Source organism: Phoca vitulina, unplaced genomic scaffold, assembly GCF_004348235.1.
Source record: "Phoca vitulina isolate PV1807 unplaced genomic scaffold, GSC_HSeal_1.0 scaffold9, whole genome shotgun sequence".
NCBI lineage: Eukaryota > Metazoa > Chordata > Mammalia > Carnivora > Phocidae > Phoca > Phoca vitulina.
The window spans coordinates 62,534,157-62,678,335 of record NW_022589712.1 but is presented as its reverse complement, the minus strand read 5'-3'; the positions used below and the strand labels follow the sequence as shown (position 1 = coordinate 62,678,335).

The window sequence follows — 144,179 nt, the reverse complement described above, 5'->3', positions numbered from 1 at the left end:
GGGATATTGGTCTGAAATTCTCCTTTTTGATGGGGTCTTTGCCTGGTTTTGGGATCAAGGTAATGCTGGCCTCACAGAATGAGTCTGGAAGTTTTCCTTCTGTTTCTATTTTTTTGAAACAGCTTCAGGAGAATAGGTATTATTTCTTCTTTGAATGTTTGGTAGAATTCCCCAGGGAATCCATCAGGCCCTGGACTCTTGTTTTTTGGGAGGTTTTTGATCACTGCTTCAATCTCGTTACTGGTTATTGGCCTATTCAGGTTGTCAATTTCTTCCTGTCTTAGTCTTAGTAGTTTATAGGTTTCAAGGAAGGCATCCATTTCATCCAGGTTGCTTAATTTATTGGCATATAGTTGTTGATAATAATTTCTAATCATTGTTTCTATTTCCTTGGTGTTAGTCATGATCTCTCCCCTTTCATTCATAATTTTATTAATTTGGGTCCTTTCTCTTTTCTTTTGGATAAGTCTGGCCAGTGGTTTATTGATCTTATTAATTCTTTCAAAGAACCAGCTTCTAGTTTCATTGATCTGATCTACTGTGTTTCTGGTTTCTAATTCATTGATTTCTGCTCTAATTTTAATTATTTCTCTTCTAATGCATGGCTTAGGCATTGTTTGTTGCTTTATCTCTAGTTCTTTAAGGTGTAAAGTTAGTTGGTGAATGCGGGATTTTTCTATTTTTTTGAGTGAGGCTTGGATGGCTATGTATTTTCCCCTTAGGACCGCCTTTGCAGTATCCCATAGGTTTTGGACCGATGTGTTTTCATTCTCATTGATTTCCATGAATTGTTTAAGTTCTTCTTTGATTTCCTGGTTGACCCAAACATTCTTGAGCAGAGTGGTCTTTAGCTTCCAAGTGTTTGAATTTCTGCCAAATTTTTTCTTGTGATTGAGTTCCAGTTTTAGAGCATTTTAGTCTGAGAATATGCAGGGAATAATCTCAATCTTTTGGTATCAGTTGAGACCTGATTTGTGACCCAGTATATGGTCTATTCTGGAGAAAGTTCCATGTGCACTCGAGAAGAATGAGTATTCTGTTGTTTTAGGGTGGAATGTTCTATATATATATATATCTATGAGGTCCATCTGGTCCAGTGTGTCATTCAAAGCTCTTGTTTCTTCATTGATTTTCTGTTTAGATGATCTGTCTATTGCTGAGAATGGAGTACTGAGGACTCTTACAATTAACATGTTATTATCAATATGACTCTTTATTTTGGTTAACAGCTGGCTTATGTAGTTGGCTGCTCCCATGTTGGGGGCGTACATATTTAGAATTGTTAGATCTTCTTGTTGGATAGACCCTTTAAGAATGATGTAATGTCCTTCTGTGTCTCTAACTACAGTCTTTAGCTTAAAATCTAATTTGTCTGATATAAGCATTGCTACCCCAGCTTTCTTTTGAGGTCCGCTGGCATGGAAGATGGATCTCCATCCCTTCACTTTCAGTTTGGATGTATCTTTAGGTTCAAAATGAGTCTCTTGTAGGCAGCATATGGATGGGTCCTGTCTTTTTATCCAATCTGCAACCCTGTGCCATTTTATGGGAGCATTTAGGCCGTTCACATTGAGAGTGATTATTGAAAGATATGAATTAATTGTCATCATGTTGCCTGTGAAGTCCTTGTTTTTATAGATTTTCTCTGTAAATTTCTGTTCTATATCACTCTTGGGGTCTTCTTCTTTTATAGAATCCCCCTTAAAATTTCTTGCAGGGCTGGCTTAGTGGTCACATATTTTTTTAGTTTCTGCTGGTCTTAGAAGCTCTGCATCTCTCCATCCTCCATCCTAAATGACAGCCTTGCCGGGTAAAGTATTCTTGGCCGCATGTTCTTCTCATTGAGTACCCTGAATATGTCTTGCCAGCCCTTTCTGGCTTGCCAGGTGTCTGTGGATAGGTCTGACGTTATTCTGATGTCCCTCCCTCTGTACATAAGGAATCTCTTCCCCCTAACTGCCCTTAAGATGGTTTCCTTGGTTCTAAGATTTTCAAGTTTTACTATTACATGCTGGGGCATTGGTCTGTTTTCCTTGATCTTGGGAGGGGTCCTCTCTGCCTCTAGGACACGAATGTTTGTTTCATTCCCCAGATTAGGGAAGTTCTCAGCTATGATTTGCTCAAATATATCTCCTAGTCCTCTTTCTCTCTCCACCCCCTTAGGGATCCCAATAATTCTGACATTGGAACGTTTCATGGCATCACTTATTTCTCTAATTCTGTTTTCATGGATTTTGGCTGTTTCTCCCAGGCCTCCTCTTTTTCCTTCTTTTCTATCAATTGGTCTTCTAGATCACTAATTCATTCTTTTGCCTCATTTACCATAGCTGTTAGAGTATCTAGATTAGATTGGATCTCATTGATAGCATTTTTAAGTTCTGCCAGTTCAGCTTTCATTTCTGCCCTTAGAGACTCTATGTTGCCATTAATTGATTTCTCCATTGTAGCTATTGTCTTCATAACTGTTACCCTGAACTCCATTTCCGACATCTTGGTTATATCTGTATCCATTTGTAAATCTGTGGCCGAAGTCACAGTCTCTGAGTCTTTCCTATTTTGGGGGTTCCTCCTCCTAGTCATTCTGTTGAGGGGTGGTTGAGGGAGTGTACAGAGTCCAAATTATTGACTACAACCCAAGCAAGATGCACCTGTTTTATAGGGACCTTAGGATTGTCGGCCTCTTGTTCTCCCAGCCTGTCTTCTGGGGGAGGGGCCTGCCGTGCTGTTACTCAGGCAACCTTGTTTGGGCAGAGTTGCCCTGCCCCCTGTGAGGGGGGATGGGCTCTGGGAAAACTGGGTTTTGGGGGCTTTTGTTCTCTGGCGGCTTTCCCTGGTGGCTTTCTGCGTCTCTTCTGAGAGTCAGAGCAGAAGAGACCGTTTCCAACCCTCTGCCTCAGAGCAGAGAGACCACAGTCTGTTCTTTAGTGAGCTTTCCAGGCCACACTGTCTCCGTTTCTGTCTGTGCTGCTAAAAACTGCAGCATCCTGGGTTGTGCGGCCCTCAGCAGCACTCCCAGTCCTCGCCTCCAGGTCGGGGCACATCTCTGCCCTGTGTGCTTCTAAAACTGCCAGCCGCCCCCAGTTCACACGCACAGCCCCGCTGCTCCAGGTTTCAGTCTGGGGCCTGCCTTTCCACCACTACTGGTCTGCAAGTCTGTGCCCTGACCCCAGTGCGAGAGGCTTTCAAGCACCAGTGGTGCAGGATCCTGAAGGCTCCCTCCCCTTCCATTTATCTTCCAATATCTGCCCACAGAATCACGGCTCTCTGCTTCATACCTCAAAACCAACTTCTTGTGATATTCTGTTTATAGAGATCCAGATATATCTTCTTACATCTCAGGCTGATTTTGTGGGTGTTCAGAGTGGTCTGGTAGATATCTAGCTCAATTCAGGGGACCGGTTGGAATAGGGTCCTCTACTACTCCTCTGCCATCTTTTCCCTGCCCAACTGTTGAATCCGAGGCTCTGTCACTGCCTCTCTAGGTGATGAGTTCCTCTCAGGATCCTGGCTTCACAGTTTTTGCATTCACGAGCTTTCAGGCTTCACTTGAGCATTTCTCTCTCCAGACTAGGTCTGGAAACTGCTGGAATCAGACTGGGTCCAGTCTAATAAGGACTGCATCAGACTGGATCCCACAGCTGACTGGGTTGATGTCAGGTGAGTCCCACCTCAAACCGGTTCCCACATCAGACTGGGTCTCACATCAGATTGGGTCCCATGTCAGACTGAGTCCCACGTCAAACTGGGTCCTACATCACACTGGTTCTCCCGTCAGACTGGTTCCCACATCAGACTGAGTCAACCTACTACTGAACTCTTATCTGTGATTACAGCCTGACTACTTGATTTAATAAAGACTTATTCATGTATATTACCTTTCTTAAACATTTTTGTTGTCGTCATTTTTGTGTATTTTAATTCTAAATATATTTAAGACCTCATAAGACATTATTATTATTCCTTCAAAGACAATATTCATTTATATTTACCTAATATTTATTCCTTCTGATACATGTCATTTCTTCTTCAATTCCAATATTCCATCTATGGTCATTTACCTTTTGTCTTATAATCCCTCTTTGGAATTTCCTTCACTGTAGGTTTATTGCTGATGAATTTTCAGTTTCTGTTTCTATGATAAAGTCTTTTTTTTGTCCTCCTTCCAAAGACTATTTCCTTTGGGTATAGAATCTGTGTTGGTAGTTATTTTTTTGCAATACTGTGAAGATATTATTCCCTTGTCTTCTGAGAAGCCAACTGTCAGTTCGATATTGTTCCTTTGAAATATATCTTTTTTCTCTGGTTTCTCCTAAGATTTTACCTTTGTCTTCATTTGCAATAGTGTTACTGTGTGGGATTTTCCTCATACTTATCCTGTTTGAAGCCTTATACTTTTGCATGTATGGTTTGATATATTTCATCAAATTTTCACTCATATGTCTTCCCAGATTGCTTCTGCCCCATTCTCTCAGTCCTCCCCACAAAAGACTCCAATTGCAGACATTTTAACTGCATGTCACATTCATAATATTTTCTTTTCCATTGTTGCATCTTTTCCATCTTATCTCTCTTTGTTTCACTTTGGATATTTCTTCTGACCTATTGTCCAGATCACTTTTTTCTTTTTTTCAGAACTGCATCCAATCTGCTGTTAAAGCCAAAGATTGCATAATTAATTTTATTTATTTTGGGTTTTAGTTTTAAATTTCCATTCAGGTATTTCATCATTTCTAGTCCTCTAGTTAAATATGTCAACCTGTCATTGAATGTCTTAAAATATTAACACAGTAATTTTAAAAATTTGTGTCTGCCAACTTTAATATCTGCATTTTGTTTGGACATGTTTGTTTTTTGTTGGTTTTTATTCAATTACTTTTACTTTTGTGTTTTGTTACTTTTTTATTGAGTGTTGCAAATTATATGTAGAAATATCTAGAGATCATTTGAAGATATAATAATTTTTTTCTTCATCCAAAATTGATCTGCATTTTCTCTGCCGGGAATAAGTCTAAAAATATCCCCTCAATCCAATTATGGATGAAAATGATTTGAAGGTGAGGTCAAACCTTGCAAGAGCTAGTCTTTGTTATTTTTACCCTTCCTCTTAACATGTAGTTCTTCAGGGTTTCAACTGAAAGCCTAGTTTGTTTGTGCGTACACTTCCTTGTTGGCCAATTTCAGTATTTGTTCTGCTAATTCTATGAGGGTGATAGAAGTTCTGCATAGCTTCCTAGGCTCTCAGTCATTGCTTTCAAATTTGCAAGTGCATTGAGGGAAAAGGCAGGACCAAATACCTGACACACACTTACCTGGCCTTCCCTTTTCTTCATGTCTTAATCTGGCCAGTCCTCTCTACCAAGGTAGCCCTGCAATGCCTTCAATCAGATTTTTGGTTCTTATCCTTCCAACTCTTGTCTTTGTTTTATAAATCTGTTTAGGTGTTTGTTACTTGTCCAAATTAGCTAGCTCACCATTTCTGGAGACAGAAGTCTTTCAAATAGCCTATTATTAAAAGATAATAAAGAAAATATGTTCCAAAACCCAAAGAGTAGCAGAAATTGTTGTCTAAGGAAAGTTAAATATGTTAAGTAGGAGACCAAAAGTTAGAGAAATCATCTATAAGAGGAAGAGAAGTTTAAGAGAAGCAAATGATGATCCCTAAAAGACAAATATGAAATATTCAATCTATAAAAGCAAGAATTCCAAGATAAGATGAATGGAAGAGAGGGAACACTTAAAAAGCAAAAAGCTGATCAAAGAATCCTCTTCTTCACTAAAGAAATCCCGAAAGCTCAGAGTTCTAGGAATAATCAATGAGAAAAATGTATATTTAGATGTATTCTGATAAAATGTCTGAACCCGGAGATTGGAAAAGAGGAAAAAGAAAAATTTTCCATGCACAAAGAGTAAATGCGGTCTTTGTTAATGGTAGGAGAAGAATGATTATTCCATGAAGTTATCACTCATTGTTTCCTTACATAAAAGATACTGAAATTTATGTTCATTTGCACCTTTACAATAATAAAAGCCTATACTTTTAAATTGGCATCTAAGTATATCCAAAATTTCTTTTGATTGATTACTGCTTGCTATCAACTTAGTGGTTGTGTTTGGAAAATCTATCATCTTCTTTGTTGCCAAGTTCATTGCAGGAAGCTTAGGAATAAGGCCTTCATCTACCACAATATATGATGATTTCATATTGTCCTTAATTTCCTTATGATGCTTTGTAGTTACACTCCGTTCTTGATTGTGTTTTACACATCCAGGTTTCAAAGAGAAATATATTTTTAAAAATTTTAAAAGGTAAATGAGGACACTTAAGTAAGGTAAAGAAGAACAAGTAAAATAAAAGGTAACAATTAAGGACATTTCTTTGAAAAGGGAACTCATTTTGATTGGAAATTAAAGAGAGCAAGGTCCTATGTTTATAAATTAACACATATCAAAGCACAATTTCAGCACAAATTTTAATTGATCAATTGATGGAGCTGTGTTTGGTTGGTTGGTAATTAATTAAAATGGAGGAATGAAGCAATGTTCCATGAAGTGGTAAATTTTATTTTAAAAAAACAGCTATGTGGACCCCAACAGACTTAATAAACTATCACAGAGCCCAGCTTCTCTGTCCGACAGACTTGCAAAAGCTATGAGAGTGGATGGCATGAGCATATGTTTTTAACACCATGGCATACTCCACTTTGTTTCAAGTTTTCCATATACTCTTTGCATATTTTCTTTTTTCTAGGTAACTTCCCTCTCTTTCTCTTCCTCTCTCTCTTCCTCCATCACATACACACACACACACTATACAAAGATACGTACAGAACTGGAATTCTGCTGATTTCTTTGTAAACATATATGACAACAAAGATTTGACAATATTTCCCTAAGTCTTCAGAGAAACAGCATTCCAGTAAAATAAGTCATCATTTGCTGGGTAAGATAAACTTAGGTAAGGAATACCCCAGGAGTATGTAACCTCAGTTCAACAAATCTCATTCTAAATAATTTGGGTTAAAAAGGCTAGGAATCAATGCTAAATGTAAAGCCTAAATGAGAAGATGATTGAAACAGCATTGTGCAGGTTTATGAGCATAATAATTAAGCACAACAATGCTGGAATGAAACTGCTTCAGTTTGAATTTCAGTTCTTCAGTAAACATTCTCTCATTTTTGAGAGAATTGTTCAATAGAGAGAAGAAGCTTCAAATATGGTATAAAAAGTCAAAAATAGCCATTAGTACAATAAAAATAGAAAGTAGACTCTCCAACTCACCAGAGGAGAAAAACAAGCCAACACACTGAGTCCAAATTGGAGTACAGGAAAGAAAAAAAGAGAAACTAGCAAGTCTGAAGAACATAAAAGCATATAATAAGTAAGTCAGAACAAGGTATTTTCCTCAGCCTCGTCCCACTCCCCCATGTTCCATTCTTGATTTCTAGAAAGTGCCAACTCTCTTCTGGATTCCTGTTACATATGTAAGCAAGGAGAAGAAAAGCAGACATTTGGTATTACAACTACAGGTAGAGAAAGAAACCAGGGTGCTCTTAGCATAACGGTGCATGGGACTATGTACTATAAGATGTCTGAGTAATATGTTAGATTGCTTTACAGCTGCCCCCACCCACACAATCCCAACCCTATCTAAAATAGAAACAGAGAACTGAATAATAATTCCCCTAAGACTGAGGAAAAAACAGGGTCAGTGGTAGCTGGGAGATGGGAAGAGAAAGCAGAGGACATCAAAAGAAGCAGAGGTTTTGAATTTCCCAATAACTATGAGACTGGAAGCCTCATAATGCAGCTCCAGAGTTGAGCTTAAAAAGCTGGAGGCATGAAATGAATAGGGTAGGGGAGCCATTCCTATATTCCCTTGGACTCTGTAGGTTGGGGTGTCTGACTTGAGACTGAAGTGCTGCTTCATGCATCCCTCTGAATCCTATAAGCATTTGGTCAAATAAGAGTAAGAGCATTTAATAGTGAAAAGTTCCACCCCTTCTAGCTGCTAGGAAGGGCACTGGAGTCTCAAACGTACACAAAAGTAAAATTTTTCTGATAAATCAGCATGTATCTTTATGGAGAATATCTTCTTTCATTTGCCTATAGACCTCTGAAAAGAGTTTGCCTTCTTAGTAACTATGTATCCCCAATATTAACACATAGTTCATTCCCTGACCCCTTTTTCGAATGTTCAACAATTAGTCATTCAACTCCACTGAGTAGAGAGTCTTCCAGTAGCCAGGGAAACCAGCTTAGAGATTCCAGCATTCTGGGATGTTAAATGGTCTGCCATCCTTCTTGAGACGCTCCTTTGGGTAGCTTGACCTGTCCTGAATTCCTGATACTTCCTTTCTGTATTAGCGACAAACCTCTATCCATAAGAAGGCACAACTAAACATGGTGCCAATGCCTTGATGTTTTAATTTTTCTTCACTTTCAATGCATTCCACAGTGTCAAGGCAATTGATTGAAAATGCTTCCTTGGGGTGCCTGGGTGGCACAGTTAGTTGAGAACCCAATTCTTTGTTTCTGCTCAGGTGGTGATCTCAGGATCATGAGATCAAGCCCTGCATTGATTCCCATGCTCAACAAGGAGTCTGCTTAAGACTCTCCTCTCTCTCTCCCTCTCCCCTTTCTTCTCCCCCTTGCCACACTCATGCTCTCTCCTCTCAAATAAATAAATAAATATTTTTTTAAAAAGAAAAGAAAAGAAAATTCTTCCTTATGTATGATACTGTCTATGGCCCTAAGTAAGGCTCTCCACAGAAGGCAACATCAGTGGTCCCTATGAATCACAGTTTCAAATTCATATATCCTAGACACAGCTACAGTTTGCTCTAGAGTTGTCAAAAATCCAATGTTTTTGAATCTATGTTACTTAGTTTTTAAGATCTATTCATCATGACTAAATGCAATCTAGTTATTCTGGACTGGATCCTGAAACAGAAAAAGATTATTAGTGAAAAAGCTGGCGAAATCCGAATGAAGTCTAGAATTCAGCTAAAGTGAAGTACCATTAGTTTTTTGACAAATGTACCATGAATGATCAGTTGTTAACTTTAGGGGAAATTGGGCAAGAGGCATACAGGAGCTCTATGTATTACCTTTGTCTTTCATTTTTTAGTAAATCTAAAATTACTCCAAATTAAAAATTTTTTTAAAGATTTTATTTATTTATTTGATAAAGAGAGACACAGCGAGAGAGGGAACACAAGCAAGGGGAGTGGGAGAGGGAGAAGCAGACTTCCCATGGAGCAGGAAGCCTGATGTGGGGTTAAAATTTTATTTTTAAAAAAATTCTTTACTCACCAGGCCCAAGAAGTAGGGAGTTAGAGCCCTGGATAGTAATTGGAGAAAATTGCTAAAATAAGCCACTGCCTTGTATATAATAAAGTCTCTGAAGGAAAGATAGCAACCAGTAGCAGTGGCAGCTCATCAGTCAAGATCTTCTGAGGAAGACCCAGATTTAGTCTGCTCTTAAATTTCATGTAAAAATTTTATGGTATTCTGTTTCATTAAATTAATCAGCTTTCTTCTAGTAATGAAGACAGTGACAACTTTTTTTTTATGTACATTTATGTATTGACCCCTTAAGGGGCAAAATCAACACAATAATCCAGAAGAATAGGACCTATTCACCAGGTTCTATTCATGAATGAGATCTCTTGCAATCATCTCATGCTCACTAACGGGACTCTCAGGCACGGCCAATATAACGGAAAGATCAAATCTGTCTATAAAGCAATAAATGTACGTGGGTTAAATTCCCTCACTCAATCACAAAATGCTTAATTTGGGACCCGAAACAATAATAAACTAAATACATTTTATAAGGAAAATAATCATGCTGAGGGATTAAAAAAAAAAAAGAAAATGGCAAAATAAGTTCATACTTTGAAAACTGTCTCGTTTCAGAGATATACAAATGACAGAAAAGTAATATAAAAGAGAAAACCAAACAACTTAACAGTTAAACATTATGATGGACTAGAAATGGACAGAAAAGCAAAATACTGTGTGGGGACCGAATCCACAGAATGGCTGGCCTTTAGGCCAGAAGCTGATAGTGGGGACAAAGGAAACCCAAAATTTCTACATAAAACTAATGCTGGGCTCACTTTGAAGCCAGGGTCTATGTTTTGGCTATACCAGGTCCTGAAAGAAAGCTGAAAAATAATAAATAATTAAAAATATATATATTCTTGAAGAATGCTGCCTAGGATTATAGTCCAAATTAGGGAGGCAGAGGATTTAGAACAGACTCTAAACCAGGACCTAAAACCAGGAAACTTTCTCTCCCCCACCACCTTAACTCTGTATTCACCATCCCCAACATCATCATAGGAAACTAGCATTAAAAAAATTATATGACCTTGTTCTAGATTGGAACAAATGGACTAAGTGGAGGCAGCAGCAAAACTACTCCTCAGAGATGGGTAATAAAAACAAGTAAGAGGAGAAAAACTGCCACATACAAGGGAAAAGGATTATACATGGCACGTGCACCAAGGGACGAAAATCTTGAGGGTCATTCTGCCCATCGCATATGTATTATAGATTATTTTGGGAGGGAAGTGCATGTAAATTTTTCAATTTTTTTTAAAGATTATATTTATTTATTTGAGAGAGAGAGAGAGAGCACAAGTGGTGGGGAGGAGCAGAGGGAGAGGCAGACTCCCTGCTGAACAAGGAGCCTGATGTGGGGTTGGATCCCAGGACCCTGAGATCACGACCTGAGCTGAAAGCAGATGCTTAACCAACTGAACCACCCAGGTGCCCTGCATGTAAATTTTTTTAATTAAGATGTTGGAAATAGAAAATTTAGCAATTGGAATGAGAAATGAAATGGAGGGGATAAACTTTATAGTGTACACAAATTGAGAATTAACAAGTAGGAAGACAGTACTGAGAAACTCACTAGAATGCAGAGCATAATCATAGAGATTTATAAAAACACAAAAGACTAAGATTAAAACTTATTTGTGGGTAGATAATAGAGAGTTATACTCAAAAACTTTAAACAATCTTAATAATATGCATAAGGAATTTTTAACAGATAATTAAAGCATAACAAGGTCCCTGTAGTCAAGAGAAATATGAAATAATGAATAAATGTAGATGGTATTCTAACTAATATAAACACTAATCTTAGACCATAGAATAACACAATCTTGCAATCTGACAGACTGTTTAAGCAGAAAAAAACTTTCCAAATACAAAGCCCCTAGAAATGAGGGATAAAATTTAAAGTATGAGCTCATTAGTGGCCTACAAATAGTGAGGAGAGTGAGAATGCCAGACCCTGGCATAGAATAAAGAAGAGTATGAAGACTGAAGGAGATAATATTCAAATAAAACTACTATGTGCAATTTGTGTAGCCATCTCCAACTATTCCTCTTGCTGGGGCCCAGAGGTCATTGCCTTTACCAAGGTATTAACAAATGTATTGGTGTGGGGAAGACCAACATCCTCTAAAAGCTTTATGGTGGTTGTTCTCTATAGGATAGAGATGATGGTTGCAGATGCCATCATAAAATTGGGCTCCCTAGTTTCATTTCCAGATGGATAGAGACCAGGTGGCACTGTTTAATCACTAGAGACTTGCTGTGTGCAATTACTATAATAAGCCAATGGGGTGGAGCAGTAATCAAAGTCTTTTAACCTAAAATGATCTCTGGTGGTGGCTAATTGAGTATGAAAATTCTGAGGGATAAAAAAAAAATGGGCGGACATTAAAATACGGCTTGACACATAAAAGTGAAAAAATTCTGGGTCTAGCAGCAGAAACTTGATGTGAGTCACTATAGTAGCGATAAAAGACCACTAAGTGGTTCTTAAATTTAAGACAGTTCTCAGATCCAGAGTCCCTTGATGGGGGCTTGAAGAAGACCCTGTACATGGCCACACATGTTTATTAAACTCTTCCTCCAAGCCCTCCCCCGAGGGACATATGGCCATGCACTAGGGTGACCGTGCACTGGAGAAAGGGAAACACTCAGACATTCAGAGGTTAACAGATACTATTCTGAACTCACGTTCACCCCCAAAGCCTGGAATGCCACCATGGTCGGACAGTCAGAGGGGCTTCTGGAAGTAAGGTGATAGATGGAGTTTTGGTCCAAGTCCATCTCACAGTTGATCCACTGGGACTGCAGACCTATTTTGTGGTTTTTTTCCTGCAAAATGGTGTGTCCACATATTGGTTCTCTAACGCTGAGTGCAAGGGCCATTACAGTAAAATCCCCTTTAAATCTCCCCCATTATTGAAAGCAATACTGTATCCCTGGATGAGGCAGAGATCTGGTGGTCGGGAAGTAGTAAAAGAAAATGCTTTTGAAATGCATATGCATGCCCAAGAGAGGTGAGCGAAACCCCCTGAAGGTTCAGAGACCTACCACACAGATGAAGTTTCCAGAGGAGCAGTGGTCTCCGGCAGTTCTGCACTTGACACTCCCACCATCAGAGACATGAAAGATGCAGAGGTGATGATTCCTATCATATCCCATTTTTACTCTCCCATTTAGCTAGTGCACAAGCCAGATGTATGTTCAGGGATACCTATGCATTATCATAAAATTAATCAGGTTGTGACACCAATCACAGCTGGTGTTCCCAATGTGGTATCATCACTGGAGCAAATCATCACAGCCCTTGGCACCTTTCACGCAGTCATTGACCCAGCAAACATTTTCTTTTCTACACCAGGTAATAGAGAAAATTAGAAGTGATTCACCTTCACTCTTTTACCTCAAGGCTAGGTGAGCCCTTGGCTCTCAGTCTGATGTCCTAGAGGAACCTTGATTGCCTTGATATTCCACAGAATATCATGCTGGTTCATTACACTGATGATGATACGCTAATTAGATCAGGAAGTAGTAAAAGAAGATGCTTTTGAAATCACATGCATGCCTAAGGGAAGTGAGCTAAACCCCCTGAAAGTTCAGAGACCTACCACACAGGTGAAGTTTCTAGAGGAGAAGTCATCTCTGGCAGGTCTGCCCTCGGCACTCCCACCATGAAGAAAGAGGCACAGTGCCTGGTGGATTTTTTCAGATTTTGGAGAGAATATATACCATATTTGAACGTGCTGCCCCAACCCATTTGCAAGGTTATATATAAACTGCCAGGTTCTAGGCAGAGCAAGACAGGCCTCAACATTGGGCACAAGCTGTGGTGTGAGTGGCACTGCCATTTAGGCTTTATAACCAAACAGATTCAGTGATATTTGAAGTGATGTGGGCAGACAGAAGGCCAAAGAGGAGAACCACAACACAGATTTTAGGATTTGGGAGTAAGGACATGCTATCTCCTTCCAACAGCAGTCCTCATCTGAAAAGCCGGTCTTGACCTGGAACTGAGTCTGGCAGAGACAACAAGATACCATGTGACTACATGACCAGGACTGCCTATCATGAACTAGACCCTATTTGATGTGCCATGTGCATTCAAGATTTATAGAGATTTATAAAAACACAAAAGACTAAGATTAAAGCTTATTTGTAGGTTGATAATAGATTACCTCCAGAAGGTCTACACAGCATAAGTAAATTGTATGAGTCAGTGATTCGCTAATGGCTATGGGTTAATGGTTATGGTTTGCCTAGCTAGTCAGGGACCTGTAGAAAGGACAAGATCTGAGGAAAAGGTATATGGATGAATATAGTAGCCATGAAAATGCAAGCTCAGCTCCCCTGCTTTAGGGAGCATAACTGACTTATGGTTCAAGCTATTGCTTTTCTGGATCTACCACCACATTCTTGTCCAGGCCACAATTCCCATGGGCTGCCCTAAGCCAGTGACTTTGCTAATGGACACAGACCCCTTCCAGCAGACACAGGACCTTTTCAGTGGAATACTTAGACTCAGGGACTGTCTATCAGCCTGCACAAATTTTCTGGAATTACATTGCAGTCTGAAACACTTTATACACATTGCCCCTTCCTTCTCACTCTCTTTCAGAGACATCAGGCCTGCAGTGAAGCCTTTCTTCACTGTCTCTAGTTCCCTCCCCTTTTTTCTTCACGGATATATTTACACAATAAATCTCCTGCATTTTGTAGAAGCCTATATTTTAATATTTTGATATTCAAAGATATCAGTTCATAATCCCTGAAATCTGTAAATGTACCTTATTTGGAAAAAGGGTCTTTGCAACTGTGATTAATTAAGGATTTGGGATGATGGATTGATTACCCTGGTGGGTCCAAATACTATTACAAATGCCCTCATAAGAGAGAGGATGAGCAAGATTTGACATAAACACAAGCAGAGGAAAAGGCAATGTGAAAATTAGCAGTGAGAGAGAGAGAGAGAGATCTGAAGATGCTGGTAATGCAAAGGTATGGTAGAAACCACCAGAAGCTAGAAGAGGCAAAGATCAGATTCTCCCCTAGAGCCTCCGGAAGGAGTGTGGTTCTGCTGACAGCTCGATTTCAGCCCAGTGAACCTGAGCTCAGAACTTCCAACCTCCAGAACTCTGAAAGAATAAATGTGTGTTTTTTGAAACTACTAAATGTACGGTAATTTGTTAAAGCAGCCATAGAAGACCAATACACATGTCTAATTCTGTCCCGGCCCCTGCTTCCTGAGGACCTGAACAAACAAAAGAAGCAGTAAGATGGGTTTGGGGGTTGAGGTCTCTCACTGCTCAGCAGGCAAAGATGATGCGGCCCTGAGTAATAAATGGGACATGGATAGTCCTTGGCATAAGGCAGCCCCATTGCTAACAGTCATCAATAGTGACCGGAAAGGCATTTGGAAGATAAAGAGGAACAATACGTACAAAGACAGCAGAGTTGGTTAATTACAGGAAAATTGTATTGCTAACTACAAAGGAATAACAAGAAAATAAGCGCTTTGAAAAAGCAGTTAAAGGCTAAGTGTGAGAGCCTTTGGCCTGTTTAATAGCTTACAAAGGGGAAGAGAAGACACAGTTGAACAGGAAATCGAAGCTTTGAAAGTTAAAGTGTCAGAGCTCCACAGATGATTAAATACTCAGTCAAGGAACGTTTGCTGTCCTAGGTCGGGGCCCTGGGTGGAAAAGCGTGGGACCCTGACCCCTAGGTCCCTGTGCTACAAGATGCTGCAGAGGCCTCACACCTCTCAGAAACTGCCTGCCCTTCCTGTCCTGGCTGCCAACCTGCCGGCTAGGACTACAACACAGCCTCACCTGCGTGGGGCCGCGCCGGGCCTGACCAAGGAAAGAGACTACTCACCCGAGGAGGGGCAAGAATTAGCTAGCTTACACCAGCAGGAGCCAGGAGAGTGAATCAGGTATTGGATTTAGAGGGGCTGGAATGTAAGACTAGATAAAAAAAGATTTATTTACTTGGGGCACTTTTTCACACCACAAGAGCTAACAATCTGGCAGGAAGCTCAGGGAGCGGCTACACTTGTCAGAGCGGCTCCTGGAAGTCTAAAAAAGTGATGGCCCTTGCTCAACGAGGTGGGAATGTCTGACTTGCCTGACAGGTAGTGAAGAATCAAGGGGCTCAGAGAGGTGGGTGAGCTGGAATAAATGTATTAGTTAAGGCCGGAGTACTCATCAGAGGATTATGTTCCATTGGAAGAACAGGACAGCAAATACCGTGCCATTCAGCAAGGCCACGAGGAAGGCACTGGCGAGAAGCATGCCAGCGTCACTAAGAAGTTGTTTGGTGGTGCCCTCCTTGCAGGCCGGGGCTGACCGTGGGCGAGGCAGACCCAGAGCTGGGTTTGTTAATATCCATGGCGATGAGAGTCCACAGGGTGGTGCTTAGGACCAGAAGCCAGGAGGCCACGATTTCCTGAACAACTAGCAGGGCCGGAGGGACAGCCTCGGGACTTTGACCCACAGGGAGCTGTTGAAAGAGCTTGACACCTCTAGGGGCAAAATAGACCTGCAGCCAACAGTGGTGCCACTTCACTTCGACACCCAGGTTCAAAGGTGAGAACGGGAGAGCAGGAAGGTGAGGGCACTCACTCCAATAAAAAGTCACAATCCCACTCAGACCCCCAGGCCCAGAGCACATTAACGGAAGAGATGGACTAGATCGGTCCAATTTTAAAGAAACTGAGACACAGGCAAAATAAACATCATTCCCAAGATCACACAGCTAGTATGTCATACGCTAAACTCAGGAAAATATATTTGCTATATCTTTGACAAGGTGTTAATAGGTGAAGGAATCAATAAAGCAGGTAATTCCAAAAAATTGTGCAAAGGAATACAAGTGATTAATAAATATATGAAAAATTTCATAAACAAAGGAACATAAAGCAATTTGTCATCATACTAAACTTGATCAATAAATATTTTCAAATAATAATATGCTGAGCTAAAATTCAGGAGTATAAAACCTAGAGCATCATTTCTGGAGGTAATTTTCACTACATTTATAAAATACTTAAACCTTGGGAATCTTTTGATTTCTACAAACTATACGCTTAAGAATTTATTATACTCAAATCATCAGACATATGTATAAGAGTTTATTATAAAGACAATAATTGAGCGTAAAATACAACTGGAAAATTTGAAAAAAATATCCTTAATGTTTAAAAAGAGATTGGTAAAACACTACACTATAATCATAATAGAATAATATAAAACCATTAAAATTATTTTATTAAATAATATTCAATAATATAGAAATGTTCACAAAACATTGGTAAGCATGAAATGATGGATTCAAAAGAATTTTTATATTGGTGTGTAAGAGATTTTACCCAAAGAATATGTGAAAATTTTGAAAATCCATAGAATTGGTGGGGCTAGACCTCAGACACCAATCACAGCAGCACCCTCATTTCTTTGGAAAATCTACTGAGACCTAGCAAAGTTAATATTTTAAAGTAGAAACAAAAGAAATAGATTGGGAGTAATTTTGGCATCCAAAAAAAGTATATGTGAATTATAAAAGAATTATAAAAGTTTACGCCAAAATGTTACTAGTGTTTACTTACCTGTAGGGTATGTGGGTTAATAATTATTTCACATATTAAGTTTTTCTCTATTTCCATTACTTTTGCAATGAACATGTAGAAACAAAGGATGTTGTTTTAAAAAATTTGTTCGGAGAATTAACATGTGATTAAAAGCTCTCTGTTTCATAATGCTTCTCAAGATCTGCCTGCATGTACCTGAGAGTTCTCAGGTGGGCATTCATTAGCATTCACACAAATTCTTTAAGCTCAAAATTACCTTGGTCAGGATGCAATCTAATTTTTCTTTAAGATATAAAACAATTACCCCATTGCATGAGTAGAGGACTAAATTATATGAACACTAAAAGTATATGAATAAAATTGAACAATGAAGTAGCAAAACCCATGTGACATATTTAGCTCTGTATAGAATTGTTATTTTGCTGCTCAAAAAATAAACCTAAGTTAAAATGGGGTCACAAAAGTACTATAATTATTTTTTTCCATAACCAAATTAAATTTTGAATTTTCCCTCATTATATTTTCACACACAGATTTCCAGTTTTCCCCAATGGCATTTCCTATTCAGTTTTCTTCACCATCATCAGTATAATCACATTCACACTGACACTGCGTTGACACATTAGAAAAACCAGGCCCTGGAGTTCCAACACCACTGACTCCCACCTCACACCCTAGTATTGACATTAAACGTGTTCATACCCATCAGTGTTCTCCCAGGCCCATGACCACAGTCTGTGAAATCTTTGAGCACCTAATAACCAGACCACCCCGACAAGCCTGGGAGCGCTGGGCAAGGGAGGGCTTTAAGGCCCTCGGAATTTTAGAGAATGGGGCCATAGCTTATCCAGAGTGTCAGCTCAGTAAGTACAGGCAGTTACAGGAGGTGGCAGGAGAAGAGAGAATGAGTAATGGCTCTGCATTCCTGGCACTTGAGAATTTAAGGACTGAGAGATCAGAAAAGAGATTTGCATTAAAGAACATGGAAGACGGAAGCTAGCCCAGGGACTTGACTTCCAATCCAGACTCTAGGGCATTCTACAAGACTACAGTGGTTTTACCTTCAGGGTCAGTCTTTTTTTTGTTTTGTTTTGTTTAAAGATTTTATTTATTTATTTGACAGAGAGAGAGACAGTGAGAGAGGGAACACAAGCAGGGGGGGTGGGAGAGGGAGAAGCAGGCTTCCCCGCAGAGCAGGGAGCCCGATGTGGGGCTTGATCCCAGGACCCCGGGATCATGAGCCGAAGGCAGACACTTAACGACTGAGCCACCCCGGCGGCCCACCTTCAGGGTCAGTCTTAAACCCAATTTAATTCAGGAATAAAGAGGCTACTTGCCAAAAAAATGTTTCTAACCATTCATGCTTAGAATTATTTTACATACACAAAGTAAGCCTTTATTACCCAATGAGAGAAACAATAAAATACTAATACCAGGAAGAGTTCATCTGAAGAACAAGTGGAAATTGTATACAGATTAATAGAATTCTAGGGCTGGACCTTCGAGATCAATTATAGCAACATCCTCATTTTATGATGAGCCCACTGCAACCCAGAGGAGCTATATTATGAAGAGTAGAAGTAGATTGTGCAATAGTTTATTAAATCCCAAAACACCAGAACCAGAAGTAACCTTGAAATTTTAAAGACTGTTCTCTTTTTTTTTTAAGATTTAATTTATTTATTTGAAAGAGAGCACACATGAGTGGGGGGAGGGGCAGAGGGAGAGGGAGAAGCAGACTCCCCGCTGAGCAAAGAGCCCAATGTGGGGCTCGATCCCAGGACCCTGGGACCATGACCTCAGCTGAAGGCAGACGCTTAACCGACTAAGCCACCCAGACATCCCAGGAGACAACATTCTTAACAAAAGAAGAACTTATTCTTGTGGAAATGGTAATATCACAATCTGAAAAAAAAACTTTAAATACACATATGTCTACAAATACTAGACTGTCTACACCTTTGGTCTTATCCACTAAGAACCTCTTCTGATTCTCATACAAACAAAAAAACTTAGATCATTCAATCAATATGTCAATATTATTATTTTTTTTATCAAAATTGCCTTAGAGTTCATAGAGTATACCCTAAAATGATGCATAGGATAAATCCCTGTTACCAACTTAATAAATACTATAGAGTGATAACATTCTAATAAAAATGATGAAGTATGTCCCACAAGAAGGAGACAGCAACAAAAATACAATAACCACTTATCCCCATGAGTGATGAGCTCATAAATTACAGAACTGGCCTGGTAAAGCCTGTGAGAATTTTCATAACTAAAGATTAAAATCAAGATTTTTTTTAATTCCTTCTGTTATCATAACTGATATGAAAGTGTTCTAATCAACACTGACTTCAAGCAAAATTCTATGTACTGGCTCTTCAAATACCTCCTCAGTTAAAGCATTATTTTTTTTTCATAAATCACAGCTTCTGTTTAAATTACATAACCATATCTGGATGATTTTTAATCTTTAGAAGATGGTTTTTGATTATTCCCTGGAACCTCCATGACAAAATTATCCAAAAAGTAGGTTTTCAGAGGCTTGACATTGCCAAATGCTGCATCCTCCCTTCCACACCCCCTTTCTAACAGTTAAAGAAACTCATAATAAAGTGGTTGGTGCAGAGCATATTAAGCTAATAACTTCTACTCCAGAAACAAGAGTGCACAGAAGTTAACTTCTCTCCCACAGGTTAAATTTAGGAAGGAATTTTTTCTAAGATTATTGGAAAGAAAAAGGCTACTCATATCATTTCTACAAAGAGTGAATATTATTCATTAAAATTCTCAACCATCTGGAAAAAATAATTATTGAAGAAGTTCTGAGGGCTTTAAGAAAACATTTCAAGTTTAAGGAAAGACAGTGAATGGAATTCTTCCTTGTTAATTTATCCAGCAATATTAGAGTATCAAGCACGTTCATTTCCATCAAACACCTGGCCTCCCTGACATTTGGTGCTCTCCCAGACATCTATCAAGAAATAGATCAGATTTTTCAGCTTTCCTCATTTATGGTTTCAGGGAAAGATCCTGACATTGATTTTTGCATATGACTCTGATTGACTCCAGTGGGAGTCCTGCACACGATTTGGTAGTACAAAATGATCCTTAGCCTAGCGGTCTATGCCCCTTCCATGAAGATATTTTATAGTTTCCAATCCCAGCTTTTTATTTCTAAATCATTTGCTCAGATCTTTAGAGCTTTCTCCTTGTCTCCTGTAATATTTTAAAGCATAAACTTCAAAACTTGGGTAAATTATTTTTAGTTTAATCTTAATTCAATATTTCTTTAACATAGTCATTATGGCCTCAGGTGCCTAGAAGATATGAACACTGTTACTGACACTGACTTTCCAAAAGAAAAATTATGAATTCTAATAATCTTAAGATTAATTCACAGTTTATAGCAATGCTGTTAATGAAAGCAAGTAGTCATATACTTTTGTTCTGTTCCCGATAAGCATGACTTGTTTTTTTCACAGGAGTTTGTCACTTAGGAGGAGTTCTGCTTCAAGTAATGAAATATGTGAATTAAAGCGGCTTGAACAGGAGCACCTGGGTGGGGCAGTCCTTTAAGTCCAACTCTTGGTTTTGGCTCAGGTCATGATCTCAGGATAATGGGATTGAGCCCCTCTGTGCTCAGAAGCAGAGTCTGCTTGGGTTTCTCTCTCCCTCTCTCAAATAAATACATCTTAAAAAAAAAAAAAAAGAATTATTCTAAAGTGGCTTGAACATCAAGGACATTTTAGTGTCTTACCAAGACTCTTTGAAGCAGAAGTTTCAGAGTTGGTTACTATAGCTGCTCAAAACTGTCAGGGGTCTGGGTTGACTTCTCTGCCACTTTATTGGCTCTCCCCTTATGGTCACAAAATGGCTGTCACACCTCCAAGTGTCTTGCCCTCACACCACATCTCTCAAGGCATGAAAGAAGAATGTGAGCTCCACTTCACTATTGATTCTCTGGAGCTAGAAGGCCTGAGTGGAATTTCCACCTTCCCTGCTCACATTTCAGTCATATATCTGAACAAAATCAGAAATTTGTTTACAATGAAGTGGGAGGAAAATTTATAGGACAGCCAGTTAGTAGAGTCGACAGCTGGAACTCCTTACTCTCCCACAATAGAAGTCACATTTATCAGCTATTTGGTGTGACTATTCTTGGGGTAGTCACATGTGTACAGAAAGCTCCTGACAAAGATACAGAGTATGTATGTATAATGCCCAGGCACTCAACATGCTTTTTCTCCAATCAAGGACTGTATTTTTAAATAAGGCAACTATAGTCTGAGATGCTGAGATGATTTTATGGAATGGTTCAAGAACACCTAATTATCTTCTCTTTATCAATAACCCCAGCATTAGCATGTATTTTATTTAATTATGCATCCATTTATATAAATGCCAATGGTATAGACTTGGAAAGATCTTCAATACACTTGCAATGGGTGAACTGTATAATATGTAAATTATACCTTAATAAAGTTGCGTGCATGTACACACACGCACACACTCAAAAAAAAAAAGGTAATTTGGCTTTTGCGTTGGTGCTCTGTCTTGAGATAATTTCTCTCGAAGCCAGCCGTGATGTTGTGAGAAAGCCCAGGACTGATGGAGAGGCTATGTATAGATACTCCAACAAAAGCCTCAGCTAGGCCCTTGGCTGACAGCCAGCATCAACTGCCAGACACTAGAGTGAGCGAGCCTTTGGATGATTCCAGCCCCAGCTTAGGCTTCACACATTACGGAGCATAAATAATTCATCCCTGTTGTACTCTATCTGAATTCCTGGCCCTCAGAAACCAGAAGATGTAATAAGCGATGATTGTTGCATTGAGCCACGGAGTTTTGGAGTGACTGGTTTCATCAATAGATAACTAATACTGACACTAATGAAATCCACAACACAAATGAAGGTAAAATAACGACTATGACAGGTTGTAAAATGAAGGTATCTGGAGAAGTGATGGTATATAATTAGGGGATGAATTTATATCTCACAATAAATCCACAAAAATTCAGGGATTCCGGAATGACTTATGGCTGTGATATACTGAGTGAGTGGACACTAACTAGAGTTCATAAATAAAATGACTTTGTTAGAGATTACGGAAAGGTAGCAATGAGTATGGACTTAGACAAATCTCCCATGTGGGTAGCCTCACTCTGCCACATTAGCTATGTGACCTGGGAAAAGTAACCTCTCTGAGCCTGTTTTCTTACATGAAAAATAGATGTTTGGGAGGATTAAGTGAGATGATACGTTGTTAAATACTTAGCATAGGGCCTGGCTCAATAACTATTAGTTATTGTTGTTACTATCATGAAATACATGGGGTGATACCAATAACGTGGCCCCAAATTACCTCTACCTCGAAATGTGCCACTTAACCCATAGACATTAGAGATGAAGATAACAAGTCTTTTGAAGTCTTTCTTGTGATTATATCCATGAGGTTCAAGCATCTTCTTTTCACATTTTCTAATTCGTAATTAATTCTCAAAGTCACTTGTAGAAAGTAATCACAGAATCAAGAATTTCAGTGGCTGCTAAAGAGCTAACGGATGGGGTTTCTGTTTATTTATTTCAAGTAATTCATGGGATTTGATGGTAGTAATTCAGAAGATGTCTTCATTGCTAGAGAGGCAGGATGGCCATGTCATTCTTTGCATGACTGTTTAACAGATGATAGATTTTTCTACATGCTGTTTGCTATTTTAAAAAACAAGTGAAGCAGGGTTCAAAGCAAAAATGATCTAAAATACAGAGATGGAAAAAAAAAAAAGACTTGACTCTTTTTCTTCAATTAAAGTTATTGCATGTTCGTGGTCTGAGAAGCTCAACTGGAACCAGCAGGTTAATAAACAGCTTCAAGCAACCATGGCTTGCTACTGATAGCCAGAGAGGACACTGTGAATCAGACTCATCCGATATGTACATCTTCAGTTGTACTTCATTGAATGACTTGAGATGTGCACAAAAAGAGAGGTTGACCTCCACTAAGAAACAAGCATGCATTTGGAGCTTTGCATTCTCACTTGTCATTCTGCTCCTTCAAGGACATTAGCAAAGAATTGTCATCAGAGGACACTTATAAAATAAAGAACACCTTTCTGAGATTTAGTGTGTAGTTTTATCTGTATCTTATCTGCCTCTCTGTCCCTAGCGCCTTACAAGAGGCACTCGATAAATGCATGTTGAATTGAATTGAACTACCGGGTCAGAAAGTAGATGCCAAACCTTCAGAAGAATCCCCTGCAGAGCCTTGAGCATAAAGAAGTGATGTTTCTCCCTTAAGCCCGATAAAGCTACGCCACACCGGTTGCTATACTTTTCTCACTCTCTCCAGGCCTTTTGCCTGCTAGGACTATCTACACGGTAGAACATGTGAGATCAGTGCAAAATCTCTGGAGCACGATGGCTGATTTCAGACCTCGGTTTTGCCACTTTTCTAGCAACATTACCTTGGACAAGATCACTTACCCTCTCTCTGCCTTAGCACTTCATTTGCAAAGTGGAGTGTAGCAATGCCTCCCTGTCAGGGTTACTGTGAGGAATCAATCTACAAGCATATGTAAAGTAAATATAGTGAAGTTAGCACACAATAAGCAGTTAATAAATGTTAATGGTAATGACAGACATCAAACCTGGTATTGTCCGGGGCATGCAACTAGGGCCAGGTCCTAATTCCTCCCCTTTGCTAAACTGGTGAGGGAGCCACATAGACGCTGCAGTAGAGAATGCCCTTGGCACTCACATGCTCTGAGAAGGATGGCTGGAGAGCGTATTCTTTCCACCAAAGCTCTAAAGGGTGTGGTGGGTGGAGAATCACCTAGATGATCCTTAGAAAGCCCAGCTGTGAACAAAAACACAGTCTTTGTTTGTTTGTTTGTTTGTTTGTTTCTTTCTTTCTTTCTTTCTTTCTTTCTTTCTTTCTTTCTTTCTTTCGATTTTCTTTCTTTATTTGACAGAGAAGGAGAGCCAGATAGCACGAGCAGGGTGAGAGGCGGAGGGAGAAGCAGACTCCCCATGAGGCAGGGAGCAGATGCGGGGCTCAATCCCAGTACCCTGGGATCATGACCTGAGCCGAAAGCAGCGCTTAACCCCCTTAACCGACTGTGCCCCCCTAGGTGTCCCCAGTCTTATTTTATTTCATGGGCAGTTATTTTCCTGCCAGTTTGGTTTTAATTAATGTCAAACATGTTCCAAAATGTGAACAAGTCCTTGAGTTTTCTCAGCAAACTAGGCAGTTCCCCCAAATCATCACTAGCCACCTCATTTTGTACATTTTAAAATATGTGCTATAAAGGCTTCAAATGCTGCCACCTAGAGACAGTTACTTCCTAAAGCGAGCCAAGGCAGTGATCTTGAAAGGCCACTAAAATTGAACTTGGCCATGCATTCACAATGCCATTTTAAAATTCTATATTATATGTTGGCTAACTGAACATAATAAAAAAATTAAATTAAATTAAATTAAATTAAATTAAATTAAAAAATAAAATTCTATAATGTAAATTGGTTACTTACCTAATTTATATAAGATAAACAGGATCAAGAAAGAGGGGAAAGTAATTCAACTTAGAAATAAACAGCATCCTCTATAACTAATATTTTTAAACCAGTTGTCATTCACAGGCAATGTACTACTTTTGTTTTTATGACTGGAATAATCATTTAGAACAGAATGGGAATGTCTAGGAGTTCGAACTTCTTGCCTTCTGGCCTACCACCCATGCGTGGGGGTTGAAGTCCTACCTGCTGTGCCCTGATAAACCACACACTTCAGGGGAAGAGAGAGCAGATGGTGTATACCTCGGCCATTTCCTAGAGCCTCATCTACAGGCTTTCTGTATCTCTCTGCAGGTCTCTCTGTGCACACACCTTTGGGTAAACTATTTTTAGTGTTCAAGGATTGAAATTACACAGTAGAGGACAGGATATAAGCAGCTAGTTAAGTTTTGTGGTTATAATTAGAAATTCCATGAGGATCAGAAGAAAATCGAAAAAAAGTATTTTCATCCCACAAGAAAGAATGTTTTGTTAATACTATCCATTATGCACAGGGGAAAAAAAAAATCCAACCATAAATATATTGAAGTTTTCCATGACCAATGACCAAGGCTTCCTTTTCAGCCTTCAAATCTCTTTTGCTGACATGACATTTTCATAATCTGTTGCTCTTTGATTCTTATTAGGCAAATTTTATTATTATTATTTTTTTTACTGTTTTCATCAACCCCTCCCTACACTCTGGTCTACTTTGCATTCATCTACAAACGTCAGGAGTAGAATCATTCCACAATCACCTGCAACTGTCCAGCCTACAATGAGAATGGAATGAAGCAAAGTCATGGTGGTATCAGATACATATTTTAGTTCATTTGGTAGAAAGGTGTCACATTTAGGAAAAAATATAAAGAATTTTAACTCCCAAACAGTGTCCTAGCTACAATCCAACAGATACTTAGAAGTCTAAAATAAATAAAAGCTGGCATTCCTTTCCTTAGACATTGGGTCAAGTGGCAATCCAATTTCCCAATTATCCTCAAGAAGAGGCATGATCACTACAACCCCCTATTCATATATAACGCATTCAGAGATGAGACATAAACTCGGGTCTCCATGTTCACAACAGGATAGGATTTTTTAAAGCTTTTATTTTCATTCCAGTTAGCTAACATACAGTGTTATATTAGTTTCAGGCATACGATATAGTGATTCAATAATTCCATATATCACTTGGTGCTCATCACGACCAGGGCATTCCTTAATCCCCATCACCTATTTAACCCATCCCCCCACCCACCTCCCCTCTGATAACCTTATCAGTTACAGGATAGAATTTGATTGCATTTATCTAAATGCAACCACAATAAAATTATAGATTTCAATTAGGAACACGCATGGTACTAATACTGTATCACATTTGTTCTGGAAGGCTAGACCAAGAACAAGAGAAATGTAAGGAACAAGAAGTTCCTCTAATTTTTTTCTCCCTGTCTTTTATCATGATTTTGCTCTGCTACAGTCAAACTCAGGACTATTCCACTCTTTTGAAGAGAATACAAAACAGCTTCTGATTCCTCTGCCAGCTCCTTACTAAATTAAGTATTTGAGGCTATTTTATAGTATCTGTTGTAAGTAATGCTTTTGAATGCCTTTTGTTAATATGCTACTTCAAATAAATAGACAAAATATATGAGAAAAGGATTCATAAGTCACATGAAATTGCAAAAAGAGAAAAAATAAAGAAGCACAGCAAAGCATTCCTGAGATCAGAAACCCAGACACACACAAACACAAATGCAAGTGAAAATAGCCAGAAATAGAGCCATGCCAAACTAAGACATCTCTACAAACTAAGACATCTCATCAAACAAAGCCACTGTGAGATGCAGATAAAAGTCAAATAGTGAATAATTGCATATCCATCCCTCGTATTTATATGTGGGGTTCTTCCATTTCATGCAAACTAAAAATTTATTCATGTGAAATCTCAGAACAGGAGGGTGGAGGACAAAATAACCCTTTTCCATCTCTGAATGGCTACCCTCTCCACACTCCTTAAAGGTTAGTGGAGAATAATTATCCTGGAATTTTCCCATGGTGGAAATGGCCTGGCCAAGGTTTTGTCCAGATTCTAATGAGCAGATACTTTTTTGCAAGAAAATTTTCCCTGATTTCTTTTAATAGTTTGTCTAAAGTTAGGTATTATGTGAGACCAGAAAAATAATTCAAAAGCTACATCTTAATAATTACTATACTTTGTTCTACATATAAAATTACTTTGAAACATACAAGGATTCATTCATTTAAAAAAGTCAGTAATTCTGACCATCTATAATGTACCCAAATTGCATCAGGCTTGTAGAATTCTGGATAACATTAAATGATCTCTGCATTCACCAAATCTTAATAACAGGTATGATTCAAACCTATATATATATATATATATATATATAATATATATATTATATATATATGCCAAAATGAAAAGAAATCAGAATTAAATGGTTTCCTAACATCTTCCATATATCATCCATAATAGTACTATATAAATCATATCCAGCCTAATTATTACCAAATTTTCCCTGAAATGATCTAACAGGTAGTGTCATTGCATCATCAAATTGCAGAGTCCTCTTCCATACTCTTGCCAGGGCCCCCTTTGACATAGACAGCTTTCTTGATATACCAGGGTGACATAAGCAAAGCAGAGAATAATTCACAGGGAATTTCATCGACTGACACCCAGTAGCATCACGGGTGCAGATGATACAATACCACAAGGAAAGCTCAAAACAATAAGTTTTTCTCTAAAGTTTTTTTTCACATTAAAATATCTTCTCCAATTCCTTCCCAATTCAGCCTATGACCCAATCTCCAGCATTTCATAATAAATAAAGCTGTTACCAAGAAAAGTAGAAGAAAAGAGCTTTTGATATTTCTTTTTAAGAGTTCCATCTGATGTACTTATCTGGTAATGTACCGTATTGCCAATTAGCACTCTAAAAGTCTCCATATTCTCAGGTGCTGTAGATATTTTGGTACTTGAGTTACAAAAATCTTCGACAGCAAATAAGTAAAGATAAAAATGTGCCTCCACTTTATCACAAAGAAGGTTGAAATAAGCCTGAAATCAAAATGAAATGCAAAATGAAAACCTCTATGGAGGCATTATTAATTCATTTTTATTAATAAAAAAATTGCATTTCTATAGAAAGTTTCTATGCCCCGTGAACAAAGAAGAGATAATAAAGTCACAGCAGTGACAGACTTCTAAATTCTGGGCCCTTCTCCTGGGGACCCAGGGCAGTTCATCTCAATTGAGTTCTAGGCTATTAGAAGACATAACTGTATGATTACTAAAAGATCATAACTAAAGTCACATAAATTTCCTTGAACTAAAATTCACAGATACTCAACAATGTGTAATGTTGTTATTGGAATGGTTCCACAATTAACAATATTAGCATTTTCTTATCTGCTTTATAAAGGTGGACTAGAGTAAATGTACTTATTCTTTTCTCACATGTAACTCTGCTTTACTCAAATCTTCCTCTGACTATATTCAAGTCAAAATAAGAGGAATCTTCTTGCCTCTAACCCTAGGTTAATTTTCATAGTCTCTCCACCATATTATATTTCTCCTCAACCACAGCCCATGGCTTCCTGGTGATAGTCAAAATAACCAGTATCTACTGCTTCCCTGAGGAGTTCTGCCTAGCCTGCCTTTCCTGTCTTAGGCCCTGGTGCATGGCCACTCAAATCCTCTGCTGTAGTTGGGCCAGTTCAAGCACAACAACCCACTAGCACACAGCATTGTTCCTCAATTTTCTCCACCTGGAATGAGCTCTCATCTTTTTCTCCATCAGTCTGAACCCTACTCTTGACTTCAGGGTCAGGGACAGTCTCATGTTCTCTCTGAAGCTGTCCCTAACCAGCCCGTCTCACAGTCGTCTATAATTCTCAGGGAATTATATTGCATTTATTGTCTTTGCCAGTCAATTAATATTTGTCATATTTCTTATATTTTTAATTAACTACTTGAATATTTATATAGCTCTCCCCACACATATATTTAAATTTAGTAAGAAATAGAGACACTTTTTTATTATTGCTTTTGCCTTTAATTGCCATCCCTCAGTGTACTGCACATAGCAGGTGTTCAACAAATTCTTAATTTACTCAAATAAACTCAAAGAGCAACATAAGGGATTCATGCTACATATAAAACATTCCTTTCCAGAGAAAACTGCTAAGCATTGCTCTAAGTTGCCAAGAGGAATCTTATCCCCTGGGTGTCATTAAAAATAGGTACACACTACATTGTGCTGGATGGTATAGAGGAAAGTAATAACTCTGGAAAGGAATAACCAAGGGTGTATTGGCCCCAGTTCTCCTGTTTTATTATTCTTTAGGTATTTCAATGCCTTCCAGACTGTAAACATCCAAAAGAAAGAGATAATTTAGTACCTGGGTGGGTGCTTTAGTCTCCAGTGGATGCAGGGAAGGAAGTAAACCATTAGTGATAGTGAGCCCTATTTGTGGCTCTAAAGTTAGGCCTGATAAATCTGTGAAAGTTCTAACATACAAAATATAGCAATATCACTTCATATCAGGTAGTTTTCACAATACATACTTTCTACATTAGCCAGAATCTACTACCAACCCATCTCTCCATTTCATCCTTCAATGTCATCTCTCCTGTCATCAACTCTGCCTTTGGATTGGTCTGCTAGACCACGTACATTTAATGCAGTTATGGATATATTGCTACTTGGTTTCTATTTGTCCCATTTTTTGATTCTTAGTTCCTCCTTTCCTGACTTTCTTGGGGGATAGGAGGAGTTACCTAATAGTTTTCGGTATTTCATTTTAATGCATATATTGACTTTTTAGCTATATCTGTTTGTATCATTTTGGGTGGTTATCCTACAGATTAACAGCACAGTCTATCTAGACTTAATGGTATATTAATTCATGTAAAATTAACAATCTTGTGAGAGTAAAATTCCACTTAACTACTTCCTATTATTTTGCTATTGTTTTTATATATTTTACTTGTGTTATAAATGTCATGAACCTCAGTCAGTTATCTTATGCAGAGAATAGGAGTAGAAAAAAAGAGTAATATTTTATATTTACCTACATATTTGCCATTTCTTGCTCTTTTCTTCTTCCCAGTAGATCCAATTTTCATCAGGTGTTATTTCTCTCTGGCATGAAGACCAGCCTTGAATATTTCTTAAAAGTACAGACCTAATGAGAACTAATTCTCTGAGCTTTCGTTTATCTGAAAATGTTTCTGTTTTTGCCCTCATGTTTTAAGAGTATTTTCATTGGGTATAGAACCCTAGCTCAACAATTATTTTATTTTTCTTTCAGTATTTTGGAGATGCCATTCTATTGTCTTCAGTCTTCCCATGTTTCTAATGAGAAGGCAGCTAACATTCATATCACCGTTCCTGTGTACACAACGTGACGGAAATCCGTGTTTGCTTCCCAACACTTTGACTATGATGTGCCCGAAGTGCAGCTCCTCTTTTTATGTTTACCCTTTTTGGAAAATGCTGAGCTTCCTGGATCTCTCAGATGATGTTTTTCACTTAATTTGAGCCATTGTTTCTTCAAATATTTTTCTTCCCCATTCTGTGTTTCCTTTTTTTTCTGAAATTCAAACTAGTCATATGTTACATCACTCGATATCATCCCATAGGCCACTGGAGCTATGTTAATTCTTTCTCCAATCTTGGTTTTCCTTCTCTTCTTCAGATGAGATCATCTTTATTGACCTATCTTTTAGTTACTGCCTCTCTTCTGCTTCCTCCAATCTGCTGTTAAGCCCATTCTGTGAATTTTTATCATTTCAGAAACTGTACTTTTCAATTCTAAAATTTCTAGTTTTTTATAGATTTTCATTCTTTAGTATTACAGGAGGTCCTCAAAAAAAAAAAAAAATAAATAATAAATAACCACTAATTGACTCATGAGTTGGACCCAAGCAGTCAGAGGCTCCTCATTCCCTTCCCTGTCCTTGAAAGGTACATTCCAACCACTGTTCCCATTCTAGGAGCCATTGCAAGGACACAGACTTGCAAGAGGAATGTGTTGTTGAAACTATCTGGACTGAATATGATTGAACCCCACTGAGGCTTCTATATAAACTTTAGATTCTGGTGGGTGAGTATGGAGATTTACTCGTCTTGCAGATGCCCAAGACAAGCCTCATATGTAAGTTCCTTTGCTTATTAAAACTACCATCTACCAACCTGGAGTGGTTTATTTGGTCTCTGCTTGCCTTATGTGTATGGGGGCCAGTTTTGAATTTCACTCTGGGAACTCCCTAGGTTGTGAACCAACATTTACTGAGATTTCTCATCTGTTCACTCTTTATATCTATTGTTCCCCTTAGGTCATTTAACATATTTACAAAATCAAGCTTAAAGTCTTTGTATGCTAATTTTTACATCTGATTCATTTGCTTTTTTGTCTTGATTATGGGCCACGTTCTTTTTTTCCTTTTTTGCATGTCTAAAAATTGGGGTTGTATTTTAGATACTGTGTTTCATTGTAGAAATGCTGGGATCTATTATTTTCCCCAGAAAGTGTTGGTTTTTGCTCTGGAAGGAAGTTAAATTACTGGATGATTATTTAGAATCTGTGGAGGCTTAGTGTTATGTTTTGCAGGGGTGGGTGGGTGGAAAATCCATGAGGTTTACCAAGTTCCCTAATTTGAAAGGACTCAAACTCTGAACTCTGTCTTCTCTGCTTTGAGAAGTATCTAAAATTTCTATCCATTTGCCATCCTTTCAGCTCTTACTTTCGGATGGACTTCTTGGCATCTCCCCCATGCCTACATGGTTCAGAAGTCAGCCAAGGACTTGAAGAGAGTTCATCTTCATATTTTTAGTCTTCCTCACTATAAATTCCTCCTTTGCAGGAGGTTCTTCTAAATTTTCAGTCACTCTGGCATTCTCAAACTCCATCCTCTCATTTCTCAAACCAGTAGAAGTCTGGCTTTCAGTTTAAGTGTAGATATTCTATATCATGCAGATGGCATGTGACTTGTGTTTAAAAAAATTATATAAATGTGAGTTTCTCCCAGTGTGTATGAGTGTTTTCTTTTAAGAGTTAAATTCTCTCTAAGTTCTGCCTGCTTCTGGCCATTTTTCAATGCTTTCAAGTTATATATACACAAACACATGTATGCATACACGTACGTGTATGTATTATAATTGTTATCTGTGGAAGGGTCAGTCCAGTTCTCTACAGTTACTGGGATTAGAATTCCATCCTTGGTCTTGATTTTCAAGTCATCACTCTGAACTACAGCAACAGCCTGTAGTTCCCAAGGGCCTTTAACTCTTCTTTGACTCACAATTTTGCTCTGTTAAAATATATTCTCCCTGCAGCAGCCAGTTATTTTATTAGAAACCCAGTATTAACCATGCCACTCTCCTTAACATCTTTATATGGCTTCTCATTATACCTAGAATCAATCCAGAATTCTAAATATGGCCTCTAACAACTTACACAATCTTCCCCCTGTCAATCACTTCTGCTCCAACCTACCTCTATTTGCCCATTGGGTTTTGGTAACACCTCAAATCTTTAAACTTATCAAACAATATACCTGTTCAAGGACCCGAATTAACCTTCGAGTTCTCATCTATATGTCACTTCCACAAAGATGGTGGGGCTGATTCCACAGATTGTGTTAGTCAGGTACTACATTGTTTTTGTTTGTTTTTTTGGTTGGTTTTTTATTAACATATAATGTATTATTTATTTCAGGGGTACAGGCCTGTGATTCATCAGTCTTACACAATTTACAGCGCTCACCATAGTACATTCCCTCCCCAGTGTCCATCACCCAACCACCCCATCCCTCCCACCCCCTCCCCTCCAGCAACCCTCAGTTTGTTTCCTGAGATTAAGAGTCTCTTATGGTTTGTCTCTCTCTCTGGTTTTGTCTTGTTTCATTTTTCCCTCCCTTCCCCTATGATCCTCTGCCTTGTTTCTCAAATTCCACATATGAGTGAGGTTATACGATAATTCTCTTTCTCTGGTGTTAGGAAAATTGGACAGCCACATGCAGAAGAATGAAACTGGACCATTTCCTTACACCACACACAAAGATAGACTCAAAATGGATGAAAGACCTAAATGTGAGACAGGAATCCATCAAAATCCTTGAGGAGAACACAGGCAGTAACCTCTTCAACCTCCCCTGCAGCAACTTCTACCTAGACGCATCACCAAAAGCAAGGGAAGCAAGGGCAAAAATGAACTATTGGGACGTCATCAAGATAAAAAGCTTTTGCATATCAAGTACTACGTTATAAATGATGAAACCCTAATACCCTTCTACTTCTGGGCATGGAGAAAACTGGCAATCCAGTTTCAATAATCCATAACTCAAAAGCAGGAGATTGGGGGATTTCTTTCTTGGGGTGACATCCCTAGAGGAAAGCCCTAACAGATCCCTTATGACTAGTGCTCTGCAGTGAAACTACCTGGCTGGATTAGGCTACAGAGAAGCCCACCAGTCCATAGTCCAGTCCACGTACATGCAGAGAGGGCTTCCTGTCACCTATTTGGGTCTCACTCTGAAATGTGAGCAGACAGTCAGGGACCACCAGACTGTTGAGGGAAGGGCCTAGGATGAAGGATAGAGAACAACAACACATCCTGCAAAAAGGAACTTTCAGGAAACAGAAATTTTAGATAAAAAAAAACTTAAAAAAAAAATCTATCATTAATGCCCTCACAGAACTAAGCTTTACTTCTATAAAAGGACAAAACAGGAAATTTTAACTGAGGCACCAGCTCCCTTACACTGAATTAAGGTAATAAGTTGCTTGTTACTTTGATCAAAAATTTCTTAGTTGAGGCAATATTTAGGTTATATGCATCATAACTTAGAGTTAAGTTTGAGAAAGTATATGTTTTAGACATGCAAGGTACATTAAAAATAAGCCTGGCTTAAGAAGCTAATAAAAGTATATCAATTTTCTATCTGGAGGTCACTATTTTTTTTTTTAAGATTTTTTTTATTTATTTGACAGAGAGAGAGTTCACAAACAGGGGGAGAGGCAGAGGAAGAGGGAGAAGCAGGCTCCCGGCTGAGCAGGGAGCCCGATGCGGGGCTCGATCCCAGGACCCTGGGATCATGACCTGAGCCGAAGGCAGCCGCTTAACCAACTGAGCCACCCAGGGGCCCCTGGAGGTCACTATTTTGAAGATAGCTTGTTTTCAATCTAAGTAGTTGCCAATATTCTCAGTTATAAATTTTACATTTTAGATCATTCAACACAAAACTAACAGACCTCAGGAAAAAAGTGAAACATTTTCCATTCCAATTATTTCTAAAAGGCAAGACTGTTAGCATCACAACTGAGATTTTTCAGGTATCTCGGGATATAGCACACATCTGGGTAATGGGAAAGATCTAGATTTCCTGATCACCCTAACTAATTTTCATTTATTCATTTATTCAACAAATATTTATTGTGCTGCTACTGTATGGTAGGCATATGCACACACTAGAAATCCAAAATTGCATAAGATAAATATGGTCTCTGTCCTCATGGAGTCTGCAGTGGAGTGGATTTCTCAGCAATATCTAGATCTACCTATCCCATGTGCCATTTGTAAATTTAAAAAAAGTAGATAATCAGGTGGCCTCTGGATGAAGACCTAAGAGGTTTCCTATAAAATAAAGCATTAGGGCTTCATGGTGTGAAGTTAAACACTGAGATTCTTATTTTATTTTCTCTTTGGACTCTGTTTTTATTTTATAGCACTATTTTTTTGTAAGAAGCTGTTACCTTTGTCACATTCATAAATAAAAAACTTGCTTCCCTTAACCATATTTTCAATGAGCATGTTTCTGTTGATTTTCAGTTACTCCACATTGGGCGCGTCCTTTTCCCAAGGCAGAAACAGAAACAGGGCGTAGATGGGCTGAAGCAGCGTGCTATCAAGAGAGTAGCATGTAACAGCTAGGTGGTTTGGAAACAGCAGCTTCCTTGAGCTTCCTAGGCTAAGTCAAAATAATGAGTCAATGAGACATTTGGCGAGAAGTTTCTTGGCCCTGATCTTATTTTAGTCAGGCCTAAAATATACCTCATTCTAATTCTGTCTTCCCAAACAAACAGTACAATGTTAAAATAACAAAGAGAAAATATTGGCAACTTATGAAATCTTTAGTAGCAAAATGGAATGTAGCAACTAAGTTAAACAAGGCTCTATGTTACCTAATGCTCTTCATAAACTCCCCCTGAGGGGTACTGAGCGGTTAGCAGCCTCCAGAGGATACTCACTTGCCAAAGAACTGTGTGAGAGGCCAAGAGCCCTGGAATCAGACCAACTCCTGACTTCCTCTGACGATGGGCACTTCCCAGGCCTCGCTCTCTCCCCAATCAAATACTGGGGATACCCTTTCTTCTCAGCCTCTGAATACCACAACTCTTAAAAATTATGTCTTACCTTGTTCACTTTTTCACCTTATTTTACCTTTTATTGTTTCAGATCCCCTTCATTTCTCCTTATTTTTCTCTTGTTTCAGGATGTCCTGGACCAAAGTATTTTTTTTTCACGTGGAACCTGCTGGGAGTAAAATCAACAAGGATCTCTCATCTATACTTAATTTTCCTCACAGCAGGTGCTGTGATACAGCAAAAATTCTAGACAGAAACGTGGTAAGGCTTTTGTTGCTGCTGCCATGCTAGTTACCAGAAAATCAATAAATGATTAGAGCACCTAACAGAGTGGATGATTCCAATAGCATTAAAATGATGACGGAGGAAATCACTTAAAATGCATACATGTACTTGTTCTTTGGCTGTCAAGATTTCAAGCTTAACATGCATAGTAGCTAACCAGTTTCTGAATATTGTTTAAAAGAGTTTAAAGGTTGATTTGTTGTTGTTGTTGTTGTTGTTGTTCCATGTTTGCAAAGAGAAAAAACAATTTAGAATTTGTGGCAATCAATATAGTCAGGTAAGGGCGCCTGGGTGGCTCAGTTGGTTAAGCGACTGCCTTCGGCTCAGGTCATGATCCTGGAGTCCCGGGATCGAGTCCCGCATTGGGCTCCCTGCTCAGCAGGGGGTCTGCTTCTCCCTCTGACCCTCTTCCCTCTCGTGCTGTCTCTCATTCTCTCTCTCAAATAAATAAATAAAATCTTTAAAATATATATATATATATAGTCAGGTAAAAATAAAGAAATTCAGCAAGAGTTCATTTGTCCAGTATCTGTTCATGTAAATAAATGTTCTGGAGAGCTAATGTTTACTCTTTCTAGCATCAAAACTTTAAAATTTATAATCACTTCAACTTCAACAAAAGCTTTCAAAATTCCTATACACAATTCCTTCCTTCTTGGAATTTGAATATTCAATAGAATTTCATATTTTTCTTGATGCAAGAATTGCAGTTACTCATTTGCTCTTGCTCTAAATATGCCTTTGGTTGTAACTGGTTTTTACAACTTCTCCATCTTTCCACACCTGGCAGAAAATGCCACAACCTCACAAAATGAATATGGCTCAAATTTTCATGTCCACATTCAGGCACTCAACACTGATCATCAGCTCTTCTCTTGTTCATCTTCCTGTCCTCCATGCAAAATCTAAACTTTTACCCATGACCTCAAGCTTCCAATCCCACTACTCACTCTTACCTCCTTTAGTCTTCCTATTACTTTGAGAAAATTGAACCACACATCAGTCAAGGTCTTGTCCCTGTTTAATTCATATTTCAACCTCAGCTTCCCTTCCTCAGGGCATGAATGGGCCCTCCTCCTTCAACCTCTGTTCTCTGTCCTGGTGTGCTCAGGATTTCTGTTAACTATTTCCCCTGACTCTTCCATTTAAATCTGTTTTTGATATTGACTTAGAAACATACTTAAGTCTATCCCATCTTAATGAAGAATGAAACAAAGCAAAACAAAAACTCCCATTGATGCTGTACCAAATTTCAAATTCTATTGTTTTTCATACTGATTCTCACTCATGATGGCTTGTTGCTTAGGTGTTTTATAATTCTGAATTTTGAGCTTACGTAATCTAAATCTATGGAAATAATGATGGGATCGGAGTTAAATGTGGACTTTTCTGGAGAGAAATTTTATGTGCTTCTGCCAGATACCCATGGCCACATTATTCTAATTTCTAGGATTGGGATTATATAAATCTGAATAACAATTCCACGGGAGGTCAGTGTTATATTTAGGAATTCTTAAGAAATTCTTTCTTTTTGCCCTACCCAGAACCAGAACCAAGGATGAACAAGTGACCTTGTCATGTATCTTTGCTGATAGGAAGATTTTCTTTTCTAACTTAACATTTTACTGAAAAAATATCCTTTTGAAGGAACTGACTACTGGAATCACTTTGCACAGGTACAAGGTATTATTGAGCCATGAAAACACAGGCCTCTTTGTATCAGAAAATACCTTCATGCAGCCACAAACCCGGTGTTGGGTTACCACATCAGATTTCTGCTTTTTCTTTATTTTTGGACAATGAGGAATTCCCTTATAAATTTTAAAAAGTTTTTGCATTATGTCCAGCACATTTTGTAGTAGGAGATCTAGCGCTCCATAGTGCTAGAAGCAAAAATTCTCAGATTTCTCTAGCAGTAAGACTGAAGCCCTATCTGTCAAGGTAATGTCAGACTGAATCATTGTGATTACAGGGAGCTCCAAAATACAAAGTCTTCTAGACCTACAAAACAAAACATTTATTACTTATTTTGTTAGAGAAAAAAAAAATTAGTCCAAATTTCCTCACCTTTATATTAACCAAACAGATAAAAACAAAAATAGACCTTGCACAACCAACTATGGGAATTATATTTAACACGATTTCCATTTCAAAGAGATGAAGGAAATTTGGCCTTAAAATTTTAGGCAAAATGCCTAAGGTCACACAACCATTAAGAAATAAATCTAGGGGGCGCCTGGGTGGCTCAGTTGGTTAAGCGACTGCCTTCGGCTCAGGTCATGATCCTGGAGTCCCTGGATCGAGTCCCACATCGGGCTCCCTGCTCGGCAGGGAGTCTGCTTCTCCCTCTGACCCTCCCCCCTCTCATGTGCTTGCTCTCTCTCATTCTCTCTCTCTCAAATAAATAAATAAAAAATCTTAAAAAAAAAAAAAAAAAGAAAGAAATCTAAGGGTGTCTGGGTGGCTCAGTCAGTTAGGCATCTGACTCTTGGTTCCGGCTCAGGTCATGATCTCATGGGTTGTGGGATGGAGCCCTGGGTCAGGCTCCACACTCAGCAGGGAGTCTGCTTGAGGATTCTCTCCCTCTGTTCCTCCCCCACTCATATGCGTGTTCTCTCTCCCTTCCTCTATAAAATAAATAAAGAAATCTTTAAAAAAAAAAAAAAGAAATCTAGTATGCAAACACAGAGCTCTCTTTTTTAAAAACCCACAATAAACAACAGATTATATCCTCCAAAACTTCTAACAATGTAGTTATTGAGGAGATACTATAAAATAACTATATTTAAAATAAAATAAAGATATATGAAAGGAATGTGAGATATACTAAGAGAAGACTATAGAAAGGGACAGGCAAATTTTAAAAGAATAAAATAGAACTTATATAAATGAAAAACCTAGTAATTGTGCCTGATTTTCATTTTCAGTAATTGTAGCAAAGTAAATCAGATCAACCCTAATGCTAAGAAAAACTATTAAAGCTGGCAAGATAATTTTTTAAATCTGCTTGAATCCATTTGAGGGTTAAAGAAGCAGGGATAAATAAAAAGACATAGATCTAGGGGAAGAAAGAAAGAAGACAGAAGAGGTCTGCATCTGGGGTCCCTTTTTCTTAATGTACATGCTTAGACCAGAAGCATCTGAAAGAATTACATGTACATGCTTATATCAGAGGCATCAGAGAATCAGGAACTTAGTAGGATTTTGAACAGATTCATGGTGCCAAGGGAAAAAAACTGGAGTCCACTGCCTGCCCAAGACAAGGGTTATGACAAACATCTTGGACTTGAGTTTGGGATCATTAAGAAACACACCCTAGGAATGAGGGTTTATCATTACAAGACAGACTTTTTATAAGAACTGAAGCCCAGATAAGAATCATCTCAAATTGTGATTGAATTAAGATGATCTGAAATTTGTAGCCATCTACCAAAAGAAAATATGAATCCTCTCTGATGGGAAATAACATCATCATACCCCTAAATTAGTTATATTACTTTGCATTAAATATGCCATTCACATTTAAAAATAAACAAGATATAGGGAGACAAGACAACATGATCACAACCAAGGGAGAAACAGATAACAGAAACAGACAAACAGGAAATCCAAATAATAGAATTATTGGAAACAGATTTTAATATTTTTAAGGAATTAAAAGATAAAATTGTTAATATTGGCAGACAAGTATAAATTATAAAAAGGAATCAAACGAAAATTCTAAATATGAAGAAAATGTAATGACTAAATATTAATAACTAATATATGGGCTTACAGTAAATTAGTCGCAGATGAAAAAAGAATAAGTCACCTGGAAAATAGGTTGGAAGAAAATGTACAGCATTAGGTAGAGAAATAAAAGGAAGGAAAAATAGACAAAATTACATAGAAGAGTCGTAGGTGATACCGTGAAAGTTTGAACAGATGTGTAATTCAAGTCTCAGAAGAAGAGGAGAGAAAAATGGGGCAGAAAATAGTTGAAGAGAGTATGGCTGTGGATTTTTCAAAACTTGCAAAAGAGATCAAGCCATAGATTCAGGTAGCATTAGAAAATGCAAAAATGAGGAGTACTTAAGTGGCTCAGTCTCTATAAAGTGGTAGACTCTTGATTTCAGCTCAGATCATGATCTCAGGGTCCTGGGATTGAGCTCCACATCCGGCTCCGCACTCAATGCAGAATCTGCTTGGGATTCTCTCTTTCCCTCTCCCTCTGCCCCTCCCCCTGCTTGCTCATATTCTCTCTCTCTAAAATAAATAAATAAAACCTTTTTCTTTTAAAGATTTTATTTATTTGTCAGAGAGAGAGAACAAGAGAGAGCACAAGCAGGGGGAGCGGCAGGCCGAGGGAGAAGCAGGCTCCCCACTGAGCAGGGAGGCCTATCTGGGACTTGATCCCAGAACCCTGGGATCATGACCTGAGCCAAAGGCAGACGCTTAACTGACTGAGCCACCCAGGCGCCCTGTAAATAAAATCTTTTTTTAAAAAATGAAAAAAATAAAGAAAACCCCAAAACGATAACTACAAAGAAAGCTACATGTAAGCACATCATAGTGAAATCAATGAAAAACGAAGAAAAATAACAAAATCATAAAATTGGTTATAAGAAAGGCAAAGAGACTAGCTTGATGGGATCCATAATATGACTCATTATTGACTTTTTGATAAAAATAATAGAAGACAGAAGACAATAAATTGTATTTTCAAAGTGCCAAAAGAAAATAACTGACAACCTAAAATTCCATAATCAATAAAAATGTCTTTGCGGAATTAGGATATTCGCAGACTAAAACAAGAGAATCAGTTGTCAGTAGACCCCCTGATGTTCTCAGTAAATTCCACTAACAGAAATATTAAAGGAATAACAGTTACCTCTAGGTAGGAAGAAGGTCATAGTGATTGGGATAGGGGGCTTCTGGGTGCCGACAAAATTCTACTTATTGACCTAGGTGGTGGTTACAGAGTATGTTTGGTATGTTTATTTTGTAATGATTCATTGAGATTTATCCTTACAAGGTGTGCACTTTACATAGATGAGTTAAACAGAAAGGATTAATCAACTTGATATAGATTTAAGCAAACTACCCGGAGAACAGCATAAGGAAATAAAGAGATGGATACAATGAAGAAGTTTAGAGACGGTTTTAAAGAAAAGATTCACGCAGCTGTACTCTCAGTTTCAAAGGAGAAAAAATTCCTAACTGATACTATAAAAATCTAATAGAAACAGAAAGAAGAAAAGGGAAATCTGCACATAGATGAGGGCAATAGTAAGCAGTAAAGGAGAATAAGACAAAGTTACATAAAATTGGGTTACTTTCAACATCCAGCCTCATCAACTGGGGAAGCCCCATGGAGACAGCCAGGCTGGGGTCCCAATTGAGAAGGCTGGGTGGAGCGTCCTCCCCTCAGGTGAGACTTTCAGCTGACCATCCCCACAAGGGCTGTATTTATAGGGCAAATGATGGGGTCTGAAGTTAAACATTTGTTTGCCTTTGTGCAGTTTGGAGCGAGCTGCATTCCTATGTTACCGTGTCTACATATTCAAGGAGTCTGGGCTACTTGTGCTTGCCTCCTTTCCCAGATTCCCTTCCAGGCGGCCAGCTCAGCCTGGAGCTGGAGGGGATGTAAGGCAAAATTTATAACTCTTGGATTCCAGACCAGAAGGGCCAATTCTAACCTGGAGGCCAGCTTATGTCAACTAATCAGGCTCCTGAGGTCACTTATGCAGCACAAGTCTCATAAACAACATTCCTTAGCCTGCCTGCGTATGTGCAGGTCTGAGTGGTTGGTTGTGCAGGACAAATCACAGAAACCTCCATCCATGTAATACAGAGACACAGAGACTAGAACATCCAGTTGAAGTTGCAAAGGAAAGAACTGAAAGATAAGAGAGAAGCCAGAAAACTCTTTAATGTGCTGAAAGAAAGTAACTGTCAACCTAGAATTCTAAACCATGATAACTTACCCATCAAAGTAAGAGTGAAATAAAGACATTTGCATTCATTCATTCACACATTTTTTTTTCCCCCAAGGATTGTTATTGGGCACTTACATTATCTAGACATAGCATCATGGTATTAATGAAAATAAAGTTTCTGCTCTCACAGTTCTGAGTTCAGAAGTTTGAAATGAAGTGCATGGGATAAGAATAAGGATGTCAGCAGGTCTGCTTCCTTCTGGAGTCTCCAGGGGAATTCGATGCCTTGCCCCTTGGTCTTTCAGAGGCGGCTGGCATTCACTGGCTTATAACTGCATCACTCCACTCTTTGCCTTCTCTCTGACTCCTCTTGCAACCCTTTTATAAGGACCCCTGCAATTACATCAGGCCCACCCAGATAATCAAGGATAATCTCCCCATCTCAATAGCCTTAATTTAATCACAGCTGCCAAGTCTCTTTGTCATGTAAGGCAACACAGGTTCTGAGGATTAAGATGTGGACATTCTTAAGGGGCATTACTCAGCCTACTACAATACATATGCATTTCTATTGAATTTTACCTTGGAGTAAAACTATTAGTGTATAAGATATTCATTATGTTCAGCATTATTAGATAAGCCAATCAGTGTTTCTAAATTGTTGTATCTACTTATATTTCCACCAGCTGTGTTTCACATACACATCAACACTTGGTACCATCAGTCTTAGTTTTACCTATTCTGGTGGATGTATATTGTTTTATCATTACTTTAGTTTACATTTCATGTCATTAGCAATCTCCTAATAATTAATGAGGTTGAGCACATTAGTACATTTCGTATGTTTATTTTTTTTTTTAATTTTATTATGTTATGTTAGTCACCATACAATACATCATTAGTTTTTGATGTAGTGTTCCATGATTCATTGTTTTCGTATAACACCCAGTGCTCCATGCAGTACGTGCCCTCCTTAATACCCATCACCGGGCTAACCAATCCCCCCTCCCCCCTCCCCTCTAAAACCCTGTTTGTTTCTCAGGTCCATAGTCTCTCATGGTTCATCTCTCCCTCCAATTCCCCCCCGCCCATTTTTCCCTTCCTTCTCCTAATGTCCTCCATGTTATTCCTTATGTTCCACAAATAAGTGAAACCATATGATAATTGACTTTATCTGCTTGACTTATTTCACTTAGCATAATCTCCTCCAGTCCCGTCCATGTTGATGTAAAAGTTGGGTATTCATCTTTTCTGATGGCTGAGTAATATTCATTTCGTATGTTTAATTGTAATTTAGATACTCTCTTTTGTGAAGTACCTATTAAGTCTTTTGCTCATTTTCCTGTTGGGTTGTAGTATTTTTCTTACTGATTTGTAAAAGTCCTTTATATGTCTTGCATATAAACTCTGTGTCAGATATATATGTTGAAACTATTTTCTACCACCCTGCGTCTTCAATATCTATTTTTATCCTTTGATGAAAGTTTTTAATTTTAATGTACTTCAATTTGTCATGTTTTTCCTTTTTGGTTAGTATTTTTGAGGATAATGTATAAAGAATTTTTATCTACTCCAAAGATAAAAAAAGGTTTCTTTATGTTTTCTCTTACAAACCAACATTTTCAAAATACTTCCCTGGCTGCTATATGGGCAGTAGTCTTAAATTGTATCAACTAAGAGATTGCTAATATAGACTCTATTACTCAAAGATATCAGTACCAAAGTCTCAGTAATTCTCCTGGATTTACTTTTTAGACTTTGCTGAAATTCTTGCTACCACTTTCACATGATAGGCATTAAAATGTAGGAAGAAGCAATACAAAAAGAGTGTGCTTCCCAGATTTATCAGCTCCTTCAAAGGAGAGCTTTCCCCAAAGCTTCACCCAGAGACAACTCTAACACCTCCTCAACCACTTCATTTGCAAGAGAGGTAAGGAATTGTCATTTTTTTAGCTCACTACTACATCACTCCAATATAATAGGATACGATTTTTAACAAAAGAGGAGAGAATGGATCTTTGGGAGGTAATTAGCAATATTTACTGAGAGGACAAGAGTAGAAGCAGGATTATCAGGTAGCAAGATGTTCCCAACACCCATTTGAAGAGGACTAGGATGATGGTGGGAAACGTTGTAAAAGTGGTCAGATTCTGCAGCCACTTTGAAGATCAAATGGGATTTGCTGATGAACAAATAAAGACTATGATAGTTTTACTACTGATGGCTACTTGCCCAGAGTATTATTAATGGATCTATCTCATAATGAAGGAATTTGAACCAAGAAAGAAGGAGTAGATGGAAGATGAAACTCAGAGGGAAAAAAAAAATGTTATGCCTTTGACTAATTTGGAGAATAAAATAATGGAATAAAGTTTTAAAATTATCTAAGTGGAAAAAATTAAAATTTTCTAAGGTCCTTCTATTATTCAAGAGGAGAGCAGATAAAGGCTATTAGAACACAGGAGGGAGAAAATTACATGGCCAGGGATAAAGAAGAGAGGAAAGGGCCTTTCAGAAAGACCAACTATTAGGTGCAAATATTCAGAGCTCTGCAGGAATCCTGTGGATTTTGAGAAGGACAACAGTGTGGCATGTGGCTGGATCCCAGCCTTCATTAAGGGTGCTGAGGAAGATTAGGATACAGCTGGGGCAGTAAATTAGGGACAGAGTGTATAGGGTTATTTCAGGAGGTTTTTAGGAGTCTGTACTTCCTTGCTTTGACCAATGCAGAGCCATTAAGTATTTTTAAAAGCATGTGTGGCATGAGCCATGCTTTTAAAATAATTATGTTTTTAATATAAATATGTTGTAGAAATGTAAACTGAAATTGGCAAAACAGGTAAGCGACTACTGTAATAATCAATGTATAATGTGACAATTTAATATTTCACTTTGAGGCACTGTGCTATATAAATATGTGAGTACAAAAATGAAAGACAATGTCCCTATACCAAGGTAACTTATAAGACAGGTTGCTGGTGTTTGAGAATTTCATACATGTTTAAGATAGCAACATATCAGATTTCTGAAACCAAGCTAAACAAATAATTAGTAATACTTTAAGGACTTCGAAGCATGTTTCTTTTTTTAAAAAGATTTTATTTATTTATTTGAGAGAGAGAGATTGAGCACGAGCAGGGGAGGAGCAGATGGAAGGGGAGAAGCAGGCATGATCCCAGGACCCCAGGATCATGACCTGAGCCGAAGGCAGACACTTAACGACTGAGCCACCCAGGCGCCCCAACGTGTTTCTTTTTCATGTTGTTTTCTCTATGAAATTACTCAAAAGAAAGCCATCATAGACAGAAGCGAAATGTGTGAAGCCTCCATATGGTTATGTGGCTTTTCATGGTGTAGCTATAGGGCTGAATCTCAATTCTGTCTCTAGTGTTGGAATCAAGGTCTCAAGTAGAACTATGTACTGAATCTTTTTTCTCTTATATCGCAATCGATTCTAGTGTGTATCATTTGCTCGAAAGATGAATGTCTCATATTGCAAGGAGCACAGATGTGCCTCTTTCTCAGCCATAATGATGAAAAACTCCAGTAAGCAACTATTTTGTGAATGGATTTTATGGGATGCCAACTCATACTGCAAAACTAATTCATCCTTCTGCTAACAACAAACATTCACCCAAATTTCCCCCACCCACCTGCCAGAATAAGCATGATAACACATACAAGATTTTAGATAAACAATGTATTTACCAGGTTCTGAAGCAGTGTTCAATCAAAGCAATTTTATAGATTTTCATGAGGAAAATCCATTAGATTTTGTTATGTTGCAGTATATCACAATCTAGAACATTGTACTGTTACAGAATTTCAAAGAAGCAAACTTGTTATGAATGTTGTTTTGACCTCAGGAAAAGCAATTGGAAATTTCTAACTTTACTTATAAAACACGCCTATCTGGAGGAGTCGGGTTTTTCATTACTGACCCTTTGTTTACTGTCTGATTTTTTTTAATTATAACTAAATACTTCATGAAGTAAAATAAGAAACTTTACTATTTTTTGATAAAAGGTTGTTGGCAAAAATTTTTTTTTAAATCTCAATGCTTTCTATTATGTTTGGGGTTCAGACTAAACTCTGGGGTTTCTACCAAATAAAAAAATTAAATAAGTTTGTGAGGCATTAATACTTGCAAAATGGATAGTCTTAATTACGTCAACTTCTTCACCACCTCCAAGATAATTAGTGTATAAACAACTCTACTTTTGTATTTCATGTCTAAAAGGAAGAAATTTCCTTTGTGATATTCAAGCTTAGTTCATCTTTTATTAGTTTTCTGTGACTGCTGTAAGAAATTACCACAAATTTGGTGGCTTAAACACCAGAAATATATTCTCTCCTTTCCTCATCCCGCTTCCGGTGGCTACAGGCGTTCTTCAGCTTGAGGTTACATCACATTACCTTCTCCCTTTCTGTGTGCCTCTCTCTTATAAGGACACACATGTTTATGGTTAGGGCCCACTCAAGTAATCCAAGATAAACTTTTCCTCTCAAGAGACCTAACTTTATCACATCTTTTGTCATATAAAGTAATATTCATACGGGCGCCTGGGTGGCTCAATTGGTTGAGACTCTGACTCTTGGTTTTGGCTCAGGTCGTGATCTCAGGGTCATGGTCTGATCTCCGAGCTCAGTGGGGAGTCTGCTTGAGATTCTTTCCCTCTATCCCTCCCCACACAGGTGGGCTTTCTCTCTCTCTCTCTCTCTCAAATAAATAAATAAACCTTTTTAAAAAATAAAGTAATATTCATCAATTCCAGGAAATTGACATGGGTATCTTTTGATGCTATTTTTCAAATGACCACACACCATCTATCTGTGATTTTATCTCATACTTTTCTGCCACACGGGATTTTCTCCCCCTGATTCCCACCCTTCTGCTGCCTCCTCCCTTTCTCTCATCTTTGATTACTTTCCCTTCAATGGTTCCTTCCCCTCATCATACACTCACACCGTTAGTTTGCTAGGGCTGATAGAACAAAGTACCACAGATTGGGTAGTCTCAAAAACAGAAATTTATTTTCCCACAATTCCAGAAGCTAGAAATCTGAGATCAAGGTGGGGGCAGGCTTGGTTTCCGAGGCCTCTCTCCTTGGCTTGTAGATGGCTGTCTTCTCTCTCTCCTCACATGATTTTCCCTCCATACATTTCTGTGTCCTAATTTTCTTCCTTATGAGGACTCCAGTCATATTGGATTAAGGCCTACCCTAATGACCTCATTGTACCTTAATTACCTCTTTAAGGACCCTATCTCCAAAAACAGTCACATTCTGAGGTGCTGGGCTTAGGACTTCCACATATAAATTTGGGGGAAACACAATTCACTCTGTAACACGACCGTTCTTTCCCATTCTGGAAAAAACAAAAACAAAAAACCTTCCATCTAAAGAAATATTCCTTCAAAGTACCAGCTGTATCAAACATTTACTTCCCATCAAATAGCCTGTGTTTCTCGACATTTCTTGGCCCTCTTGCTGTAAGGTGGAACTTTGCGACTAATTTCTAGGAGGCAGTACTACAGCTCTAATGGATCAGTAGAGGCTTGTACTATGAAAATGGAGATATAAAAAAGAAACGTAATTTCATTTTAGAGTCACCATCTTCTAAGATGGACAACAAATGGATGATAATGTTTGTTTCACAGAAAGAAGTTTCTGTGATACTCTCAGCTCCATTTTGTTTCATGTCCTCAGCTTTCATCAATGGAGGCTGTAATAAAGAGCTTCACAAAGTCCATTGTGACATTTACTGTAGGAAAACTATTTACTATAGTACATCTTCAAAAATCTTTGCTTCCCCTGAGGGTCCCTCTTCACTTTTTGGCCAATGTTAATCCTGTAATTGACATATGTGTTTATTTTGGTTTTGGTTTTGGTTTGCTTAAAAGCCATATTTGGGGTGCAAGTCATACAACTAGAACGTAAGCTCAAATGAAGGTAACAACAAATGAAGGTCCTTCATGCATCCCCTATGCCCAGTATAGGTGTTCAATAAATATGTATTAAATAAATGAATGAGCCAACTTTATAGAGCTATATGGCCTAAATGCTTGCATTGTTTTTCCCCAGATCTTGACTTTCTATGTTTACTTATATTGGGGGGTATACTTTCTCTAAATTATGAATGTAAATATTGTAAAAGTTATGAAACTTTTATGTAAAAGTTGTCTTTAACAAACATTTAGTTGAATGGATTATCTCAGTTGATTATGTTGTTTCCACAGGTCTGCTACTTTTAAATGATGAAATGCCAAGGAACAGCCCTAGCAAGAGACTTTATACATTCATTCTACATCAGGTCAGCAGTCATCACAGAAAGGGTTGAATCATCAGTCCTGAAAGGATCAGTCAGGAGTCTCTGGTGTCCCTAAAATCTTTCAAGGGGTCTGTGAGGTCAAAACTATTTTGAAAATGGTATTAAGTCAAATATTATTTGTCTTTTTCACACATATTTTTTCATGAGTATGCAGTGAAGTTTTCCAGAGACTACGTGATATGGGAAATCATAACAAATTGAATTAAGAAGCTTCTATTAAGCCTCAAAATGAAGGACATGGTCTGAATATACCCAAACACCAAACATTTATAGTCATGTAACCAAAGTTTAAAATTGTCCTGATTCCCAGAAATGCTGATTCTGACCTTAAATAAAACTATGCTTTCTTCCTATCATCATGACTTTATAGCTTCCTAGCCAATCAAGTAAGCAGATAGGCAAACAAATCAGTATATAGAGTGCTACTACCCTAAAAAGAATGTGAATTTCTAGTAACAAATCACAACAGAAAACAATGCACTTCCTCATTCATGCTTTATAAACTGAGCTGTAACCACTGAAAGCCACCCTTCCACCACATTTAGTTTTGAAGTCTCCCTGCTTATGAATAGTTTGTTTCTTGCTCAATAAAATATTCATATCAAATAAAGTTCTCTGAATTTTCTTTTAACAAGCCAAATGTTAAAAAGATTTGGGAAAATGTAAAACAATGCCACCCCCTCACTAAATTTTTTGTTCTACAGATTAATTTTACAAAAAAAAAGTATTATTTCTGTTAACAGTCATTTTACTGTAGTCATTTTCAACAACTATTTTAGTTTATTTCAGTTTTAATTTTAACACAGTAAATATTAATAGATAGAACCCATATACAAAAGCTGTTTCAGAGATCCTCGGAATGTTGAAGGCCAAAAAAGTTTCCTGAGACCAAACCGTGAGAACCACTAGGAAAAGAATGAACTCCCTCTTTGTAGAAGCTCCTTCCTCTATGCTGTGGTAAAACAAAACCGAAAACAAATGTGTCCCCTTTCACTACTTTGGATCATTAGTCCCAGAAACATCTGTGATATCACAATTAAGCACCACTGTGAAATACAAAAGAACTGCTCAAGAATCTGAGTGACGACCACACAGACTATTTATAGATTTATAGATACAGCCCCAAAGTATGTTTTCTCTGTTTGTTTCCAGTCTACATTTACTCGAAGTCCAAACCAGAATTATCCTTTCTCCTGGCTCCTGAGAAACTGGGATCTGTATCTGATTCTCCTGGTGCAATTCCCCATTCAGAGAGGTATTGACTTACTCCATGGGTGATCTTTATACTTCTGATGCCCCTGCCTAGAGGTCTTCTTACATTGGGATATTTCTCAGAGGCATGGCCTTGCTCTAGAATGGGGAATATATTTCATAGCACGTGCCAACTCCGATATATTGTTAGCAGTTGGCAGGAACACTATTTGAGAAGGATTCTCAGGCATTTCCAGGCTTTGCAAGACAAATGCCATAATTGATTAGTGGCCTACCATGGGTACTAAAAGGAAGACTGCGAGCTTATGTGCCGTGTATTTGCTGACCAAATGAAATCAATTGGAACTGCTATGGTCAAACAGATGTAAGCAAGACATTAAGTGTTTAAGCCATGTAAAAATTACATGGGAATGTAATTACTATGATGAATAACAGGTATCAGCAATAATATCTCTCTCATAAACAAACTCAATCTGCTTAAAATATGAACACAGATTTTAAGATTCAAAGAGATAAATTAAGAGAACATAAGAATTGCCTTAAAGATTTGTAATAACATAGACCGTGCGCATCTGTGTATCTGAAGACATTTTTACCTTGCACATGAACTAGGATAGATGCCAACTACCCTCATTGATCTTGGCACTTTCCAGAGCTTGACCAGAACTTACTTTCAGAAACAATCTCCTCAGAATGGAATTTTAAAAGGTGGAGATGAGGGATGCCAGTTGTGTCCCTTAACAACTTCCAGATGTTACACATCTTTCAGGGGGTCTGTGCCACCCTGTAATGAGCCATCTGCTACAAGTCCTCAATTTCTTTACAGCATATCATCTTGTTGGTGCAATTAATGACTAACACATGGAGGAAGAAGAGGAAGAGGAGAAAATCAAGAGAGGAGAAGGAGCAAGAGACAAAGAAGAAAGACACCAGACAGAGAAAGACAAAACCTCTATGATTTCACTTAAATGTGGAATCTAAAATAAAACAAACTCAGATACGGAGAACAGATTAGTCGGTTGCCAGAGGTGAGGTGTTAGAGGTGGGCAAAGTGGGCGAAAGTGGTCAACGTACCAAGAAGAAGAAGAAGAAAGACACAAGTCATTCCTGAAGATTTGAGCCAGTGTGACCTTTTCCTTGTTTGGCACGAAACATAGATACTATATATTTCTTTAGAAAGTGTCCCTGTGACTATTAACTCTACGTTCCATTCTACACACTGCTGCCTAGCCGTGACACAAACTGCCAATACATTCCTTAACATCACATTTTGTTGATAAAATAGAAGAATTTCAGCTCCTTTGAGAACAACGCCCGAGCACTGACAAGAACACTAACTTGTTTCTTTGCGAGTTTGCCTTTTTGTCATTTTGCCTGGTAGTTATACTCTGGCAAAGTGTACACAGGAAAGCAAGTGATGCCTGGAGCTAATAATTCTGGCTCTAAATACAGCACTGTGAAGAAATTGGTTGGGGGGGGTACAAAACTCATATAGAATTTGTTCCCTTGGAAACAAAAGAATACTTCGTGTTTGGGGAATAAATATATATATTTGCAGAACAATTTTCACAAAAAATATGGCTCTAAAATGAAATCCTGACAATATAGTCACAACAGTAGTGAGGAGTAATGGGGGGCATAAATATATAGATAATTTTATAGCTTATAAAGTATTTACATGCATTTGACTCCACAGATCAGGCTGCAAAAATTATGTACCAATGATAAACTGATGTGAACCAGAAGGGACTCCTGTTATTGCTTTACTGATAAAGATGAAAAGTCACAATGAGCAGAAATTTGCTCTCTCATCCCCCAATGAAACCTACAAATATCAAAAAAGAATTTTAAACCTCATCTTGGAATGAGAAGAAAAAGAAAAATATAGGAAAGCAAAAAATACTCTAAAATAAGTTTGCAAATAGATGGCTTTTTGTAGGATTTTGATAAAGAAAACAGTGATTATTATGAAACAGCATGAGTTCTTTAAGAGTAAGTCTTGAAAAATTTGCTCCCTCTAAGACTGATAAATCTGAATTCTGGAATTCCATAAAATTTTTATTTTTTATTCCATAAAAGCTGTCATTCCATTACTTTCCCCTTAAACAAAAGGAGAAATATGGTATTTAAGACAATCACACACAAAGGTACATGTTAACTCTACTTTATAAAATAAATGAATCAGACTTTTAGATGTCCCTAAAGTCCCCTCTAGCTCTAAAATTTTTTGAATCTAGGATCCTAACATACCAGTGTCATCAGCTTATCACAGTATATATCCTTGTTTCTCTCTTAATCAATTTCGTAATTAACTTAAATAAAAACTTAATTATATTTTAAAAATTTATAGATGACAAGTGATGGCAGAAAGAACAATGTTGAATGATACTTAATTTCTGAAATAATCTCGATTGGTTAGAACAGTTTATTCTTCTTGGCATCCTCAAGGCACCTCAAATACTATTTGTTGAAATAATGAATGAATCAATGAATCAATGAATCAATGCTAACAAGGTGAAATTAATTTTTTCAAGTACAGAGTTGACTAAACCTAGTTTGATAGCAATTTAGTCAGATACAGTGCCTTACCAGCTCTATTTAAGCCAAGAGTCCAATTAACAGAATGCTAACTAACAGAATTCTAATTTCTAGGGAAATTAATCTCACTGTTATCTGCTCTAGTCAGACTATGTGCAAAATACTAAATTCCTCTGGGCATCACTTTCTAAAGTGGATATTGGCAAACTAGAGTTCAATAAGAGAGGGGGGCCAGGATATCTAGAGGTCTGGAAATTCTGTCAGGAGATATAATCGAAGGATCTGAGATGCTTAACTTGGAGAATGAAAACAGGAGGGACATGTTGAATATCTGGAGGGTTGTCATGGGAAAGATACATTAGAGTCATTCTGTGGACCCAAGGGAAGAATATGGAAGCTACAAAGAAACAGATCTTGCTTTAGCATAAGGAAGGAATTTCTAACTGTTAGATCTGTCCCAAAATGGATTAACGTACTTTGCAAAAAAGGGAATACTTCATCACTTTAAGTGGTCAAGCAAAAAGTACATAATCTGCCAGGGCCTTGCAGAGAAATTATTACTGTGGGTGGATATTAGCATGAATGATCTGATGAATCTTTCCTGCCCTAAAATGCTGTGATTCTGTGATTCTTGAGTGATTGCTGCCTACCTCTTCAACATCATCATAATCTCTCTTTTCACTGACTTATCTTCTATTCATTCAACATCTGATCAGCTCTCTCTTTGTTCTTGCTCCAATTATTCACATTTGCTCATGAGGTATCCTGCAATCTGACTTCCATTGCTATCATAGCAGAAAAAAAATTCTTCTCTTAAAAGTCATAACCTCTTTGCTCTACTAGCTAATGGGCTTGCATTTATTTTCATTATTTTTGACTCTGTAGAGGTATTAACTATTCCATCCCCCATACCTTCTTGCTTCCTTTATTCCTAGTTCTTCAATTTCATCTTTTTTCCGACCATTTTGCTTTTCTTCCACCTAAGTGGTTTCCTAAGGCATTGATGCTTTTTATGTATAAGATTTTACTGCCATTTTTGGTGGTGGTATTATGTTAAATCCCTAACTACAATAAGATAATATCAGTGATGTAATTAACACAATGTCTTCGTAATTTCTCTGCAATGACTTGTTTGACAATACACATTTTGCAGTTGTTTAGGTTTATTTTCCTAGGTGAGTTGGAGAAATTACTTCAAATTTTCTTATTTTCTAGTAAACAGGTGTAAATGCTTCAAATTTTATTAAAAGAAAACTTATCTTGGAAGGACTTTACAGTATCACATCTTATATCATCAAAGAAACTGTCAATCCACATTACAAATGTTAGAATATTTTTTTAGCCTTTGGATTTAAAATTAATCTGAGGATGGTGTCACAATCATGTACCTAGCATAACTGAAAAGACCATGAGTCCTTCCCACATGTCAAAATTTGACTTACATTTGTAGACACAAGCTGTTAGAAAGGTTTTTTTTAGAGAACTGAAGCTCTGTTTTCCAAGTCTACATAAAGCTTGTTCTTAAAAGGAATCTCTCGTCTCTTATTCAGTGGCCACTTGTACTGTTTACCATTATCCTATTCATACATTAGATTAATTAAAGCTCCCCTACTCTGTATCACAATGTTAGCCAACTTTGAAACGGTCCCCATTCAAATTCTTATTCCCCCTTCAAAATAACCGATACTGCATTTAAGATATATGGTTGCTTGGTGTAGATAGTTGTTTTGAGTCTTAGGATCTCAGAATGAACAAACGTGTGCCTTTATCAAAGGTCTAAATCAAAGTTGTCCCATAGAACTTCTGGTGAAGGTGAGAATGGTTTTCTATACTTTCCCATAAGATAGCTATGAGCCACATACAGCTATTGCACCTTTGAAAGGTGGCTATTGTGACTGAATGACTAACTTTTAAATTTTATTTAATATTTTAAACACTATTTTTTAAGGCCAGTTTTAGGTTCATAGAAAAATTGAAAGGATGGTATAGAGATTTCCCATATAATCTCTGCACCCACACATAGCCTCTCCATTATCAAAGTCCTGCACCAGAGAGGGATTGTACATTTCTTACAATTTATGAACTTATATTAACACATCACAATCACTCAAAATTCATTGTTTACATTGGCTCACTCTTGGTGTCCTACATCCTATTGGTGTGGACATGCGCATAGTAAGACAGGTCCATCATTATAATATCATACAGGGTATTTTCCCTGCCCTAAAAATCCTCAGTGCTCTGCCTGTTCATCCCTCCACCTTCCCCAACCCCTGGCAAACACTGGTCTTTTTACTGTCTCCAAAATTTTGCCTTTGCCATAATGTCATAGAGTTGGAATCATACAGTATGTAGCCTTTTCAGATTGGCTTCTTTCACTTAGTAGTGTGCATTTAAGGTTTCTCTATGTCTTTTCAGGACTTGATAGCTCATTTCATTTTAGTGCCAAATAATATCCCGTTGTCTGGATGTATCACAGTTCATTTATCCATTCACCTACTGAAGGAAATCTTAGCTGCTTCCAAGTTTTGGCAATTATGAATCAAAATGCCTTAAATATCTGTGTGTAGGTTTTGGTGTGGATATAAGTTTTCAACTCCTTTGGGTAAATAGTAAAGAGTACAATTGCTAGATTATAGAGTAAGAGTATTTTTAGTTTTGTAAGGAAGCACCAAACTGCCTTTCAAAGTGGCTATACCTTTTTGCATTCCCACCAGCAACAAATGAGAGTTCCTGTTGCTTCACATCCTCATCAGCATTTGGCATTGCCAGTATTCTGGATTTTGGTCATTCTGGTAGTTGTGTAATGGTATCTCATTTCAGTTTGCATTTCTTTAATGACATGATGCAGAGCATCTTTTTATATGTTGTTTTGCTGCCTGTATACCTTTTTTGGTGAGGTGTCTGTTAAGGTCTTTGGCCCATTTTTTAATTGGTTCCTTGCTTGCTTACTGTTGAGTTTTAAGACTTCATATATTTTGATAACAGTCCTTTATCAGATATATCTTTTGCAAATATTTTCTCCCAGTTTGTGTCTTGTCTTCTGTTCTCTTGACTTTGACTTTTGAAGAGTTTTTAATTTTAATCAAGTCCAGCTTATCAATTCTTGCTTTCATGTGTTATATCTTTGGTATTGTATCTAAAAAGTCATTGATACACCCAAAGTCATCTAAATTTTCTCTATTTATCTTCTAGGGGCTTTATAGTTGCATTTTACATTTAGATCTGTGATCCAAATGTAATTTTTTTTTAAAGATTTTATTTATTTATTTGAGAGAGAGAGAATGAGAGAGAGCACATGAGAGGGGTTAGGGTCAGAGGGAGAAGCAGCCTCCCTGCCAAGCAGGGAGCCCGATGCGGGACTCGATCCAGGGACTCCAGGATCATGACCTGAGCTGAAGGCAGTCGCTTAACCAACTGAGCCACCCAGGCGCCCAATCCAAATGTAATTTTTATAAAAGCTGTAAGTTGTGCATCTAGATTCATCTGTGTGTGTGTGAATGTCCAATTATTCTAGCATTATTGGTTGAAAAATTATCTTTTCTCCATTGTATCGCCTTTGTTCCTTTGTCAAGTATTAGTCAACTATATTTATGTGGGTCTATTTCTGGTCCCTCTATTCTGTTCCATTGATGTATTTGTCTATTCTCTCATCAATACCACATTGTCTTGATTAGGGTAGCTTCATAGTAAGTCTTAAAGTCAGGTCGTGTCAGTCCTCCAACTTTGCTCTCCTTCAATACTGTATTGGCTATTCTGGTTATTTTGCCTCTTTATATAAACTTTACAATAAGTCTGTTGATGTCCACCAAATAATTTTTTGGGATTTTGATTGGGATTGCATTGAATCATAGATCAAGTTGAGCACTCACATCTTGACAATATGAGATTTTTTCCCCTTGGTTTTCCTATCCATGAACATGGAATACCTTCCCATTTATTTAGTTCTTCTTTGATTTCATTCATCTAAGTTTGTAGTTTTCCTCATATAGATCTTGTAGATATTTTGCTAAATTTATGCCTAAGTATTTCATTTTGGGGGGTGCTAATGTAAACTACATTGTATTTTCAATTTCATATTCCACTTGTTCACTGTTGGTATCATTTTATTTAATTTTAATTAAAATTTAAATAGCTTCATCTTGCTCATGGCTACCATTTTAGTCTAGTCTCTAGAAAATACAGTCATGAATTATTCCTTTTTTAGGAATTATTGCCTTTTAAGAATAAATGTAAATGGGGACACATAGGTGACTCAGTCAGTTAAGCGACTGCCTTCGGCTCAGGTCATGATCCTGGAGTCCCAGGATCGAGTCCCACATCGGGCTCCCTGCTCAGCAGGGAGTCTGCTTCTCCCTCTGACCCTCCCCCCTCTCATGTGCTCTCTCTCTCTCTCAAATAAATAAATAAAATCTTTAAAAAAAAAATCTGCTTTATTAGATTTATAAGTTGTTTATGGCAAGATCATGCCTGCCTTACCAACCAATGTACTCCATGGTATCGGATAGAGAATCAATAAGTCTTTGTTATATGAATGAATGTTTCTGGTTGTTCTGAAGCTTGGTACCCTTTGGAACCACACCACCTACCCTCTTCCAAGCTACCTTCTTGACTTCTGCTCTTCTACCTCTTGGCTGGCAATCACTTTGCCAAACAGTGTGGCTGTTTGGTGGCAGTACTTAGTAACAGGTTTTGTGACTGTGTTCTCTGCATTTTAAATAAAGTTGGGAACTTTACTGGACAAGTACCTTTGTGGCATTGGATTTGAGTCACCCCGAATAAGAGACTGAGATTGGAAAAGAACTGGAACAATTCCCCTTCACCAACTCTATAGCGCATGCAGTTAAAAGGAATGAAAATTTTTCTTTTAAAGTGAAAAGTTAGGTATAAAAGTAAAAGGGGACAAGAAATTTACTCCAGAGTAAATACCTAACTTTTACTGATATCAATGCAGGGGAAAGCAAAATAAACGTGTCTTTTGCCTCCTCCATTTCATCCGTAGCCATATATATGCATTATCGTATGTTTCTATTTCTTCACTGCTTGATGGAGCCAATCTTCCCCAGAGGAGAAATAGGAAAGAATAGCAGTCTAAATCTAGAACGACATGAAAGCAATGCCCAGCCTTTTTGGTACCCGAATTAGTCATCTTTGTGCAAAAAAAATAGAGTACCTACCTTCAGTACTGTGTCCCACTTGTCTCCCAAAAGGTACTCTGTGCCCTGTGCCCACGTAAAAATTAGCATGATACCCAATGGACTGCTCCTTGTTAATAACTAGGGAAGAAGAGATATTACTAATTGCAGGCACAGGCACATCTCCTCCCCGCTCTCTCCCCAAAAAACAAATGAAGGGCAGAAGAAAAAGAAAATTCGTTAATCTGATTATCAGTGCCCTGAAACATTAGTTACAATACAAACAAAGACCGAAAGTAGCACTTTTCTAACTTGACCCCTCCGGCATCCCACCCTTTTGCGGGAACCTCGCCACCTGGCTTCCAGCAAAACCCTGTGGCTTCACAACAGGGAGGACGCCCCGCCCACCCGAAGTGGGCGGGGCTACGGCTCTTCTGGCACGCCCCTGCCGGAGCGGGGCGCGCGCGTTCGGTATCTGCATCAGGGGAGGAGTCTCTTGTCCCTCCGCGCGGCCCGTTCCGCCTCGGCTCCCGCTGCATTTAGGCTGACGTGTCTGCAGTTCTTCGGCGGCTCGGCGAGTAGGGCCGTGATGGCGGATGCCTGGGAGGAGATCAGGCGGTTGGCGGCTGACTTCCAGCGGGCGCAGTTCGCCGAGGCCACACAGAGGTGCCGACCCTCCCTCTCCGTTGCGGAGTCCAAAATAGCCCCAGGGCAGCCACGCTGTGATCTGAGGCCGGGGATTCCTGCTCTGGACTCCGCACTTTCCCCCTCTGTGTCGCCGTTTCTGCCTTCTTCCTCCCATAGCCTGGATTGCAGTTCCAAGTACAGTTCTCGGCGTGAAGCCCGAAAGCTACTACGGCCCGACCCCCCGAGCCATGCCCCAGCCAAGAGCTGGCGCGCCCCGCCTTCTTGATGGCCGAGGCTGGTGACTTCTAGCTGTCTTAAGAGGGTCCCTCTGATCCTTATTTACCCGTCAAGTCCCTATGGCATCATTAACTATTATACATTTCCTGACCTAGAATATAGCTGGAAAGGAGAGACTAACGCCAAAATACAGTACTTAGAAAATGCTATGTTGACTCTTTAAACATTTTGCCTTTTTGTGCACCGGAAGAGTTGTGCTAGGCCAGACCCATGGTCCCATCTGTCATTTTTAAGGACTCCTGGACACTGGCATTTCTTGCAAACCCAGAAACCTTGGGGGGATGTGTCCTGGGCATCCTAGCTCTGCTTTTTAATGTTACAGAACACATACACAATGTTAATAGAATCCTTTTCTGTTCGTTGACTATCTATTACCTTTGATGTTTTTGTGCCTTCTGGGGCTTGAAGACCTTAATTCCTTAATACTGTATTTTGTAGCACTGAGAGCAAACTAGGGCAAATGCTTAAGTGCTTGGATAACAGTTGCAGTCATGGTTTTCCTAGGCCATATCTCCTGCCTACCGACCAATAGTAGTAGTGAAGCAATCACACGCTTAATTTAAAAGAAAATTCTGGTTTGTTTGGTTTTTTATTGAACTTAAACTAGAAATTGAAGTAAAAGGGCAGGATTTTTTCCTACCTAAATTACATGTCCTCACTTTTCTATTCAGATTTGAAGAGTAGAAGCAGGCCCAGAGGAGAGAGCAGACTTTAAATTCTGTAATAGAATGATTTGTACCAATTAGGTACATGATTTAAGCTTACGTAAACCTGCTTGCTCCCAAGAGGGTTTTTTTTTTAACTTATTGAATCAGTATGGTTACACTAATAAGAGATACAGATTTTGTAATATAGAACCTAGGGACTCTTCACCCAAACTTTTTTTAAGAAGCCCATTTTCATACGTTGTTAATTTTGTTAAGCACAAATGTATCAAGTTCATTTTTAAAACTTCTTGTGTCTCTCAGGTTGTCAGAGCGGAACTGCATTGAGATTGTGAATAAATTGATTGCTCAAAAACAGCTAGAAGTAGTTCACACACTTGATGGGAAGGAATATATTACACCAGCTCAAATTAGTAAAGAAATGAGAGATGAGCTACATGTCCGAGGTGGTAAGTAATTCCTTATTTTTTTTCCTCTGGTTATTTGGAAGGGAAAAAACAACTTAAAACATAAATAGTAAATTATTTGGAGGGTATAGGACACCCTTCTCAACTGTTAATATAAAAATCAGCCTTAATATTTTTAATAGCTTCGGGTAAAGGTGGTCATATAATTTAAAAGAAGTCGAATATTGTCACCTTACAAAATAGCATCTTTTATTATTATGAGTTATGTGTTCTATATGTGAATTAATCAACTGTTTCTTTTTTTAAATTCAAAAGATTTAATTCATAAGCAGAATTAAATGTACAGAACTCTCTTTATTTTTTATTTTATTATGTTATGTTAATCACCATACATTACATCGTTAGTTCTTGATATAGTGTTCCCTGAGTCATTGTTTGCGTATAACACCCAGTGCTCCATGCAGAACATGCCCTCTTTAATACCCATCACCAGGCTAACCCATTCCCCCACCCCCCTCCCCTCTAGAACCCTCAGTTTGTTTCTCAGAGTTCATAGTCTCTCGTGATTCGTCTTCCGTCCGATTCCCCCCGCTTCATTTTTCCCTTCCTACTATCTTCTTCTTTTTTTTAACATGTAATATATTTGTTTCAGAGGTACAGGTCTGTGATTCAACAGTCTTAAACAATTCACAGCGCTCACCATAGCACATACCCTTCCCAATGTCTATCACCCGGCCACCCCATCCCTCCCATCCCCCCACCACTCCAACAACCCTCAGTTTGTTTCCTGAGATTAATAATTCCTCATATCAATGAGATCATATGATACATGTCTTTCTCTGATTGACTTATTTCACTCAGCATAATACCCTCCAGTTCCATCCATGTCGTCGCAAATGGCGAGATTTCATTCCTTTTGATGGCTGCAATGTAATCAACTGTTTCTGTTCACAGTCCATGAATTTAGTGCATGACTCAGGGGAGGGTACTTAGCTATCTATCATCAGGTGGTAATTATGAAAGGAGAACAGAGATTTTAAAGGATTATAGATTGTTGAAACATAGGGCTATACTACCACACTCTTTAAAAACTTACCTTTAAGAATTTGCAAATTAGGAAACAATATGGTGCTACACCTATTATAGTGTAGGAAATGCTATTACAAGTACATGAAGTTTTTGTTTTTCTTTGTCTTTTTAAAATGTGAACAAACTACTGAGCAAATTTGAACACTATTTGATTAACATAGAAGCAACTATGAAAATACCTCTTCATTAGATGTTATCAGATACACCCTTGGTGTTGGTTCATCTTCCTGCATAATGCTAAGAAAATATTAGGTACAATTTGGAATACTTGACAGATTTTCTTTTGCCAATAGGTGGAAATCTTCTCATTTCAAAAATTTAAAAAGTTCATCTGAATTTAGTTGTATCTCTTTGGTCACAGTAGGTAAATTGTGAAGGGAGGTAGATCTTAAATCAATAGGTCCGGCCAACTTGTGAATCAGTTGATGTTCATTATTGGCCTGATGTGACCTAATGAAACTTCAAAAGTAAATTATTGCCTGCGCCTTTAGTATAAAGAATTGTTCTGCTAATGGTTTGTATTTGAAAACATTAATTATTGTGGCTTTATGTCCTTTGTAGAAGGAGGACTTCGACTGCCCAAAATGTAAATCTGTCGATATTTACAGTTTTTGGCTTGTGTGTACTTACATGTAAATATGAAATCAATAAATGTCTTTTCTTTAAAGGTCGAGTAAACATTGTTGATCTGCAACAGGTAAATTTTAAATTTATAAAATTTTTTCCTTTCTCAATTTTTTGGTACTATGACTTAAGTATTCACTAATACTGGTATCTTATTTTGTATAATGTTTGTGAAGAAATAGTTTTATAGTCCTCACTAATACATTTAATCAATTTAATAAGTTCTGATATATTGAATTGATTTAATAAGTTCTTCTTTCTCAGTTATTTACTTATTCTTTACCAAATAAACTCATAGTTGTCATTTTATGTAATTACAGGGTTTATGTAATTTGGAGAGAAAAATAACTGTATATGCTTTTAGTATATGGAAGGAATAGGGAAATTTTTTAAAGTAGAAGATATTTTTAGAACATATAAGTGTGCATGTTATTAGCAAGGTACACTATATTACAAGAAGTTGGAAAATCTTGTGTAAATTGTGCCTATTGTATGAAAATGTAGCTTCTTAATGCAAACTTTCCTAGCAAGTGAAAATGTAGTTGTTCAGAAATGAAAGTTAATAAGCAATAAGCTTCTAATTTTTTATTTGAGACTTTTCACAATATTTCAAATTAATTTGAAATTCATCTGAGAGAAAGTAAGTTTTTAAAAAGGTAGTTCTAATATGTAACTTCAAACTCAAGAAACAATATGAACTTATCACTAATAGAATTTTATTTATTTTCCAGGTAATTAATGTGGATCTGACTCATATTGAAAGTAGAATTGGTGACATTGTAAAATCAGAAAAACATGTGCAGCTAGTGTTGGGACAACTGATAGATGAGTAAGTACAGTATTTAAGAACACTTTTTTTTTTTTTAATGTTTAAATTTAGAACACTTGTGACCAGTTTGGCATTTTTGTTTAGAACTCTCATATGCTGATTTTCATCGTTGAGATCATTGTACTTAAAAAGTAAGTGCTTAATTGGATGGAGTACTTGGAAATAATAAAAACTTTAAATTTTTTTGCCTATTATTTTAAAGCAGCACAAAACATAATTTTTACAGTCTTTCCTGTATGATCTTAACTCTGAAAGCAAATTGCTTCCAAAACTGTTAATGAAAAACGACTGCAGGAATTTACATTGTTAAAAAAAAATCTGAGCATTTATCATTTGGTTGACCTTATATTTAGTTGCATTGATAAGAAAAAAAATAATTTTCAGAATATGAGTCATGAATCGTGTTTACCTAAACATACCCTATTCATTATTTTGTTGGCATATATTATTGCACAGAAATTAAACATAAAAGAGGAAAATCATTACTCGTAATTTTTTTTTTTTTTTTAAACTCTTAGGAACTATTTGGATCGGTTAGCAGAAGAGGTAAATGATAAATTGCAAGAAAGTGGTCAGGTCACCATATCAGAGCTGTGTAAAACCTATGATCTTCCTGGAAACTTTCTGACACAGGTATTTTCTCTTAATAGTATAACGTCTTTTCAGATAAATAAAGAATTTTAATTGGAAGAAAAAAAACTAGATTTTCTTACCATTAATTTTTTTGCAAGTATTTGACTATTGATGTTGTAGCAGTATATTTTGGGGATACTTCCTGTACATTGATGGCTCTGATTAGATCATTTAGAAATGATTATTTCTTTGTTCTTAAAATAGTTTGACATTTTAGAATTATAGACATTTCTTTTGTGCAGTGGAAAGTGCACAGGCTTTGGAGTTAAACAGACTTTGATTTGAATTCATTTATGCCACTGTTTAGTTATTCAGTGTTAGGAAAATTATTTCAACTCTTTTGTGCTTCAATTTATGTATCTTTGAAATGGGAATAATTATCTTTTTCATAGACTTTAATAAGGTTATATATGTGGTGTAGCTAGTGAGATGTCTGGCACGATGGAGGTACTCAGTAAATGATGATTTTGTTTTGTATTTATTGGAATAAATAAGAGAAAAGCCAAATCTCTTTTTAGGTGTATATCACCTTAAGAAAATTCAGCTTACAAAAATTTACCAAACCATAATTGCGTGAGATTAATTTATAATACAAACAGATTTACTCACCCATTTTGAGAGTGATTTCCTATTATTACATCTAAAATACCATTTGAATATAGACCTATTTTATGTAGCATTTCAGGAGCCTTAGTTCTATTTTAAGTGAGCAAATGTATTTTAATCACAGAAGGTCAAAAAACGTACTTTTAAAACATTTTTTAAAAGTATCAGAACAGACCCAAATGATTTCTTATAAAACTGTGCCGTTGATACATTTTGTAAATATGTATGTTTTCTTAACATTTTTCAGTTCTAGTTTTTCTGAATATCACAGGCAGTATTCTAAAAGCTCATTAAGAAGTTTTTTGAAATACATTTTTCTATATCAGAAAAGTATCAGCCAGGCTGCCTTGAGTAGTTTTAACTCATCTTAGGATGTGAAGTATGTCCAGACTCATTTCAGATGTACCTAACCCAGTCATAATATAGCTGTGGAGAAATACTCTCTTGGGATTTCCAGGAAATCATGCTGTCTGCCAGTAGAGATCTCTGGGCACCAATAAACTTGTTAATATTTGCATCAGAGCAGAGAGCTTTTTAGGTCTTACGTTTCCCTAGGTTTCAGAATCTTGGAATAACATTTATTTTACTCAGTGCTCGAAGCTCCAGATAGGGTCTTCTTCAAGACGTGTATATGTCTTGGCTGCCTGTATGTTTCAGGCTGCCTCTATCTAGAAAATTGGTTAATCAGTCACTTTTATTTTACATTAGAAGTAGCCCTTCTTAGCAAGTAGCAAAGCCTTTTAACATATCAGCTATATACTCACTCAATTCTTGATTCTGCTCTGAGATTATGAAGTTTCCTAGATCCTAAATCTTCATTTTAGCTTATATATCCTATGAATTTGTGCTTGTTGAAATTTCTCAATCATATGTCTAATACAACATCAGCGAGCAGCATGACTTTATTAAGACTATACAATTATATACATATAATTTTATTCTTTCAAATTAATAAAAATTTGCATCTTTACCCCAGGCACTAACTCAGCGACTAGGTAGAATTATTAATGGACAGATTGATCTTGATAACAGAGGAGTCATATTTACTAAAGCTTTTGTAGCTCGACATAAAGCACGCATCCGTGGACTGTTCAGTGCTATTACCCGGTAAGCCTGTTTCATTTTTTTTAAAGACTGTTTTAAAATATGTATATTTTTACATATCTTTGATCATGGTTTGCTTTTTATTTTTCTATCAGCTTTTTTTCTTTTCTTTCTTCCTTTTTTTTTTAATTAAAATCTCATGCAGGGCCCTAATTTTTTAGACATATAGAAGGGTTGGTAGCTTCTGTGAAACGGGAATGGGGATTCCAGAGCCCTAGAATGTAGCCAGACTCTCTCCAACCCACATCTCCTTCCACTCCCCATGTTAATCACCCTCATGACTCCAGATGCGGGTCTACAGAACACTCAAATCAGTATAGAAAGTCATCCTGGGATCATGGAAGGAGCATGCAATTTAAAGTCAGAAGTCCTCAGGCCCTAGCTCTATCACACAATAACCATGTGAGCGGCAGCAGATAAGCCAGTCACCTAACTCCTTTGAGCCTCAGATGGGACTAGATGATTTTAGAACCCTTTTTACCATTGACATTGGTACATGACATTCTACAATTCTAATGAATAACAATATTCATTTCAAAATCACTTGAACTTTTTCTAAAGAATTTCTGAAGTGTTTGGAGCCTGAGTGACACTCCAATATGGAATTAAGAAAACCTACATTCTTAATTATCTCCTCTCTCCTGTGTCATTAACTTTATCTCAGTGGTTTTTGGGTCCAGATTTCTCCCATTTTAAAACAATCAAACCTCTCTCAACCCCATATTCCACTCTATCTGCCACCTTGTTCGTCCCTTTCCTTAAAATAAACCATCTCAAGAGTTGATGTCTGCATTTACTGTCTTAGTTTTCCTACCTTCTGTCACTTCTCAACTCACCCATCTGGCTTCTACCAGCTTACAAGGTAATGATGTCAGTATCATTGAACTCTAATGGATACTTTCTGACCTTGTTTTACTTGACTTGGCAGCAGCAGCATTTAACTCCAGTTACATCTTCCTTCTTGAAATGTTCTCGTTCCTTTTTTTTTTTTAAACATCACATTTTACTGCTTTCTTTTTACCTCCTTTGGCTGTACCTTATAAGTCACCTTTTCCGGCTTTTCCTCCTTTCCCTAGCCTTTATAGTTTTCTTTCAGGCCATCTTTTCTTCTTAGTCTGGCACTGTCTTCCTAGGTGACTTTACCTTTCTTTTAAATTTCAGAATCCTATTGCCCACACAGCATCTCTACTGAAATGTTTTACAAGTCCCTCTAATTCAACATATTTAAAATAACTCACTGTCCCTGAGCTACCCCACCCTACCCCACCTGAATTTATTCTTCCACTTGTGTTCCCATTTTACTAGTAAATGTTATTAATCCAGTTGGTTTTGCCAGAGTCCTGGGAGTCATCCTTTACACCATCCTTTCTTTCACTACCCCCTTTTTCAGAACACAAAGGCTTTTGAATTCTGTATTCTAAATATTTATGTAATCTTTGTGTGGCATGACCATTCACCCCACTTCAGTCCATTTTTTAACTAGACTCTTTTAGTAGCTTTCTAACCAGTCTCCCTTCTTTTACTCTTACTGCCTTCTGGAACATTGTTTTACATGGTAGCCACAGCAGTTTCTTTTTGTCATTCAGCAAATCAGAAGCATTTATTGAGCACCTAATACATGCAAGGCACTGGTACAAAAGACTAGGTTAGAGGAGAAAGCTTGCTAGTTAGTGCAACCATTTTTTTTCCTTTTTTTTTTTTTTTTTTAAGTCATCTCACAATTACAGAAAAATTGCAAGAGAACCTTTTTTTTCTGTCCATTTGAGAGGAAGTTCCTAGCATAGTATCCCATCACCACAGATACATTAGTCTGTGTCCTACAAACAAGGGCATTGTCCTATATAATCACATAACTATAATACAAATGTCAAAATATTGACATTGATGTATTCCTGCCATCTAGTCCTCAGATCTCATTCATGTTTTACCAGTTTTCCAGTAATGTCCTTTACGGTAAAAGGGCCCAGTTCAGAATCACATATTGCATTTAATTGTCATGTCTCCTTAGTCACCTTCAATCTGGAACACTTACTTGGTCTTTTTTTACTTTCATGACCTTGACACTTTTGAATACCACAGGCCAGTTATTTTGTAAAATGTTCAATTTTGCTTGTCTGCTATTTTTTCATGCTGATGTTCAGGTTATGCATCTTTGACAGGAATGTAACCAAAGTGATTCTGTGTTCTTGTCATTGAATCCTAGCAGGGGTATACAGTTTAGATTTTCTAGTTACTGATGGTGTGCATTATAACTTCTTAATAAGGAGGTATCTGTTAGGCTTGTCATAAAGCTACTTGTTTTTCCTTTATAATTAAGTATTTGTGGGGAGGGCAATTTGAGATCTTGTAAGTTACCCTGTTTTTTATCAAACTTTAAGTTTATTCATTTATTTAAATCAGTATGGACTCATGGCTCCCTATTTTATCCATTGGATTAAAATCTATTATTATCATTATTTAGATATTTTTAAATTGGCTCTGATTTAGCTATTGGCCCACCCTTCAGGCTGGTTTCTGTGTCCTTTTAATATGACCCCATCATTCTTGGAGCACTTCTCTTCTTTCTGGTACAAGAAGTTGTAAGCTCAGTTCATACTTTTCTTCTCCCAAACCTGGAATCAGCCATTTCCCCAAGGAACCCTGCCTGGTTCTTTTTAGTCGAGTATACTATTTAGAAACCAAGATCTGGACACTAAATTGCTTATTGCTGTTTGGTCATCACTGCTCCCAAGCCTCTCAGCAGACAAGTTAGGGGATACACAGACACATGTGTATCCACCCCTCTTTTTATCTATATTTTTGTATTTTTATGTTTATCAGAAACCATGAGTTCACACTGATACTTCCAGTTCCCATCCAAGCGCCCAGTTAGTTTTGTCCTAGTTTTCTCCTTTTCCATATTTGCAGCTCCCTTCTCTGACCCTGAGAAACCTAGTTCCCATTATCCTTAATATACTGTTGACCCTTGAACAACACAGAGGTTGGGGCACCAACCCCCACACCGCAGTTGAAAATCTGAAAATAACTTTTGACTCCCGCAAAACTTAACTACTAACAGCCTACTGTTTACCAGAAGCCTTACCAGTGACAAATAATCAAGTAACACGCATCTTTTGCATGTTATATGAATTATATACCATTTCCTTAAAATAAGCTAGAGAAAAGAAAATATTAAGAATATCATAAGAAAGATGGGGCGCCTGGGTGGCTCAGTCAGTTAAGCATCTGTTCAGGTCATGATCCTGGGGTCCTGGGATCCAGCCCCGCGCTGGGCTCCCTCTCAGCAGGGAGTCTGCTTCTCCCTCTCCCTCTGCTCATCCTCCCCACTTGTGCTCTCTCTCTGTCTCTCAAATAAATAAATCTTTTAAAAAAAAACCAAGATTATCATAAGAAAGAGAAAATACATTTACAGTGCTGTACTATATATATTTTTTAAATATCTACGTATGGGGGCCTAAGTGGCACAGTTGGTTAAGCATCCTACTCTTGGTTTCAGCTCAGGTCATGATCTCAGGGTCCTGAGATTGAGCCCCGTGTCAGGCCCCACGCTCGGCACGAGTCAGCTTGGACTTTCTCTCCCTCTCCCTCTGCCCCTCTAGCCTGTGCTCATGTGCTCTCTCACTCTTTCTCTCAAACGAATAAATAAATCGTTAAAAAAAACTCATGTAAATTGGACCCGTGCAATTCAAATCCACGTTGTTCAAGGGTCAGTTAAATTTACTTATTTGAGTGATTCCCCTTGAGTGTTTCCCGTTGCTGCTGCAGCTCTCTTTCCCATGTGGATGCCCTCCTTTCTCCACATCGGCTCTGACAGCCTGCGCCCTCCTAACACAAGAAACTGGTTGCAGTTGTTGTTTCTGGGAGAACTGGGTAGCTGAGTGATAAGAATGAAGGGGGATTCAGTTTTGTACCTTTTTGTATTTTTATTTGTATTTTTTTTGTACTTTTTGTACTATATTTATTTTGTATTTTTTGTATTTTTATTACTTGGTCAAAAAATAAAAACAAAATATGTTTTTCTATTGACAGTTTTTTTTCTTTGACTATTGCGGTGAGTGTAGTTATCATCAGGTTCAGCAAATAATATTTTTTCTGACTCACAGTAGCCCTGAGTTTCTCTGTGTAGAGGTATTATGCATATGCTCAGCACCTAATTTAGCATAAAATAGCAATACTGTAAAAAAAAAAAAAAAAGCATGAGGGCAAAACAAATTCTGAGCCTCAAAAGATGTTGCTAGGCTGTGTGACTCCCAGATAGTTTCATTTAATGTACCATATCATCATATTTGTCTTTTAAATATAAGGAACCCCCCCGCCCCCACTTTTCTGGTCTAACTTCAGAGAAAACACCTGCATCTCTGATTTTAAAAGAGTTTATATTGTTGTTATAGGTAGCCAGAAAGAAGATCAGGAAATAGAACAGTGAGATATATAGGTATACTAAACTACATTGTATTCCAAATTGAAATAAAAATTCAACAGCTAAGTTTTATTATACAAAAAAAAGCTAGAAATTTTGTGCAGTTCAATTAAATATTTACTGAAAACCCAAATTAAGTTATGCATGCAGAAATTTTAAGATAAAGTCCTTCAAAAATGTGTTCAGGTAGAAGGGAACAGAAAACAAAAAATAGAACTTGAGAAGATTGTAATAATTATAAGAGAAACAGAGAGCAAACTTCACCAAGCACTTAAATGGACCTTATTGGTTTGGGGGCTCTAGATAATTTAGCTGAAACACTAGGATAAATTAATTTAATAAAAAAAAAAACAAATAATCTACATTAGAATTTGATAAAAATAATAATTTGTGCAATGGCAGTATCGTAGCCAATGAGGTTTGTCCGAGGCGTGATTATTGCTAATTGAAAATAATAATTTAGCCAAAATTCCCAAACACAGGTGTTTTAAATATCAATTCATATTCAGACAAATGTTTCTGCTCTCCCAAGTTTGTCATAGAGAAAATTCATAACATCTTAAATAATCAACAGAGAATTGAGTACTTGGAATAACTTAAAAGTCTCTTAGGTATATGCATAAAAATAAAAACATAGACTAAACCCAAACCAGAAAACAGGCATAATTGGCTTAAAATGAATAGGGAAAAAATATATAGTCATAAAAAGGAAGTCTGTGTTTTCTTTATAATTTCCCTTACTTAAAAAAAAAAAGATAATTATAAAAGAAAAGCATTCACAGGGATCTACCCAAAAGAGATAAAGAGATATGTCCACACAAAGACATGTACACAAATGTTCATGCAGCATTATTTATAATAGCCCCAAACTGGAAACAGTCCAAATGTTCATCAAGTGATGAATGAATAAAAAATGTGGTATCTCCATACAGTGAAATGCTATTCAGCAATAGAAAGGAGTAAATACCGATTCATGCTTCATCATGCATGAACCTCAAAATGATGCTAAGTGAAAAAAGCCAGACATAAGAGACATATATTGATTCTATTTATATGAAATTTCTAGAAAGGCAAATTTATAGAGGCAGAAAGCAGATCAGTGGTTCTCTAGGACAAGGGATGGAAGCAGGAATTGACTACAAACATCTGTGAAGGAATTTTTTAGGTGATGGAAACATTCTAGACTTGAGAGCTATAGTGATGGTTCCTCAACTTTATAAATTTATTAAGATGCTTGAATTGTATGTAAATTATACCTCATTAGAGCTTTTTTTTTTTTTTTTTTTTTTTAAGAAACACAGTCATTACAGAAAATAGTGCTAAACAAAAAGGAGCATTTTAAGTGGATCCCTCCCAGTCATCTACCTAATCTGGGAGTATATCATTCCAGATTCCTTTCACTACATGTGTGATTTCACTTTTCTTCAAAAACAGAATCAGATAACATTCACTTGGCTCTTCTTAGGTGGAGAAAGAGCCTCCCAGAGAGAAAGAATAGAATGAAGCAAAACGAACATAAAATAAAAGCAGATCAGGTATCATTAAATCTGAGGTGGAAATTGGTGAGAAAGTGAATTGTTCCTGGATTGTGGATACAAATCAATTCCCCTGGAATTTCAGTAGTGTAATTCTGATTAAGGATGTAAAATCTGGTATTATTTTTGCCTTCATTTTTTTTTCTTTTAAATGGTGTTTTTCATAAACTAGTTATCCTAGTTATTTTTATAATTCATAAATATGTGTAACTCTAGAATGAATAAGATCTTTTTATTTCTTTCCATAAAGGCCTACAGCAGTAAATTCTCTCATTTCAAAATATGGATTTCAAGAGCAGCTGCTTTACTGTGAGTTTGCTTTAAATTATATGTCACTTAATTAGCTGCTGAATAGACTATTGTGAAACTTACTAATTTTTCATGTTTTGACTTCTTTTAACCTTAAAACTTACATAACTAAAATATTTCTAGTTGAAAGGTTTCCCTATACCAATTTTCATGTATATATCTATCTGTTATATCCACCAAACATTTAGTGTTGGCTACTCCCAAAGGAGTAGAATGAAAAACAAACTGTGTGTGTGTGTGTGTGTGTGTGTGTAAAATACTGCTATGCATATATATTTATAGAGAGAGATTTAAAATTGTAGGATTAAAGAATAATTTTCACTTTGTTTCTTACAGATTCTTGCTACATTTTCTAACATGAAAGTAAACAGTGTTTGTCTAAAAAATTTTTAGAGGTGCCAGCCTGACTCAGTCAGTGGAGCATGCGACTCTTGATTTCAGGGTCATGAGTTCAAGCCCCACATTGAGCATAGAGCTTACTTAATAAATAAATAAATAAATAAAATATTTTAAGAAATAAAATTTTACAAAGAGGATAATACTAGTAAAAATATGTTTTTAGCATTCAAACAGCATTGTAATATCTCCAAAATAATCTTGGTTCATAACCTATGTTATGTGTGTGTTTGTGAAGCTCTTACCAGGTTTTGAGGGGTTTTTTAAAGTCTTGCTGGAATAATTTTTAAAAACAATGACTTAGGGCGCCTGGGTGGCTCAGTTGGTTAAGAGACTGCCTTCGGCTCAGGTCATGATCCCGGAGTTCTGGGATTGAGTCGCACATCGGGCTCCCTGCTCGGCAGGGAATCTGCTTCTCCCTCTGACTCTACCCCCTCTTGTGCTCTTTCTCTCTCTCAAATAAATAAATAAAATCTTTTAAAAATAAATAAATAAAAACAATGACTTAATCTTTTGGCTCAGATATCTGTGCAAATAGAATTAAAATGAAGGCTGGAAAAGAAATTCATGTATAAAACCAAAAGTTCGTTTTAATTCACTGTATTTTTCAAAATATGCAGTTAAATTTGGATTTTTTGTTTAATAAATTTAAAATTAAAAATATGACATATATTGGAATCTACTAATTGGAGATTGGTGGGATTTCATGTAAAGTTCTTCAAGTAATAATTGATAACTTGATAACTTTTATCTTAATTTAGCATGGATTTATGTTGTACAGCCACAAAATTTAAAATTATGTGTTGCAGTCTGTTGAAAAATCTAGACTTTTCTAATGTATCCTAATTTACTCAGCAGCGAAATCTTGCAAGCTAATTTTTATTTCTGATAAAGACTAATTTTCATAAACGTTTCTTTGCCAGTCATCTTTTGACTGTGCTTTCTGATTTGCTTAGAAATAACTCCTTCCTATCTGCTTTGTCTTTTTCAGGGGATTTTGATATTTAAACGATAAAATGTTTAGTTAAATGTTATGGTTTAAATAAAAAGCGTATATTTTATGTTAATGGCAGTACTATCCAGTTCTCAGACTGGCATCAGTCTTTTGATGATGATGATAGTGATTAATGATGATGCTGGTGGTGGTGGTGGTGGTGATATTTAGTTAACATTTGCTGAGTGCTTATTATATGCCAGCTACTGTTCTGAGCAATTTACTTGAATACCACAATTCTTGGAGACACTTACTATTATCCCTGTTTCATGGCTGAGAAAGTGGAAGCATAAGTAAAATAACTTGCCCAGTTTTTGTCAGCAAGTAGGTGACAGAGTTGAGATTTGGACATAAAGGGTGTCTAGATCCAGATCCATCCTCTTAACCACAGCATTATACTTCTCTTTCATGTGCTGCAATTTAAACAGTAGAAATGTAATAACATAAAAAAACAGTAGAAATATAATAACTTTTAAAAATTTTCATGGCTTTATTTCACACAATTGACTCTAATGTGAGCCAGGTGTCTTAAGTTTTCTAAATATGAGAAACTTGAACTTGGAAACACTTACTGATTGCATATTATCTATTCTCCAAGTGTTTAGTCATCCACTTTCAAACATATCATAAAATAAATAATGGCAAGGTTTTTTTTCCCCAAATTACTCTAACTAAAATATTAAATGTTAATGTTAACCAGTTACAAGTTCAGCACTTTTAGCTAGTTGCCAGAATTTCCTAAATTTGTGACCTGAATATTCTCATAAGTGGAAAGTTTTGTCTAAAATATAACGTCTTCATTTATGCAATTTAAACTTTAAATTGCTTTTTTAAAGGGTAAGAATAACTAAATTGTGAAATAGTATTTTACTTTTTGACATTTATACCTGCTCTAATTTATTTGTATTTGTTTGGTTTTGTTTTAAGCTGTGCTTGAGGAACTCGTTAATAGTGGACGTTTACGAGGCACTGTGGTTGGTGGGAGACAGGATAAGGCAGTGTTTGTCCCTGACATTTACTCCAGAACACAGAGTACTTGGGTGGATTCCTTTTTCAGGCAGAATGGCTATCTAGGTAACTATTTCTTTTTGTCTTTGAAACTAAAACTTCTTTCTAATACTGCACACATTCTTAGAAACTATTGTATTAGTGCTGGGAGTACACACATGCTCTGCTATTGACAGCAGCTTTTAATGGTTCTCTTTGAGTGTAAAAGTAGCCAAATTACAGATTTTTGTTGGTTTTGCAACTGAGTTTAATTTCATAGTTATTGAACAGTTGTAATGTAGAAAGGCCAAAATCTGGTATTGATTGTTACCAGTCTTCCAGTGATATGATACTATTACAACTTCAGGTATATTTTAAGTCATGAAAAGTAATTTTATTTATTATATCTTATATTTTATGAAGTTGCCCAGTTATTCAGATACATAATCTTCAAATACTTTATTTTGGCTATCAGCTTTACAATGTGCATTTTTATTAGTCATCCACTTCTTCAGAAAACCTGAAGCTATTCTAACTTCTGTTTCTGAGGTTCTGTCATTTGGGTAAAGTAGATTGACTGAATTTAATCATTAAAACAGTTAGCAAATATATATGCATATGTGTAACATATATATTATGTATGTACATGAGCTCACTTAGTTTGATCAGTTTCATAACCCAGGTCAAATCATGTAAGAGATCAGTTGCTTTCTCAGTAATAAACCCATAAGATATTAATGTTCAAACAGTTTAAATCTATGCTAGAATACTGGGTTTCGCTTATGTTTTCTTGGCTTTCTGTAATGTACTTTTCAGTTTCTTCAGCCATGGACTTGGATTAGAACTTCATTATAATTAATTTTCTTAAATATGATTATTTGGGGGCAGAGCATACAATACTTCTCTCCAGTAACTTTAATGGCTGTAAGTTTAAGTCTTTTTTTTTTTTTTTCACTTTTGTTTATATGCTAAGTCTAGTTTATATGCTAAGTCTAGTTTAAATTAGACTAGGGAATTACTTTGTCTTGAGTTGTCTGATACCTTTAGTTAACGGTAATAAGCAAAATAAATTCCAGTTTTTGTTTCTTTACTTATAAATTATTATATTCTCCTTAACTCCTGTTTCTCCTTTTTTGATCTATAGTTCTCATGTTTCCCTTTGACCCCTCAATTAAGGAGGGTGTGACATAGCTGGGATTGAGGAAGCATTTGAACTAATTTTTCTACAGCTATGTTTAGTAATAAAAATTTGGTAAGGTAGCCAGCCGAGCCGCCTAACAGGAAGTAGGCTGTGGTACATTTCTCTGCTTTATTCTTTAAAACAAAACAAAACAAAAAAGTGCATTCACAAAGAACAGATGTTGGTAGAACTTAATTTTTCTAAGACTTCTAAAAGATATGAATGATTGACAATTCTGTTCCAATGTATTCTATTCCATTTCTGTTTGTGATATATTTCTAGAATTTGATGCTTTATCCAGACTTGGAATCCCAGATGCTGTGAGCTACATAAAGAAAAGATATAAGACTACACAGCTCTTGTTTTTGAAAGCAGCTTGTGTTGGTCAAGGACTTGTGGATCAGGTGGAAGCATCAGTAGAGGAAGCCATCAGCTCTGGAACATGGGTTGATATTGCAGTATGTTTTATCTTCTTCTTGTCAATTTTTCTTTAAACCAATGACCACTGATACTCACTAGTATGTGGTCATTTTAAGTATTAGGATACATAAAGGTGGTCTTGGCTTTGTAGCCAAATTCTAGTGGTCAGTGTTATAGCAAAAACAATCTTAATTATGCTTAGAGACTTTATAGCTTTTGAGGTAGAATGACCTTTTATATATGGATAGTCAACATCCAGAATTCCATAAATCTCCAAACAAATAAGCAAACAATGTAACACTCTTTTCAGGCCTGCCATTGAAATTGATGAGATTTCTCACAATCTTATCCAAGCATTTACAACTTTACTGGCATCAGGCGTTATATAGTATTTGTGTATCCCTTATCCATTCATTGACCTCTGCTCATGTATTAACATGAGCTGCTTTAGCCCTGGTAGTGTTTTACTTCAGTGTTCAGTATTGACCTGCCTTTATTATGCCAAAGAGATAAGTGTAGGTGAAGAGAAAGAAACAAGTGGCCATTCCATTATTTACTAGTCAGGGCAAAGTAGAAAATTACTTGTTTTGGATACACAAGTTTCCAGAGGCTCCAGATTTCGGTGTTCATTTATTCATTCAACAAATTTAAGTACCATCTGTGTGCCAGGAACCATTTTACTTGCTGGGAATGTGGTGCCCACACAAGTTTCCTAGGTGGAGATAGTTAATGAAAATGGTAATTTCAGATAGTCCAAAGAGCTAAGAAATCTATTTTGGAGGTAAAGTTGTCAGGACTTGATGGTGGTTTGTTTGTGGGTTTATGAGAGGAATTGAGTGTGACATGTAGGTTTGGGGCCTGATCAACTGCATGGAGAACAGTACCATTAATTGAGATGGGGGGAACAATGGAGAAGGGTGGGTGGGACCTAGGTGTTGGGGGGTAGGCGGCTGCAATCAGTGTTGTTCTGGACATGTGGAATTTGAGATGCCTATTGGGCATAAGAGCAGAGATGTTAGGGAGGCAGTGGGCATATGACTCCAGAGCTCAGAGTGATGATGAAAGCAGAAATATAATTTGGGAGGTTATCAGCATAGAGATGGTTCTGAAGGCCACTGGACTTAATGAGATCACTTAGGGAGGGCATATATGTGTAAAAAATGGTTTGCCTCTATGATACTGTATTTATACTTGTTTTCATTTTGTTTCTGATTCTAGCCTCTGTTACCCAGTTCTTTATCAGTTGAAGATGCTGCCATGTTGCTTCAACAGGTGATGAGAGCATTCAGCAAGCAAGCTTCAGCTGTAGTCTTTAGCGACACTGTTGTAGTCAGTGAAAAATTCATAAATAACTGCACAGAACACTTCAGTGAACTGATGCACCAGAAAGCTGAAAAGGTATGCCAGATTTCCTTTCCTTTACTAATCTTAACAGGATTTTCACATTAGAATCATCTGACATCTTTTGAAAAATGGAGTATGCAGCATATACCCAAAAGTGAACACTGTGTTTCATGCATCATTTTCCTTTAATGCATCATTCCTGTCTTTTTCTTCTTGATTTGTTTTTCCCCTTCTTCACTCCCATCAGGACATATAAGTTATAACTTAGGGAGCTGATTTTATAAATTGAAATCATATAAATGAAATTATGCACTTCACAGTTAAGTCACCTAAAGGTATTAGTCCAACATTAAAATCCACAAAAATGGTATCTGTGGATTATAGGCATAAATATACAGTATATCAATCAATCACTACACTATATATTTACTAAATCAGGTAGCGCTGTATTAATTTTACCTATTTGGGATGCAGAAATGGGATAACTTACTGAGGAAAGAAACTGTTACTATCAGAAATTGATTAGCTCCTCAGAACAAATGCTGTCAAAGTGTCTAGAAGCAGAGGTCCTGCCAGGCCTGCTTTAATGACCTAAATTTAATTCATATTTCTAGTTAGCAGCCCCATCTACTTATAAAGCCTGCTCACGGATAGGTGGAACAAGCACATTTATCTTAGACTGTTAATAAATCTGTGAGAACTTATTAAGTATGTAAGTAATTTGTATTCCTCTCTATTCCTTTTAAGCTCTTTAATAGTTTAAAAAAAGAGAGAGATAATTTTCTATGTCTTGCCTGCCAGGCAGCAGAGAAGAGTAAAAATACATAGGATTGATACCAGTACACCTGAGTTCCAGTCTCAACTTTTTTACTCTCTTTGACTTTGGACAAATAGATCTCCAGTTTCCACATCTTCAAAGAAAGGGTGATGATGCCTCCTTTCTAAAGATAAATTTAAATAAAGGTTGGATGTATACAAAATGTCTAGCACATATTAGCTCCAAGTCACTAAATGGCTACATTATTTATTTACACTAAAATAAAAACATGGTCATCAATTTTTATTTCTTTGTGCTCCTCCCTGCAACTACAAAAATAATTTGAGGGAAAAGAAGGTGATTCTGTTGTTTGAACTGTCAACATTCTAAACATTTTTCTTCAGGAAACCAAAAGGGAAATGCCATTTTTAACATGAAAATGTGCTTTTGTCAGTACAGATTTAGAACCCTGTCCCATGTTGAAAAAACAGTTTCTGAACATGGAAATAGTTCAGAAAACATAATTTTTTATGTTTTTTTTAAAAACATAAATTTTTAAAAAGCAGAGATCAGGAATGAGTCCAGAGGAAAAACAGTTTATATGATTTAAGTGTGCCAACTCATCCTACATGGTCGTTCTGTTAGGGTGAGGGATGGAGATTTTGTTAATCTCAGGTAACCAAGTGGCACTGGACTTGGAAGCCTCAAAAAGAAGAAGAGCAAGGTCACCTAGTAAGCAGTGGTTAAAAGAAGCCAAATCAGCTGAAGAGGTTGCATCTGATGTGTGATCAGTTTTTCAGGGACCGGATAGAATTTTTCATTATTTGATCACAGAATCAAAAAGTTAAGAACAGCAAGGGAAGAGACTGATCTTTGGCAAGGAGAAATAGTTTCAGAGTGGCAACTGTTGGACCAGGCTCTATAGTTCTTCTTAGCAATGAGATCGAACAAGAATAATTAGGATGAGTAATAATAATTGAGTATGTAAATAACTTTTATTTTATGTTTTCTGTAATGCCATATATTTTTGCTTACCAAAAACATGTTTTATTTCAGGAAATGAAAAATAATCCTGTTCATTTAATCACTGAAGATGATCTGAAACAGGTCTCCATTTTAGAAAGCATTAATACAAGTAAAAAGGATAAAAAAGATGAACGAAGGAGAAAAGCAACAGGTAATAAATTATTATTAACCAAGAAGATTCAAAGATGAGTTTTATTTGTTGCAATGAACTCTACATTTATTAGGCCCTTTGAAGGGGATTTATCTTCAACTGTTAATATTAGTCAAATCTTTTCTTAATGAATTAAATTTATTATGAAAATGGAAATATTAGTGGTTACTTATTCTTTTTTTATTTTGTGAGAACTAAGTTAATTTCATGACCTGGCCCGTGTCCCATTGTTTGCCCCCTCACCGTCTATGTTCCAGCCCCAGTAGCCTTTTTTTTTTTTTGATTCTCAGATTTGGCAAGTTTGTGTTTGCCTGAAAGCCTTTGCATTAGCTATTCCCTCTCCCTGAATGTTCTCTCTCGAACTTCAGGTAACAGATTTCTTCTTCTAATTCAGAGCTCAAGTCAGTTCCTCAGAGAGGCCTCCCTCACCACCTGGAATGGTAGACATGGTCACTCTCCATCATATTATCTTCCAGTCTTTTTTGTATCGCTTTTATCACTGTCTTGTGTTTTATTGTTTGGAAACCTTGTCCATCTCGTTTATTGCTTCCCTAGTCCTTAGAGCACTTGTTGGTGTAGTTTAGATGTTCTATAAATTATTTATTGAATGAATGAATTTCCCAAGGAGATCTCATTTCTGTTTTTTTTGTTTTTTTTTTTAATTAAGAATCACTGGAAATTATTCTAGGTAGCACTCGTATACTAGTAACTTGCATTTGGAAATTAACATGTGTTTTCCATACTTTTTATAGTAGGAACGATTTTATTAGTCCTACATCAGAGTTAAAGAAACTAGATATTCAACATGTTTCATTAATATACCTGTATTGAAGATGTGTTATAAAAACTTCATTTTTGTTGTGGGAATTCACTCTGTTTTTTTTGAGATTGTTTCTTTCCTCTTCAAAAACCTTTTTCTAAAATATCTTTCAATTTTGATACTTTGAAATTTCTCTGTATTTTTCTGGGAAAACCATACTCTAATAAATCATGGTAGTATTCACAGCCATGCATATTTTATCATATTATTTGAAGATATGCTTATAAATTCACCTTAATCAGTTGGTTGCACTTATGTCAGAATAGCTAGTCTGTTTTATTTCCTTCTAAAAATTCAGAGTCATCTGGTCATCATCTCAAGGATAGTACTGTCATATCATAATAGTTTAGATATAGTGCATGGAATAATGTCAGATTTAAATGTCTTCTTCCCTCTAAGAAATTTATTGCCAAATGTATGATTTTGAGAGAATTGTATTTTTCTTTTTTTTTATTTCCAAGGTTATCTTTTTTTATCATGTTATGTTAATCACCATACATTACATCATTAGTTTTTGATGTAGTGTTCCATGATTCATTGTCTGCGTATAACACCCAGTGCTCCGTGCAGTATGTGCCCTCTTTAGTACCCATCACCAGACTGACCCATCCCCCCACCCCCTCCCCTCTAGAACCCTCAGTTTGTTTCTCAGAGTCCATAGTCTCTCATGGTTCGTCTCCCCCTCCAATTTTCCCCCCTTCATTCCTGCTATCTTCTTTTTTTTTTTTTAAAACATACAATGTATTATTTGTTTCAGAGGTACAGGTCTGTGATTCAACAGTCTTACACAATTCACAGCACTCACCATAGCACATACCCTCCCCAATGTCTATCACCCAGAGAATTGTTTTTTCTATCATAAAAGCAAGGGAAAATAAATTAATAGAACTTACAATTATAGGACATGATGAAATTTAAAGGAATTGTACTTAGAACTTAAAAAAATCTGTAGTTTGTATGTCAATTTACTTTATGGAAAATTAATCTTTTATGAAGAAATATATTTTCAATATTTTTCAGTGTTTCAATCCCATTATTAGATAAGTATTCTATTTTGTTGAATGGATACTTTAAATGTAAATATGTAAAGCAGAGAAATATCTCAACAACATTACTTTTATTTACAGTGTTTTAGTTTGTCTCATAATTTGTATTTTTTTAGTCTTTCTTTAGCCAATAGGTGATTGATAACTATATTTTTCTACTCATCCAACTTAATATTCATGGTCAGCATTTATCAAGCTCCTTTTAATGTGTCAAGCATCGCTTTAACCCCAAGGATACAAACATTAGTGAGACATGCTCCCTGTTTTCAAGAAGTTCATTGTCTCGTTGGGTGGTGGGAGACTCAGGATGTCTCCTATAAACATAATCTTTCAACCAAAGGGACTAAACCAAGGGTAATTAAACTTGTGAAGTACTGTAATAGGGGATATTAATGAGGCTGTAGTAACAGAGATGAGCAAATGAGGGCACATTTCTTCTGGGGAAGGTAGAAGAAGCAGTAAAGGAATGGGTTTGGCCAAGACAAAGTCAGACAAAGCTATAGAAAAGAGGTATCCTTAGTGAAGGAAGAAGAGACTGTTGAAGAGCCTGCCTTTAGAGCAGGTAAGGTATCTACGTGAGTTGCTCAAATTCAAGAGGTTTCACATTTTATTAAGTTTTTATTGACTGAATTACAAAACTTCTGTTGTAATAAAAAAAACTCCCACCTTAAATAGCAGCTAAAAGTTTAATTATTTGGCTTTTATTGTTCTGCTGTAAAGTTAAATATGACAATATAGTGTCATCATTTTCTAAAAATCTCCAGTTAGCTGATACTAACTAATGTCATTTCCCACCAGAGGGCAGTGGAAGTGTGAGAGGAGGTGGTGGTGGCAATGCCAGGGAGTACAAAATTAAAAAAATCAAGAAGAAAGGAAGAAAAGAAGAGGATAGTGATGATGAGTCATCTCACACTGGTGTGTAGCTTTAATTTACTTTTCCTTTGAGAGTGTGTCATTTTGCAAACATTTTCTTAAGATGTAGACCATTAGATGTATATGCTTCTGCAAGAAGTCCTTGCTTTGCACAGTTTTGCACACGAATTTCAGTTACCACGGCTTAGTTGATGACACCAGCCCCCCATCAACACGGTTCATATTCTAGTTACCAGGGTGTATTAACAATGAGTACTTGTATAAAGTACAGGCAATGCTGCTGGCTCCTCAGGCCATTGATCAGCACATAAATAATATATGTGCATCATGAGCTATGACAGTCACATCACTTGTTTCAAAGTCTGTCAGTGATTGATCCCTGTGCGTCTCTTCTTCACTTTATGCCCAGACAACAAACCATGTAGTTATGTTGCCTCCTTGTCTCCCAGTGATGAATCCCTATGACATTTTGCAAAATGGATAATCAAAAGGGAACTGGCCAACAAAGATGAAAATGCAGCCAAGAAATGAAAAGTGATAGCACTGGAAGTAAAATATGAATCAAGAATAAATGGTGTTCGGGCAGAACTAGCTGACTGTGGGCATGTTGGCATTGCCACTGTTCAGGAGACTAGGTGTGCGGCCACAGGAGCTTGGCAGAGGCACTTGACCAAACGGGGAAAGTGGTCGTGACGGAGAGGATGAAAATGTCCTAGAGGATGTGTACTTGGCAGAAAACTTCATATTAAAGGAATTCCCAGAGATGTTTCACAACATTGAAAGGGCAAAGGATAAAATGCTGTGAGCTGATCCAGAGTTAAAAACGGAGAATGACAACTTGCCAAGGCATAGAAAAGATGTTGCTCTGTATTGTAAGTTACAGCCTGAGAAGAAGGCAAGCGCTGTTCAGACTATTTTTGATAAATTTTTTACAAAGAAATAAAATACTTTGTTGCCCAGTGTTTCTGATGAGCTAAATTACAGTATACTAAATTTTAAGTATTCGTTTTCTTTTTCATTTCCCTTTACATTTATAACCAACAGTAAGAGCTCTTAATGTTTTCACAGACATTTTTTAAAAAATCACAGAATAGTCATAAGTTTTCCCATTGTTTGTTAAGAACACCTTGCACAGTTTCAACTTGCATAGTCATTTTTATGGTTTCCCACTGCCCTACAAAACAAATTACAATATTTTATTAAAAGTGGGTTTCTGCATATTCAAGTAGGAAACATTGAGTTTATGCGTATTTAAGTTTTATGGTAACATCTAATTGGTTGGTGGCTTCTATCTAAGGGGGAGAATTAAGCATATGCATCTTCTTTTTTGGAGACTTGTTCGCATTTGGTACTGTTAAGTCAGCAAGAGACATGTTAGTTTTTCTAAATAAAATTATGATTCTTTTATAAATTGTGTTTTAAATAAATTTACTAAATGAATCTATGATACCTCCGTTTTCTTTTTCCCCGGTAAAAAGAGAAGAAAACTTGAAATGATCATTTGAAATTTCTATTTCACCTCTTCCACAGAGCTCGTTGTGTATGGGCTAGAGCTGGGAGGTGTAGGTGTCAAGTGACACGGCTCTGGCCATTAATGTGCTAGTACGAGTGATAGCATCGTTGCTTAAGATCTGTCTTTAACGTATTCTTTACTTTAGGTGAAGAATAATAATAAAGACAGGTCAAAATAGCTACTGTTCTCAACATGCATAAAACAGTATTAATTAAAATGATCTTCATAGAAACTACTAGCCCTGTTCTTATTTTAAATAGTATTAAGACTGTCCTCTGTGGGTTTTAATTTTTCATTGATAAATGAATTTCTCTATTCCCCAGATGTACTAGGGGTGGGAGAGAAGGGGCATTTCATAAAATACTTCTCTGATATCTGTAGCTTTAAGTAATTGTTAAATGAGGCATGTGATACTCCTTTTGTGCACAGATTATGGAGAAGGGCTATAAAGGTAGTAAAACCATTCTACCTAAAAAGATACAATTTTAGTGCCTTTGAAAGGGGGTTGTGTTATAATCTCTGAAAAGGGGGATGTAATTAGGTTCCCAGCTAAAACACAGCATCAACTCAGTGTGAAAGATTACTAGATGGAAATATAATTTAATAACTTATAAAATGCATGCAGGAAGCAAACAGAGAAAGCAGAAACTATGTGATGTGAAAGTTCAGGAATGGATAGCAGATCTCAAAAAGAAAGGATATTGGATCTGTTCTAACGTGTCCATCGGTTCTAAAGCCGTGATGTCAACTTACTTACCGATTTTTGAGCTATTTTTTAATTTATTTATTTTACTGTTTCTTTATTTTTATGTCTAAGGTTTTACAATAATCAAATCTAGCTGGAAATAGTCACTTTTATATTTTTACAATATTAATAATGGAAATATTGTTAGCTTTCTTTGCAGCCCGTGCTTATCCAAGTCGGTGAGGAGGCATGACATTTCCACACTTAACGATTATTTCCATTACAGTAGCTGCGTACAAATTTTTCCTGGCATAGAATTATTTTTGTAAGAAGAAAAATAAATGATGAGTGTAAAATTATGAGGTTTTTTTTCATCTTTGCCTTTCCCAAAAGATAATTTTTAGCTTAATTCTACTGGAGTTGTCATTCACATGATTATAAAGGTTTTTCCTGAAGATCTTCTGTAAATTATAAGGATGATTTGATTTTCAGTAACTATTCATTTTTATAAAGAAGGAAATTCTGCTCAATATACATTGTTCAACAAAGAGAAGTTATCTTTTTCTTAAAAGATTTTTTTTTCCATCCAGTTGATTATTTTGATTTTCCACTATTTACATCATGCAAGTTAGATCAGGGGGAAAATCACCTTTATTATTTTCTGATTGACATTAGAACAGTCATTAAATAAAGTTAGAAAATTATTACTCAAAAGAAATGCCACTATGTGTCCTATTTTTAAAATTGTTTTCATTGGTTATTGCTATCTGACACTGGCAATGTCCGTGAATGAATTACCATCTTAATGGTAATTTAATTACCATTAAATATGTTAATGAACCTTGTTTGCTTTTAGGTTGCTTTATGTTTTTGTTGTTTTTTCCTATTGTGCATTTCTGCTATAGGAAAGAAGAAGCCAGAGATCACTTTTATGTTCCAGGATGAGATTGAAGATGTTTTAAGAAAACACGTACAAGATGCCCCTGAGGAATTTATTTCTGAACTTGCTGAGCACTTAATAAAGTAAGTATAAAAACATATTTTTTCTGTTTTATGATAGAAATTCAATGAGTTATTAAATAAAATTTTCACCAACATCATGGAAAGCATAGCTTTTAAGTCTTTTCTTTTCAAAGCTTAGAATTTAATCTAGCCACCAAATTCCAGATTTTGTTTGCTGTTTGCCGTTCTGTTCAACAGACGTGTAAGTGCTTTGGGCGAGGCAGTGTGGGAAATAAAAGATGAGAGTGCGGAGGCATCCTCGGTCACTGATGTTTCAGTCCTAGGTGGGAGAAAAACACCAACGCCAGTCACTGGCTGCTCTCTGACATAGCATAAAAAAGTAATATCTAAAAGAAAGAAAAGACCATTTTCTATCTAGATTTGACAGAAGTTAAACAGTGCACTTTTAGGGAGAAATAAAGTAACAAACTGTGTTCAGAGAACAAATTTAGACAGTACTAGCTTGTAATTGAGCCAAGCTAAATTTATTTTTATACAGAAGTAAAAGAAATTGTGTATAACTTGACCATTACTAACATGATTTTCCCTCAAGTTAGTTCCATTGTGTAAGCATCTATAAATGCAATCCAGGAGCCCAGTGCATCTAGCTTTGAATTTAGAAATATAGCTTTTGTAGTGAGATTTTTTTTCATTTCACTGAGTATTTTTTGTGTATGAATACAGTACATAATCATATTTTTCATATGTAAGAAGATAGTTACCACTAACCATTTGCCATTACTTAAAATAATCTCTTCTGAAGTTGTTGAGCATAAAAAGTTTTAAAATCTTTTATAGAACTTTAGAAATTGAGAATTTATTATTCCTGTGAATAGGGAACAGATTTATGTCCTATTCTCCAAATTAACTTTTAAAAATTACTTCAGACTGAATTTGAATTGAAGCTTTTGTTACTGCTATCCTCACTGTCATTAGTGCAATAATTTTGAGTACTTTAAAACTGAGAAAAATAATGCATTTAAGTTATAAGTCCTAGGATTAGAGGACAAATGCTTGTGAACTATTCCCCAAATTAATCTTGTTTAAAAAATATAGAGGTATTTTCTTAAGGCTTACTTCCATAGAAGCAAAATTTCTTATATGGATTTATCCAATGTGTTTTAATTAACTAAATATATTTATCTTGTGCACAGACCTCTTAATAAAACTTATCTCGAGGTGGTACGTTCAGTGTTCATGTCTTCAACTTCTTCTGCCTCTGGAACTGGTAGAAAGCGCACAATCAAGGACTTGCAAGAAGAGGTTTCAAACCTATACAATAATATTCGGCTGTTTGAAAAGGGGCTGAAGTTCTTTACAGGTATACTTAAGACTGTTTTTTCATTGATTTTCATCATTGTTCCTGGACATTCATTTTAATAAAGCACCTTTATTTTCCAGATGATACACAGGCTGCTCTTACAAAGCACTTGCTGAAGACAATATGTACTGACATCACTAACCTCATTTTCAACTTCTTAGCTTCGGATTTAATGATGGCAGTAGATGATCCTGCAGCCATTACAAGTGAAGTATGATAGTGATTGTCTTGCCTTCTTGATGTATTATGTTTTGAAATAAAAGCGTATTTTATTTTCTCACATCAGAAGTAGTCTGAAGGAAAGTAAAATATAGGAAAGGGTTTTTAGGGAAAAAAAATCCATCAGATTTTTAGTTTAAATTGGTGATATAACCAGTCTGTTGAAAGTAATAATGCTTACTTATTTTGGAATCAACACTTTTATTTTTTCCTAATTATTGTTATGTCACATCCCCTTTTCCTGCTGAGTTGCCGATCCCTTGACTGTTTTCTGGCCAGATTCCATAACTTCGTAGTCATTTTCATGTAGTGACGCCATCTCATTTCAATGTTTAGATGAATTGCAGTTTATTTGTTAAAATGCTAATCTCCAACTAAAGTCAAAGTTCATTTCTTCCTGTCTCAAAATGTAAGGTAGAGCGATGGCTCCCAGTTGCTTCAAGAAGGAAAGGTGTGATCTGTCCCTAACACTCCTCCTCCTCCTCTTCTTCTCTATCCCTGTAGATCCACTTAACGTTGGAGATTTAGGAAAAATGAAGGAGGCAAGAGTGTTTCATAGGAGTGGCTGCATATCACTGGTTATGATCTAGGCCCAATGCTGTGGCCTCATGATGTGTCTCCTGCCCCATCGGGGGTGTAGGTTGTTTGGGGGCCTGTTTGTTTAGCACGTGACAGCCCCTGTAGCAAGGCCCTCCCCTAAACCTCCAAACAGAGATGCATTTATTTCTCCCTCCTACCCCAGCAAAGTACTGTCCCCTCCCGTCTTCAGCTCAAGCAGTGAATCTCCAGCTGCCGGGACAGTTCCATATATCCTGCCTCTGTGCTAACCTCTGCTGTGGGAAACACCTGGGGTCCCGTCCCGTGCCCTCCAGGGGCTGCAGGAGAACTGGTGTGGCATGTGGCAGGGAGTCCATAGGTTTCCCTGGTCTCCCAAGACTCACTGTAACTTGCAGGACCTGCCAGCCAGACTATTCCACTAGGCATCCACCAGAAATTTCACACTTGGTAAGGCCATCAGACTCTGGTCAAGAATGCCATCATATTTCACGAGACACATGTATGTGGAGAGGCGTGCCGAAAAGATTCCACCCACCATATAGTATAACAAGCAGCCATCCGTGGAGCAAGTTCTCTAGTTTATAGGCATTCTGGAACTTATGAGTGGGAACCCCCGCATCTGGCATTAGGGAAGAACACTCTTCCTACGCCAATGGAAGAGAGCGGGAGTAGCCTCTTACCCCAAATTCTCTTTTCCCCACAAGATGAATGGTTTTCTCTCCACCCTCCGCCCCCCATCTTCCTCTTTGCTGCTGGGCCAGAAGGGAGGGGTAGGGCTATATCTAGCCTGATTGGCTGACTGGCTTTTGGCTAGCTCTCCGATTTTAGAATGTTTTTAGCGTATTTTTGTCCCTAGTTTGAAAGCTAAAATTCAAAAACAAAGATCAGTTCCATTCAATACTCTATTATAGTAGTAAATATACTTTGTTTTCTTTTGTTTGATCTTATATCTACCACATGTCAAAGTCACAATCCCAAAGGAGTTTTTTCCCCTTACAGGTAAGAAAAAAAATTTTAAGTAAATTATCAGAAGAAACCAAAGTACCTCTCACAAAACTCCATAGCTCTCTGAATGAAAAGGTAAGTAAAGTTTGATTCTGTTTAGATAATGGGGCTAGAATTTGTGATCTTTGAGTAGATTTTTATCAGAATAAGTGTAAACTAAATCTCTTTGGGAGGTAAAGGGGGAGAACAGACTGGGAACGTTTTATCCTAAATCACAATTTCAAGTTTAATAACAAAATGACCTTTTTAAAAATTATATTTCGGGTGTAAAATTATAAAACTACTGAGTGGCTATATTTTTTAGGCAACCTGTTAATAAAAGTAAATGGTGGCATTAAATACCATTTCAGAGCATAGAAGACTTCCTTTCTTGTCTGGATTCTGCAGCAGAAGCTTGCGATATTATGGTGAAGAGGGGAGACAAAAAAAGGGAAAGGTAACATTGAATTAATCTATATTATTAATAAATTCTTAGATGTGTGATATTTCATATCCGAAGTTGGAATTTGACTACCTGAATCTTGCACAGAGAACACTTGTATCCAAATGGCTGCATACCTTTGAGCATATTCAGTATATACGTGGTCCTCTCTGACTGGTATCGATAAGGTAGCAAGGTCCACTAATCCCATAGTTGATCAAGCCTGGGAACTTCATACTAGCTTTGAGACCTTCTTTACAGGAAATCTTACCTATATCAGTACACTTCTGTTTGATTCCCAACAACTCAAAATAAAAAGTACACTTTGAGGATCCCTGCTCTGTAGTTTTCTCTATCATTTTCTAGCATATTAGTTTATCCACAGCATTTAGGGTTAAGTGTGTCTATATTTCATATTTAAAATGTCCCTTAAGATGTTTATGGAGCTAGATAATTAAACTAGAGAAGCTAAAAATGAATACCGAAGGGAAGAACTAAAATTGGTGAGAGCTTGTTAAAATATGAGAATGTGTTTTTGTGATTTTATTTTTGTTTAGGCAGATACTGTTCCAGCATCGACAAGCACTGGCTGAACAGCTAAAAGTCACAGAAGACCCTGCTCTTATTCTGCACCTCACAGCAGTCCTTCTGTTTCAGTTCTCAACCCACAGCATGCTCCATGCACCTGGAAGATGTGTCCCACAGATCATTGCTTTTCTTAATAGTAAAATTCCAGAGGTATTACATTTTCCATGCATTTGAAACTTTTAAAGCTTTTAGATTCTGCATATTTTGAATGGATAGATGTGAATCATCATGAACAATAAGACACAAAACATATTAATATGACTTCCTGTTCCGAGAATGTGAACAGTGAATCTGAAGATTGATTTTTAAAAACTCAGCATAGATCAAGAATCTTTTGGGATTCTAGAAGATCTATTGGTAAAAAGAAGTCTTCCGTTTCAGTTTATGCAAATTTAACCTGTCCTTCAAGGACCAGTTCCAAAAGTCTTACCCTGCACAAATTCTTCTGAGAAATTTCTCAGCTAAAAGGAATCTGGCTTCTTTGAACTTCCATATCACTTTGATTTAATCTCTGGTGATAGAACTTAGCTAAGTCAGTTTACATTAAAATGATCTGTATTCGTGTTTTATCACCCCTCACCTGTAAACTCCTTGCCAGCAACGACCTTGCTGGATTCAGCTTTCTACTTACATGGCCAGTGATTTGTAAAGATGAAGACCTTCACTGTGTATTGGTTGAACAAATCCAGCTTGTTCTACAGAAAATTAAATCCTGTTTGTTAACTTTTCTTCTGTTCTCTTTTCACAGGATCAGCATACTCTTTTGGTAAAGTATCAAGGTTTAGTTGTAAAGCATTTAGTTAGTCAAAATAAGAAGACTGGACAGGGAGATGATCCCTCGAGTGATGAATTAGACAAAGAACAAGAAGATATCACCAATACTACTCGTAAAGAGCTTCAAGAACTTTCTTCATCCATTAAAGACCTTGTTCTCATGTCCAGGAAATCATCTGTGACAGAAGAGTAATGATCTTAATTTACTTTTGTCATATAGTAAACATTTTTCCCAAAGTTTAAAGTGAGTGGTTACCAAAAAATATTCACTTCACAATCCTCGGTTTCCCCCAATAACACACACATACACCCACCCACACACACCCACACAATTCAGTTTAAACAGTAGTGTTGTATTCAGTGTAAATCTTAGAAAAATGTGAAATTTTTGTAAATTGGGTTCAACCATGGAAGACTTCCTTTTCACATTATAATTCTAAAAATTACTATTTCAGGTTTATTTTCAAATGCTGAATGAAGAATAAATTTTATGAAATCTTTCATCTCTAGAAAAGGACTCATTTGTTGTGTTGTTAGATTTCAAGTGGCATTCTTAGTTATATACATATTAGGCAGAACCTTAAAATGTGGTCATGTGTTTTTAAAAAGGGAAAGAAAACCCTTGGGTGTCAAAAATAAAAATCGTGGATTTTAAAATTAATAGAGAATGCTTCAAACCTAAAATACAGAAATTCGCAATCTTTTTTTTTTTTTTCTAAGCCCTTGCTCTTATTTCTGGCAGATAGAGGGCCTCCCATATCCCCCACAAGAGTGAACTTTTATGTGGTTGGGTCTTTCAGGGGATGCCTTTACAGGTACAGAAGAATACCGGAGGGGCCCATACGCTGTAGTCTATTCTAACACAAGATGCTAACAAGTAAGAGAAAAAATAAAAGTTACTTCTTAAGAGGTATAAGTCACATTTTAACATTAGAATAACTAAAAATGTAATACAAGTATTTTTCTTTAACCAGTTTGCATTTCTAAATGTTATATTTTTTGTATCAGTAGTCACTCTGGCACCTAATTCTTTGTTATGGGAGGATCTGTAAGTGCATTGAAGTCATTGGAACTTTATTTTTTTCCAAAAATGAAAATCCTTATAAGAAAATAGGTATTCTTGTTTTCTAAAGACTATTGGTAGTTAAAAGTAACAAATAGTTCCTTAGAGTAATAATTTCAAGCAAATGAGTTTTAAGCAACAATTTATTATATATCAAAAAGAAATTTATTTTGAATATAATAGTAAGTTAAATCTCAAGTATCAAAAAAGTACTATTTTATATAATTCCTTATATGGCACTTAAAACTGTGGTTCAAAATGTTTGAATACAAATATCAGTCTACCTCTAATTCCAGACAAAGTATTAATACTGAGTGAAAGAAATTGATATAATTGCTAACTGAGCATTATTATTAAAGTTGATAGGAATGTAACATAAATTTAAAAGTGTTTTTCCATTGGTAATTTTCTATTAATGTATTTTCATATGGGCAAAGGAAGAAAAATGAAAAATCGTCTGTGACCACAAGCTCCACTTAGTTTTGTTTATTCAGTTTCCAAAATATAGAACACCCAGCCTAATGTTTTATTCAGTCTTTAAGAACCTTCTCATTTATGTTTCAGCAGATACCAAAGTAATCCACATTTGTGTCAAACTAGACCATAGACAATGAAACAAATAAAATCATTGACTTTCTTAATTTGTAGGAATAAAAATAGGAGAGACAACCAAGGAAATAAAAAGAAAACCATTCTATCTTGTTCACATTAATTTTTTTCATTTATCAGAATGGTTCATATTTTTCCATAGTAAATAAGAACAGTTTTTATTGTTTTTGAAAATAAAGTTATGTAGCTGATTTTGTATGTAAAATTCTAATTTCAATAAAATAAAAATTCTTAAATGGTTATCTACTATGATCTGGATGGGCAGATTTAAGAATGTTATTAAAAATAAATTTGCTTGTTTCTATTAAATTTTGTGGTACTTTGAAGCTTTCATTATTTCAATTACTAGAATGCATTGTGCAGGTGTTATATGTAACGTGTTTACATTTTAAAATTCTTATTCTATACATTTTTCAAAGATTTTCTTGTATTTTTCTTACACAAAAATAGTTCCATAGTCCTCAGTATCTCATTCCTTGAATGTTTGCCATTCGTGAACCATTTCACCTTAGTAAATCATTTTCAGTTAGCTGGATTTCAGCAAATGTGCAGCTGTACCGTCGTATCTGCTACTTCCTACTGTTGCAGATATAATGGAAATATTTGGATAATGTGTTCGTGTGTTCCGCCTCCAGACCATGTGTTTCTGAAGAGTCAAGGGAAACCCACTTCTGGCCATCAGAAGGATTCAGTGAACCGTGGCATATCTTATCAAAATCACAGTGAATTTTCAGAGAAGACATTAATACTGAAATCAGAATAATAAGTGTAGAAGTTGCTTAACCTGAATATAGAACCATCTTCAACATTTTAGAAAATATATTTTAGTCAGACCATAAAGCACCAAGGATGAGATCAAAATGCAACAGTGATAGTGCAGCCTATAGATTGAGAAGGAACAGTTCATTCCTTCCCAGAAATGCTACTCAACCCAGGGCCAAATGGGACTTTTTTTCTATCAAGGACTAACATGTGAGATGGGTAGAGGGTGGGGTCAGTGGAAGGTTTGCTTGCTTTGATTAGTACCTTTCCCCCAGTGTATATGGGAGATGAAAGAAACACACATAGATAAACTCCTCTGGGATGTACATTTTCCACAGAAATCTGGGACCACTATTGAAGTGGCCATTAAAATGGCCGAAGGATTCACACAAGTCATTCTACCTTGAAGACTGTACTAAACAAAAAAATAAATAGAACCCAAGAAAGACTTCCTCCAAACCATCGAAAAAAGAAACCTTGACTTTCAGGCTTTCAGAAACACAGTGTTTATTCCATTTACATGACCGAACAAGAAGGAATAATTACTTTGAACATGTATTAAATTTTTATAAGTTCCCAGTGTTGTGTTTTATTGTTTTACCAGCCTTGCCTCTATTTCCCTTCAGTGATTAGTAGTAAGACTTAGCCTTGATGTGTGTTTAAAGAGCAGGAAGGAAGGGGTTATGTCGTGTGATGAAAAGGGGAGACATGGTGAATTTAAATCCTTGGCTCAACAATCTGGATCCTGTATGACTGCTACGCACTAGAAGTACAAATGTAAATCTTAAAAATACCCTTTGTTTTCAAGGAGATGGCAAGAATCAACAACTATAGTTCAATATTAGCATTTTGAGAGAAGTTAGCAGAGGATGCTGTGGGAGAAGAAATGAAAGTCAGCTGTCTTGCACAGCGGGAGGGAACTAAACAGGCTAGAGATGACCACCTGAACTGAATCCTGAAAGAAAAGTACGACTAGCCTCCAGGAAATAGGGGAAGGGAGAGCAGGCAGGCGTTTCTGGGAGAGAAGAGATCTGGAAGTACTAAGACATGAACTAATACAAAATAATGAGACATTTGGGAAACCCTAAGTATGAGAAATATGAAAAATGGTCTGGGAAGTAGGGTAAGATGAAGCTGGAGAGACCAGAGGGAGATCCTGAAATTCCTTATATGTACACTAAGCGAAAAAGTTTAGCCATTTTCCTGAAAACAAGGGAAGCCTTTTCAAGATTAACCAGGAAAATAAGGTAATTAGATTTGTCTTTTAGAAAGACTACCCATTCTGAAAGACAGTTTGACAACTTACCAAAATCCTTTAAAATGAATTATTTGTGATATCAATGTCTCTCCTATCTGAAAAGTAAAATGTGGACTTAATATGTAGAAGTCTTTTTCCCAGCCCATAGGCAAAGAGGAGCATGGACAACCTGTCTTACACAGAAAGGAGATGGTCTTCTTGGCTCTGAAATACTCTTGCTTATTCAGATGATAGTCCAACAAACAAACAAGCAAACAAAAACCCAACTTACTCTGACTAGTCAAGCTAAGACAAAGGTCCCAAGGGTTTTCTCTTATGTTTCTTGTCATCCAATGTGAAGAAGAAAAAGCACTCGATTAAATTGCTTTCCTACTGAGCTTGTCTAGTCACCTAAAATGTACCTTTAACTTAACTCTATTACGTAGACTTTTTCTCCTTCCTGCTTTCTTACTGAAATCTAAGTCCTTGTGATTCATACAATATAAACACTCAGGGTTTCTAAGTTCTGGTGTTGAAGAAAAATCAGAGAGAGAGAAGAGCACTATTCCATAATATATTTCATGTGTTTCATTATATTGCAGCCTTTATTCACAACTACTTTAAAAATGTTTGATTTGGAAAATCATTCACAGTGTATATTAAGTAGAAAAGGATGCAGAACTATATATAATGTGGTCTTGGTTTTCTAATTAAATATACTGTGTAAACATTTGCATAAGTACATTTACATAAACATTTCCTTGTATAGTTCTATGCATGCATACAAAATATTCTGAAGAGATTTGGGTTAAGATTTGGGTTGTGACTATCTCTTAGACTGCAAATCATTTTAAATTTTATTTTTTCAATTTTTACTCCAGGTTTTCTGCAAGAAGCATGTATTTTATGATTTGATAAACTGATATTTTAAAATACTGTTTTACAGTAACGTAGAGAAATGAGAGGAGGGGACCAGACTGCCAAGATACCAATCGTTTTAAGACTGATACAGTAATCCAAGTGAGAAATGTGAGGATGCACAGGGACGATGCAGGGATGATGACATATTTGAGAGAGATTTAACAAAGTAGAACCAGGAGAAGTTGGGGAAGGGGATGAATGATTGGGGCTGGTGGAGAATAAGGGAGGACAGTCTAAGATGATGGCTTGGATGATTGTGTCATCCCCTGAGAGAGGAACTCCAGCTGACTGAGCAGGTTTGGAGTGAGGAGAAGATGAGGTGGTTTCGTAGGGACTTTTCAGTTTGAGGTGCCTGGGAACCTGTGGAAAAAGATGGCCAACAGACAACAGGAGACAGGTCTGGAACAGGAGACAGGTCTGGAACCTCTATGACACCATTGGGAGTCATAAAATTGCTAGTGGTTTCCATAAGGAGCACCATGGAGAGTGTACAGAGAAGCCTGCTGGACTTAGGAGGAAGCTCTAGGGAAGGGTAAGATGAATAAAGGAAGAGGAGGCTGAGGACGGTAAGAACAAGGAGTAAATCAGGAGCATGTAACTTAGTGAAACCAAGGGCAAATTTCGAAAAGAAATAAACATGGCCAGAGATGAGAAATCTCAGGTAAGGTTAAAGACAGTGCCCTTTAAAGTACTAATTAAGACCTTTTATGAACTCAATGAAGCTTTTTTTGGTAGAGTAGATCAAAGGGAAGAAGACTTATTGCAACTGTCTGAGGAGGAAGCGGGAGGATCAGAAGTTTTACCAGTGAATGTAGATTACCCTCTCCGGAAGCAGACAAGTAAACAAAGAGGGTGCTGGCCCCATACTTAGATGGGAACATATGCAATTTTTTATCTCCAAGACTCCACTTCCTCTCCTAGAAAAGGATAAAAATAATGCCTGGCTAGCAGTAGTATCATGAGGGTTAACATCTATTACTAGTTGAATGTGCTTGTGTCCTTTCACTGAATCGATTTGTTGTCACTGCTCACCATGTTTTCATTTTCATATCTTAATCATCAAATCCAGGGGAAGAGCAATGCACACAGTTGACTGGCTTTGCATTTCCCTAACTCACGTTTTTTTTATTGTATCTGCCTGAGTTCGATCTCAGAAAATATTCGTATATAATTCCTTTAGCACTTAGAATAAGAACAGTTTTTGTCTGGGAATAAATGGGGTGAAGGCAGAACATTTCTTCTCTCATCCCCACCTTATGAAATGAAAAAACAGGCCCAAATAGAAGATTCTAGGAGCAAACGTCATTTGCTTTATGGATCAAATTGACCCACGGAGAATTCCTGTTGTGGATTAGTTCAATATTCAAACATTTCTTTAAATGCAACTCTCGAAATCTCTATCCACTTTTCATTTTTTTTTAAGGATTTATTTATTTGTCAGAGAGAGAGGGAGAGAGCGCACATGCACACAAGCAGGGGGAGTGGCGGGCAGAGGGAGAAGCAGGCTCCTGATGTGGGACTTGATCCCAGGTCCCTGGGATCAGGACCTGAGCCGAAGGCAGACGCTTAACCACCTGAGCCACCCAGGCGTCCCACTCCACTTTTCATTTTTTAATCACAGATTTCGAAAGACCAGACAAGTCTCTGTTTAAATGAAGTCACACAACCATGCTGTGACATAACAATCGTTACCAGCTCATAGGGCAATAGGCAAAGGCAGGGAATGGTGAGTCCACAGTGAGGTTCAGGAAGCAGGTAAATACCTGGAGTTATTCCAGTCAAATCCACGGCTCAAAGTTCTCAAATTTCCCAAGAAGGCAGTGATAGAGGCCACAACCCAGGATTTATCTCTCAAGCAACCAAAAATTCAGCAGGTAAGAACATGGGGCCTCATCTCTTTCTAGATAGTTCAGCAGGAAAGCTCTGTAGGGCAATCATTTCTAATCCTAAAAGATAGGTTCAGAGAGTCGTTAGAAAACAAGAAAACAAAAAAAAAAATTTAAAAAAAAAAAACAAGGAAAAAGAAAATACATCATCCTTTTGGGAATTTTTAAAAATTTAAATATGCCCTTCATTTAGCCTAAGCAGTGGAAATTTCTTGAGTATGTATGTGAGTTGTCTGTATATACACTTTGTATTTTAAACTTTTTGGAGCTTATCCAGATATTCCAAATACTAATTTTGGCAGGATTTCCCTTTAAGGATATCCTGCAGAGAATTTGTTACAATTTGAAATAAAAATTGACAGGGAGTGCTTTTTCAGCCCAGTAGGAGTCAGCTACGTGCACATCACAAGACTTGGAGGAAACCCACTCACCCTCCTATTTCCTTCTACAAAGCTGAAAAAGCTGCAATTGGGAGGGACCCTCAGATAGCTCTGGTGGTCCTTTCTGTTCCTTTTGGAGTTGACATTTGAATGTGTTGGAGGAGAAAAATAATCATCATATATTCTCCTTTCATACTCTTTAAATCACAGGAAAAAGCAGCTTTAAGAAAAAGTAAGTTTTGTTTTCTTTTCCGTAATGTTTCCTTTGTGTTTTTTTTATGTGGTATTTCGGCTTTAATTTTTTTTTTTTTTTTAAGGATGAGAGATTCTTATAAACTTTCTAGTGACTGCTTATGAGAAAATTTTTACTTGGTCTTGAAGTTTCTTAGAAACTCTTCAAAAGCCAGTTGAGCCAACAGTTGTCATATTTTATAAGCTGAGCTTTTCAGATTTCTCATTTCAATAATATGCATGCGGAGGCTACATAGTGGTCAGATAACTCTTCAGAGTTGTCGCCTCTGTTGTGAAAATGGTCTTTATACATGCTTCGTTGCCATAAAAAGGGGGTGGCAGGATTCTGGGGATTTATTTGGCTTAATTTATTTGAATGACTAACTTTATTACTGTGGTTATTTTATGGCTGGGTTTATATGTCCAGAGCACAATTCAAAGTCATTTATAGATTTTAAGTGAGTTAGTAAGATTCCTGCTATTTTCGAGAAAAATCTGCCTACTTTCCAGACGCAGCCTTAACGACCATTCCTAATGTGAGGTTTTCGGGTATTGAGCTGAAATGTCTGTGGGTCTGGCCCACACAAATATATAACCTATTACAGGAATCGAAAGCACTGCTTCCTGAAGCAAACAGCATTACTATGGAAACAGTACGGGTCCCACATGTGTTTACGCTGTCTCACCCGGTCAGTCAGACTCCCTTTGGCGTCTGTCAGCCCTTTGAAAACCAAATGCAAATCCTCAGCTGTCAGTTTGGGTTTCAGAAATGTGGAAACTAAAAAGAATCATTAATAGAATGTGTAATCCTTATAAATAAAATGTAAGAAAATCCTCAAGTGATTTTAGCTGTCGTTTCACATCCACAACATCGTCATGTATAAATTCTAACATTTTCATTAGCAAAAGCTATGGATTAATATTTAACACAAATACTGCAAACATGTATCATACAAGGTATTTCTTAACATATTTGTTATGATACATGCCTGAAGCCATAATCCAAGCCGTTTGATGGGGAAGGTAAACTCCGATGTCTGTTTTCCACACTTGCTCTATTTATTTCCACATGTTATCATTAGTTGCCAGTTCTGAGCCTGTTCTACCAACCAAGAGCAGCATTTTGGGTTTTAATGTCACATCACCTCACTGACAAGTTTACCTCTTATTTTTATTATACTTGACAACAACATTTTGAATAAAGGTGGATTAATTTGGGTTCCTTAGGCAAGCCTAGCAACTTTCTACTGTAATATTGAAAATAAATGTTCATCTAGAACATGTTGGAAAAGCTTTGATTTGTTTTTTATGTTTTCAATCTAGGAAACATGATTTCTTTAGAATTGAAAACCAAATCCTTGGCTTCACATGGGGAGGTCTGAGTCAGATGTCGGCTAAACAAACATGTATTTCCGTGTTCTTGTAATTGTCTTTTTCCTCTCTGATTGCCATAATTTTTCTTGGTTACGTTTTGATACCCTGGAAATGATCAGCTTGGGCATTTATCTGTCTCCACAGACTAAAGATACCCTTAAGGATCTAACAGAATCAATGGACCCTCTTCTAAAAAAAAAAAAGCCTGTTGCAAATAGATTTTCAATGACATTTCTGAGTTTGATAGATTCCTGAAATGTGTCCTTGAGTATTCTCGGGGATCCTGATGATGAACCACTGTTTTCTGTGAAGCCAGAAACCTCAACTTTAAGCATACCTCGGTGCCAGTGCGTTCCCCAAATCTTTAAAAGGCTTTGGGTGGGAGAACACCTAAACTGTCTCTCTAAACTGTCCTCACCTGAAGACAGGTAAGGCTAAGGAAAGGATTTTAGTTTAAGGGTTAATTTTTAAAGCAGGTGCTTAGTTAATTCATGGCCATATTTGTCCTGGACAGCAGGTCATGGAAATAAAAGTGGAGTAATCAAGTAGCAGAACAGCTCCTTTTGTGGAGAACAAGGCTTAGGATGGAAGGGTGATAGGATGAACCCACTGAAGACCCCAGAATGTGGAATAGATGATTACAGAGAGGCCTTCCTGTTTCTCTGACCATCCTCCCAAATCTCCATACCTACCTATCGGTAGATTGGAACCTAAAAGGGAAGATCTAAACCAGTGCCCATTAACTCATACCCTGCCCTTCAGGGCTCACCATCTTTAACCTTCCCTTCTTTATTGGCTCCTTCCATCAGCACTTAAACATGCTCAAATTTCCCGTCTTAAAATGCCTCTCCTTCATTACTGAGCTCCTACAGTTCCCCTCTCCCTCAGCTTCATAGATCAATCTCCCCGAAAGCTTGTCTACATTCTATTAATCTCTACTTCCTGAGCCCGGCTTCTCAATCTATTGCAGTCTGGCTTTCATCCTCACCAGTTTCCCCAGCTCTCATGGAGGCTGTCAATCACTAGCGTCTTGTTAAACCCAGCAGACATTTCTTATCTATTCAGTGTCTCAAATCAACTTAACCTTCTTCTCCACTTTCCCCACCTTGAGACACTCTTTACCCAGGGCTCCCATGATACCAAACTCATGGTTCTTTCCCACTAAGACCACTCTTCTTGGTCTGTTTCTTCTCCCCTGTATCCTGGACTCCTTTTCTCTTCCTGGGCTATTTCATCACTTCAGTTATCATCTGTCCTGTAGGCTAATGAATCCAAAAATCTAGATCTGAGGTATCTTTTCTGAGCTATAGACCTATGTGTTCAACTGTCTGCTGAAAACAGAACTGCATAGAGCAGGCTTGGGCCCTGGTGAGTAAAATGGGGGAGGCAGGAGGGAACATCAAGGACAACCAGGACTTGCCCTAAGACCCCTTCTAACATGCCCAAGTAATTTATGTGATTTCCCTGCCATTTATATGGTTTCCAGTGCTCTCTTTGGTCCTGGCTAAACAGCTCTACTTGGCTGCCCCAAAGTCTCAAATCTCATGATTTAGTCTAAAAGTAAATTCATCATTTCCCTCTCCTGCTCCCCACTCTACTTCCCTCAAGTATACTCTTATATAGTAAATGACACCATGATGAAACCAGTTGCTCAAGTCAGAAATTTGGGGGAACTAACTCCTCTCCTCCCTCCATTCATATATCTTTGGAGACCCAAAGAATCTCCAAGTTCTGGCAAGGTTGCCTTATGCATTCACCTACGCCTCTCCTCTGACACTGCCACCACCCGATTTCAGGCTGCCATCTTCTTTTACTCGGCAAACAGTAGCCCTTTCACTGGTCTCCCTGCCTCCAGAATTGTCCTCTTCTACTGCTTTTCTCTGAAGCCGGAACAACTGACCTAAAACAATTGGTCTAAAACCACATTTACTTTTGCCAACCTCTTTCTTCACACTTTTCCCTGACTCTCCATTGGCCTTAAGATCATGTCCAGATTCCTTTTCAAGGTTAAAGAGAAACAATAGAGTCTAGGGGATTACCAACAGATCTCTTCAAATGTTAAGGTGCTCGGGTAGGACCTGGTCTTTGTTAAAATGCAGATTCTGGTTCTGTAGGTTTGGGTTGATGCCTGAGTTTTTACATGTCTAACAAGCTTTCCAGGTGAAGCTGATAATACTCGTCCAAGGACCACGCTTCTCGTGCTAGGTTGACTGGAGCTCAAGTCCCAGGTGTGTCACTCACTTGGTCTGGGAACTTGAAGAAGTCACTTAGCCTCTGTGTGTCTCCTTCTCCTTGTATAGAAAATGGAGATCATAACGGTATACCTTTTTCTTAGGGTTGTTATGAGGAATAAACATGTTATATTAAAATTACCTGCTACAGTGCCTGGCACAGAGTGTTAAGTGCTCTACTTATTATTATCATTAGTCAATGATAATAACTTAGCCTCTCCATTCTTCTCCAAACCAATTTTTACTATGGCACTGATGTGCATGCACACACACACACACACACACAAACTACTGCTCACTCATACCGAATGACCTTCAGCAAATTTAGAATAGAGCAAATGCCTCTTTTCTTTCAAGCTCCCATAGGCACTTTTTGGCAGACCCCTCTGTACACAGACCTAACTGAACTCAGTCACCCTCATCTTTTAGATCTCGACTCAGGTGCTGCATCTTCCAGGAAGTACTTACAGACCACCCTCCACCCAAGTCCACATTTCATACCACTTTTGAGTATTCTCACATTACCTTCTGGCCTCACATTATAATTTCATTTGTTTATCTGTATCTCCTATAAGACTATCTGTCCCATTAGAGTAAAGAACTGTGGCAATTATTGCTGACTTTCTAGTGTCTCACACACTCTTTTGCAGGTTGCAGGGATCAGTAAAGAATGAATACATTTTATAGACACATTTCCAAAGACCTGTAAAATGAGAAGTGGAGACAGGGAACAGAAAGATTTAAGATCTGGTTTGAGAAAAGGGAAATTTTGGATGTAACCCTCCAAATGCTGCTTCTGGGTTGGACTGTTAACACACTGGAAAGGAGAAAAAAAGTTTTAAACTCATAAAATAAACAAGGCTAATAAGTCCGTGAAATGGTGATAGTGTGATACAGAGAAGAGAGTCAAGGTTTTGAAATCTGGTCCATGTTGAGTCCCCTGTGAACTCAGGCAGATGAGTTTGCCTCCTTGCCTTAAAGATGGAATAAAAACACCTATTTTGTAGAATTTTGTATTAGAGTAATAGTAACAGTAGTCATATTTTACTTTTATTTTTTCTCAAATTCTTCTGTTACAATTCTGCTGCTACTAGCAAAGATTTGAGATACTCCTTTGCTTGTTCATTTTGCCAGAGCAATATTCACCAAATGGATCCGGAGTTTTATTTTTCAGTAGATCACTTTGATGTATCAGATTCATTATGTTATTTAAGAATACACTTTCTGGGTTTATTTGTGATTTAATCACAATTATAGCCCTGAAGATGGTGGGGAATAGGCTTCTGGGGTTCCTGTCTCCCAGCTTGATCCTGTTCCCTTTAATGATTCCTTTTCCTTACAGCTGTTCATAAAACAATTTAATTAACATGGTCATGTTACTCCTAGTATGTTTTAAAAGAGTATTAATAGTTGTCCTACAGAGCCAAAAAGTCACACATAAAGGTAATTCATTTATTCATATATTCACTCATTCATTCATCAAGTAGACCAAGCCAGTATAGCACCTACAGAAAAACTGGTCAAAGTGTTCAGTTTTCTTTAGAGCATGAATATCTGAATTATGTTGATGACCATTTCCTGAGTCTCCTTTGAACAAGGAATGGTCTATCATAAATTTTGACCAAATGCCTCTCAGTATAGAACTAACAATGCTTCAAATTTGTGGAAAATTGTGTCTTAACATAAAGATCAACACTTCTTTAGCAGATTGTGGGTATAATTTGCATGGAGGAAAGAAAAAAAGCATCTGACGCCAAGCTGTCATGCTATCTAAATGAAGTAAGATTTAATTTTTAAAAATTATTTCTGATCCTATAATTACATTCACTCTATTAATCTGTTCTCTTGAACATTTTTATAGTTATACTATCACAGAAGATTCTAATCTTTGAGAGTTTTTTTTAATTAAACAACTCTACTCTTAATTTTATTCAATATTTTATTTCTCTTATTATCAAAGTGATACGTTGTACAATTTCTATAAAGTACTGAACAGTAAAAATGTTTTAAAAAAATCCATAACTTCAATCAAGAGGCCTAGCATTTGAGTGTATTTTCTTCTAAACTTGTTTTCTACTCTTTAATAGTATTTATGTGGTTGAGATCACACTGATTATTCACTTCATACTCTTTTTTTACAATTAAAGCAATATCAGAACCATTTGCCATGTCATTAAATTCTTTTCCAAACACCATATTAATGATTTCTAGTACTATTTTAAAAGTCATTTAGTAAATAATTTCATATTCTTTTAAGCAGCATGTAGAAGTCCTTTTCAAATCCCCAACTTAAGCATAATTTAACAGTCAACAAAATAGAACTAAAAAACACAAAATATACTTTGAAACTTTACATCAGGGATCAGTAAACATTCTTTGTAAAGGGCCAGACAGTAAATATAGAGATTACTTAAAATAAAAATAAAATCTTAAATAAAATAAAGCAGCCACAGAGTGTATATAAATGGAAGAGTGTGGCCATGTTCCAATAAAACTTTACTTATGGACACTGAAATTTAAATTTCCTATTATTTCACATGTCAAAACATTGTATTCTTCTTTTGGGTTTATGTTTTTTTTCATCATTTAAAAATGTAAAAGCTATGTTTCGGTCTCAGGCCATACAAACACAGGCAGTGGCTAGATTTTGGTCCTTGGGCTCAAGAAGGCAACCTCTAATCTGAAGCCTGGTTCCAAGAACACTGGCTTCACCAGGTTTGAGAAGCTTCTGTGAACACATGTATATGCATATATTCTTAAGAAGAGGTAAATAGCTTTCATTAGATGCTAAATAAATTCTGAAACTAAAATGTTTAAAAATCACTGTTTCAGATAATATACATGAAAGAGCTTTGTAAGCCATAAATCTTTTTTTTAAAGATTTTATTCATTTATATGAGAGAGAGTGAGCATGCACAAAGCTAGCATAACCAGAAAATCCTAATTTTCGACATCCTGGTTAATAAAAGCTGGTATATGTATTACTGTCTCTCCCTCCTCCCCTTTCCCCACATACACATTCACACAATACAACAAACAGACTGAAGAATAAAACCACCTTTATTGCAACATATGTGTGGATTTGAAAGCTCCACTTAATCGTGTATCTCGACTTTTTGAGTTCTAAGACAATTGCGAGGTAGACACAGGTGTCATATGTGAACTGACTTATTATCAATTTATTATTATTAAAGCTGAATTGGAAAAAGTTTTTTTTCCAAAGACTGCCCCCCCCAGCCCAGGGCGGGAAGAGCACGTGGGCTCCCGCAGTAGCCGCGCTCCTTCGTGGGGCTGAGCGGCTGCGGTGGGCTGCCTCCAGCGAGAGGAGCAGAGTTGAGGCCCGTGCACCGGCAATTTCCACTAGAGTGGTGGGGAGAAAGTGGGTTACCCTGGAGAGGACCCCTTTGCCCAGTTACTTCTCAGTTAAGTGACTCCTCAAGTGTAACAGGATCAGAGAGCCGGGGGGGGGGGAACGTTTTATCCACATAATTTCAAAAGAAGAAGTCCTTTAAATGACAAGTATAGAAACCTGAGGAAATGAGAGTTCGCATATGATTTTTTTTTCTCATGATTTTTAATTCAAAAAAGCATTCTTGGCTTCTTATAAATTTAAGTCATCAAGGTGACTTGCAGAAATGCCAAGTCAGAGATTTTTAGTTAACAGTGTATGTCACAGACCAGCTTTTACAAAGCGTGGTCTTCAGTTGACCAAGAGCAAAACAGTAGGCTAAATATATTCATAGCAATGTATAGTTGAGTTTTTAAAGCTCTGACATGTAAAAATATTTTGTTTCTAAGTGACTTTTCTCTTGTCCAACTATGGTCGAAATGCTGCCCTCCAGGTGTGGTCTTTCAAGTGCTCCCTGGCTTGTTGCCCACAGCCCTCAGCATGCTACGCACCACCTCCACAGCTGTGTGGACTCCCCACTGCCTAGGAACCTTCCCCCGCCTTTTCCTAGAGGCTAGCCTTACTCAACCTTCACAACACAGCTCTAGAAGAAGCTTTAATTGAAGTTTTCTAGAAATTTCCTGAAATTTCCAGAGCGCTCCATGCATTTGTCCAAGTATCTCTGCATGTCGTCTCTCCTTTCTGCCCTCATTCCTTCCATCCGCAATATTTACTGAGTACTCAGCATATGCTGGTATGATGCTAGACAGCAGGAGTCCGATGGGAACAGAGCATCTGTCCCGCCTGAAGTTTACTGTTGAGCAGGAAAGATGATGAACTAGAGCTAAGGCCAACTGTATGTGAGGAGTACTGAGAGCCGTGAGAACTTGAGAGTCAGGTTCCTCATCCGGTGGAAGGGTCATGGGTAATGAAATTTTCTGTGAGTCTCTCCCACGCCAGGATGGAAGCTTTTCACAGGGGAGATCTGTTTGACCTTCACTGCCAAGCACGGTGGATGGCCCAAGTTGGCACTCCAAGGCTCTTTGTGAAACCCACAGAACTAAAGTACACTGTGTTCAGAGAGCTGTTGGATATTGTTGGGTTTAAAATTGAAAAAGCCAGATTATGAAAGGTCTGGAATGCTATGTTAATGAGCTTGGATTATGAAGGTCACAGAAAGTAGCATGATTCAAACACAAGTCATCCAAAGACTCTGGATTGGTCTCTATTTAGAAAACAAGAGGAAAGTGGCTCTTTGGCCTAAATCTTTAAGATTCTGTGGCCAAACATCTGACTTCTTTCTTCCTGCATTCATTCAACACATACTTGAGCCAAGCTCTGTTTTAGGCGCCAGGGACACAGCCCTGAACCAGGCAGGAGAGGTCTCTGTCCCTGTGTGTGTGACACATTGGCGTGCCTTAAAAATTCACACACCGAGTGAGGCTTCGGGTGAAAATGAAAATAACGCTGAATCATAACCAATATTTGTCAGCTAATACTGTGAACATTTGGTTTCCAAGGGAATGATAACAGATTTTTCCATTTACTTTACCTCCAAAATTAGCACGAGCAACCTGGGATCAACACATCGTGTAGGTGTAAACCACAGTTGCCCAGTGAGGCTGTGAGCATTTTGACTGTGGTCATTTTCCTTTGATAGATGCCAAGAACCAACTTTATCTAAATCTTTAAGACTGAGAACAGATAAAAATTAAATGAAAGCTGGTTTTGGGTGCCTGGGTGGCTCAGTTGGTTAAGCGACTGCCTTCGGCTCAGGTCATGATCCTGGAGTCCCGGGATCGAGTCCCACATCGGGCTCCCTGCTCAGCAGGGAGTCTGCTTCCCCCTCTCCCGCTCCCCCCTCTTGTGCTCTCTCTCTCTCTCAAATAAATAAATAAAATCTTAAAAAAAAAAAAAGCTGGTTTTAAATATCACCATACAACAGCTCAAATGGTCACCCCCTCCATCACCAACAAATTCTGAACTGTCAAGAGAGTAATTTGAAATTATTGATTATTGTTATCACGAAAGTACAGGATACAGTTCTGCCTTGTGTCTTTTTAAATCACATTCTTGCAGGAAGAAGATTATTTAGCTTCAGGCAGAAATACTAGAAAAACTAGTTTAACATCAACTTCCACCACCCGCCCTACATCCCCCAACCCAAACACAAGCCACACTGCACACATACCCACATGTATTCACATACACACAAATATACAAACCACACATACACACGTCGCTACCTCATTTTTTTTTAGGTGAGGATCCAGAAAATAAAACCAAATGTGGTTTTGGATTTTTCTCCCCAATTTCAGAGTGAACCAATAATAACTATAATAAATAAAAACCCAATAGAAATTGAATCGCCTTGAATGTTGGAGGGGACATGTACTTGCTTTTGAGGATAACCGGTTTGTTTTCCACAGCTAATGGCAGCTCGGCTTGAGCTACGGAGTGAACCTCTCTGCTTACTCATGTGAGGTGGTTACCTGGTCAGTAATTCAAACCTGAAGTGCCAGATACAAATAAGGAGAGCTTTCATTTTTTTCGCCTTGGGACAAAATCACAGCAGTAACCAAAGCCGTCACTCCATACAAGCTTTTTGCCCATCTATATATGAAATGGCTTCCATTAGCAGCCGGAAATCTGAACTCCGGCGGAAGCTTTTCCACAAACCACTTTGTCAGCTTTCAAAAAACAGTCAATGTGCCTGCCCGAACTTCAGTTTTTCTCACTTGTTAGATGAGAGGAACAAACTAAGGAATTTCAAAAATCCCTCCCAGCTCCTAGATTTAGTGGTTCTGTCAAAATGGGATTGGATGAGAAGCATGCTTTTACAGGGAAGGAAAAATATCAAAATGACCGTGGCACTAAGAGGATTTATCTCTAAATATCTGACTGTACCCAGAGGGGATTCCTTTTCCTGAGTTTCCCAAAACTCTCTTCTGGGGTCCCCCTCCTCCCTCCTTCCCTGCCTAGTTCTAATGGTTGACTTTTTTTTTTTTTTTTTAGTAAACTATTATAAGAAAGACTGGTTGTGCAACTAATTTATTGGAGGGTGGAAGTTAATTCTTTCTTCCTCCTTGAGAAAACAAGGTCATACAGAGCAGAGCTGAGAAACAAATTGTAAAAAATTACCAAAATGGTGGTAAGTGTAAGATTCCTTTAAGTGGGTCACTAAACTAGCACCCAGTTTTGGCCGATCTTAAAGAAAATCTTTCATGTTTATTTAACAACCTGGTCCCGTATAGGTCACTCATTACAAAGCAGTAATCTAATCTAAAAGAAGCTTGTTAAAATTCATGCAAATGACAGATGTGGTAATAAAGTAGTATGTGATATATAAAAAATTAATTTTGATTAGCAATGTGTGTATTTTCTATTAAGTGCTTACAAAATTTTATTTGGAAGATATATTCCATTTTTCCTAATCTTTCTGGAAAATAGCAATGGATACTATCTTCAGAATGTAGTTTCCATATCTGTAAAATGAGTAGTAACTCATCTATCTCTTCTAGTTCTTATATTCTATGATTAGGAACAAGAGAGTCAGGTGAAATAAATTTAGTCTTTTGATTTGTGTTAAGATTTTATTTAATTTTTAAAATAGACTGCACATGCATTTGGAACAAAATTCAAAAGGTACAAAGGGCTATATAGACAATGAAAAGTAAATCTCACTAAATAGTGAAAAATAAATCTTCCCTGTCTATTCATTACACTCTGTCTTGTGGTTTCTCCAAGAATGACTCCAAGTTTGTTCTTTTGGGAGGTTTTTTTTTGTTTCTTTTTCTTTTTCTTTTTCTTTTTTGAGAGATAGTGTGAATGGATGGGGGGTGTCATGGAAAGGGGAAGAGAGGGAGGGGGAGAGAGAGAATCCTAAGCAGGCTCCACGCCCAGAACTGAGCCTGGCCATACAGCACTCAATCTCATGACCCTGAGATCATGACCTGAGCCAAAATCAAGAGTCGGATGCTTAAATGACTGAGTCACCCTGACGCCCTGACTCTAAGTATTATTTAAGTGAAATGTCACTTGCTAAGAAGCCAAGATTGGTTTTGACCAATACCAAATACTATAACACTATTAGGATAACAAATTGTAAATATTCTTAAAATTTGTCATTTTCCACCTATAATTACTCTATTTCCTATATACTTTCCTCCTCAGCAATGTTTATACTTGCGTAACTCATGATTGTTTTTAAGATATTTTGATATGTATTATCTCATTTGCTCTAAAGCACCATTTATGGACATCATTTACAATATTCTATTTTGCAAGGCAGAATATAAATGCCATTTTTTTTACCATATATGTATTTTGGTGTTGCCAAAATGCCAAAAATTAGGATGCTAGTAACTGAGTGGTTTTATAAAGTCTACTGTTATCTGTCCCAAAAAATCAACTGAAAGTTAAGAATGTGGTGATAGGTGTGCTTGGGTGGCTCAGTCGGTTAAGCATCTGCCTTTGGCTCAGGTCATGATCCCAGGGTCCTGGGATCGAGCTTTGCGTCAGGCCCTCTGGTTAGCAGGGAGTCTGCTTCTCTCTCTCTCTCTCTCTTTCTCTCTTGCTCTCACTCTCTCTCTTTCTCTCTTGTTCTCACTCTCACTCTCTCTCAAATAAATATTCTTTTTTAAAAAATAATTAATTAAAGAATTTGGTGATAGTTTAGAAATGTCATGTGTATGACAAGGTGTGCATATGCCTTAGTAACAGGCTGTTGGGCTTCACAGAAGTGCTTGGGACTGAGTCCTCCCCACATCTGTGAAGGGCCAGGCAGAGCTCCTCCCATCCAAGGTCCAGCCCTCCCCTCCCCAGCCCTCAATAGGCTCAGTAGGAGTCAAAAAGCTGCAGGAACCACTAATTTTGAACACAGAATAAAAAGATCCAAAGAGACAGCAAATACCTACTCCACGTCTACCATCATCTGCAAAACTGCTGGTACAACCGCAAAGAGATAGGACCCTTGTTATCCTTTGATTTGGCCTATTAGTTCCGAGGAAAAGAAAGAGTATCTGGAGCCTCCACTCCAGAAATCAAGGAAAAGATACTTGAAGAGAGCTTCCAGTCACTGGGGAATCATGTGATGCGCCGCCCCCACCCCCACCCCCATCCCCACAGCAGAAGATTCTAAGACTGGAGGTGCTACAGCTTATTTTCCTGATCTTGAGCCATTATCACTTTCAATAATGTAGAAATCCTTTAATTATTACCATCAGTTTTTTTTTTATTTTTTATTGTTATGTTAATCCCCATACATTACATCATTAGTTTTAGATGTAGTGTTCCATGATTCATTGTTTGTGCATAACACCCAGTGCTCCATGCAGAACGTGCCCTCTTTAATACCCATCACTAGGCTTATTACCATCAGTTTTATCCAAGACATTTTTAAAGGTCACCCAGTAAGTACGGGGCACCGCAGGCTTCAAATAGAGTGCAGAAATGAGTAAGACCCAGTGGATGCTTTCAGTGAACTTATATTATGGTTATAAGAAATACAACAAACCTCCAGAACATTTATAATATAAGGTAGAATATAAACAATGTCTAAGAGAAACACAAAGGGTATTCATTAAACATTCATAATACAATTTACAAATGTGCTTTTATATATCTTAAAATTCAGAAATGTCTGCGAGCTTTAAGTCCAAGGTGAAAGAGAACTTGTTGACAGGCTGTCCTCATTTCAGAAAGTTCAAAAAGGAACTCTTCTTTCAGCATTGTGTTTTATGAATTTGAAGATCATAAACCAACAGAAGCTATAATGCACATTAATGCCAGGATATATGAAAGTCAATATATTGTATGGTTAGACTTGGCTTATTCTCAGGAAAGAATTATATGATTGGTTGTGAAATCTTATTTATTGCTCTTAGTTTAATGTCTAAAAGTTCTTCCTAACTAATTTGTTTAACTGGAGTTGTCATTTAGGTAAGTCATGGATTTAAAAAACTACTTTATAGGCTCTATTAGATAAAGAATACATCTATCATTTTATATTGGCCACCTTCCAAATAAAGAACACTCTTCATTTTCTTGGATAGTTTCTAATACTGTTTTATCAGAATATAGATGGTTTATTTCTTATATTTAAAAACATATTTGTTTAAAAGAAAATCATAGAAAGTATTTTTTTGGTTGATTCTCTTATATTATGAGTATGTACTGCTAGTTTTTCAAGATTTTATAGGGTTCAAATGAATCGACTATCCTGTGATGATTGGAGTACTCGGCAAAGTGCCTGAATCCATGGTATTAACCTAACCTGCTTAAATTGAACATGTTTGTCATCCTCTTAAGATGAATTAATTGAGTAAGGATTGAGCTTTCTCATCACTAATTATGGAGGGAAATTAGAGTTTATTTTAAAACATTCGGGACAATAGAATAGCCATCTTGGCTTTACAGCGAACAATTCACAATCTTTTTGTAACACATGATATTGAACTCAAAAATGGAAAGAAAAAAAGGTACAAAAGACACTGTATTTCCTCTCTGATGAAGTCTATTCCCCAGACCGTAGCATATTTTTCATGTGATCTCGTGCACTCAAACAGCTGCCCCTGTGGGGGTGACTCAGCTGATTAGTGTGTGTTAGAGGCATGGCCGACGTTCCAGATTCAGTCCTTCCTCAGTAGACTTAGTTTTTACAATGGCAGATCACTCTTCTTGCTAAATAAGCTTGTATTTGTCATTAGATGCAAGGGGAAGCAGATAGAAACCATGTTAAATAGATGAATCAAGGGAGCTCCCTTGATTCCCTTCCCTCGGAAAACAGCTACTAGTGTTTACATACTGGTGGTAGTTAATGAGTATGATGAAGGTGATCTTCAGATGAAAGGAAGATCAACAAAACAAACTGATATATTTACTACCCTTGAGGAGTTCCATAGAGTATTTGTTGAATTTCCCAAAAAAGCATAGAGAGGAGGCCGGGGGAATACTTTCTAATATTTATATTAGATGTGCAGTGTCCTCACAGACTCCATCTGTAGGAAATGGGGTTGACCTGGGGGGTTCATATACAAGAAACATTCACCCTGCCCCTACCATGTGTTGACCCTATGCTAAATACTTTTAGATAAATTGTCTCTTTTAGTGCTGTCCCTATGTTTACCAAACCCTGCACTTAATCAGAACTTCAAACAAGACTTTGAGGAGACCCTAAGTCAACCTAGGAACTGGATCTTCTCTTCCAACACACCTTTTCCAGAAATAACAGCAATTTTGCAGGAAGTAGAAAATTCAACTTACACTGAAAGGCTTGTGGTTCCTTTGTGATCAAAATTGTAGAAGCAAACTTAATGATGAATTTAAAAACAGAAAATTGGGATCTGAATAGACAGAGATTTAGATAATTCAGTTTCATCTTAAAAGGAGTATTTTTTTGGTCTTGACAATTTTCTTATACCCCAGTGAGGAAAAAAAGAAATCAAGGATGGTATCAAATCCAACCTATATATTTTATAAGACTTCTACTTCTTTTATTTTTAAAGAATATAATGTTTAATAAAATATAGTTATATATTACCATGGTATATTTACCACTATTTCAGTAATAGCTCCTATAATTAAATGATTCGGAATGTAATCCCTCCAAGAAAGCCATCGAAGCATTTTTTTTTCTTTGTTAGTATCCATAGAACAAATTAACCAGATGGAAAGCTTTAGTCAGCTGTTTTGTTTCATGGGAGAGTAGTTCATCAGCTCTCAGGAGAATTTGTATTTGACCTCTCCACACAAGACATTCAGCTTCCAACAAACTGGGTTTGCAAATATGTCCCTAGAGACTAATATCAAACATTCCACCACAATTCTATGATGCTTGTTTTAGGTTATTTTTGATTGATGGCCTGAAGTTATGGCTTCAGTTATTTTTAAAATTGTTTGTTGATTTTTTAAAAAGTAGTGTTTGAGGGGGGAAGAAAATAGACTCCTTCTTCAAAATGGGAACTACAGTTATAATTGTGCATTTTCCGTCAAGTATACCTACAGCCGATTTACCCATGACTTTTCCATTCTTACATCTCAGTTGATACTTGGGTGGGATCGTGAGCAGCTATTATTGTTCTCATTTATAGTTAAGGAACATAAGGGCCAGAAAGGTTAAATGGTTTCTACAACAGTGGCTAAGTTATACGCTAGTGCTCAAGCAACCAGGGCAAGATTCTACAGCTTCTGGATTCTAACCTAGTTCTCAGTATGTTCTGTCTTGGGTTACAAGCAAAAACAGCTAAGGAAGTACATGCAGGTCTGCTCAACTCAACCCTCAGAACCAGGAAAAGAAAAAAAAACCTAAAAGTAGAACTTCTTTATGAGTTATCCAAACTCCTTCATACTTTTAAAATATGTGCATTTTAATTTCTTCTGCTGTAAAACATATACTTACCCCATCTGGCCTAGTTTACACAGACTTTGGAAGATTTACTTTTTCATATATCTCATTTAACTCCCTTAAACTCTGTCAAATTCAGTCACTCACTCAAACAGCATTTCGGCTAACATCAGAGATCTCAGAAGACAAAGATCTTGCGATCCTGGTAAAGACATGGTTTGTCTCAAAATGTTGTGCACAGACCCAAAAAGCCTGGTGTAACTTCCAACAGACAATTGAAGACAACCCAACAGCTCAAAAACTGCTAATAGGTTAAGCAATCGACTCTTGATTTCAGCTGAAGGTTAGGGAACAGAAAAGCCACAGGTGGACGCTCAACCGCACAAATGGGTGTAGTGTATTTGAAGAATAGGGAGTCGCTGGTGTGGCTAAAACATAGGTGGCATGAGGGTGTGTTGGGCAGTGCTGGGTCTGGAAAGGGCTGGAGCGAAGGGGAACAGTAGCAAGGTTCTTTAAAGCATAGCATAAAGGGTCTTTATGCTAACTAATGGAGTTTAGACTTCAGTGTATAATCAAAAATGAGCTGCTGGAGGTTTTTTCCAGTGAGGGGAGATGATCAGAGGAGGTTGAGAAAGATTCTTCTTGAGCATGTGGAGGATGTTCTAGAACTCCCTAGAGGAAATTGAGCTTATCATTAGAGAACAAAAGTCATGTAGTAGAAATGTGCTTGGTTCCGCTCAATAGAGGAAGAAATCTTTAATAATCTCTTCAGATCGATGTAAACTATGACCCATCGTAGATATGAGGAGGGCCTAAACTAAGATTTAAGGGATGCTTCTGAAGTGGGATTAACAGGATGTGGTACCCGATAAACACAGATAGGGGGTGCGGGCAGGGAGGGAGGAGAGGAGAATGATGGAAACAGTTGCCTCAGGAAACTAGGTGATTTCTAACTATGCACTGTAGATGGTTTCTATAACCATAGAGCATAGAGGAATATACTTTGTTCAATGAGGTTTCCAAAATGCTCCTGACTGGCCATCAGAGCAACAATTCAAATTTAAATCCAAAATGGGAAAATCACAGGTAAATTCAGTTAACTATAGTTTGAATTAAGATTCTTCATCCAGTTTCTGTTTCCATTGAAGTTTGGTATATCAGTCAGAAACTTCAAAGACTTAAACATTTTATACTAACACTTTCCAAGAGGATTTTAATACTCCTTACACCATTTAGATTTAGTTTCTCCCCAAGTTCTTCCCCAAAGAAAAGCAGAAACACATCTACTTTACTGAATCAATGAAAGCCTGCCTGGGCAATTGAAATAGTCCTCAGCACTCTCCTAGGAGCAGAGATGTATTTATATAGACTGAGTGAAGCTGTTTTGAATAGCTGGATGGGAATTAAGCCAGAAATCCCAGTAAACTTTGAATTAAAGAACTGTGCACTTTTACATATGTGCAAAAGTAGTAGTTATGGCATGATTTGCATCTATTTAGCAAAATTTACAGATCATGTATTAGAGACAGAAGTAATCTTAAATACCATTTATTGTATATCCTCTATTTTAAGAATTATAATCAATGTGAGGATTTTATACATTATCACCTGCCTCCATAAGGAACAAAAAGCTGTTATCAAAACAATGTAAGTTATAATTGATATTTAGAATAAAAAATATATGGTAATTCAACTACCCCAATAAATAAAATTCCTCAAAAATACACCGACAATAGAGATGTTACTGGAAGCCAGAAGGCTCAAATTATATCCTTGTACATTTCAACTCCACCATAGGAAGGAAAAGTCCTCTCACATTTGAAACTTGTAATCCATGACTGGAGAGTAATAAGATACATACAGGTTGTCCTTGATTTGTACAATGTTCATGCACAAAGCTCATGCATATTGTAACCATGTCTTTGCTTTGCACTTTTCATGGTACTGAGAGAGAGTGTATGAGAGAGAGAGAACTTCTCCCCTCTCTTGCATCTAAAATGGTCCCCCTCTGGGTGCCTGCATGGCTCAGTCAGTTAAGCATCTGCCTTTGGCTCAGGTCATGATCTCAGGGTCCTCGGATCAAGCCCCACATTGGGCTCCCTGCTCAGCGGGGAGTCTGCTTCTCCCTCTCCCTCTTGCCCCTTCCCCCACTGGTGCACAATCTCTCTCTTTCTCAAATAAATACATAAAATCTTTAAAAAATAAAAAATGAAATAAAATGGTCTGCCTAAGGTCTCTTTTGATTCAGTCCACATGCATCCCAGATCTTCCTTGTTTAGACAACTTCCATGACCACCATCAGCATGCAAAACCTTTCTCTAGATATTGCTACACCCTTGTGGATTATTTCTCTTTTGACAAACATAAGAAAGAATTGTTTAATACATACTACTCTACTTATTTATCCTCAACTCATTTTTTGAAATCTCTAAAAAAAATAAGCATTTCACATATAGGAAAGAATATTTCTAATTTATATGCAAAGTACAATAGCAACTTAGTCTAAGAAATCAAACATTTCCTATCAATTTGTGTGGATTTTTTTTGTAGTTTCAAGTTTTTATTTAAATTGCAGTTAGTTAAGATATAGTAATATTAGTTTCGGGAGTAGAATTTAGTGAATCATCACTTACACATAGTATCCAGTGCTCAATCACGTGCCCTCCTTAATCCCTGTCACCCATTTAATCCATTCCCCACCCACCTCCCCTGAGCAACCCTCAGTTTGTTCTCTACAGGTAAGAGTCTGTTTTATGGTTTGCCTCTCTCTTTTTTTGTTCCCCTATGTTCATCTGTTTCATTTCTTAAATTCCACATGTGAGTGAAATCGTATGGTGTTTGTCTTTCTCCGACTGATTTATTTTGCTTAGCATAAAACACTCTAACTCCATCCATGTCATTCAAAAGGCATGATTTCATCCTTTCTGATGGCTGAGTAATATTCCATTGTTTATATATACCATAACCTCTTTATCCATTCATCAGTCAATGGACATTTGGGCTCTTTCCATGTTTTGGCTATTGTTGATAATTTTGCTATATGTGTATGTATCCCTTTGAATCAATATTTTTTTGTATCCTTTGGGTAAATACCTAGATCCTACATATTTGAAAACGTCTTTGCAACTTCTCAATACCCATCTAATTCCAGAAGTTAGATAATCTTAAATTGCATCCTGATTTTTGTGTTTACCATCATCACGCTTTTTAAAATAGCTTGAATAATATATATTTATTATGTTTAATAACATGTTAACTAACATACTAACATGTATTTTTAATATATTAACCTATTTATTATAATTCCTAATAATCAGTTTGGGCTGTTCTTGAACTTTATAAAAGTGTATTTACTTTTTTGCAAACTACTTGCTTCACTCGATATTGTAAATTTTATCTATGAGGATGAATTACCTGCAATTCATCTGTATGACCATACATCTACTTCTGTATCTATTTTCCCTTTGATAGCTATTCAGAGTTTCCTGTCATGGCTACTATAAACTATGCTGGTATGAGCATTCTTGCATATGATCTCTGCAAGATTTTATGATTTACACACTTAATGGGTGAAATTGCTGAGTCATACAAAAGGTACATGTTCAACTTTACAATATTATGAAATACTGTTTTTCAGAGTGATTTTATCTGTCCATCTTTCACTTTTATTTTCAGTGTGTGAGCTTCTGTTGCTCCTTATCCTCACCAGTATTTGATATTGTCAGACTTGTTCATTTTTTCTGACTTTATGAGTGTAAATGTATTTCATTATGGTTTGCTAAACAGATCAAATCCAATTCCATGGAATAGATTGAGCCCTCTTTAAAATACCTGTCATTTAAAAAAGAAAAATATTTGCATATATCTTTTGCCCATTTTTCCAATAGCTTATTTTTAATTCTTATTGATTCATGGGAGTGTTTTATATATTCTGTATTCTAATCCTTTGTCAGTTATATATGTAGCAAATATCATCTCTTAACCTGTCATTTTGTGGTTCTCTTTTCTTTTAATAGTGTCTTTCAATGACCAATTTTTTTTTCCAAATTGTCAATCTGCTCATTCATGGTTTGTGTTTTTGCATCTTTTCAAAAACTTTCGCTAGCTTGAGGTCATAGAAATTTACTCTTATATTTTAGTTTTGCTTTTCATATTGGTGATGGAATTGTTTGAGTATAGTATAAGGTAGGGCTCCAACCTAATTTTTCACCATATAAGTAACCAATTATTCCAGGACCATTTGTTGAATAATTTTTTTACTCCCATTAAACTGAAATATCATTCTTTATATGTCAAATATATCAATATTTATAAATATAAATATATCAAAAATAAATACATCATATTTATCTGATATGATTTGGTTATGATTTGTTTCACATCTGATTTGGTTCTCCATTCTATTACACCCGTCTCTTGGTTTATCCAGTTCTTTTTTTTTTATGTTATATTAATCACCATACATCATTAGTTTTTGATGTAGTGTTCCATGATTCATTGTTTGCGTATGACACCCAGTGCTCCATGCAGTACGTCCCCTCTTTAATACCCATCACCAGGCTCACCCATCCCCCCAACCTCCCCTCCCCTCTAGAACCCTCAGTTTATTTCTGAGTCCATAGTCTCTCATGGTTCATCTCCCCCTCCGAATTCTCCCGCCTCATTTTTCCCTTCCTATTATCTTTTTCTTCTTTTTTTAACATATAACGTATTATTTGTTTCAGAGGTACAGGTCTGTGATTCAACAGTCTTACACAATTCACAGCGCTCACCATAGCACATACCCTCCCCAATGTCTATCACCCAGCCACCCCCATCCCTCCCACCCCCACCACTCCAGTAACCCTCAGTTTGTTTCCTGAGATTAAGAATTCCTCATATCAGGTTTATCCAGTTCTAAACTACATTTCCTTAATGACTTTAAGTTTTGAGATTTCATATGATAAGTGTTCCCACTATCATAAAGTGTAGATATATGGTGTTATATTTAATACCAGTATTATTTTTATTGTTTTCAAACATGGTATTTTTTAACATTGTATTTCTGGTGTATAAGGATTCTGTTGATTTTTGTGTATTGATTTTGTATCAAGGAACTTGCTGCCTTTCAATGATAATGAGATTGAACACAGTCTCATGTTTCTTAGTATTTGGATATCCTCTTTTGTGTAATATCTAGTCAAGCCTTTTGCACCTTTATTGGATTGTCCATGTTTTCCTTATTGATTTGTAGAATTTCTTTGTGTTCTGGATATGACTCCTTTGTTGGTTCATGAGTTACAATACCTTCTCTGATTCTGTGGTTCTTATTCTCACTCTCTTATCTTGAATTTTTTTAAAATAGTGGTCTTCAGTTTAATGTAGTCCAATTTATTAAATTTTTCCTATGTGGCTGCCTTAAGAAATTTTTCCCTATTACAAGTTAATAAAGATATCTTCTTATATTCTAAAAGGGTTAGAAAAGAAATACCACCTTCACAATAGTGAGTTTCCAAGTCTATGAACATAGCTTATCTTTCCACTCACTCAGGTTTTCTTTATATTCCTTCAAAGCGTTCAGTGTAGTGTTCTCACACATGCTTATTAGATTTATTACAAGGTATTTGAGGGTTTTTTAATGGTACCAAAAATGATATATGTTTTAAACTTCATTTTCTGTTTGTTGTTATAAGAATTAGATTTTTATATATAGACGTTTTATCCAGCAACTCTATTAACCCACTTACAAATTCTAATTGTTTATTATAGAATCATTTGGATTCTCTTCACACAAAACTCAGTCAGTAGCAAATAATGACATTTTATTTGTTCCCTTTCAATTCTGATATTTTCCTTTTTCTCATCTTAGTGTACCGGCCAGGACTTCTCACACAAAACTGAATAGAAGTGGTGATCGTAGGCATTCTTTTTCTGTTTCTGATCCCAGAGTAAAAGCTATCAGCATTCACCATTAAATACGTTTGCTAGGTTTTTTTTTTTTAATTACATTGAGGAAATTCCTTTTATTCCTTTTATTCTTAGCTTACTAAGTTTTTAATTATGAATTGAAGTCAAATTTCATCAAAGGCCTTTTCTGCATCTGCTAAGGTAATTATATGACTTTATCTTTTATTTGATAAATCTGGTGAAATACAGTGATTCTCTTTTTAATTTTAACCAAAATTGCATTCCTGGGATAAATGCGATCTATCATGATATGGTTAACATTTTCACATATCACTAGGGTCAGTTAGTTATTATTTGAGGAGAGATTGTGTGTACTGCAAAATTTATTATTTATTATAAGCGTAATTGGCCTATAAATTTTTTTCACTAATGTTTTCGGTTTGGGTATCAGAGTTTTAATGATAACATGTTTCAAAATTAACATGTTTCCTGTTTATAATATTTGGCATAGTTTATTAGGCGTGGTGCTATTTCTTAAGGCTTGGTAAAATTCACTGGTGAACCCATTTGGGCTTGCATTTTACTGGGTACCTAGGCTTTTAATAACAAATTCAGTTTCCTGATAGTTACCAACTATCAGAGAAATTTTATATTCTTGTATCAGTTTTAATGTTTGAAATGTTATATTCTTGTATCATTTGTAATGTTTTATTTATCTTAGAAGTTTCCCATTTTATCAAAATTTTCTAATTCTTTAGCTAAAGTTCTTCCACAAGGCCAATATTTATTTAGATATACCTCCATATTTACAATTTTTGTTGTTTTTTAACTGCTTTCTTCATCTCTGAGCTTCAATCTGAGATCATTTTTGCCTGCAAAATGGTCTTTGGCATTTATTTTAATATGGGTGTGTTCTGGATATATTCAGTTTCTGATTGTCTGAAAAATGTCTTTTTTTATCTTCATTATCAAAAGCTGTTTTATCTGAGTATAGACTTCTAGGTTGGCTCCTAATTTCTTTCAGAATTTTTACCTTATCTTCCCATTGTCTAGCTTCCATGTTTTTCTATTGAGAAGTAGTAACTTCTTAATTTGTTGTTACAATGAAAGTAATATTTTTACCCTATATTTTAGATGTTATTTGCCTTTAGTTTTTAGAGGTTTTACCCTGAGATGCCTCAGTGTGTGTGTTTTTAGCCTGGTCGAGGTTCATAGTTTTTGCTTTATTTTGTTTTATAAACTTGTAGCATGATGTAATCTGTCAGTTTTGGAAGACTGGCCATCATTTCCTCAATAAGAATTCTCCTGGGGTGCCTGGGTGGCTCAGTCGGTTAAGTTGTTCAACTCTTGATTTTAACTCAGGTCACCCTGGGCATGGAGCCTGCTTGGGATTCTCTCTCTCCCTCTGCCCCTCCCCCCACCCCTCTCTCTCTCTCTCTCTCTCTCTCTCTCTCAAAAAAAATTCTCCTTCATATTCCCCATGAAACATGTAAAACACACTTTTTTACATAGGAAGAACAATAATATTTGTTGATCAAATGGAATCCCAATTGATTTACCTGTTTGTGGTATGTCCATCTTCCAACCCCTTCTATCACTATTTTTAAATTAATTTTCATGAGTCTCAGCTCAAAACATTTCACTCATCTATTTTCAGTCATCAGTAGTTATTTTCTTTTCTATAGAAAAAAATATGTTCAACTCTAGGTTGAAACTTAAACCACTGATGATCTCGCCCAGTCTATGTTTCCAATTTCTCCTCCAATATTTGCCTTCTTGTGCCCTGCAAGCCACTTTGAATAAACTCCTTGCCTCTTCCCATGCCTGCTTCACATATCTGAGTATGAATGTCTACCCTAATTCTGTTGTTCTATCTTAAATGCCCTTCCCCACATCTCCAGGGAAAGAGAGGTGTGCACAGGCTAAGATCCTAGGCTTCAGTTTCTGACAAGCGTAGATTTGAATTCTAGATCCAGCATTTTTACCAGCCAGGTTCTCTTGGCCTCACTAAGCTTTGGTTTCTTCATTAATGGGATAGTGTTATTCATGGGGATAATAATAATAGACCCCTCCTAGAGGGTCAAGTGATGACTAAAGGAGATAATCTACACAAAGTGGTTAATACAGGGAACAGGAATACTTGATATCATTGGTAGTATTTTTACTATAAAATACCAAGGGTAGGAGCGACTGCTCTTTGCCCACCTCTACATCCATTCTGCTCTGTAACCCAGAGGTCAGAGACCTGCTGCTGCTGCCACGGATACCATTACAACTGTTTCTCACAGCCAAAAATCTAGTCACTGAACCCTGGACAACCTGAGTCTGGGCATTTCAAAATAGTAGAAACCACTCACATATCTCAGACACAGTCTGCCAGCACCAACAGCAGCAGGAACATATCCTCCATATCCCTCCCATCTTCCAGTTTACACACATGGTTTGAGTTAACAGAGCCAAATTTGCCTCCCAAACACCAGCTGGAGAGGGGCCAGGAAATATTTTTAGCTTCCTGACCTCTCCAGAGAGGAGGGTAAAGCCAAGGTTGAGAGAGCCAACCTATAACATCTACTGCATGATTCATTCCAACTCCACCTTCTCCAACTTGTTCCTGGATTTTTCCTAACTAAAAGTCATCATTCTTCTGCCTCCTCTACATTGGTGGTTTTCACCACCATTGGACAAACCTCATTGGACATTAGAGCCACCTCGGACCTGAAAAATACTTATTCTCGTTCTTTGCCTCCAGAAATTCTGATTTAATTGGTGTGGAGTAGGGGTGCACTTTGGAAAATTTTAAACTCTAATGTACCCTCTGTGTTTAGAACTGCTGCTCTAAATTCTTACAATCTTTCATTTCCCCTCATCACTTCCTAACTTTTGTTTAGTTATTTATAAAATGTCCTTACTCTTCCTACTCAATTTTAAGTTCTCTGAGGGTAGGATTGGAATCTACTCTCTTTTATGTCCTTCATAACTTCTGGCAGATTACTTTGCAAAAAAAAAAAAAAAAAAAAAAACCTTAAATGTTGATTGACTGCATGAATAAATGAATGATGGATGATGCCTTGCAAACAAAAGCATATTAAAGATACAGGGCATCAAATCCCTGCCTCCCTCCTGCTTGACATAGTCTCAAGTACATTTCTTGTGAATCTATTAATTCTGCTCAGCAGAGTAAAAATATAAGTGGATATATTGCTCATAGCATTAGCCTTCTAATCAATAATTCACCATAAAATATAACTTGACACAAAATTATTCTTGGTTTAAAAAATAACATCTAAGAAATGGCATTCTCAGGTATAGAAACTATTGCCAATGAACTCACACCTTTCTAAGTAGAATCTAAAATAAAGGAGGAACTGGACAATGAAAGTCAAGTCTGGTCATGACACCAGATTTCTGAGATATTTATTTGTTTTTAGATATGTCAGTTCTTTGATATATCAGTGTATCTCTAAATCAATCTTCTAAAACCCCAGTAGGCAATGATAAAAATTCTGTACTCAAACTATTGTGTAATTGCAGAATGACTTCGAAAGAAGTTTGACTAGAATATATCTAATTGATACATATAATCCCTTTGAAAGAAGTCTGCCAAGAACTTGATATTGATACTAGCATTTCTGAGTTCATACCTAAAAAAATGAAATGCTATCCAGTTGGGTTACATTGTTAATATTAAGATTTCTTATGGTTCATAATTATAGATCCGCTTTTTAGATCTTTGAAAGAAAAGGATTTAAAATCTTTGAAAGAGAAATTTTTCCCGGTATCTTTGCCAAATTAGCTCTCAGATGGGGGTTCCTGAGATAAGAATCACAGGGTCCTCAACTTCTTTCGTACAGCTTTGCCTGTTAGGAAGTGATTAAGAGCAAACCATTGGATCTGCTCTCCTGGACACAGAGTTATTCCCTGAGTATTTAAAAATATTAATGTTAGGGATAAAGAAGAGGAAAAAGGACAGACAGATGTTGGCGGGGATGCGGAGAAAGGGGAACCCTCCTACACTGTTGGTGGGAATGCAAGCTGGTGCAGCCACTCTGGAAAACAGTATGGAGGTTCCTCAAAAAGTTGAAAATAGAGCTACCATATGATCCAGCAATTGCACTACTGGGTATTTACCCCAAAGATACAAAAGTAGGGACCCGAAAGGCTACGTGCACCCCGATGTTTATAGCAGCAATGTCCACAATAGCCAAACTGTGGAAAGAGCCAAGATGTCCATCAACAGATGAATGGATAAAGAAGAGGTGGTATATATATACAATGGAATATTATGCAGCCATCAAAAGGAATGAGATCTTGCCATTTGCAACGACGTGGATGGAACTGGAGGGTATTATGCTGAGCGAAATAAGTCAAACAGAGAAAGACATGTATCATATGACCTCACTGATATGAGGAATTCTTAATCTCAGGAAACAAACTGAGGGTTGCTGGAGTGGGGGGTGGGGTGGGAGGGATGGGGTGACTGGGTGATGGACACTGGGGAGGGTATGTGTTCTGGTAAGCGCTGTGAATTGTGCAGGACTGTTGAATCTCAGATCTGTACCTCTGAAACAAATAATGCAATATATGTTAAGAAAGAAAAAAAGAAGAAGAAGAATGTAGCAGGAGGGGAAGAATGAAGGGGGGGAAATCGGAGGGGGAGAAGAACCATGAGAGACGATGGACTCTGAAAAACAAACTGAGGGTTCTAGAGGGGAGGGGGTTGGGAGGATGGTTTAGCCTGGTGATGGGTATTGAGGAGGGCACGTTCTGCATGGAGCACTGGGTGTTATGCACAAACAATGAATCATGGAACACTATATCTAAAACTGATGATGTAATGTATGGGGATTAACATAACAATAAAAAAATTAAAAAAAAAAAAAAAAGAACATAGCAGGAGGGGAAGAATGAAGGGGGGGAAACGAACCATGAGAGACGATGGACTCTGAAAAAAAAACTGAGGGTTCTAGAGGGGAGGGGGGTGGGAGGATGGGTTAGCCTGGTGATGGGCATTAAAGAGGGCACGTTCTGCATGGAGCACTGGGTGTTATACATAAACAATGAATCATGGAACACTACATCAAAACTAATGATGTAATGTATGGTGATTAACATAAAAATAAAAAATTTAAAAAAAAAAAAAAGAAAAGAATAAGGTTAAGTAAAAAGTGATTTGATTAGAGACATTCTTTCGCTTCTCTTGCCTGCCCCCACCACATTTAGAACTGCTTGCATTAAGAGTGCAAATAGCTTTAAGAAGCTTTAGTTTCAAGGTCTTCTTTAATCCTAAATGTACCCAGGTGAAAATTTGTTTCCCAAGACTCACCATTTCCCAACTTCAGAAGAGATCCCGCGCCATTCTCCTATTTGTCTTTTCCCTTTCCTTTCCTGCCAAATCAGGACTGATCCTCCCTCCCTCACTTCCCTCCTTCCTTCCTGAGTTCCCACAGCTTAACTTCCTTAAAGTCTTCCCGGGAAGGTCTCCTGATAGTGTAGCTCCTCACCCTCTTTTCTGTTAGTTCCCTAAGAATTCCATGGTTCCAGCAGAATATGTATCACGTACATGGTTATCACACCTCTATTTGGATGGGTTCACATATCCACAGGTAAATGAGAGACTTCATGAAAATGAGGGCTGAATTTCTCAGTGTATTTTCCCCAGCCAAGAATAAGAAGGTGAACATTTAGTTTGTTCTCTTAGCTCAAATTATGTTCACTATTACCAAGGTAAGAGTTAAACTAAGAGAATCCAGACTTCTGGAGGGCAGGGAGTTCAAATATTACAGAGTAGAGATTCAATACACATTGACCTAGACTAAAGGCCTTGTCTCACTGTATAGTTCTATAAAATGCAAAATCACAGGGTTTTGAGATGTTGAAATGACTGTTCCCACCCGACCCAACTGTCTGATGCTGCTTTAAGAAAAAAAAAAAAGAAAAACAAAATAAGAAGTAACTTTCTTCTTCAAAAAAATAATAAAATATGGTCCATTTTGTTAAGAATTTTCTATGGAGCAAGGCCTATTATGTGGCTAGGATGGGGATACTTATCTAGACAAGTATTTATATTTATTGATTATATATTTTGATATCAATATGTATATATTTATAAAATAAATAAGACATAGGTATTGAAATGTTGTGTTTAAAGTGCTGAAACACTACCAGTTTTGTAATCCCCTCAGTTGCTTCTTCATTTTATAAGATACTAAAAGCCTCACCAAATGGAAGTAGACTGGGAGTTCCCTTGCTCCATGATGCTATTATGTACTAACTCCAAGTAAGTACTAAGAATGAAGATGGCATTTTCCATACTAAGTGATGAAAGTTAAAGGTATATAAAGCTGATTTCACTATTGAGAGATAAACACATGATCACCGTAAATGTGAATAAAACTCACATTTTAAAATCTTTCAAGGGAATCAGATCTATTTTCCTCCTGTTTCTAAGCCCTCGGTAACTCTTTGAGTGTGTTTGTATTCACTTGGAAGGGACATTTCTGTGGAATTAATCAAATAGGGAATTCAATGTTCCTTGCAGATAATTTTGGCATGTTCCATTGGGAACTTTCTAGTATGAATTTTCATCTTTCCTGGGAAAAAAACCCCACATGTTCTAAATCCTGTCTTTTCTCTGTTAGTGAAGAACAATATAGCAAAGCTGTTATGTACAGAATTAATGACAATATATATTCAGCAAGACAGTCTGCTGGACACCTCATCTTTAAAATAAAAGAAGGCAAAAATGTATGAGAATACAATTTGAATGTACTAAATAAAAACTAGCATTAAAAATGCTGTGAAAGGGGCGCCTGGGTGGCTCAGATGGTTAAGCGTCTGCCTTCGGCTCAGGTCATGATCCTGGAATCGAGCCCCGCATCGGGCTCCCTGCTCAGCGGGGAGCCTGCTTCTCCCTCTCCCTCTGCCTCTCTCCCTGCTCATGCTCTCTCTCTCTCTCTCTGTATCTCTGTGTCTCAAATGAATAAATAAAAAAAAAAATCTTTAGAAAAAATAAAAACATAAAAATGCTGTGAAAAGCGTCACAATAACTGATTTTCTGATTTTGCTACAATTAAAAAAAAAAAAATTTCCAAGGTAGAGAATTAGAAAATATTCAAAGCTCCTAATATATTCCAGTAAATCCAAAGATAACAAATCTCATTTTCCAAGAAAAGCAGTGATAGTGCTTTTGGTGACAATGAAAAACTCATGTTCAATGCCTAATTAGACCTTTTGAAATCCGTATGTTCTGTTCTTTACTGGTTTCCTTATTCTTGCCTTGGCTCTATGTTTCGTATCAGTTTTTCATTCAGCAAATGCTGCTAGTCACCATTCTATATACATCTTAGTTTAGTCCTAAAACCTGGAGAAGCTTAGAGCTCTTTTCTACCACTGATGGTTTCCCCTGCATTCTACATCTGGGCAACTGTTCAACAGCAACCAGAAAGACCTAGCACTTGGACTAAGTCCTACCTGCTAAGGAGTTGTATTTGGCCAGGTTAGTATGGGCCATCCAAAAGGAGATGCCCAGGAGGCAAGTGTAGCTTTAGCTACAGATTTGGGAGTCAACAGCATATTTGGGGAGGTTCAAGCTACAAGGAAGGAGGATGTCCCAACGGAGAGTACATAGTACAGGAAGATGTGAGGACTAATGTGCAGAACCCTCCTTAGGTGCCCAATAAAGATTTGAGAAATAAAAGAATGGCCTAGAAAATGACAGTGTATTTGATTATTAACTTCCATTTCAGACTGTTGTGATTTCCAAGGAACTCTGCCTCCAGAACTCTCCAGCAAGTTAGGAAGTGATGACAGTTAGTGAAAGACCTATCAACAGTTCATATTTATATCCTTGAGGTGAAACCGTCCTCTTTCAACACATATCACGTTTTCATTGAAGTTCACGTTAGTGAATGATGAATACAAGATGTTTTTCACAATCTGGCTGCAGGCTTACTGCATTTTGTTAGCAAAACACACAGGAACTGCCAAAATGGGAGAGTAGCCTTTCCTAAATCACTCCAAATGTCACCATGACTACAGCATATTTTCCTAAATTGGTGTTTTGTTTTTTTGCTTAAGATATAAATTCATTCAAGTGTTTGGCTCCTAGTAATGCTTTATAATTTATCTTATAAAAATTTGCTTTCATGTACATGAATCATTTTCTTATTCACAGGACTGAACCAAAATGACAACTGCTCAATTTGATTGTCAATACTGCACAGCATCACTTCTTGGGAAGAAGTATGTACTAAAGAATGACAATCCATATTGTGTTTCATGTTACGATCGTATCTTCTCTAACTATTGTGAAGAGTGCAAAGAACCAATCGAATCAGATTCCAAGGTAGGTTTTCAATTCACAGAATGACTGCATGCAAACAAGCAGAGAAATGCTTTGGAATGCCTCATTTCCTTCGGTATTGACTGTTAATACTGTATTGCTCTATTCCTGGATATAAGCATCTTCAAAGTTACCATCAGTGACCAGGTACTGTGCTTAGCACTATGAACTATAACATCTACTTTAATCCTCACAGTGATCTTAGAAGATAGTTTAAGATGCTAAAGATTAAAGAGGTTACGTTATTTGCCCAGAGTTACACAGCTAAAATGCTGGTTTATTTCTGGAATGACAAGAGTATAAATGAATAAATACATAAATCATTAGAAGTGTAGAGATTTCAAAAATCTGTATTTTCTGACTTCAAATCAGGCTCATCCCCCCTAAGTCCACTGGGCCCTCATACAGCCCATTCCTCCCACAATGCACATTATTGTTTTTCTCTTTTTCTTTTTCTTTTTTGTCTTTGTTTTGTGGTGTTGAGATTTTGTTTAATCTCAAACAATAATAGGATATTACAACTTAAAAATAAAAATCATTCCATGAAAAACCCCTCTTTTAGTTGATAAAAGGAAGAGGAAATCTGAAGAAATAAGAAAGAGTTTATTTTCCATCTGTCTTTAGTGACCAACTAAGAAAGCCCCAGGCTCTAGCTCTTAATTGCCCCAGAGAGGCTCCTCTCCATGGGTAATAGTATCAATGACAACTTTCCCTCAAGCTACCAGCACAAACTACTGACACCAGAGTCCCAAGAGTGTTCAGTTTTGTCTTATCAAATGACCTGTTCTGTCACTAGCACATTTAGTTAACTCATATTTACTGTCTCGAAGGATCTTTGTTACAAAGGCCGACACTGGCATGAAGCATGCTTCAATTGTGCCAAATGCAATCACTCTTTGGTGGAAAAGCCTTTTGCTGCCAAGGATGAACGCCTGCTGTGCTCAGAGTGCTATTCTAACGAGTGCTCCTCCAAGTGCTTCCACTGCAAGAAGACCATCATGCCTGGTAAGATCCCAAGGGAGCTCTGGTCTCTCACTGAAGCTGCAACACTCTGAATTACGCCCAAGCATAGGAAGAGTATAGTAGCTAAGAAAGCCCTCCTTTGGAGAAAGACATCTACCTTGCTATCTCTTGATTTCATTTTGTGTCTTTTTAGAAATAAAAGGATTATTCTTTCTGGGTAATTATTCTGTATGGGTAAATTACAGTGTTCAACGTATTTTCATGAAGTTAATTAATTCATAGAGACATTTTCAACCACAATCTGAGCCATAGAATAAAGATAAAATCTAAACTAGTAACACTAACGCTGCATTAAACACCCTGTCCTAGGCATAAACAATGGCATCGGGAAGCATAATCCATCATAGGAGAATGGGGCCAACCATCATTTTGTAGCAGGACAAAAAATGGTTTGGGGGTCCCTCATCTTTATTCCTTTTAGGCAAGTCAAGGATTCATGTACATCATTATACTTTCAGGCAAGCACTTTCTCTGTTTTGATTCTCTTCTAAATCCCTATGGACAGCAGCATAAAACACGATTCTCTCTCATTTCCTTATTATGAATTCAAAGAGTTTCTAGGAGACCATAACTGCACAACATCAATCTCAAGAGTTTGTGCCTCGGGCATTCCTAATATCCCAGTACTGATAATTATGGCCCAATCTATCTAAACCACATGCAGCCCTTCAGAGTCTCCATTAGTTGTACTTTCAAATCTCAAAATTGTAGCTTACACAGCACAAGAGTTTTCAGTAAAAGAGCGACTCACCTTCATCATGAACTCTACCTTCTTCTTTTTTTTCAGATAAATGTTTTAGAAGGCAACAAAACACTTTTTCTATAAGGACAGTTAAGTTTATCATCTTAATGTTAAAATATATATATTTTGAGTAATTTGACATATCTTTGCTTAAAATAAGTAAAATGATGTTTCATTTGTACTAACAGGTTCTTATTTGGGGTGGGGGGGACAGGTTCCCGCAAAATGGAATTTAAGGGAAACTACTGGCATGAAACCTGTTTTGTGTGTGACCATTGCCGACAGCCAATAGGAACTAAGCCTTTGATTTCCAAAGAGAGTGGCAATTACTGTGTGCCATGTTTTGAGAAGGAGTTTGCTCACTACTGCAGCTTTTGTAAGAAGGTAATTATCTAAAGAGGATGAAGCTTGTGGAACCTTCCAGACCACTGCTTTTTAACATCCCTAGATATTTGGAATGCACTGATCCTATCACATTCTGTCTTTGCATGTGCATGTTAGTTTTGAATTCTGGCATGTCCAGAAGCACACTACCCGTCCATCACAATGAAGATGGCCACCTATTTTTATCATCGTAAATTTCCCCCAGGACACGAATGTAAGATTCCAAAAGCTCAAGATAGTCCAGTTCCATTCACTGCTACCACACAAGATTTCCTGTACTCTGGCAGAGGGCACACATCGTTTGTGGAATACAAGATATTTCTTAGAAAATAGTTTTGGATCCATTCCGTTTCAGAGAAATATGATTTGTCTCACAGAGTCGCTGACAGAACCAATTTAAACAGGATGTTTAACTTCTCACATTATGTCCCAGCAACACAAATGTCTTCTTGGCTTAAAGCTTTAATATTTCTAAAGAGTAAGTAAGTAGACTCAAGAGAGTGACAAGATCACTAGGGAAATTCACTAGACAGAAAGACAGAAAGAGGACGAAGGGCAGCATGTGGTTCACTTCCAGTTCCAGAGCATCATATAAGGCTTTCTGACTCGGATACCCCTTCAAAACATATCTTCCAATAAGAACAAAGTCCTGCCTTCAAGTAAACTTTGTCCATCTCTTTTTTAGCCTTTAAGCTTTTATATGAAAGAGCCACTCATCTCTATCACCTTGATAAAACCTCTGTATTTCATAAAATATATATCGATGTACTTGGAGAAATCCTTGACCCATGAGGCATCATAAAGTTTAAAATAACACTATAAATTGTGATGGGAAAGCAGTGGTGTCTAAACATTTTTGATCTATGAGATGCTCTGGCAGATCTCAGGACCATTTGTATAATTGCATCTGGACAGCTAGAAGTCTCACTACCACTTTCTATGGGAGCACATGAGCACAGTGATTTTCTACATGTATTTAAAATACAAGGACTGCATTTGCAGAGGAAACTATTAATAAACTCCTAAGTCATAATCATTAGATTACACTATAATGATGGCTGAAATTACAATTGATAGTAACATGATATAAAACCATCTTACACCCAGAGACTCTCATTACTCTACCAGTAACACTGACTTAGACAATGACTTTATAAGCAACTCTCAGATCCTATGACCCTGCAATATATGAAGCTCAGAAGATTTACCAGAATTGATGACCTGCATTTTATTTTTTTTTTTATTTTACTATATTCTTTTTTGAGAGAGAGAGAGCACGCACAAGGGGGGTAGGTAGAGGCAGAGGGAGAGGGAGAGAGAGAATCTTAAGCAGACTCGATCCCATGACCCTGAGATCATGACCTGAGCTGAAATCAAGAGTTGGATGCTCAACCGACTGAGCCACCCAGGCGCCCTGAAGACATGCATTTTAGAAACAGATGTTGGAAATAAAATGGTAGATTTATCTCACTGTTTTATGGGACAACTAAGTTGGCCATGTTCATGTTATATTTCTTAAAGACTTAAGCTAAAATATTAATGAGACTTGCAGGAATTATCTTAAAATCATTTATTGGGCCTACAATATAAAGTTTCTTTCAATGCTATAAAGATTCAAGAGGGGGAATTTCTCTAGTATACCCGGGCTACGCACCATTTGAGGCCAAAGCACTGGCATTTCCCAAGTTATAGGAACCTGTCCTATATTTAGGACATGACTTGAAGTCACCAAAACTTTGTGAAATATTTATGTTGGGTAGTAGACAGATCACGACATGCCAGATTATTTTCTATTTAACTTTTAAAACCACAAGTCATTTAAGGAAAGCTGGATATAAATGTTTCTGATCAAGATGATCCAAGCTGAAGAAAAACAATGTTTCAAGTCAAACCAAAGACCAAATAAAACAAACAAAATGGGCAAAAAATACTGGACAACCAGGCCCTTAGAACTTTTTTCATAGATTTTATTTTGTGAAACTAAAACTTATTTTCTGGGATGCCTGGGTGGCTCAGTTGGTTAAGGGTCCGGCTCTTGATTTTGGCTCAGGTCATGAACTCAGGGTCCTGGGATCGAGCCCCACATTGGGCTCCTGCTGGGCGTGGTGCCTGCTTGGGATTCTCTCTTCCTCCCTCTCCCTCCACTGTCCCCACTCTCTCTCTCCCTCCCTCTCTCTAAAAAAATAAAATAAAATAAAAATAAATTAATAAATAAATAAAACCTATTTTCTACCAAAAACAAGGAACCTCAAACTCCAAGTGCTTTGAATCCAAACTCCTCGAGGTTCAAATAGAGTATTCTCTGATTCATTGGCTATGGTCTACGAAGCACAAAACCAATACTGCTTCCACTTTGCCAGAGAAGAAACTTGTTCCAAATCCTGGGATAAATCAATGGCAAAAACCACGCCTGGATATTCGGCTTCATCTCAGCCTGCCTGCCTCCTCAAAAGGAACATAATCATAAGCAAACTATTTTTAATGTTCCAGAGTTTCTTCTCCCTAATTAAACAGTCTCTGGAATACTTATCAAGTTTTCTTTTGCTGTGAATACATTTTTCAAGTTTGGAATCTTTTAAGCATTGCCTGCTAATAATTTGACCAAACAAATCAAAGGAATCTTGAATTCTGCTGTCCCTGTGGTGAGCCATTTGAAATCAGTAGGGGGTATTTTAAATTGCTTTAGTTCACACACACCATTATGTTTCCCATGTACTTATTTAGACTAGTATACATTTTTTCCTTTAGGTAAAATAACTGTTCTATCAAATATCTTTAATTTTTAAGATATTTGTTGTAAGATTCAAAAATATCTTTAGAATCATCTTTTCAAAAGCATGTATCATAGACAACATTTTTTTAAATTTTTCATCAATAAGATGGCTTAGAAGAGGCTCTACATTTTCTATATCCAGTTAATTTGAATACAAAAATTACAGGACTCGCCTCAGAGAGCACATGAACACATTCCAGATTCCACAGCTACTCCAAGAGCTCAACAGGCATGGGTTCAAAAGACGCTATGACTTAAAAATTGCTACCCAAGAACAGTTGTCCAATATTTACCCATCTGATTCTAAATAAAGATGTCTCAGCCTTTTAAAAAGTACAACCCATGGATTAAACTGGTTTAGAAAAAAATATATATGTTATGGAGGAATAATAATCATCTCTGACAAAACCCTCGCACATCACACATTAAGGTTCAACATATAAGCTGTGCTCATCATTAGAGTTCTAAAGCTGAACACCCATGCAGTTGGCACAGCACCCCATTTGTGCTAGATACAATACCAGAATTGCTGTCCAAATGTTTTTCCCCTTGGTGTTTGTTCATTCATTCGACAAGGACTTATCAACTGTTCCTGAGCAAAAAGTAACCTTGCCTCAGTATTGTTTTACTGGCTAAGCACACAGGCTCAGGAGTCAGACTGTGTAGGTTTGCATACTAGTTCTGTGTGACCTGGCGAGGGACCTGACCACTCTAATACTCAGTAGTTTCTCATCTCTTAAAGGGGGAAAGATAATAGTCTTGGCTGTGTCGGATGTTAAGAACAAAAGAAGTGGTCATCCCTTAGCACAGGGCTGAAGACTGAAAGCTCACTTCAGAAATATTAGTCATGATTAGTGGATGATGGTCCTTAACAATGCCATTCAGCATTGCTACTGCTGGAATAAAGCTTTCAGGGGAAAGTAGCTTTTTTCAGCATCCTTAAAAGTTAGACATGGAAATAAGAACCTGGTGTAGAAAATACCTTAGTTCTGATGGCAGATCTTTGAAGCCCAACAAGAAAGAGAAAGATGAGAAAAGGAATCAAGGATCTACTTCTTTTTCATTTTCCTGAGTCCATGATGGCCCTGCTTCTTCTCTATTCCACTGTAAGAGAAAAATTAGGATATGTCTTGCCAGTTCTATTTAATCCTTATAACCTTTTGCTTCTCATATTGATTCAAAAAAATCACAGGGAAAGGACATCCTGACACAAGGTAATAGAGTAGCCAAAACTACCACTCGTGGACACAGAAGAGGATCGTGACAGGTCCGAATTGTACTAGCTTCCATGGTCACTGCCTTTTTGTGATCCTTTGGCAGGTGATAACTTCAGGTGGGATAACGTTTCATGACCAACCGTGGCATAAAGAGTGTTTTCTGTGCAGTGGCTGTAGGAAAGAGCTCTGTGAAGAAGAGTTTATGTCCAGAGACGATTATCCATTCTGTTTGGACTGCTACAACCATCTTTATGCCAAAAAGTGTGCAGCCTGCACCAAACCCATTACTGGTGAGTTCTTCAGTTCAATATGGTCCTACGACGGCTATGTAGATTTGCTAGATAGTTAATTTGGGAAACGCGAGTAAAAAATGATAATCTTCTGAGATACACACACAGGGGTACCCACACGTAAATACAAATATTACACAGACCCCCTCAAGGCAAGTGGAGAGCATAATTAGGGCTGCCATGTTCTGTAGAGGGTAATTAATACTAAACCTAATGGTAATGACTTAAGTAATCGTTCAGGGAAAGAGGAGAACAGGATGAGCTGAGAGGTCAGAGAACTTCACGAGGAGGCCTGACAATTAATGATTTGAGTGGGAGAAAGGGATACTTATAAATAAAAATCCTGCTTAATTCCAAACAAGGGCAAAGGGCCCTAAAATAGAAAAGGTTTTAATTAAAAATGCAAGTATTGTACAAAAATCTGAAGCTGTAATAATTAGGGTGGCACAGGTCAGGAGTTAATTAAACTTCATTTTAAGATGCTTCTAACAAGTGTATCATTCTCATTTCTCTCAATCCACTTGCAATACATTTTAATTATGAATAGATAAAATAAAACAAGATGGCATTCTGCTGAACGAACAAAATACATGTGACATGATTTGAAAATATCACAAATGGTAAATTGATCCATGTTAAAAAGATTTTCAAGGTAAAATGATGCATTATATTTCCAAAATGCTAATCCTATAGTAAAAAAAAAAAAAAAAATGAAACTGGCATGACCTGAGAACCCCAGCACCTATTCTTTTAGGCAGAACTGTACTTCTAGTTCCCATTCCTAGGATTCTTAGATCATACTTCATTTCTTTTAGTTTAGTTTATGTAACACAGAATTAAAGATTATTTTATCCTTTTCCTCCTCCTCCATCTTCAAATACATCACAAAATAAAAGTTGAATCTTCTTAAATCTTCAAAGAAAGAAAGAAAAGAGTTTCACGGCAACCCAGCTTGGCAGGTTTTCACTGACTTGCAAGGGGAGGGAGAGATTTACCCAGACAAACAGACAAGGTCCCATTTTTCTGCACAGGGCACCATGTTTTTCAGCATCTCACCCCAGTCCAGGGCTACAGCTGGCTGGCAGGTGTGTTTTGTTTGGCCTGCACATGTTTGGAAACAACTAGTGCAAAACCCATCTCTGCAGCCAAAAGTACATGAAGAACCTGCCGGGGTGAGCAGACCTCCCAGCTGGGTCTCTGTCCCAGGCTCAGCAGCTGCCCCAGTGCTCTGTTCCCCACAACTCGTCTCCATCTCTCAGCTCTGTTACCTTCCCAACCCTTGCATTGGATTCCGTTGGCAATCCCAGACTACCAGGCTCCAAAGCTTGGGCTCTTCACCACTCCACTCCCCTGCCTCTACACATCTCACAGCTCCTACAGTCAGGGGAATAAGCCACTGTCGCTACAAGTTTTAGTTAGAAAATGGGACTTCCAGAAATGCGTCAGTCCTGGGAGCTTATAAATCTCCTTGGTAGAATCTGCAATTACAGCCCAATACATGCAGTTGATTTAGTCTAGAACACTTTTCTTGAACTAGCCAGAAAAAGAAAGGGGGGCTTTCATGAGGAAATGAGAAAATTAAACAAGTCAAAATGGGTTTAAACACTTCCTGGGTACCCAAATGGCTAATACTGACCTGCAAAGAGCCTATGTGAGCCCTGAACTTGAGGAGTTTCAATTCTCATCCATCGCAGATTCATGTAGCTAAGTGACTTTTTTCTGTTGGGTTGTTTCTTGTTAATCACGGAGCCCAGGTCTTTCAGGTTCAGAGAGAAAAAATACATTGTCCTGCAGGTAATATAAGGATGATCAAGAACCACAGATTTGACCCAAAAGTAATCCAAATACAGGATTATGTATTTAACTTAGAATAATCAGCTTTTTGATAATGATCATAATCTTCTTTTGGCTCTGATGAGAGACACCTGAGATTAAAATGCCTGCAAAAACTTCCAACTCACTTCACTGTTTTTTATCTGATATATATATATATATATATATATATATATATATATATATATATATTTTATGCTTTGCAGTAGTGTTTCTTTAAAATTGAGCTCTTTGAATTAATGTACCACAGGGAATTCTTATGCTGCCATATATTTATCTTCTGAAAGTTGCACATTCATGCAAACAATGTGTCAATCTAAGAAACTATGTTAGGGTGTTTTCAAAATACTTTTTTATATTAACTAAATCTATCTGTGAGTCTCAGGTGTGATTTTTTTAAATCCCATCAGAATAAATTTGATTCATTTGAACAAACTCAAGGTAGAACTATATTTTTTTTCTCTTCTAAGATACAATTAACCTTTCAAATTTTCTGGGATAAATGAAGTAGCTTGACGTAGGGATGTGCTCTGGACTAGCGAGTAAAAGACCTTGGCCTTGGCTCTGCCCCTGAGGACTGTGGGACCATGGGTAAAGAACTCACCACCACGGAGGTCCTCATTTGCCTTGCTTGCAAATGAGGAGTTGAATAGGATCACATCTTTGCTTTCTGCCATTTCTGTTTATTTTGAGTAAAAGGAGTTTCAAATGTTTTTTCTTCTGAAAGGAATGCTAATGTTCCTGGTTATGGTCTTTACAAAAGATAAATTCAGACTGAATTTGGGGAAGTTAAGAGCACAGGTTCTGAAGCCAGATGGCCTAGGACTGAATCCCAGATCTGTCACATACCAGCTGGCTGATTTGGGCAAGTGGTTGAACCTCTCTGTTCATCCATTTTAGTCTGCAAAGCAGAGTTGACGGTAATATCTACTCGTGAAGGTAAGGTGAGAGCTAGTGAAGCAGTACATGTGAAGGGCTTAGAATAGTGACTGACTCATTTTCAAGTGCTCAACAAATGCTAGCTCTTATTCTACTGAATTTTCAGTAATAAATGAAGTCAAATAAAACAAGTGCCAGAGGGCGCCTGGGTGGCTCAGTCGTTAAGCGTCTGCCTTCGGCTCAGGTCATGATCCCAGGGTCCTGGGATCGAGTCCCACATCGGGCTCCCTGCTCGGCAGGAAGCCTGCTTCTCCCTCTCCCACTCCCCCTGCTTGTGTTCCTGCTCTCGCTATCTCTCTCTCTGTCAAATAAATAAATAAAATCTTTAAAAAAAAAAAAAAAAAAAAAACAAGTGCCAGAGACCAGTTTCCTGGGGGACTTTCTTAATACAAATGAGCTTCATGACTTGAGGGAGTAAATGTATTCAAAATTGAAATAATTTATAAACATCTCACATGTTGAGTCCGCCTTTCTTAAATTCCTACTACCAGATGCTTCTATTTCTCTTTTCTTTGTAAAATTCTGGAAGAATTATTTTTATATTTACCATTTGTACAGGCTTACTAATAAAATCAAGAAAAGCTCATGAGCATCAAAATGCAAGATGTGTAATAATTAGTTTTGTGAACAGAGATGATTCATGCATATATAGAATATGATTCTTGCAGTCAGCTTATTACTGTTTTGAATAACATTCAGGGAATTAATTGGTTCATTATTGATTTACTCTTATTAGCAAGTAGTGATGATAGCATCATAAATAAGCAAGCTATAAATTTAATCAAAGAAGGTAAAGAAATTTGATGTGCATTTATTTATAAACTAGTAAATTTCATGTAAAGACATCAAATAACATTTCTAGCATGGAAATAAAAGTTCATTATCATATTTAAGGAGAGTTTATCTGAAGTAGAACTCTTATTCACCTTTTTTTACTTCCCCAAATGGAATATTTGGAAATTATATGTGAATCAACACATGACTATGTTAGCCACACTCTGTGAGTAATGAGCAAATCACGGGAAGTTCGTACCACTATAAGCACTTGGGAAAAAACTTGGCAAATAAAAACAGACCCAAGGCATCCCAAACCCTTCCCAACCGCTATACCTTTTCTCCCTTTCAACTCCTCAAAATCAATTCCTTAAACTGTAGTCTGGATCCATATAAGGAATTTAGAAAGGGATTCTCACTGAAGCCTCAAATTCTATTACCTTTCTTAGAAACGTTATGGCTCACGTGAAGCCCAGGTGGAGGTGGTGGGGGCTGACAAGGCACTTCCTAGAGGGTAATTACTGGATAGCATAGCCTCAGTGGCCAGAGTGATTAGACTCACAGATCTTTTGTTGCAAGCCTGGGCTGAAGTTGTCTCTGAGCAAGGTAATCAGGTCGTCATGTTAGGCTAGCTACACGATGGTCCGGATGAAATCTTCTATTGGGGGCTTTTGGAGATTGTGTCCCAAACCCACAGTATCACCATGGAACTTTATCTTAAGTAAAACTAAACATAGAAATAGAGGAAAGAGAACTCAAAGTCATTAAAACATCAGACACCAGGCTAGGAGGTATATATTTATTTTACTGTACCTTAATTTTGCTTCTAAGAGGGTCATGAAGAGAGAAAGAACATATTCACACCTAGATATCTCTGACTTTGAAATCTATCTCCCCTTCCCACAGCATTTTACTGTACTTCCTCATCTGTCTTAGGCAAACTTTCTCTGTTTCCAAAAATACCCATTTTGTATATTCAGATTCTATCTACTTTTGTAGATTATGGAAAAGGTTGACTGGGAATCAGGCTGGATCTCATCAGAGGAAATTGCCTCGGGTGACATTTCCAGGTGGACACAGGGGCATGGAAGGCCACATACTTGCCTCGCTGTAGTCTTCTTGGTCATTGCTGTTCTCTGCAGTTCCTAGGAGAGTACCTGATGGAATGCTTAATCTATTCATTGAAAGAATATTCTTTTCCTCCAATTCCTTTCCAGGTCTCAGAGGTGCCAAGTTTATCTGCTTTCAAGACCGCCAGTGGCACAGTGAATGCTTTAACTGTGGGAAGTGCTCGGTCTCCTTGGTGGGGGAAGGCTTCCTGACCCAGAACAAGGAAATCTTCTGCCGCAAATGTGGCTCTGGATTGGACACTGACATCTAGAGGGAGGCAGTCTTTCCTCACCTGAAATCCACCTTGCTTATGTTCTCACTAAATCCAGAATGTGCTTGAAGTAGTATTTCTGATTTACATTTTAGCAAATATTAATGTAGAGTTTATAGTAGAAGGATTTTTGCACACATTCTGATTGAACTGTATCATAAGAGCTCAGAAAAAGCACAGTCGAACAGGAATGAATATATCCTAACTCACAAAGGCATCTCTCCTTGCAAAACACTGCACTCTGCTGTTAAAAACATAAGAAAATATCTCCTTATGGTAATCAAACACATGACCTATACCTAGAAGTCACAGATGTTATTATCGAAGAGTGATGTTTTTCAAAACTGCAGAGTAAAAAAGGAAATTAAGAGATTAAATTGACAGGCACACGTGAAGCTAATGTTTGCATTCCTAGCTAGCTAGTGATATATAATGTGATAGATTGGCTATTCATGGTAGAAGAACAAAACTGATCAGGGAAAACTGATTAGTAATCATCCTATTTGAGAATTCTGTCACTTTATCATTCTTTTATTCACACATACTGACTTTGGAGTTGCAAAACAAAGCTGCAATTTACCCTCATCTACACTGTTTCCACAGCTGGTTGGTTCCATGTTTAACAAATGGAAACAAGAATTTGGACACTATGGCTCTCATACTCTGCATGGGTATAAAGGGGTCCTCTCTACCTAGGGATAGTCCCAGCCTAGGTTTCAACATATGTTATATCAAGTGCATTTTCAAAGCCTACAGTGATTTTTCTAAATACTTACAGATTCCATGAAAGAGAAGTCTCTTCCTTCAAATCAGCTAACCAGGGTAATCATTGCCCCCAAAGGCAAACCTTTAAAGTAAATAGATCATTAAGTCATCACTTGTGGAAATGAGTTTTAAGGAAGGGATTGAGCGATGGAACATGACTTTCATCCAGATATCTAAAGGCATAATAGAATGCATAATTAACTCTGAGCTTCATGCATTTTGCCTTCTAAAATTACATAGATGATTAATGGGAAGACATAAAAGTGGGCTTTAACGAAATCTAGTAATAATAAGAAGTGAGAAAGAATAATTCACTGCTGTTAATTCAGGACCTGCAAAGCAGTACAATACAGCAATGCGGGCTGTAGATGAGCCCTCCCCACTGTTGCTCCATACCTGTGCCACCCACCTCACCCCATGCCAACCATGTCCCAAGAATTCCAATCTCCCGCATGGCCCAGAGGTGCACTCCCAACCCTGAGCAGCCATTTTACAAATAAGTCAGTGTTTATTGGTCACAAGAGAAGTAACAGCCTTTAGTGAAAAGTCTATTACCATATGCATATCTTTCTATCAAACATCAACTGATGATGGCCCTACCCAGCTGCTCCTGGGCAATATTTTCCACATTATGAGGGACAAATGAAAGGCAACCTCTTTTCTCCATGGCCAATTATTGTCCTTGTTATAATGTCACTTAGCTGGAGTAGAGGGAGGTCAGGAGAAGAAACACACGCAGACATAACATTTTTAAAGTGTCTACTTCTCAGATTACCGCATAGCAGTAAAGGTTCTGATTGAAATCTAATTATATGATGTAGCTGATTACAATGATTAAAATAGTATCACAGGAGATGCAATTTAAATTGTTATGGGAACATAATTTTTGAGATAGTTCCAAATGCAAGGACGTTTGGAGATGCTAACAATTTAGAACTGCTAATAAAAGGTCAGGCTACAAAGGCTATTTGAAAGATATAACTATCTTTTTTTTTTTTTTTTTTTTGTAGTAACAACTCCAAGATAATTTTTCACATTCACAGTATAAGATGTATGTAAAACTATCAATATTTTTCCTGCATTGTTTGAAATTGCACATATAGAACTAAATATGCCAATTGTTCTATAATCCAGAACATAATTGTGCATTATATATTTAGAAAACCAAGCCCTTCTAGGTCTGGATAAATATACAATATGTAATATTGTCACAGTTAACCAATTATAGAAAAACAGGCAAAATGTAATGTTTTCTGAGTTAAACAATTAGTAATGTTTAAGCATTTTTCCTTGTGTATGGGGTGAATATGCACATGATCAGATCATTCTCTGTACAATTAAAATTCACAATCATTTCTGAAATAGAGATTCTTTTATCCTTTGATACATATACTTAAGTGTATATATTTTCACATATAAATAATTCCATATTTAGAATATAGCTTCATTATCAGATATGTATGTACCGTGCACAGAGTTAGAGTTCAAACTGTTGTGGTTCTGGGGTGGTGGGAGATCAGGGTACGGAAATGCGAGATTGCCACGTACAGAGATCTTCCCAGTAGCTGATAAACAGTGCCACTGTGGACGTAATACACATATGCAAAACAACGAAGAAAGAAGACCTCATTAGACTGCCATACACACAAAGATACAAGTAAAAATCCTATACTGTATCCTATAATTGACTTCGGGTCAGTAAAGAGAAAAGCTCTCTAACTGACCTATCCAAAGATGGAAGATGGAATAGACTGTTTCAGGAAGCAGTGGGCACCCAGTGATTCAAGGAGTGACATCTGCACAGGCAGGAAAGCAGTTAGAAGCCAATCCTGTGTGCTAATAACAACCAGATGGTTTGGAAGTAGCAGAGAGACTGCCAAAGAGCAAAAAGAAATGACATAGCTAAAAGAGAAAAGGTCAGATGAAGACAGAATATTAACTCTGAGGATAAAAGCTTTATATTTGATATAACAGGCACTAGAAAATTACTAACTGCTCTTAAATAGAGGAGAAAAGCATTACGCCTGTGTTTGAGGAGCATTATGCTAATGAGTCTGTATGGCCTAGAACTGAAGAGGGCAGGATTTCAAAGGCTAAGTCTCTTAATGCAGTATCACATTTGGTGAGTGGCTACAGAAAAGAAAGAAGGAGTAATGGGTAATGCACGCCAAGAGCTATCGATGAGAATACAAGTCAACAAATCAAAATATTTTATGTTATCATGTTAGGATCAAATATGACAAAGAAAAATGCAGAAAAGAATTTCTGTCTCCATAATAATAGGTAGGGTACCCAAGGTTTCAATTTTCACTTAACAAGATCATAAACATGTTATACTGGAACAATCTAGGTTCATTGGTTAAGTGAAGTATGATAGGGTACCATCATGGATTCAAAACTTACACAGTCACTATAACTTTAAAAGAAACATTAAGAAAAAAAGAAACATTAAGTTATACATCGGAATGAAAGATTGGCCAACCACTATGAAAATGCATAACGTTGTCACAAATGGTGTTGGTTAAAAATTGTTGTGAAATATAGAGCCACAAATAAAAAATCAACCTAAAAACATATATCTGATGTTAGTAACACCATTTTTGAATTTAAGAAAAAAGGTATTTTTTTAATCTACTTGGCATATTGATAGTAATTCGTATTTTAAATAAGAAAATGATTGTGACAGTATGTTTTAGATACATTTAAGTGAGCACATAAATTATTCTCAAATACATTTAGATATTTACTATTGTAATAATATAGTTTTTACTTGTTTTACAAATTGTCATTTTCAGAAATTTCTTATGCTGAATAAATTTGCATAGTACAAATTCCTCAAATTGTTTTTAGAGATTTATTTTTTACATTAACTGTGCCAGTATGGAATAGCTTTGCGGTGTTTCTACTTCTATCACATAAGGTAGTATGATGACTTTTACCTTCTTGTCCCATCCATTTTTACAGCAATTAACCATATGTTCAGATACCATTTCAGAGTATTAATATAAAAAACAGCATAACTGAATTCTGTCTGACCCAAATAGTAACGGCTCTCTTGTTAAACTAAGAGAAACACATCTGTGATCTTTCTTACAGTGATCAAATTTTTAAATATTCTAAACTAGGAGTTATTTTATTTCTAATTATCATTTCTGTGATTCTAAAAATATCCTATCAGAAAAGGCCCATTTTAATTTGATTATCCTGTTTTGACTGAGATAGTCTTTAGCTAATTTCTTATTATTTCTGTATTGGAGGAATTGCTGGAATTCTTAGTGATTTTAAAGCTTGTGGGTACACAAAGGATACGAAAATACTGATTCGAAGGGATATAAACACAGGCACCTGATGTTTACAGCAGCATTATCTACAGTAGCCAAATTATGGAAAGAGCCCAAATGTCCATCAACTGATGAATGCGTAAAGAGGTGTGGTATGTGTGTGTATATATATATAATGGAATATTACTTGACCATAAAAAAGAATGAATCTTACCATTTGCAAAGACATGGATGGAGCTAGAGAGTATTATGCCAAGTGTAATAAGTCAGTCAGAGAAAGACAAACACCATATGATTTCACTCATACATATGGAATTTAAGAAACAAAACCAATGAACATGGTGGGGGGGGAAAGAGAGGCAAACCAAGAAACAGACTCTTAACTATAAAGAACAAACTAAGGGTTACTGGAGGGGGATGGGCAGGGGGATGGGTTAAATCGGTGATGGCGATTAAGGAGGGCACTTGTGATGAGCATTGGGTGTTGTATGTAAGTGACGAATCACTAAATCCTACATGTGAAGCAAATATTACACTGTATGTTAACTAACTGGAATTTAAATAAAAATTTTGAAAAGAAAAAATCAAGCTCTTGCATACAGAAAACAGATTGGTGGTTGCCAAAAACAGGGAGTGGGGGAGGGTAGAATTGGTGAATGGAGTCAAAAGGTACAAACTTCCAGTTATAAAATAAGTCGTGGGGATGTCATGTACAGCATCGTGACTATAGTTAATAATACTGTATTTCATATTTCAACATTGCTAAGAGTAGATCTTAAAAGTCTCATCACAAGAAGAAAAATTGTAAGTAGTATGGTGACTTGTGGGTGATCATTTTGCAATATATACAAATACTGAATCATTAGGTTATACACCTGAAGCTAATATAAGGTTATATGTCAATTATACCTCAAAAGAAATCACAGTGATTTTTAACTCTTATTTATTTTATCTAAAGAAAACTTTGTGTCTGCAACACAAACCGTTAAGAAACTAGCTAATTCACACTATAAGTATTAGTTAGGTTCTCTTCAGAGTTATGTTATAGATTACGAGTTCATTTAATGTCCAGATGTGTCCCACAAAGAAACATTTGGAAAAACATCTCTTACCAAACATTTCTAGTTCATTTTTTAAAATCACATTACTTTGAAATGTAATGAAATTTGAATGGGTAACAAAAAACTTTATGTCTTGGAATAGTGTTTCTTCAACAAAAGAATCAGAATGTCACTAAAAATTATAATTGCTAGGATATTACTTTTATCCTAAACCTCTCCCCCAGGAAGTGTCAGACCCTTTAGATCTCTTTTATTCAACTAGAAACACTTTAAGAGTTAGCTGGGGGTAACTGTAAAGAACTGTAAAGGTCCTACAAAGCAGACCTCTTTTTAGGGACAGGTAGAGAAGATCTATCAAAGCTTGGGAAAATATGTCATAAGATAGATTTCACCTTATAGCTTTTCAGAAATTACTGCATCTGGATTTTTTATGACAACATAACAAAGGGACACCAAGGAGCAAGGATACCAATAGTCTTCACTTAATCCACCCAGAGAAATTAGAAATGAGTCCATCCACTGGGACATCTGTATGGCTTCCTAGATGGTACTAAATATGCATCATCCAGAGCGAATTAGAGAAGTTCTTTTTCAGAATTCTGGCCATTCTGAATTTTCCTAAATGACCAGCTTTAGGACCAGCTACCTCATTGAATGTGAAGGTGAGAAAGAGATTCCACAAACTGGGAACCAGAAAGGAAGGAAAAGAAACAAGAGATTCATGCTCAAGTTTGAGTCTATATAAAAGAAATAACAGGATTTGTGTGTATCTGGAATGACTGGATTGTATATCTCTGTGGTTGAAGAGGAAACAGCTCACTGTGATAGAATTATGATCCATGTCACAGAGGAGCAGAGAGTATTTGGGTCAAATATTTTCCCACGAATGGTAATAAATTTATGGAGTGGATGTCCATAAAGGGTTCTCTGAACGAGAAACAGTAATGAGCTCAACAGACATCCATTCAATGACTTAAACAGTGACATTAAATGCTATTCTCATCACATGCAAAAACAAAAATCAAGTTTGATATTTATAGAAGTCCACACACTGAATCCCAAAGGCCTATTCTTTCTTTATACAAATGACAGCCTACCCCTGGTTTGTCTCTACAGCATCACATATGAAGCTGTTTATCAGAAAACCCCAATCCAAGCCCTCAAACAGGAAATGAATGAGGAAGTATGGATAAAGGACAAATGGAGAAAAAAGAGTGGTGATAAAAATGGACATTGCTGAAAAAATAGAAAATTAAATTGAATTTTTAAACTTTTTCCCTGTATAATAAAAAATTTCCAAAACTACAAGGCATTCTCAGGAAACAAACTAAGTGGACTAAAAAAATTGCAATAAAATTTTGTACTTGAGAACTACAATATGGTTATCTGCCTCCTCCCAGCAAGGGAAAGTACTCTCTCAGATGCCACCAATGGTTATGTAGTTGCCAAAGTCAGTAATCTTCTTCAGTGTTCTCTGCTGTTGTGAGATATTGTTGGCCTCTCCTTGTTTTTTTCAAAATCTGATTGTAATAATCACTATGTATATGGATGACAAATGATCATGATGTACATCTTAAATATATACAATTTTTACTTTAAAAAATTAAAATAATTGCGCGCCTGGGTGGCTCAGATGGTTAAGCGTCTGCCTTCGGCTCAGGTCATGAACCCAGGGTCCTGGGATTGAGTCCAGCATTGGGAGCAGGGAGCCTGCTTCTCCCTCTGCTTCTCTCTCTCTCTCTCTGTCACTCGTGAATAAATAAATAAAATCTTAAAAAAAAAAATTAAAATAATTGGGGCACCTGAGTGGCTCAGTCGGTTAGGTGTCTGCCTTCAGCTCAGGTCATGATCCCAGGGTCCTGGGATGGAGCCCCACATCGGGCTCCCTGATCAGCAGGGAGTCTGCTTCTCCATCTTCCTCTGTCTGCCTGTCTGCTTACTTGTGATCTCTCTCTCTGTCAAATAAATACATAAAATCTTTAAAAATAAATAAAATAAAAAATTAAAATAATTTCAAAAACTTAAAAAAAAAACACAAATGCTCAGAGGCAGTCCCATCAGTAGATGCTCATAGCAGTCTTGGAAACAGATCCTCTAAAATAGTAATGATATTAAATATTTTCCTTATATTTATGAGATATTTTTCATATTCAATATATTTGTCATATTATTTTAATACATTGCTGGGGAGAGAAAAACATTTCTCATGACAATTTGGCAATACATATAAAAAGAGTCTTTAAATTGTTTTCATAAGCTCTGGCCAAGATATTCCAATACCTAAGAACTTATACTGGGGAAGTCACTGAAGAGCCACACAAATATTTTTACACTAGAATGTTTATTGCACTGTTGTTAAAACAGCCCCCGACAAGAAATCAACCTAAAGGTCCAAATAAAAGGGAACTTTATATATATATATATATATATATATATATATATATATATATACACACACATATATATGTATGTATATTTATATGTAATTACATATATAATTATATATATTATGTGGATATACTTACATATATATGTATATGTATGTGTGTGTGTGTGTTTATATATATAAAACAAAAGGGGAAAATTAATTATGGTACTTAACTGCAATGAAATACTTTTAAAATAGCCATTAAAACATAACTTTAAAGGGCATCTGTGTGGCTCAGTTGGTTATGCCTCTGACTCTTGATTTTGGCTCAGGTCATGATCTTAGGGTCACAATCTCTGGGTCATAAGATCAAGCCCCGCACCAGGCTCCATGTGCAGCAGGGAGTCTGCTGGAGATTCTTTCTCCCTCTCCCTTCAACACACTATAAATAAATAAATAAAATCTTTAAAAAAAAGACATAACTTTAAGACTACTTAATGACATGGAAATATGTTCATGATGCAAGGTTAAGTCGAAATAGAATGTTATAAAATAACATGTATGATACGATTCAATGTTGCTATTTATGTGTGAAGGAAAAGTCTACAAAGAAGTACAATAAAATTTTAACATTAACAACAACAACAAAAAAAGTTTCTTCCAATGTCATCCATGATATCAGTCTCTCGTAAGTCTCCTAAAACTTTGTACACAATTCATCTATTTCTTTTTTTATGATTTATTTTGTTTTATTTTAGGTTTTTAATGTAATGTTTCACTAGAATTTTTTTAAGAATTCTATAAAATAAAAACAAGAAAGCAATCATCTACTTCTTACAAACAGGTATTTCTAAATATCCTCTCCTCAAGGTTCTTGCTCTATATTTTCTATGTTAATGAGCTCCTCTAGTTTCATGATTTTAACTGCCTTTTCTGTGTAGCTCCGTCCCAAACTTACATCCTCTGCCTTAAATTCTGAGGTACAGTCTCAGGTTTTTCACTGCCTTCTGGACAAATGCAACTCAGTGTTGTGCGAACAGTTCACTGCAGCTCTATTACCCTTCCTGCAAATTCCACTTGTCTTCCTATGGCCTGCATCTCAATTAATGTATTATCTAAAGAGAGTCTTTATAATTTATGATTTGGGCATATGAAAAGATGCTCAA

At 37.0% G+C, this 144,179-nt stretch overlaps 2 protein-coding genes and 1 pseudogene across 2 annotated transcripts; all 3 read left to right on the top strand.

Moving 5' to 3' along the window:
• Positions 1-56,801: 56,801 nt before the first annotated feature.
• Positions 56,802-89,459, top strand: UFL1 (UFM1 specific ligase 1). The gene is made up of 19 exons (XM_032408218.1): positions 56,802-56,970; positions 58,197-58,342; positions 60,058-60,086; positions 60,745-60,842; positions 61,361-61,475; positions 63,058-63,188; positions 69,391-69,449; positions 71,767-71,913; positions 73,289-73,464; positions 74,645-74,824; positions 76,584-76,704; positions 79,369-79,485; positions 82,547-82,664; positions 83,798-83,964; positions 84,045-84,175; positions 85,741-85,821; positions 86,097-86,182; positions 86,725-86,905; positions 87,504-89,459. The coding sequence occupies exons 1-19, from the start codon at positions 56,894-56,896 to the stop codon at positions 87,720-87,722; spliced, it is 2,379 nt and encodes a 792-aa protein (XP_032264109.1). The 5' UTR covers positions 56,802-56,893; the 3' UTR covers positions 87,723-89,459.
• On the top strand, positions 67,990-68,112 carry LOC116634831 (annotated as a pseudogene).
• Positions 89,460-94,430: 4,971 nt separating the features above from the next.
• On the top strand, positions 94,431-139,074 carry FHL5 (four and a half LIM domains 5). Its single transcript, XM_032408216.1, has 6 exons — positions 94,431-94,619; positions 124,015-124,185; positions 125,013-125,187; positions 126,162-126,331; positions 130,425-130,611; positions 135,375-139,074. Exons 2-6 carry the CDS (start codon positions 124,027-124,029, stop codon positions 135,536-135,538), a joined length of 855 nt encoding a protein of 284 aa, XP_032264107.1. The 5' UTR covers positions 94,431-94,619; positions 124,015-124,026; the 3' UTR covers positions 135,539-139,074.
• Positions 139,075-144,179: the final 5,105 nt, after the last annotated feature.

What these genes read in the sequence shown, in the direction of transcription:
- UFL1 (XM_032408218.1), top strand. Translation starts at nt 56,894, where the DNA reads ATGGCGGATGCCTGGGAGGAGATCAGGCGGTTGGCGGCTGACTTCCAG. An exon ending in ACATTGTTGATCTGCAACAG is followed by an intron (nt 60,087 to 60,744) that starts GTAAATTTTAAA and finishes TTTATTTTCCAG; the next exon opens with GTAATTAATGTGGATCTGAC. An exon ending in ATAGCTCTCTGAATGAAAAG is followed by an intron (nt 85,822 to 86,096) that starts GTAAGTAAAGTT and finishes ATACCATTTCAG; the next exon opens with AGCATAGAAGACTTCCTTTC.
- FHL5 (XM_032408216.1), top strand. Translation starts at nt 124,027, where the DNA reads ATGACAACTGCTCAATTTGATTGTCAATACTGCACAGCATCACTTCTT. An exon ending in CAAGAAGACCATCATGCCTG is followed by an intron (nt 125,188 to 126,161) that starts GTAAGATCCCAA and finishes TGGGGGGGACAG; the next exon opens with GTTCCCGCAAAATGGAATTT. An exon ending in ACTGCAGCTTTTGTAAGAAG is followed by an intron (nt 126,332 to 130,424) that starts GTAATTATCTAA and finishes ATCCTTTGGCAG; the next exon opens with GTGATAACTTCAGGTGGGAT.